At 41.9% G+C, this 135,751-nt stretch overlaps 5 protein-coding genes and 1 long non-coding RNA gene across 9 annotated transcripts in view; 4 read left to right on the forward strand and 2 right to left on the reverse strand.

The window, feature by feature from the left end:
- The window catches only part of znf704 (zinc finger protein 704), a 71,458-nt gene extending 57,196 nt beyond the window's left edge, over positions 1 to 14,262 (reverse strand). Inside the window, exons 1-2 of one of the 2 annotated variants that reach the window (XM_080862935.1) lie at positions 13,275 to 14,262; positions 3,876 to 4,060 (exon numbers count right to left, since the gene is read on the reverse strand). In XM_080862935.1, the coding sequence (XP_080719061.1) occupies positions 3,876 to 4,060; positions 13,275 to 13,535 (446 nt within the window). In that variant the 5' untranslated portion in view covers positions 13,536 to 14,262. Of the gene's footprint in view, positions 1 to 3,875; positions 4,064 to 13,274 lie in introns of both variants that reach the window. The other variant, XM_080862934.1, reaches the window with a different exon arrangement.
- A 1,874-nt stretch (positions 14,263 to 16,136) lies between these two features.
- pag1 (phosphoprotein membrane anchor with glycosphingolipid microdomains 1) lies at positions 16,137 to 75,712 on the reverse strand. 3 transcript variants are annotated; one of them, XM_080863827.1, is made up of 11 exons: positions 75,486 to 75,712; positions 74,154 to 74,247; positions 57,228 to 57,264; positions 38,545 to 38,580; positions 35,606 to 35,837; positions 34,048 to 34,105; positions 29,227 to 29,320; positions 28,825 to 28,994; positions 28,119 to 28,553; positions 19,392 to 19,451; positions 16,138 to 19,015 (listed from the first exon to the last, which is right to left on the reverse strand). In XM_080863827.1, the coding sequence occupies exons 5-11, from the start codon at positions 35,791 to 35,793 to the stop codon at positions 18,680 to 18,682; spliced, it is 1,341 nt and encodes a 446-aa protein (XP_080719953.1). In that variant the 5' UTR covers positions 35,794 to 35,837; positions 38,545 to 38,580; positions 57,228 to 57,264; positions 74,154 to 74,247; positions 75,486 to 75,712; the 3' UTR covers positions 16,138 to 18,679. The 3 variants fall into 3 exon arrangements, with proteins under 3 accessions (XP_080719954.1, XP_080719953.1, XP_080719952.1); XM_080863826.1 differs by lacking the exon at positions 74,154 to 74,247; XM_080863828.1 differs by lacking the exons at positions 57,228 to 57,264; positions 74,154 to 74,247 and having other exon boundaries at positions 16,137 to 19,015.
- A 2,947-nt stretch (positions 75,713 to 78,659) lies between these two features.
- On the forward strand, positions 78,660 to 79,259 carry LOC308384890. Its single transcript, XR_013969421.1, has 2 exons — positions 78,660 to 78,850; positions 79,027 to 79,259. It is a non-coding gene; the product is annotated as an uncharacterized lncRNA (long non-coding RNA).
- Positions 79,260 to 79,715: 456 nt separating this feature from the next.
- mrpl53 (mitochondrial ribosomal protein L53) lies at positions 79,716 to 85,080 on the forward strand. The gene is made up of 3 exons (XM_080862235.1): positions 79,716 to 79,853; positions 82,084 to 82,196; positions 83,567 to 85,080. Exons 1-3 carry the CDS (start codon positions 79,759 to 79,761, stop codon positions 83,683 to 83,685), a joined length of 327 nt encoding a protein of 108 aa, XP_080718361.1. The 5' UTR covers positions 79,716 to 79,758; the 3' UTR covers positions 83,686 to 85,080.
- Positions 85,081 to 85,745: 665 nt separating this feature from the next.
- Positions 85,746 to 87,103, forward strand: fabp4a (fatty acid binding protein 4a). The gene is made up of 4 exons (XM_080863483.1): positions 85,746 to 85,909; positions 86,072 to 86,247; positions 86,352 to 86,453; positions 86,824 to 87,103. The coding sequence occupies exons 1-4, from the start codon at positions 85,837 to 85,839 to the stop codon at positions 86,875 to 86,877; spliced, it is 405 nt and encodes a 134-aa protein (XP_080719609.1). The 5' UTR covers positions 85,746 to 85,836; the 3' UTR covers positions 86,878 to 87,103.
- A 14,858-nt stretch (positions 87,104 to 101,961) lies between these two features.
- Positions 101,962 to 107,467, forward strand: fam8a1a (family with sequence similarity 8 member A1a). The gene is made up of 5 exons (XM_080863731.1): positions 101,962 to 102,464; positions 103,049 to 103,169; positions 103,288 to 103,411; positions 104,495 to 104,634; positions 104,814 to 107,467. Exons 1-5 carry the CDS (start codon positions 102,083 to 102,085, stop codon positions 104,956 to 104,958), a joined length of 912 nt encoding a protein of 303 aa, XP_080719857.1. The 5' UTR covers positions 101,962 to 102,082; the 3' UTR covers positions 104,959 to 107,467.
- The last annotated feature ends 28,284 nt before the right edge of the window (positions 107,468 to 135,751 follow it).

Below are 135,751 nucleotides of genomic sequence, written 5' to 3' on the forward strand. Positions count from 1 at the left end.
AAAAATATCAGTCAACACATGTCAATCATGCAATGCCATCGATTTCTGTTTGCAGGACTCATAAAAAGTTGCCAAAGCAAGCATCCTGCAAACAAAAGCAATGTACGCAGCTACTCGATAAAGCACAGAGAGTTGGACAAGCTGGCAGAAGCATGAAATGTAGTTACAAAAAGCCCCCCGAGGTCCAACATCTTATATGGCACACTGTCATTTTTCCTCTAGTTTCCCAATGATTGCAGAAGAGGCATTTGGGTACTTCACTGAATCCCAGCGAGGGAGGGAACCTATTGTATTCTAGGTTGCAAGGGATCTGGAGAGCCATCAAACAGCCAGACATTTTCTTGGTAAATCACAAGTTGAGAGGGAACTTTTTTTTTTTCAGAGCGCAATTAACAACCTCAAGGTCAGACTTCTCTGGAGAGTTCTCTCTGACAAAAATCCTCAGGCATTTTCTCCCTTTCCTCTCTCTTTTGCTGTTAACTTAATAGCTACACATGCTCTCTCAGCTCCGTTACCTTCTTCCCCTCCGCTGTATGCACAAATTTCCCCTCGGTGCTTGGGCTTCCTTGGGCTCCCTCGTCCCTTTGCCACCATTACTCCTCGCCACCTCCCTCCCTCTCGTCTCTTTGCCCCTTTGTCTTCATTACAGATAAACGTTACTCTGTGGTCAGCGGCGACACAATTTCTTCCCCAGTGTGGGAGCAGGTTTAAAATTGGTCGCAGGTGCGCAGCGGATGAGACCTTTGGATCTTAATCTTGAGGCAATAATGGAGCTGTATACCGACGAGGTCACTGTGGGGATATCTAAAGAAAGAGCTTAGAATCATACCTGCTCTCAGGGGCAGCAACAATGAACTTTCCATCTTCTTGATTGTGCAAGCACACTTTATGAATTGGGCTGAAAATTGATTTTCTTTTTTTTTTGGGGGGGGGGGGGGGGGGGGGGGGGGGGGGGGGGAGTCTGCTTTTGCACAATTATAATCCACAATTATTCTTCTTCAATGCTGAAACTTTATTAAGGGGCAAACAAGTCATCTGCACATATAGACATTTGCTTTATCTTCCCATGTCTCCTGTCTCTGTCATTACTGTGTCTGCCGAATGAAGGCAGAAAAATAATGTTCAGAAACAGAAGAGAGGTGTCTTTCAGGTATAAATGAAAGTAGAGTACTGTACAGAAGTTCATTTGTTTAAATTTATTGCGATGAAAATAGGAAGGTGGTGCAGCGATTTATTGAAAAATGGAAAAATCTATGGAAAAGTGGCTTATGACTTCAAATGGTATTTATGTGACTTTCATTTTTTGGCTCACGAAGTGAAATAACTAACAAATCCCTAATAATGACAAAGTTGCTGATGTGCAAAAAGGCAGTAACACAAACAACCCCAGAAAAGACTTAAAAATACAAGATCTGATAAGGCCAGAGCATTTCAGCATGTTTGACTGTTTTTGCTTTTTTAGCAGCTTTTGGTTCAGATGCAGATGGAAATTGTCAAGCTAAAAAAAACAAAAAAAGTGAAGTGTAACCTTGACTTGTCAAATGAAGATAACACTTGCTATCATTTCACAAAAGTCTGTACACAGAATTGGTTTCAAGGACTTCTTCTTAAATGTTCGTATTAGTGTTTCAACAAGTGGCAGCCAGAGCTTCATTAGAACAAAGCAGGGAAAAAAACCAAAACATAATTACAGGGTTCTTTCCAAGTTTACTGTGAAAGATCTGCTGCCCTTCATTAGAGTGGATAGTGGGTTTAGGTACCATATCCTAACCTCTAACCATGAGATTGGAATTAGTGCGATCTATTCTGACAATCTGACACGACTAGTTTTTGTTATAGCACAGCCCCCGACTCCAGAAGCACATTGCAAAACGCCATCATGCCATGGCAATGTGCTAAAAGTAGCCATGGCAGCCATTGTTAGCTTTTCATTTCACACCCAAATACGCAAAGGTGTTCATAGTTTAAAACCAAATCTAACTTTAGTCATTGGTTGCTTCTATATACACACGTATTTAAGAAGTATTGCACACAGTGCTCATGTTTTTGGTGCCTTAGAGATGTCTGCACAGTCTAAATAAGATCACAGCATACATAATCCAGTTGGAATTCTGGCTGGAGAGCCAATTTGGATTTTCGGAGTGCTGTGTGTGAGAGGGAACTTTTTCTGAATGTGACTTATAAGACATCTCCCCGTGGCTACAATGTTTTTAGCTGGCCTCAGCGGGAGGAGGTGCAATCACTAGACAACATGAAGTTGGTCTAGTGATTGCACATAAACTTGAGCAGCAAGATAATCAATAAGACATCCAACCATAAACACATAAATATCAATATTTTTGCAATCCCCATCCAAAGGACAAGTATGAAATTCCAGTCTAATCTATGCGATAGACCTTTCTTCCTTCTTAATGGGCCATAAGGCAGCTTCTAATCAATGACTCATCAACAAATAACAGTTAAATTTAAGGCAATAGCTCAGGATGGAGTGATAAAGTTGCACAAATGGGAAACTTTTGCTGTACTTTTCAGCAAGTTGCCATCGATTGGACTCCAGCAGCAGAGTGAAGGCAGGTAATGAGGAGTGATGTCCAATAACAGCAAAGTGCTTTACAAGGTATTAGGGTTTCACATTTAATTGAGAAAGAGTGTTGTTCCTTTATTAGATAGAACTTCACTGTCGTGCACTGCTGCCCACCAATGGTTAACTGCTCTATTGTGGAAATGGCTTATGTGGGGAATTAGTCTGGTGGTCTAAAATAATATTTGTGTGCACGTGTGTGTGCACGTGTGTGTGTGCAGTGTAAAGAGAACCACCGAATGAGTAAAGAAATAACTAATGCATCATAACATAATAATTATTTCCAGTTGTATAGGGTTATGTTCTGCATGTAGGATCAGTTTGGAATATGTGCCACAATGTTTATACCACATGAAAGCAACAACTGTACACGCGGGCTATAAGGGCAAAGTATTCTGCAAGGCCACGGTGTCTTTGCTGTGTAGCAGGAAAGACGCTCAACAGGGTAACTGTTGAGAAACCACCAGAGAGGCATGCCGTTTAAATAACAATACCCATAAATGCTTCTGAAAGTTAAAGAAACAGCATCCAAAAGCAACATTTTGCTGAAAACCTTTTAATATTCAGAACACGGATAGAATCCTAAATCAACAAAATGTCTGGATCGGTTTATAGAGGACCTATTATGCTCATTTCCGCCTCCATATTTTTACTCTTGGATTCTACTAAACTAGCTTTATGTGAGTCACGATTCATAATAATCCACATTTATCTTATAGTAGACACTGGTGTAGTTCACGCTATGTCAGGAAGCAGTTTTAGCTACCCTCTCCCTCCCTTGAAGTCAACTTTCTTGTCTCGATCACAAGGAGAAGGTTTGAAAAGCAGTTCTTTGAGGCATGTTCTCAGACAGCTGTCTGCCCAAGATGACATCATCCACATTAACAGTAGAAAAAAAACAAACAAACTGTTGAGTGTTTACATCAGTCTGAAGCCTTACTTGCACATACACATCTATGCAACTATATATCTATCTATTTATAATAAACACACACACACACAACACTGTATGTTGGAAGAGTGTAGCATGTGTGAGGCCATATAATAAAATATTTATGTAATGGAGTAAAGCAGACTCTTGCCAAATTATCTTGTAAACTATGTGCTGCAAAATTGGCTTCGAGGATCAAATAAAATACAGGATGTCAGCCCACATAAGGTCTGTCCTATTTGTGAGATGACATATCTATGTCATAAACTTTTCGTGAACTTTGCCTGTACCACTCTAGCTAAGCTGCCTGCAGGATAGGAATCAGACTGTCACTGCTAGAGAACTTCATATACACAGTCCTACCTAGCGTGGGGGACGTCAATGCTGGAGGAGACTACTTTGCGTTTCTGCTCCAGCAGGGACACCGATCGGGTGTCAGAGTCCCGGCTAACACGTTTTCCGTCCGTTGAACGCTGCTCCTCCGCTGGCTCTGGGCTCAGACAGCTGCCCTCCACCTTCTGGCCATCTGGAGCTCCGTTACTGGAGCTCTGCTGTAGAGAGGCGAAAAAAAGAAATAATTCAGTGCTTGTGCAGAAATACCACATAAATAAGTTGGAAGAAATGATGAAGTAGCAATCAGCTCCTTCAAATGGCCTCTTTTTTTATTTAACAAGGTCATAATGATAAATATCTTTTGCAATTCTGTTACTGGTGAAGAACACATCTACAGAATGAGTCCATTTCAATTTATTATTAAAGAGAGTAACCAAAAGTAAAAATAGACAGAAAATAAGGTCTGGGCATTGGCTGCCTCAAAACCTGGCAGCTAAAATTTGAATTTGAATGTTTACATTTCAAATGTGATAGAACACAGTCTAAATACGGTTTAAGAAAATTTCCACATTCTTGGGCCTAAAAAAAGTCTTTGCCAAAACACACTGGACAGAGTAAAAAATGAACAGTGGTCAGTCACAAAACCAGTCTGTTATTCTTCCTGCAGACGTTTTGGAGGGATGAGGTTTTCCACAAAAGACTGCACTGTCATGAGCAAAAATATAATAAAACATTACATAATAGCACCACACTTGCTTTTAAAGTAATTTGTTTAAAAAAAAAGAAAATTCATTTTTAAAAACAGCATCATCTGTACTTTCACAAACACCATCAGGTTTTAGTGGAAGAAATGTGAGCAATTTATTGATAAGGCCAGAGAGTGAAAGAAGGGTTTGCATGTATGTATGTATCACAGCCACCTTATTAGGAACATCTGCTTAACTCCTTGGTAACACAAATATCTAGTCAACCAATAACATTTCAGCAAGTTGATGCATTTAGCCATGCAGACATGCTGAAGTTCAAACTGACCATGAGAATGGCGAGGAAAGGTCATTTAAGTAACTTTGAATGGGGCATGGTTGTTGGTGCCCAAAAGGCTGGGTGAGGATTTCAGAAACTGCTGATCTACTGGGATTTTTCCCCACATAACCATCTCTATGGTTTACAAAGAAAGGTCTTAAAAAGAGACAACATCCAGAAAACTGCCAGACCGGTTCAAGCGGACAGGACGCTGGTTACAACCAGTGTGTGCAGACGATATGGTCAGAATTTGGCATAAACAACAGTAAAGTGTAAATCTGTCCTTACTAGGCCTTACTTGAAATTGATGGCCTTTCCGGCTTTTTAATGCTTAAAAAAAACAAATTATATATATTATTATCCTAAGTCTTTGGTCCCAGACATTCTTATACACAGAAAAAACCCTATCATTGTATTTTAAACAAATACATAGAGAGGAAGTATATTTCACTGGTTTCACTACATCATCACATTGGTTACTTATCTCCCATAGCCAAGCCTCAAACAGAGTGGCTTTGTCAGATATAAGAAGCAAGGGTTGGATCAGACTGAGAAACTTGGGGACACTGCACACTTATTCAGTAACTTCTCAAGAAATAAGAATATAGGTCAACCCTGCTGCATTGCATTGGTTTTACTTAGAGCTGGGCAATATAAGATTTTTTCATATCACGATATGTTTTTTTCATTTCAGGCGATAACGATATCTATCACGATATAAGCCAAATAACTATATTTGTAAGATTTAAATGTGCCGTTGCTCACAAGTAAAATGTGAAATAATCAGCAGCTTGTTTTTATTTAAATATTTATTTCCCATAATAAGTTCAACAGGGTAGATGTACTTAAGGAACATGAGACTTTTTCAGATAAATAAAGGCAAATATTGCAAACTACACAAAAGGCAGCCGCTAAAGCGTTTAAGTTTCAAAATAGAACAAACAAAACAGACTAAATTGTCAATTCCACTTAGAAACAAAATATTAATTCTAAAAATAAATCTTAGTTTGTTTTACAGAAGAACAGACAAAATTGACTAACTTTTGTCAATATCAAATAAACTGAGAACTAAAAGGAAATTCTCAATCTCTCCTTGTTGTATAGCTGAGCTTTTCAAACAGTTTTAACAGGTACTTTAGTCTGACAAAAGCCGAATGACGAATTAGCGCTTCCAGTCAGAGATTGAGCATGCACCGCTTTATTGTATTTCCAGACTTGTTTTCGGCACAATTTACAGTGCGTGCTATTCTGTTTTTTGTCAGACTTGAAATAGCCAAAATACTTTCACACTAAGGAACTTCTATGGCTCTTCCGTTCGACAACCATCATCTGTTTTCTCTTCGGTAACCTTCGGTCACGCTCTCGGTTGATTTTTCTCTAGTCGGCGCACTCTTTTCCTCCATTACCCGGGCGGCACGGCGGCTGGCTGCTTCCCAAACAAATACACATGTGCGGCTTGGCACTTGTGCTGTACGTAACAAGTCACGTGATGTGACGCTGCGGTTGTGATTGGTTCGGCTCTGCGCTACTTAATTTGGATTGGCTGTTCTTTTTTTTTTTTTTTAAGAGGACAAGAGCGGTGAGGTCTATTGCAATAGTTTAATTTTTCTATCGAGAAAAAGTTATTTCGCAATACATATCGTTATCGTGCTATCGCCCAGCTCTAGTTTTACTGTAAGACTACAGATTTCATAACGTAAACATTGTGTTTTATTAAATAAGAATCAAACTGTCAACAGAGACTAACATCATAGTTCACGGAAGCCAAGGAGCATTTTCACATAAATAGTCATCTTTTATGTACAGTCTATTGCCACAACCAAAGTAATGGTGTTTATTAATTAAATAAATCCTTAAAGGGTAATAAAAACAACATTTTTTTTTGTTACGGCAAAATAAAGTCTCAGATAAACTGCCTGTTTTATCTCACAGACATACTGATTCATCTTGCTACGATTCGGGCAACATTGCAGAAGCAATAAAAAAGCAGAATGAAGTTCAAGGTAGACTGGGGTAACCAGCAACAATGGCTTTCTTTGTTTCAGGGCTTCAGCCATTAAGGTGACCTGCTCTGGCAAGATTGTCGGATCAAAAAACAAGCGCAAATGCACCCACCAACACAGACACACAAATACACACGCACCTCTGTTTGTAGCTAAAGCCACGGTGATCTTAGAAAAACACACTGAGAAAATGGCAAAACAAAAGCAGAGTGACACACACAGCTGCCCACACCGAGCGCTGAGGAGAATGGCATTCAGGCCAGTGTGTGTCTGTTCGTGTGTGTGAACTAGATTAGGGCTGAACGATATATCACATTTGCGATAATATCGCGACATGATCAAGTGCAATTTTCTAACCGCAAAGGCTGCGATTATACTCTGGACATGTCCAAATTCATGGGCTGCATCCTCCTGAGGCCGCATTTGTAGACCGATTACGTCACAGCGACGCGCCGAAGGCTGTCCAAATTACTACCATATCCCAGAATTCATAGCGCGGCCCAGCCAAACTCCAGTTTCCAACAATGGCGGCCGCTACTAAGTTTTAAAATTACTCATACTAATCTTTCTGGGTCACAAAATAAACTTTTAACATATTTTCAGGCGAGAAAGTAGTTGTGTAAACATCAAATATCTGCTCGGTTTATCAAGATATCCCATATTTGCAAAAGTGCTTCGACGTTTTCAGAAGTGTCTGCTACCCACCAGCTCGACAGCTAGCCGGGAGCTCGAGGGTTACTGATGCGGCCGAGAACGGCACAACTCCCGGCACATCATTTTCAGATCACCGCGGAGTTTCGCTGCTCGGGTTAAACGTAATATATAAGTCACTTAGACAACCTAAAAATGTTATTGTTGGGCTTTTTTCAGTGTTTTGTTTGTTCGTGAGTAAATCGGTTTGGCTGAGATTAAAGTTATTAGATTAGATAAAATAAAACTTTATTAATCCCCCGGGTGGGTTCCTCCTTGGTTTTCACACAGCTGACTAAACGTCAAACAGAAAACTTATTAAACAGAAGTATGAGACAGTCGAGAATTTACACCAGTGTCTGGTTATATTTTAGATAGCAAGAAGCAGACGGCCGAGTTTATTAAACTCCACCGAGACAGCGGTGACGCTAATCAGAACTAGACCGTCCAATTTCACGCCTTTAAACTTTAAAGGCGTGTTTGTGTGTGTGTTTATACAATTGCTATTATGTTTGCACTTTATGTGTAATGTTACTGACTGCAGAGATCAGTAAGATGTGTGTATTTTTTATTTATTAGTTTTATTTATTTAATATTATTTTTTAATTGAATGACTGTCTAGTAGTTCACAGATGTCGAAAAACTGAGTGTGGTAAAGCCACTGATTTTGTTTATGTATATTTCTGCAATCTGCACATTGTACTGACTTTCATTTTAATGTTTACACCAGGGTTCCTTGTCAGCACTTTATGCTCAGATGTTTGTAAGCTAAAAATAAACTATTGTGTATGTTCAAATATACTGTTGTGATTGAAGAAGTTAAATAAAAATGTCAGTCATCAATTCATGCATCACCTCATGTCATCATAACAGAGGTCTGTCTTCCAGGAAAGAACAGTTTAAAATTAATGTAATATAGTATTGGCCATACTATATGATGTATTGCTTGTCTTTGTTTAATAATACAGAAGACAAATACCTTAAAAAATAATCGCATATCGCATCGCAATCGCAATATTGGGGCAAAAAATCGCAATTAGATTATTTTCCATAATCGTTCAGCCCTAAACTAGATCATTATCTTAAAGCAGTGCAACAGGATTAGTCTTTACTGTGGAAAAGTCAACACACACACACACAGAATGCACACGCCCAACACACAACACCATTCATTTCGATTAATGAGACAGAAAAAAAACATGACGAATGGATATCAAATATCATTCATGATATAGTCTCGTCACAAAAAATGCCCAGTGCTGTGCAAAATACACAATGAAAACACAAACTTGAGCAAAACAACAAGATGGATTACACCGGCTGGGAGAAGATTAGGTGTTGTGTGTAAGATGAGTGTATTCCTCAGATAAAACCAACCGTAATTCCTTCCTTTCACCGGGCTTATGAATTATAGCGTTGCAGAGAGCCAGGAAATTGTGAATCATGCCAAATCGGTGGTGAAATGTGAGTTGCATATGTCAAAGCTGGTGTGTGTGTGTGTGTGTGCGTGCGTGAGTGCCTGTGCAGAGAACAAATACCCGGAGTGTCCCTCCTCTCCTCATCTATCATTCTCGTTCTGTGTCCCACTCAAAGAGACACAAATTAAAACTCGTAACCTACTTACAGCAGTTTGTGAAGCGTAAAGATTCTTCTACCTGTGCAGGTCAAAGGTCATAATAAAGAATTTCAGTGGAAACCACGTCTGTTAGCTCATGTGGGTCTTTGTTGCTGGGAGGAATTTCTATTATGACTATTAAAAATAGTTCTGATAAAGACAGTTAATGGCTTACTCATAATCTCAGTTTTTCCAATATGGCATTCCTGGACTGAACCACATCCTGACCACAAGTTTAAAAAAAAATGCAAACAAACATTGGCTTTTTTTAAAACACAATTTCATTCAAAAAAAGTGCAGCAATATATTTTTTGGATGTTTTAAATATTAAATTAAGGGGGAAAAGTGTATCATCCTCATACAAAAATATCCTGGCACATGGCAATAACATCACTTTTTTTTTTTTTAATTAAAATTAACTTACAATATGAATACTTTGTCAAAATGACCCTTTGGCATGGTGCCTGGTGAGTCAATCTAATCAGGCTGGGCCAAATATCCTGAGCATAACATGTGCCAAACTGTGGGCTATAGCTGCCTGTAGGGTGTTATGTACAAATTGAAAAATCTACATTTTAATTACACAGCCCAAGGTTTCTAACTAATTTAAAAATAAAAGACAGATTTAAATGACTGTGTTTAGTTTGATTATTTTAGCTGGGCTCCAAATGATCTCAGCTGGATGCACTGTATACATTAAGGTTTAGTGAGTGGATGAAGTTATCACCTTTTTTATCCTTTTACTTATGATGTACTGGTTCCTTGACTTGAGAACATGTCGGTAACGCACAATAGCTTTAGCAGCTAAGGATGTTTGCTGGTGTCATCTTCTTTTATATTCAGAGTATTACTGACACACACAATAGACTGTGTATGAAAAATGAAAGTCGCTTCAAGGTCTGAAAAGGGAAGCCAATGCAGAAGAGTCTAACCAATACGGGATTTTTAAGACCAATTTCGACAGACATTTGGTGATTAAAAAAAATCGTATATTCTGATATTGCCAATATTTTTTTCTTTCAGACACACGAGACATACACAGATTTCTCTAATATTTGTAACATGTATTTACTCGTGTACACTCTGACCGACTCCACTCAGGTCAGCTGGTTGTTGTGTAGGTAGCTTCCAAACCCGGTTTCGGAACAGAAAAATTGTGGAGTGCCCTCTGGTGGACAAACTATGCATCATCAACAATCATAACATCAGTGAAGGGCTCTTTCTCTGATTTCTTTTTCTTTTTTTTCCATCTGTCTTTATAAACGTCAATACCAACAGTTCAATAGATAACTAATAATGGCTGAAAATATCGGCCCACCGATAAATCGGTCGGGCTCCACTTAAGCCTGCATTCTTTTCAATGGCCAGCAGGCTGCAAATTTTTCAAACTCTATAACTGCCCCAATGTGTGATCTCATTAACAGTTTCTTAATGAGTTTATGAGCTCCATCACTACTTTTAAAATCATACTGAATACATTAGTGTCAAAAAAAGAGGCTAAAACCAACTCACTGTGTACCTGTCGATCACAAGTTGTAAACCAGTGAGTGTGTGGTGTCCCTGAGTCCACTTCTGATTGGTTACATCTTAATACCAAGATGATACTGGTAAAAATACTCAGCTCGAAGCTTCACAGCAGAACTTCACTAACCCGCCATTGCCATCTTAAATAGTCTATAAAATGGACACAGCTGGAGAGTCTTATCAGTATAACAAGTGGATGTAACACCTTGTAGACATAGTCCATAGTCTAGTATGGTCAATGTCAAACACTCAGAAGCAAATGATGGTAAATGAGCCTTTATGTACAAATTATTATTATTAGTAATACTTTTTTTGTAGATAGGTTACCACTTATATATATATATATATATATATATATATATATATATATATATATATATATATATATATATATATATATATATATATATATATATATATATATATATATATATATATATATATATATATATAAACTCATAACCTTCCTTCACCCTCAAAGGATTACTCATCCATTTCCACATGGGTGCCAGCATCCAGACTGACTGTAGTTCCTGCTGATGTTGCTCAGCGAACCAATAAGCTCAGCCAGCGACGGGCCCGCCTGAGATCACCGCCTTAGAACAAAGAGTCACAGCCTCTGTCAACAAGCTTGCTTCATTGACTCCCGCATCGGTGTGCAACAAACACAAACAACGACAGCTCCGGCCCAACAAGAAGTGAGTGAGATCTCTTTGTTAGCAGCTGGAGAAATCACCGTAACTTAGTTCTCACACAACATACATTTGCACAAAACAGCAAGTCAACAAGTGGCATCGCGCCCCCCCACTCCCGCCCCATGCAAAACAGGGACCATTCGTTCGCCATTCTGGGCACAGAGCCAAGCATCCAGATTCTTTGGAGCACGCCACCCGTTGCCAACCTGGGGGCGCCCACTTTGTCGGCCGTACAGCTGCTGCTGTTCAAACGGGGTGGCATGCTCTCACAAACAGCTCCTGTTCCAGGATTTAAAGCAGTCACATCTCACTCGTTAAAGATCCAAAACACACAACAGATGAAAATCACATTTATATTAGCGCCCTAATGCACACAAAAAGCAACACAGATGCACATGTGAATGCATACACACACAGACACACACGCACATACAGAGCATACCCCTCCTCCTCATTTTATGGCTTGTTTTCGACATCAGCGGGAATTGAGTCGTGCTGAAAGAGAATTGACCATTGTGCTGACAGGAATACGTTCTCACCCTCAGCTGCACTTCTCCAGCCTGCGCTGGGGACTGTAACAGAATTGTGCAACAGCTTTTGTGTTGATCACTGCATGCACAACTGCAAAACGGGAGACCTAAGTTCACACTGCATTTCCCATCACTCACAGATCTAACAAGTCCCCCCGAAGAGCGGGTTTATCTTTGGGAAGATCTGGCATCTGTTTGTAACGATTTAAATAACAGTTTACGAGATTTATGTGCATTTTCAGGCAGAAGAGTACAATTTACTGCTGCAGGAACTGTGACAGATCCACAAACTGTGGCTCAACATTTCAGCTTTGGTCATAGAAATAAGACTGAAGATTACAGCCTGCAAGTTTCTGCATCAACAACATGAAAACACACACACAAGAAATGCAATCAAAATCACAGCATCAAAAAAAGTTGTTATTCAGCCACAAGCATTCCTCAGTCACTCCCTCGCTATAAAAAGGATGAACACAATACCCCACACACACACACTTCCCCTATGTTAGAAACAGTGTGCTCATCCAAGAGCTGAATTGGCCTTTTCTTCCTCGCACAATCTTTATTTGGGGCCACGTGACAGAAAAGCATTCAAGTTGGATTGCAAGGCAATCAGATCATCGCTTGTTAGGCCTACATCAGGACTGCAGATTTGGACACCGTCACAACTTACTATCTTGACTCTAATGCAACAAGAAGTGCGCGTGATCTCTTTTATAATAGCTCTTAAAACAATAACACCCTTGAGCAGAATGAGTGCACACAGAGACGATCGATTTTAAACTGTGTAACATGCATTAATATATGAATGAGAGAAAAATAAACAACAACAAAAAAAACCTAAATGTAATTAAGTCTTTAACCAAATGTGCAATTAAATGCCGGTTGCGCAGAATTATCTGTAAGAAATGTCACATTCACATACATATATGTATAAAATATAAGGCGGCGAGCATGCAAAAACCTTTAAATCTTTACATTTACATCAATCTAAAACGCTGCAGTCAGAGCGTGTTTGTTTGCCTCATCTTACCCACCCACTAGCCCACATAAACATTGCGCAGGCCCCATCAAGCCCTTTGTCCTATATATCTGATGTCGCCAAATGTCATGACAGTCCGTTATATGCTTCAATATGCAAACGACTCATTATAGCAATAACAGCATAATGCATTTTTTAAAATCCCAGCCGGTTAAATCGAGAGATTTAACCGGCTGGACTCTCGTTCCCGCCGCCGCGGGGCGGCGGTGACACCGTTAAATCCGCTCCGTGCAGGAAGCGGTTAAACGCTGCAAAACACCGCACAACAACAACAGTGAAGCGTCGCCTGCCGGTCGGACCCACGTACCTTCAGGCTGGACTTGAGTGGTCCTTTGGCTGCGGTGTGGTTGAAGCCCGAGGCTATCTCCTCCTCGGAGAACTCCTTGAGGCTCCCGTCTTGCATGAGCACGGTGTAGACGCTTCGCCGGGCTCCCGCAGCCGACAAGTCTCTGTTTTCCTGCTTGACAGCCTGGACCACTCCTGTCACCGGGGCACCGTCCCCCGTCGGACTCGGCGCATAAACGCGGCTGCCGAGGACCGAGCGCTTCACCAGGCGCCTCGTGTGCATCTCTAAAAACTGTTTCACTGTATTCAAAGCCGGCGAGCCGGTAAAATTAAATCATTAAGCGTCGAATTATAGCCGGTAAACAGCGTCGTGAAAAACACAAAACTGCAGCGGGTAGACTACGCGCTCCAACAGCCCTGACAAAATGTTAGAAAGGGGCAACATACTCGGAGGAGGGGGAAACTCCAAACAGCGTCCGGAATGCACCGCGCACAAGCACCCCGTAAAAAAAGAAACAAGAAACCGACCAGCTCTGAATTAGTAGCCGACGACTACGATTCATTCGCCGCTAAACAACCTCTACATCCAACCGGCTACCAATCTTCCTCCGTTCGACCTGTTTGTTTTCCTCTCTGCTCCCTGCGAGCTGAAGGGGCGGCGGGAAAACGCGGACTAATCGCCGTAGTCGTGAGCCGAGGCGACACTTATACACGATTATGTAAAAATGGTGGCTAATACAGGGCAAACAGCTTGAGCATAGAGGCACGGGAGCCAGCACGTCGAATTTTTCCGCCCCACACGGCTCTGTACCCCGACACCTCGCCGTATGTGTTACAAAAGATTGAAATTTGACCGTTAACCGGCTCCGGTTCCAACTACTGCCGCATCCAGTCCGCCGTCACCTCAGACCGAGCGGGGACTCTACCGGCGGAATGCTGCCTGTAAACATGTGCGGTCCGGCGGCCACGGCGGTCTCTAATTGGTCGGCGCTGCACACGCCTCCACAAGCCCCCACCGCTCCCCTTCTCCGAAAGAAGGTAATGCAACCGGGGAGGATGCTCCATTGAAAACAATGACGCAAGGAGAGATTGGAAGCGAGAAGGGAGGGGGTTATGGCAGAGGGAAGAAAGGAAAAAGGCGGGAATTTAGGCTGTGGAAGAGAGAAGATTTGGACCAGGCAGCAAAGCTTCATGCTTTAACCTACTTGTACAGCCTACTTTTCAGGTGCCGTGGGACCTCTGAATTACTATGATCTGGTTAAAAATAAATAAATAAAATGAGCTGAACTGGTCTGCGTTTTTGCTTATAAAAACAACAGGTTATTTCCCTTTTTTTAACATGCCAGTTTTGTTCTGGTAAAACTGGTTGTCGAACATAAGGTCCGGGGACCATAATCGCCCTGGCAAAGACTTTAACCGGTCCCACAGTTTTATAACAAATAAAGGAGGGTATAACTTTGGACTCTTAAATATATTTTCACAACTTTTACTGCTGTTTTGTTTTTTATAGATGGATAGATAGATACAATTGCATTGTTTTTTATCATTTTTCATCTTTATACCAGCACAGTGGATTTTACACCAAGTGCAAACTTTCACTTTGAATTCAAGGGGTTGCATTCATACAGTCATTTTCATACAGATGCTCAAAAGTAATTGGAGAGTTAACCAAAGGACGATGATGTGGCTACTGATAGAAGTAGCAGGATAAACAGCAGGATGTGAAGTGTACAGGGCTACACTCTCCGGATAATGTCTCAAAGCATGCTGCAAAAGCAACCCAAAAGTTTCTCAAATCAAAGAAATTGGATATTTTTCAATTGCCAGGTCAGTCACCTAATCCCAGCCCAATAGAGCATGCTTTTCAGTCCCTGAAGAAAAAACTGAAACCAGAGAGAACCCCACAAACAAGCAAAGAGGCAATACAAATAAAAAAATGTGCTGCTGTATACTAATGGACCTAATTGTACAGAACATCGTAGAGCAGGGATGTCAAACTCATTTTACATACTGGATCATATAAAGCCCATTGTCATCTTAATTGGGCCTGACCAGTGAAATTTGCTTTTTAGTCAGTGCAAAGAAGTTGATTAAAATGATTAAAATATAGTTAAAAAGATGTCCAATAGGCCAGATTGGAGGCTTTGTTGGTCAATTCTGACCCCTGGGCCTTATTTTTGACAACCCTGCAATTGAGCCTGAAAAGGAGGGAAAGGAGTAGAAGAAGCAGAAAGACACAAAGAACCGAAAGGGGAGCAGAGGAGGACAGGAGGGAGACAACAACAGGTGTGAGGACCCTTCGATTAAACAGCATTATCCTTATAGGAAGAAGGAAAAAAAATACTTTACATACTTAGGGATGAATTTATATCATCATAAATACATTTTAATTTTCCAAGGATAGACAGCGCCCTCCATAACGTTTTAGAACTGTAAGAAAAAAGTCAGCAGGGTCTTATTAAACACTTGTGCCCAGGGGTCTCTAACTTGATGACCGGGGTAGTCCCCTTCCTTCAAATAATCTTAAAGCCGCCTCAGAGGGCTGTTAACTCTCATATAGCTGGCATCACGTACTAAATGAGACATTTAAAAGTGTGATTTCACAAGCTATCGCTCTCTGAGAACCAAAAAAGTCCCGGGATAAATCTCTCTCTTTTGAAAAGAAAGTTCAGTTTGATAAATCAAGTGTGCCAGCACGCTGATTCATCGTAATTATCACCCAGCGTGGCAGAGAAAATACACCAAAGAATGTTATCACAGAAACAAATGACCTAATTAATGTCAAACGTTAATGTTTTTGGAAACTCTTACCCAGCGTACAATCCTTCTACAAGACATCGCCCCAGAGAATTAAAAGACAAAATGGCACCATTTATTATACTTATATATTTAATAGAACAATTCATGTCATAAAATATTTACATGCACAGAATGGAAATTGGACAGAGTGGAGTGACAGATGTGGCTATAACCGCCAAACCAGGCTTTGCCCTTTAATCAAAGGCGGGTGTCACCATAGAGTTGTCTGATGGTCGTGAGCGGGAGGAGGGGGAGGAGAAGGGAGGGGGCGGGGGGCAAATCATCTCATTTAGTGAGGGTGCTTCTCCACTCCCCCCCAATCCCTATAAGGAAATAGGTGTTTATCTGACCAACAGCTTGAGAGAATAATCTTTTGGTGCAAGTAAGCATCTTTTAGCGGTGTGTTTAAGTTTTGTCCTGATTAGATTTGGCACCAACACCCCCCCCAACTTTGGCAGATCTTCCTTCCTAGTGAAAAAGAAAACAACAAAACTGATAATTAAAGATGTTTTTCTCATAAAATACTGGGAGGTGGGTGTGTGGGGGGGGGAGTGGCATTTAAAATCCTCTTTCACAGTAGCAACACTGGGAGATACAACAGCACTTCAAATGTATATAATTTATTAATCCGATAGCAGTCAGAGCAGGCCGTATGAAACCACGGGCGAGCTCCAGCATGTCTAATGAAACCACGGGCGAGCTCCAGCATGTCTAATGAAACACAAACCCGATGCTGGAGATACTGTAACGCTGTAATATTCTGATGTGGGTGGAAACAGATGACACCGATTTTTCTGCTAAGAGGTTACATACTGTAGCAATGATAAAAATAATAATGATGACAAAAAAAAGATATTTACAGCACAAAGCAGAGGCAGTATTCATTTAAAAATAAACAGTAACGAGGCAATTTCTTTTTTGTGTTTAATAAAAGTACCACAGGTTTCTTAATATGCATGTACCAAAGGGAGCTGTACCATATGTCTGGCATTTCAATGGATATTCTCAGATATGAAACGCCATCAACTTTGAGTTAAAATAACATGAAAACATGGTTGAAGTTGTTGTTTTTTCTTAAAACAAGTCATACAATCAGTGCTTTTAATCTTATTTTAAAACTATATGACTCTGGACATTGTACAAATAAGTAAAAGCTCACATTAAATTTTCCAGCGAGTAACAGTTGATTAAAATACTCCTCTAACTACAAGCCTCGATTGGCACTGTCGTCAGTTCAAGCTACACAGAGACAGGCATGGTTTCCTGTATTTAAAAGAAAAAAAGAAGCGCTAGATGTTGAAAAGTGTGCAGCGATGTTAACTGCTTTCGATAATCTGTACTTGTGCTTTAATGCCGACAGAAGACTGTACCAAGAATAGACTCGAGGAAACATACGAAGTACAATAATACAAGCTCGTCGCGTCATTTCATCACAATATGTCATCTGAACTTGTTTGACCAAAGTGTGCAAAATGACAATATACACTGACACATTCATTTTTCTTTCTTTCTTTCATTTGTTTGTTGTTTTTTTAAAAACAATGAACTCTTTAAATGCTCTGGGGGGAACACGTACCTAACTGCCACAATCCTCGCAACTCATTTTCATTTAGTATCTCAGTAAAAACGCTAGAAATTTAATTTTTTTTATAAATGCCTATTCGCTTTTTTCTCTCACAGACATACTTTAACATTTCACAATTACACAACAATAATCGTCTTCAAATAAATATGAAATTCACAAAAAAAACCCTTTGACATCGACTGTAGCTCTTCTAAAAGAACAACAACAAAAAAAAGCTTTAAAAACGTGTTGCGACACTTCCCTTCTTCCTTCACTCCTCGTTTTCCGTTTTTTTTGGCTCGCCACAGATGACTAGCGTCAACCTGCGACACGCTAAGCCCACACACATGCGCCGTGTAGTCTGAGCAATGACACGTGTGCGCGGCAGGGAATTCATCAGCTGTGTTAAATGGTGAAAATCTACTGAATGCAACCTCTGTCTCTGCTAACCGTTTGGCAGCAAAACTGAGAGGGGTGGGAGAAACCTCATTTCTTGTGGAGAATGCACAGTGGAGGTGTTGCCGACCTGACAGGAAAAAAGCCTAAAAATACACCACCTGACACCTCAATAAAACATGACACTGAGTCACTCGGAAGAAACTAGAAAGACTAGCAGCTGCAGAGAGAGCACACAAATAATATAACCTTCACGTGTGTAAGTGCATGAATTTCACCATCACTTTATGGCACTGAATTACTTTTTTCTTTTTCTTAGATAGTGTCGTTAGCTAACTATTAAAATGCTGCATGAGTGTTGCGATTGGATATTTATTTGGTAGTTTAACTATTGAATATTTTTCTTCCACAATCAAGTGTTGTTAAGGCCCACCAGTACCGATGACATTCACCATGACTGATGAACTAAAGGAGTCAAGTTTGGATATGATAAACCGTACCCAGGCTATAAGGAGGATGCTCGTGCACGGCTGGGTGGATGCTGCGGCGAGCTGTTTTCTGTTCACAAGTCATGCGCCCAAAGCATCCTTGATAGCAAGCTTAAAGCACTGCAGCGAAGTCTGTTAGATGCATCCAGGCGATACGAGGAGGGGAGCGGGGACGATGACTTAAAGGCGGGACATTTCTGGGCCCAGACCCAGCTCTCCGACGCTTTCATAGTCGGGCTCCGCCTTGCCCACGTCTGACCCCTCGGCTCGGTGCTCGTCCTCTGAGCTATTAGTCTTTGGGATGCGGATGGTTTCGTAGCCTGGGTCTGTGCTGTCGGCGGGGCCGGGCTCATCGGGTTGGCTGTAGATATCTCGAACGGTGGCGTAGAGGTCACCGGAGGAGGAGGCCGGGACCAGACCTTTAATCTCCGCTATGCTGCTGTAGTCGTGCTCTTTGTCCTCCTCGTTAACAGCGTCGTCACAGTTTGTTTTGTTGACTGTGGAGTACACCGCTGACTGAAAGGCACAGAGAGAGAGAGAGAACGACAAAAATGACACAAACCGTTAACCACAATCGTGTTGTTTTTCTTCTTCTTCTTTAGTTGGGTTATTACTCATCTAATATCGCCAAAAAAGCTGCACGTCAAAAACGGCACAACAGTGGAGATAATAAGATTGTTAAAACACTGACGCATTCATACTCAAGGACCCCTGCTACGTCCCCCCCCCCCCTCCCCAAGCACATTGTGTGATGTTATCTGACTATTTTTCCACTGTGTTCTATTTTTTTTTCTCGGGTGCTCGGAGCATTTGCATTCGCACAGCAGAGGAGCTGCTGTCTCGGGACCGGAGACGTCAGTTTTGGGAATAAGGGAGTTTAACACACACTTACCTCATTGTCTGACAGAACGTGGTTGTCGAACTTCGGTGCAGGAGACGGAGGGGAGTGTAACTGGAGGAGAAAAGAACAAAAAAAACAAAAAGAACATTTAGATATGGGAGTCGGTGTATAAAAGGAAAAGAGTGAGGTTTTAAAAGCTTCCACGGTTGCTTAAATCACCCAACAGCGTCCGATAAAAGAATCTGAAGGTATGTTACACATTTTCATTTTCAGGAATTTAGATGTAAAAAAAACCTCTTTTTAATATATATCAAAGCAAGGCAAACCCAATACAGCAAACAGAGCTGATCCAAACGCCTTTGAAGGAATTAAATGAAGACATAGTGGACTTCATATCGAGCTTTATTATTAAAACATGCTGGCAAACAGTACCCAGCAGAAAAGCACCATGAGTATGAAAGAACGCCTGGTAGCTGATCGATAGTGAAATTCTAAAGTGTTCCCAGCAGTGGGAGGAAAACACGCTCTGCATTTTCGCTTTAAACAGTCGAGCACGCGAAGCTACAGCTCGCAACAGGCACTCGTTCATTAAAAAAATTAATAAATAATGGAGTGAAAGTCGGTAGGCAGCGACGGAGAATGCGATGCTTTTGTGCAGTCTCTGTCCACTCCGTCTTATGATCAATGAGAGGGCCATTAATCAAAAAAGCACATCTGACAGCAGCACAAAACACCTCAGGAGCCTAATAAGAATCTCAATAACCCCGCCAGCACTGACTAAAGAGTTTATGTCTAGTGGAAAATAAGGGAAAATATTGTTAGGTTTTTTTAAATTCAGATGTAGTCCTTGGACAATCCAAGGTTAACGGTAATACACTTAAAAAGAAAAAGGGGAAATGTGCTCCCTGCTGAGGCACAGCACTCGATGCCTCACGCGAGCTACAACGTTAGGTACTGAATGAAAACCTGTGCTCGGAGCCCATCCATCAAACTGTCCACCGCAGCTGTACAGCCGAGTATCTTCATGCAGACACATGTTTCTCCAGCGTTTTCTCCAAGCACTTAAATCAATATGATGACTTTATGGTTAATGCATGTTTGGAGACATGATTACTTTTATAGATCCAACATACACTCGTGATGCAGCTGACGCCTTTTACGTTTCACTTTAATTAGCCAACCAATTAGGCAGAATGCCCCCAGAGGAGTGTTTGCACGAAACAAGGACGTAGGTGACATGACCCAGACACCGCACCTCCAAGTTTGTTAATCTAATGTGAAGCTCGCCTCAAGTATTATTGCAAATTAGAGTGGAATTTTTCATTTAGTCGGACGCGCATCAAGCATCTAAACTGCAGATGGGTGTTAAAATTTGAGTCGTAAAAACTCAATTGTGTCCGCGTGAAACATTTCTTTTATTAAACGAAGAACCGCGACAGGACGGGTGCTTGTTTTGTGTCGATACACATCAGGACATTACGTCTGACAGATTAATATTTTGCTGTGTTGCAGTAAGGTGGTATGCTTATGTCTGTGGGTATAAGGGAGGATTATGGGAGCTTGTTTATGTGCACGTAGGTGACACAGTGATATACGGGGCAACAGGTTTGACTGTAAGCTGATTATAGCTGTCTCAGAGGATGGGCGAGTCAGGTGTCAGTGTGTCCGTCACAGTGACGCGCATGTTAAGACACATATATATTATATGAGCATGAATAGACCAGTTCAGGGTGTTGGAGCTGCATGTAGTTGGTCAAGTACATACGGTTAGGTTTTGCCTCTGTGAACAGTTGAGATATAATTTGAAGGAAGACTTTCAGCTTCAATTTAAGGGGTTCAGCAAAAGAAATGCATTAAATGCAGGCCTTTTTATTTCTGCAGCCACCTGTAGTTGCAACTTGTTTGTGGGTCTTTCTGCCTTCAGTAACTTAGAAGCTGCTTTAGTGGGCAGGAAATCAGGTGACTGACTTCAAGAGTATCACATTTCTTTGAGAAACTTTTGGGTTGCTTTTTCACTTCACTTTGAATCATTATCCATTTTTGCAGTGACGCATGTTCCAATCAGTTTAGCAGCATTTGTCTGAATCTGATAAGGGAGTATAGCCCTGTACACTTCACAATTCATCCTGCTGCTTCTATCAGCGTTCACATCATCAATAAACACCAGTATCCCAGTTTTACATGCTCATACCATAACATTGTCTGCAGCATGTTTGTTCATCTCTATTTGGTCCTAAGAATTTTTTAGTGCGGGCAAAGTCTAAGCTGGACTTCATGTTCTTGAGTGTAACCAGTGGTTTGCACCTCTTTTAAGCTCTCTCTGTTTCTCCATACCTTGTAGACCAGGGGTGTCAAACACGATGCCCGGGGATTAGAATCAGATTCCATTCCAGCCTACTGGATGTAAAGAAGGGAATAAATTTGGACGTTTAACTGCATTTTCAAAGTTTACAGCTTTATCTCGACTGATAAAGAGAACCCCCATGGCCATTCATGCTTACACCAAAGTAATTAGACCTCATTTTGACAGTTCCATTGAACAGCTATGCTAACACTTTGAGAAGAACCTTCACACAACACTGAAAATGCTTCAGTTGAGCCTTTGAAAATGGGGTACTATGTACAAAAATGGCTAAAATTCCTAAAAAGTTAATGCAATAATTTTGTGAGACCACTTCAATTAAAGCTGAAAGTCTGCACTTCAATCACATCTTGACTGTTTGATGTTCACCACCAACTGCGATGGCGTACAGCCGCAAACTTGTAAACTACATTAAGACTAATATATATTCTCTCCCATGCCACAAAAGCCATCAATAGTGATTCTCTTTAGCAACAGCTCAGCAGTGCTGACACGCCACATATCACAGTTCACCTGGACCGTGCCCCCCCAATGTATACCCCGGCAGCCCAGAGGCTGGGTCAAATTCATTTCCTGCACCTTGCATGAAAAGCCTGCAGGCGACACACAAGCAAATGATTGCAAACAAGTGTTAGTGCTGTTTATGGCAGTTCAATCACTGTTCAGTGCACACAATCACAGAAGCCGCGAAGAAAAGGTCACAAAGGCTGCGGACGTGTGTTTCAGTGTAGCTGCAGCAAATATTACAATAATAATAAGCAGGTGTGTGTGTGTGTGTATGGAAATTTACTGCATATAAGAAAAAAGTGCCACTGTGTGTGTGTGTGTGTGTGTGTGTGTGTGGGTGTGTGTGTGTGTGTGAGAGAGAGAGCAGCATTTACTGAGCTGCTACCTGGGGGCATTCCTTTCAGACATTTACATTCATGCACCTCTGAGATTGCCTGTGTGTGTGCGTAAGAGACAGAGATGGAGAAAGAGTTTCTATAGTCCATATCATCCATCATGAAGCCAGACTAACTGTCGTAGAGATGGTGGCCAGCTGGTGCTCACTAGGCGCGCGCATACTCACACACACTTGGTCAGACAAGACAAATCACAGACGACTCCTGGTCATACATGGGCGTAAACCACAGGGAGCCAAGAACATTCATGCTTAACCTTAAATACGCCCCAGGGTGTCTATGCGTAGCAGAATATATGTAAACACACACACATCATAAAACCTGCATATGTGTTTGGTGTGTGTGTGTGTGTTTAACTTGAGGGGATGGGGGAAACTAATATATATGCGGGTGGATGTTAAATTCTGTGTATTTTAAAAATGTGCAAGTGTGTGTGTGTGTGTGGGTGTATGGTTTCCAGAGCTGTGTGAAGATACATTTGGAATTTGCAAGATTAAGATTTTATCACAGATATGGGGGTTAGACGAGGCCATGCCTGCTGTCCAAACGAGCAGCAGTGATGAACTAATTGGCTACAAAAACACCAGAGACAAAGGAACAAAGACGTGTGAATAAAGTAAAAAGATACATCAACACAGAAAAGAGGGACCCAAACCTAAAGTTCAGAAAAATACAGAATAGTTCCGGTTTATAACAACATGGGTCTTCTTGTTGCTTAGTGCTGTTATTTGTATCAGTTGCAACAACTTACAACATTACTAAGAGGAAAGCAGCAGTTAGACAAACGAGCAACCAGACAGATTATCATAAAGAGCGTATTTAAAGCAAGGACAGTAAAAACATAAATAAATGGATTTACCTTCCGAGTTGGAAAAGCAAAGCCAATGTGGAGGTGCCTCAAACCTGCATTCTATCTGATGGCCACCAGATGGCGACAGCTGTGGTTGCAGAAAGACTTTTACTCCTATAAAAGGCTAATCCGCTTTCCCTTCGAATTTCCTTTCATCCACTCATTTTCGATGATATTAAATAAAAATTTTAGTCTATTTTGAAAGTTTTGGTCTTGGTTTGTATTTTAAACGGAGGATTATCTGAAGTATGATATTGCACGCTCATTGGCTAATAAGTTATCTGTCACAAGTTGCAGTCAGATGTCTTTTTACAACCAAGATGGCGATGGCAGAAACACTCATCTCCGGGTACTGCACCTCCCTCCCACATTTTAAAGACATGTGTAGGGTTAGTTTAACTGGTTACTGTAATGTTTACCGCTGTAACCACTTTAATCTAGTTGGCTAACCGACAAATATTCACTAAATAGAAACACAAAGCATAACAGAGCATCAGTGTATTTAATTAGAAAGTAAAGCAAGTTATTGACCTGACGCTAACTTATCTTAAGAGGAACAAGAACACCTGTGCTAAAATGCAATGGACCAACAACACCACAAACTCGTATATCTTTTTACACTGCCCCCTGGTGACAGCACACTGGCACAACACTGTAAACAAATGTATGTAAAAAGTGCTGTAACATTAGAAGCATAATTTAAAAGTACTTTAAGTTAAGAGATGATCTCTGTGGCAGGCTGATAATGTGATTCTTTGTCTGATGCAATTCTTTGAGCTGAGAGTGTGTTGGTTCTCTGATGGATCTCAGCATGCTGTAAGCAGCAGCAGCAGCAGCAGCTCTGCCCTGCCTTGTTCAGTCCACGATAATGAACTGCTATGCTTCTCTTTTTACCTTTTCTTTTACTCTTCCTCCATCTCTTCTTCTACACATCTCCACATCTCACCCTCTGTAGCAGTTTTCTTCTCCCTCATCCTTTTTTTCTCGCCGCCTCCTTGTCGATGACTTTGTTTGTATGCTCCTGGCTTTCTTTCTTTCTTTTTTTTCCCTCCTTGTCTCTCACTCCTCTCTTTCCTCCTCACCCGTCATGCCTGCCAGTCCTTTCCGAGTTTTTTCAACTCTCCCATCATCTCTCTGTCACTATCTCCATTTCATCTATTACTCTCTCCTGCTCTTCTCACTTCGGCTCCCATTTTCATTTTTTTCTCTCCTCCCTTCACTCCCACACCGTGTTTTTTTGTGGTTTTTTTCCCCTTCTCACCATCAAATTTCTTTCTTCGGTCTGCCAGTCTCCATAAAGCAGCACGAGATGTCAGCTTAGCGGATAATAATTGTAGCGGAGAGACACATCTCTCTTTTTCTTTCTTCTCCGTGGTCTTTATCTCAAGCCAGGCATGATGTTGAGAAGATGACCGACATCAGCTATATATTGGTATAAATTGTGTTATTAAGATGGGGAGAATGAAAGAGTGAATCCCTATCATTACCGTAGGATGATAAGTTTCAGCCTTTTTATGCGTGTGGGTTTGTCAAATGGAAATCTTATATTAAGACTAAACTGACTCAACTTTTTCCAACAACGTTCCGTTTTTCCTCGTGGAATAATGCCACAATTAAAGCCCATTTGTTCAAGAGAAGCTTTGCTGTGTTTGTGGTTGTTGTGCTTCGAGAAAAAACCTCGGCATCCCCTTCAGTAGCAGTGCAACATTTTTTGGGTGGTGCATCAAGTGCCATGATGCTACCCACTTCTACTGCTCTTACCCATTTATGTGATATCTGCTAATTTAACAAAAGTTTAAGAGCAGTTTGCAGTTTAAGAGCTCCAGGGTCACAGCGTAACTGAAAATTACAACTCTACTTATTATTCTTGTTGTTAAAAATGTAAAAATTAATTTCGTTTCTCCCCTTTTTTCCCTGCACAGCTCCATTAAAAGCTTTTCATTTCTCTGTTCCATCAAATTAACAATGTTCATTATGCAGATTCTAGCTGATTAAATCTACATGCAGGAGACGCATAACACACGCTGGGCACCGCACTCAGTGGAAGCTGAGAAGCGGCGAACACGTCTTTCTCGACCGCACGACTGAATCAAACAAAAGAAAGTAAAATGCAATGTTATATTTTTAGGGTGACATCATCGTATCAAAGATTTATTTGGGTGTTGTAAAATATTTGTAAAGATTTTATGACATCCAGTGCTTAACAAATTTATTAGACCACCACTCAATATATAAGGTTCGAGCCACACTTGATGAAAATTAACATTATTGGTAATTACCAAATTGTTTTCTTAATTTAATCAAAATGGACTTGATTTGATTTTCTGATTAAAATATAATTGTTTTTAGCTGAGAATTTTCAAATTGACCACTTTACAAAAAAACGTAATTTTCAGTGTTATTTTAGCATTATATTTTATATTTTAACATTATGTTTTTAATGCGACAATATAATTATTGTTATCCATGAATTTTCAAATGTGCTGTTTTACAAAAAAGTAAAAAATGTTAAAGTACATTATTATTTTTTTCTACTTACATCCCTGAACAGAAAAAATAGTTTTATGTCTACAAAAAAAAAACACATTTAAACAATTTTTTGACTGATTTGTAAAATTGAAAGGTGATCTAATAAGTTTGTTAAGCGCTCTAAACGACAAACGTTTTTTTACTATAATGTCTAGAACTGCATTGCATTGCTGTATTTTTCTTTTTTGTTTCATTCTACATAATCTTAACAACAATAGCTGCTTCATTCCTCCCCTCCATGTAACCTGTCCTCCCTGGCCTTTAAACACCCTCATGCTCTCTCTGAATGCATTATAGCGAATACGAATGAAATACTATCACTATCACTTTCTTTTCAAAGCAGTGTTTTGTCAAGATGGTCGAGAATGGATTCATAGTTTTTACCGATCTGAGTATTTTATGCCAAGGGAAATTGAAAAATGACTTTCCCTGTCATATAGTTTCATCATCTGACTAATGCTCATTTTCCCCGTCGTCACAGGTTACTTTTCTTCTTTCCTGCCACGCTTCCTCTCGCTCACGATGACACATTGAATGAAAGTTGACTCTAATAAAACTGCTCGCTCTTTAATCAGACGCCGCCTGTAATAAGCAACTGCGGTTATACAGTACAAATATTCAATCACTGGAACGCTCCTACATGCAGCACAGCATAAATGAGACCTTACTTACAATTCACGTGGGGCTTTCTCACAAACATAAGCTAATAAGCACACCCACGAGCACCATCTTTGGTTGCTGGTTGATTCAGAGTGTGTGGAATCATCTAGCGTCCCCTTAGTTATAGTTAATGGATTGGAAAATGGAATTTATCCAAATTTCATCAAAAATGTTTGTTTTCAGTTCTTGTTTTAAAGTTGTTGTTTTTTTTAGTAGAAATAAAACCAAATTATGATCCATTCACAAAAACACATAACGTTACCTTTTCACATCTGTATGTAAGTATACGGAGAGAAATTTGCCTCAAAAGTGTTGAAAATGTGAACGATGTCATATCAAGTATAAACTAAGATTTCCAACCGCGTTCGGTGATTTGTGCGTAACTCACACGAGCATGCTTCATTCCATGCACAAAAACGATGCAATTATTTTACACATGCACACATCCAAACCTGAATAAATACGAATCATTTATGCACAATTTATTAAGTTCTCCTCATCAATCTAATCATTTTACCTTTCAAAAACCTTTCTGTGCGTACAAATGTCGAAAACTACACATATTGATGCCCACGTAGGGTTTTGAGACAAATTCAACACTGCCAGCTTCACAAATGTAAGATGCATTTAAGTCCCATAAATACTTTGAAATCTGTTACAGTATTCATTACTGCTGTCACTGCAACGTTTATAGAATATTTATGAGCCTTTAGTACACAAGATCAGAAAGACCTCTCATTTATCTGAAATATAAATGAGAGGTCCCCCCCCTGAACATTTATGCAGTAGATCAGCTGTGTCTGTTTGTTGGCTGAGGGAGCCACACCTGATGTGCGGATCAAGTCCATCCCAGCTTCGGCTCAGCACTGTGCACGATGCAGACGGCAACAGATTTGTAACAGACGGCAAAAGATTTGCAATGTATCACAGTTAATTGCTGCATTACTGCAAACAGATTAATGTAACTGCCAACTTGACCTCACTCACTCAAAAACTGACCGCAGACTGACTCCGTCTTATTGCTGTTTCTCCCATTTTATTGCCGTCTTGATGCACCAAAGACGGTTTGAGGACGCCAATTCACTCTAGTAGTAGTAGTAGTTTCAGACCACGACCCCGTTTCAGTGTTATTCTACTTCAAAGGCATAAAGATCATGAGCTGATTGCACATGTTCACAGCAATGTTGGTGGCGCTGTGGTCTCTAACCAGTGTTTCCGCCAGTGTGACTGTAGACTTGGTTTGCGTTCGTTTTTACATTGAAACAGGTGTTTGATGGCATCGTGAAATCTGGAGCATGCCTTAGTGAAGTCATCAAACTGACATAATGCTTTCTCTAACCTCAAAAATGCCAATTTTTGGTCCTCACAAAGATGTTTAAACAAGTAGACACACACACACACACACACAGTACCCTATAGTCACTCAAAAAAAATCTCCCAAAAAGTCCTAGAGACACACACTCAAACAAGCTTACCTCTCCATTGTGCAGCCCAGCCTCCGCGAGCCCGTTCATCATCAGCGCTGGCTGGTTGTCATTTTCATCCAGAACCTTCTCCGGTACCGGTGGCGGTAAATCCTCCTCTGGCTCCTCCTGAGGCTTTTGTTGAGGAACGGCAGCATTACCAGAGCGCCTTTTGGCCTCCATGTCTGCGCTGTGACGGCTCTTCTTATTCAGGTTGACAGAGGCGTACTCCGCCCCGGCGAAGATGGGCCCCCGCTCAGGTGTGCTTGGGCTGATGTGGCCGTTAAGAAGAGCGGGAGGATGAGGCGGAGGTTCGTCTGGACTCGGCTGGATGGTACCGTTTGGGAGGCCAGCCTCTGCAGGACCATCTTTGAGCTCCTTGACCGTCTCGTACAGGGATTCATCGGCACTGACGTCACGTGAGGCCACGGCCATCTCCTTCACCACCTTAACATCAGAAACACACACTGGTCTTACGTGCATTCAAAAACAAGAAATAACTTTTTGATGTTTCTGCCTCCTGGCTCGAAAATCACTCAATTCACCAGCCACTTGTGAAAAGATCCCTAGGCGTAATCAATCAATCAGTCATTTACTCAGTCAAGCAGCATTCAACATTACAAGCTTTAATCTCCTCCAGTGAGCATGTCCGAACTTACTATGAGTAAAGAAAAAAACCCATCATTCTGCTGTTTAAAGGTGACTTTTAAACACTGACCTCATAAGTGCTGTCTCCTGAGGGTGGGGGTCCGTTCCCAATAAGGGCGTTGTTGGGAGGGATGCTGGGAAGCTGGCGGGCCTGAGGGCACTTGGAGGACCTGAGCTCTGATTGGCTGGAGAGCATCTCCTCTGACAACTGGGGACTGGTGTCCTGTGTGTCCGTGAGAACTGGAGGGAAGAAGAAAAGAGTCAGGGCGAGGAGGAAACAGCATCTTTTTACGACTGCATTTAACATTGACTATAACACGAACCAAAGCTGACCAGCAAACACGCTTCATAACAGCCATTACGTGTCAGGAAAAAACACACTGCATGGATGTTGTATCACGCGGTCTAAATATTAACTACGCAGACAACAATGGCAGGACATGACGAGCTGATAGGAACTCTATCGGCTTACTTGTACCGCTGGTGAGAGGCCCATTGTGAGAGGTGCTGACCGCCGCGTCAGTCGCTGGACTGTCTGCTGATTGGCTGATGTCTCTCTCTGAAACCTGCACAACAAAGGATAAGCTCTTTGTCACTGCTGCACCACAGCTCGCAGGCTTGGAGGCTTCAAGCAAATAAAACCTCAGTCTCAGATTCTTTAAATTACAAAAACCTACAGAAATGAATTTGCACGTCTTCCTTATGTTGCACGGGATGGACATCCGTCACACCTCCGTGCAATCGAAAAGCCATATGTGCGGTGCATTACCTTCAGGATCCTTGAAGCCCAAATTTAAATTTTCATGCTTTCCTGACTCTTTATCTCGCTTCGTCTAAGCTTTTCCAAACACATTATTTATTACTTTAAGGTAATTATAAAACCGTTATGCATTCCTAATTAAGTGTAGCTTATTTTTACCTACCAAGAAAAGACATCTAAAGACAGCTAACAGCTTCTGCGAGTATGAGTAACAGGCAGCTCTTGTTTTATGCAGCTGATTTCATATTAATTCATTTATAAGAGGCACTAAAATTGAATCAAGCATAAGCAACACATCAAGCCGAACAGGGTAAAAGGACGGCGTCTGTAGTGTCACATTAATAATTATAATAACAATAGGAAGACGCTACCTTAAGGATACCCACAGGGTAATTTGTCTCCCTGCTTGTCTCAATAGGAGGCTAAAGAACAACAGCTGTGAAGCTGGCAGGGACTCAGTTGTGTTGCAGTCGGGTTTAAACCATGCTCTGACAGTTTCTGTGCTTGCAACATCATATAAGCATGGAAAAAAATCTGCATCTCTAACTCAACTTGCACAGTACAAAAAAAGCAGAAGAAGAAGAAGAAGAAGAAGGGTTTAAAAAAAGCTCAAGTTTCCTGTTTTATCAGCCTAAGCTGAGCAGAATCAACTCTGAGAGTGAGCAAACACTCAGATCAACAGTGAGAAGAAACTAGTAATTAACAGAGGACGATTTATCAACATGCACTTCATGCATAAACTGTAATGCTTTAGTTTCCACGACGATTGCTCAGTCAGTCACTAATGAGAGAGCAGAGAAAGTCAAAACCTTTCAAAGAGTGCACACCAAGACTGCTCTTTGTCTGGGGTTTGCGGTTTTTCCTTGTGTGAGCAGAGGGACATGCATCAGAAGCTCCATAACTCCACCTAGTGGTCACGCACTCTCATAGCTGTCGGTGCCAATGACGTAATCTTTAGCTGTTTTATGAAACCACTAATTTTATGCTGTCGTTTCGTGATTTAGGCACACGTTACATCCATCTTTCTTTTTATAGTCCATTAATCTTGTGTCATCCGTCCCAATGAGAATATCTTGTGTACACCACAGATGCAATAACTCACAACTTCACCACCACTCAGGAATCACAGAGGAGTGTAACGCTGTTTTGTGACTCGGACATGTCATCTTTGTTCTTATTAACCCCAGGCAGTGACAAAAGAAGCGTAAAATAAAGCATAAAGTTATAATACTCTCCAAAAATGAAAGCTAAACAAGAACCAGCGTCACTCTGATCCAAGCCGTCAAGGACGATAATCACTGTAATTCTCTTTTTTTGCAAATTCTGTTACAATCCCATGACAATGTCTCATTAATTGCTCTCCCCAGACATTCACATTCTTTTACAGTTTCAACACAGCTAACATTAACATCTCCTTGCTGGTGTGTCAAATTATTTTTTTGTAGGTCACTAACTGTAAAAAATCTGAGTGACACAAAGTATTGACAGCACAGAAGGTGCTGGAAACATTCCTCAGAGGTTTTGGTTGGACTTGTTTGCTGTACATCTGTGACGTGAATCTCCCGTTGCACTGGTTCCAGCGTCAAGAAACCAGTTTGAGATGATGTGAGATTTGTGACATGCTGTTATCCTGCTGGAAGCAGCCAACAGAAGCTAACTGTGGTCATAAAGAGATGGACAAGGTCAGCAACGACACTCAGGTAGGCTGCGGTGTTTAATCAATCCTCAGCCGGTACTACGATGTGTCCCAGGAAAATATTACACCACATTGCATCATTGTATCACCAGCCTGAAATGTTGAAACAAGGCAGGAGGAATCTAGAACATTGCTTTCACCTTATTCTGACCCTACCATCCGAGTATCACATCAGCTACAGAGTCTTATAAAACCAGGTAATGTTTTTCCAATCTTCTACTCTCCAATTTGGGTGAGCCTCGTTTTCCTTTTGTCAGCTGAGTAACGTACACTCAGCGTGGTGTGTTGTGTGTTTAGAGATGGTTTTCAGCATCCCTTTGTTGTAAGATATGAAGCGGCCATTCTCCTCTGACCTCGGGCATCGACCCAGAGGACTCACTCTCATCACCATCTTCTGTAAACTCTAGAGATGGTTGTGTGGGAAAATCCCCGCTGATCGGCAGTTTCAGAAATACTCAGACCAGCACATCTGAAACCGACAATCATGCCAAAGTCACTGAACTCTTTCTTCCTCATTCTGATGCTCAGTTTGAACTTCAGCAGGTCGTCTCGGCTTGCTGCCTTGCTGTAATGTGACTGCCTGATTAGATATTTGCATTAATCAGCAACTGAACAGATTGAACCTGTTGATGTGTTTGTCCTACACTGTGTCGCAGACACTCTTTGCATTTGTGATCAAACTGATTGAGCAACTGCTAAACAATCACAGAGGCTGGTCTTTAATCCTCTTAGAACAAAACGGATCACTTTGCCCTGCTTCTGATGGACCTCCACGGGGTGCTTCCTGTATCTAAACTGACTTAAATACTAATTTTGGTTAATCTGCACCCTGTGAGTTTAAAACACTTGAACTCTCTAACAATGGGGAGAAACAGGAGGGACAGCGTTCACTGATGCTGGCTGCAGGAGAGACAGACAGATTGCAGCTCAGCGAGGAAGAGTTAATCTACTCAACCACGAAGACAAAAACCCCCATTTAACCTGTCAGGCTACGACACGGTCCGTCGTACAAATGGGTCCCTCTTGAAACAATTTGATCACCTGGCAATTGGGCTAATGCTTAAAGGTTGCAGTGAAGATATCAATCAAATGCAAAAAGGCTCTGAAGAACACACACACACACACACACACACACACACACACACACACACACACACACACACACACACACACACACACACACACACACACACACACACACAAACGCATATAAACACACAAACCCCCAGAGGGGAAGTCAGAATAAGAAAGTAAGTGGATGTCACTTAACCTGTGAAAGCTCGACATTTGTCACACTTAAGTGGTGCTTGGTTACTGAAGCATCAATATTATAGTAGTTTGTAATGACTACCTCTGCCCATTACACAGTCTTCAAAAGGACATAGCGGACGTTCGCCACGCATCATTATGAGCGTCGCATAGCACGGGGTAAAAGGTCAACTCTACAAATAATAATAATCTTTTGTTTTTCTTAATAGTATCCCTTATTTCTGTTTTAAGGCAGCACGACATTAAAATAAGTGACATGTGACGAGCAGGCAGTGGAGTTTCCCACGTGTTTTCTTAGCGGGAGAAACCACTTCCCTGTTGGCAGCCGTGAGCCGTTCAGAAACAACCTCTCGCTAACAACTGGAGGCTGTCAATCAGCCGTACGCAGGGAGGCTTTGTTCTCTGTATGTTTCTGTGTCAGCGTGATCGACGTGGGTTACGACGCAAAGAGTCGGAGGGTGTGTTCTAGTGTCACAGGACGTCACGTAAGGGCGGAGATGTGTGTCAGTGTGCACGCGTGTTACTGAGGAGGCACGCAGCTAAACTCTATCCACAGCTCCACTTGCCGATCGCTCCAGCGCCTGACTAAAGATACACACTCTCCCACACTTGGACTAATGAGAAGAGTATGCGTGGGTGCTTTTGTTTAAGGCTCTGAGTCGATATTTTGACAGAGTTTAAACCAAATGGCTGATCTTTGACTGCAAGAGCTGACGGTTTCTTAAACTTCCTGAAATCTGACCTGATGTATCTTTTAAAAAAACAATTATGTTTAGAGAAAATATTTTTTATGCAAAAAAAAGTGCCTTTCAGTGTATGAGTGTAATCACACTATGATTAAGCCTGAAAACATTCAGCTGTTCACTCTACTTGTTCTTCTTTCAGCTGCTCCCGTTAGGGGTCGCCACAGCGCATCGGCACCCTATCCCCAGTTTCCTCCCCTGTCACACCAGCCCTCTGCATGTCCTTCACTACATTCATGAATCTCCTCTGCGGTCTTGTTTTCCTCCTGCCTGTGAGCTCCATATTCAGCATCATCTCATCCAACTCATCTAAACTTTGTCTCCAAACCCTCATCTCTCTTCAACCTGCTCCCTACTCTTACAGACACCAATGCCGTCTGCGAACATCATAGAGACACGCCTGCCTGAATTCATTTAACAAAAACAAGCTTTATCAACTTTTCATTCACTGTCATTAACCCCCTCCCCCAGGGGGTTGGTGTTAGCTGGTGCTGCAAAACAGCAAAGTGTGAAACCATTTTTGATTAGTTGTCTTTCAGAGGTAATACCCACAGACCTCAAATACCTGCCTTAGAGCTTCCTATGTTAAGGATCAAATAATGGACCTTGCAGATTAAAAACCAAACCACAGACAGGTTTTGCAAATAAACTGTGCCTTGAAGTTCTGCATACACACCGCTTGACTTTTTAAAAATGTAACAGTGTTAGTATGCATCCTTGCTATTAAAAATAAACAAATAAAACATTATTATTTCATTCCTCTTCAGGACTGTAGCTTTGATATATTGAGAGAAAAGGCTGTGGAAACCTGAAGGAAAAACTCACTCCATTCACCAGGCTCTGATGATCTCCCGCTGGGTGTCCATTCACCGCTTTCTTCTGCCTGAAGAGAAGAAGAAAGGAGAGATGAGAAAACAGAGCAACACATCAAGTGTTAGAGCAGCCTGCACAGCTAAACACGGGGGCTCAGCTGTGCATGGAAAGAACTGTGAAAGCAAAGCGTGCCTCCAGATTAGGGACCAAAAACCTGTTTTATAATTGTACAACTCTTCCACATATTATGCTTTCAACCCAACCATCAAATAAATCCAAGAAAATTCTAATCTTGAATCTTCTGACAAATTAAAAAAAAACACAGAAATCAAATATTAATTTGCAAATATGAGTTTTATTTATTACATTTGTTGCTTTATAGCTTTTTTAAATAGCACTCCTTTTTCTTCTGTTAGAGTAATCTAAAATTAAATCAAACATTCAAACAAAAACAACTGAACTGGGATCAGTAAAATGTAATAATAACCATCACTAATAAATATTACATTCCTTCAGACACGTCCGCTTTAACCTCCTAAAACCTGAACTCTTTCATGGAATGGCTTTATAAATTTCTCTTTGCTATTTGGGCTGATTGGGACCTGATGAATGTAAAAACAAAGAATTACCTGATTTTTTTGTTTCTGAGAAAAATAAGATCCACATAAGGGGACATCTGTTTTAAATTTCGATAAAACAGTGGCAGTATAATGTCCTCGTCAGTGGATATCAGGCCCTTGTAGAGCAAAATTTAGTATTTTGGTCTAGACAACCCAAAATGTGATGTCTATATATGTGGAGGCCAGGTCCTAGGAGGTTAAGGCAGACCTGCTGTGAGCAGGTAAACCCTGTGAGGCTCAGCCTTCAGCCTGCTCAGAAACACTCCATTTCAGACATTTTTGTTCTACTCTGGCTCTCTGTGATGTCACTGAGAACAGATAATCTAACTGTGGGCATCTAAAGATAGACAACTGTCTATCTTTAGCTCCACCTCGAAACTCCTGTTCTAATCAGATGAAGAAGTTGCTCTAAAGGAGGAGGAGCTATGTCGAGGGACAAATAAAGACTGCATTACGTGGAAGCTCCATTACGCGCTGGGTCGTTAAGTCGGTCAAATTAACTTTTAGTTTCAGTTGTGCTGCTTTATTTGGAGTCTGCTTGCATCAGCTCTTTACGGGGATTACACGAAAGGAAAGTTAAATGACAAGGAAACGTGTTTCTCTTTTATATATATAGATAGATGGGAGTGTGTACGGCTGCTTAGAGACAGCACATGCTTCCATTCATAATTATTAATTAAATAATTATGGCCTACTACCCTAGAGGGCATTTTTAGTGTTACTCAGCAGCACTGCTCTGTACTGCTGCTGTACCTATAATTACTGTAGCTAAGAACGGCCTCTCAGGTATTTGTGCACTGTCTGCATTTCCCAGCAGAGCAGATCTGCTTTGGATAGCTGACACAGCAGGAAGTGAAGCTTTTTTTGATATGTGAGCGTGCCCTAACAGCGATGACAATAACACCAGTACACGGCATATATGGGTGTGTTTGCTTGGTGATGGCGCTCACCCCTGGCAGCTAGCGCAGAGCAGCAGCAGCACCGACACCAGCAGCAAAGCGGTGAGGATGCTGAGGGTGACGATCAAGATCAGCTGCCCGCTCCCCAGCCACGACGCCACACCAGTAGAAGCTGCCGTCCCCGACCCGACGACGCCTGCCTCCGGCCCCCACCACACTCCACTCAGCACCGGAGCCATGGCACATCACACTGTGGGGGGAGAGGACATCGGACTGGTACCAGCTGGGGAAACACGAGAAAAACAAAACTTTTTTTGTAGATGTGAAATTACAATCACATTTAAACCGAAGCAAAACTATTTATTTTTTACAGTTTTACCAGGAATGACGTATATTGTAGATTTTTTTATGTTTTTAAATGTGAAAAAAAACTTGTGCAGCGTTTTTTTTTAAACTTTTCAGCAGATACTGAGAGATCGCCGTTGGCTGAGGAGGAGCAACGTTTACTGAAGGATACAGTCAGCCAAACCGTGCAAGCTGTGCTCTGTTTGTTAGGAAAACATACTGAGAGGAGAATTTGAATTCAGCAGCCACCTTAAAGCTCTATCATGGAAACCTAAAGGCGAATCATGCTCGTCAGACAATCACTGTTTATAAACACCTTATGAATCTTTCAAACCCAGGTTGACTCGAATGCAGACAGAAACAGAAATAATGACTTTTTATTGTTTGCTATTATAAAGAAATCTGAAGTTTTCCAAAATATGACCTGCGGGCAAAAAACTGCTTCGCCAAGTGTCCACTGGGTGACTTCTTCTTCTTTTCTTTTCTTTTTTAAATAAAATAGAGTGAAAATGTGTAACTTTAGATTTGAAAAGCTAAAAAGGGACACTTTGCCACTGCTGGGTTGGAACCTCCTTTTTTTTCTTCAACAATGTGCCAGAAACACTTCTCAGTGTTTGGTCCATGTTAACATGATGGCATCACACAGCTGCACATTTGTATATCCATGATGGGAATCTCCCATTCCGCCACATCCCAAAGGTGCTCTATTAGACTGAGATCTGGTGCCTGTGGGAAGCCATATGAATACAGTGAACTCATTGTCAGCAACTCATGTTCAGCAACAGTCACCATCTGAGGATTATTTCCTTGTTATTGCGTGATGTAATGGAAGGTGATTATGATACACACCCTAAAAATATTCAACATTGCTTATGCTTTTCGAAGAAATGACACACCTTAATAGAGGAAACCCTCCATATTTCCTGGCTATGCTGCCCAGCACGCTGTAGGAAATGTTTTCATCTCAAATCTCGTCTAAACTCCTTTAATATCAGCTCTAAAATGTAAAAATATGTTTGGCTTTCTTTGGTAGAAAAACCGAACCTCTACACTCGCTTTTGTTTTGTCACTTTGACTGCACAGGTCAGCTGTCCCAGTTCTTCATGTATAGATTCAACAAGATTTTGGTCCATGTTGACATGAGAGCTTCACACAGTTGCTACAGATTTGTCGGCTGCACATCCACGACGAGAATCTCCTGTTCTACCTGAACCCAAAGAGGCTCTATCGGACTGCAATCTGATTACTCTGGAGGCATTTCCTCCCGCAGATCTGCCATTAACTGGTTATTTTCTCTTTTTCAGACCATTCTCTATAAACCCTAGAGGTGGTTGATAGATCAGCAATTTATGAAACACTCAGACCAACAACCATGTCACAATCAGCGTCACTGACATTACTTTTTCCCCCATTCTGATGCTCAGTTTGAACTTCGGCCGGTCGTCTTGTTTACACATCTAAATGCACTGAGTTGCTGTCATGAGATTGGCACATTGGTACATTGAAATGCACATGTAAACTACTGGACTATTTTCTTAATTATCTGTGAGAGTGACTTTAAATAAGCTACTACACCAACGCCTAGTGGAACAGAGGACACCAGGTGCATTAGCTGTTTTGTGTCTTGGACACCTGTGAAGCTCCAACTACAGAGACGCATACTACAATAAATGAATTGCTGTTTTTGGCTAATTCATTTAGATTCTTTAACATTCCTTATAAATATTTGAACTGCACACACTGACTAGACATGACCAGCAGGTGGCAGAAGCGAGCAGTGTGAGACCGCAGTGCAGACAGCGATCTGCCTCAGTCTGCTGCAGTGGCCCTCACAACACTGCCTCCAACAACTGGTGTCTGGGCTCTGCGCACAGCATCAGAAACCTCATCACGTCTCCGTCTAACAGCTAAAGTTGGGTTTAGCTGAACTGATGGAACCCCTGATTTTATCACGGATGATTTATGGGGGCTGTGTGGAGCTGCGGGTGAGTCACAAAAGGGTGGGGAGGGATTGTGAGCCTAAAATAATAAAAATAAATAAATGTGGAGAGGGTGGTTTGTATCCCACTGTGTGTGTGCAGGGAGGGGATGTCGTGCACTCCCGTGACTAAGATAGAGAAATAGTTCAGGGCAGACAGTGTGGAGAAGGAGTGAAACCGCACAATGAAAAATGGGAGCGAAAATAAACCGCACACACTCTTTCTCCTTTCAGTCACAGCACAACAGAGAGCTACAGCAGACCTGGTGGCAAGTGGCAGTGACAAAAACATGACAACCTATCTTCCCTCGTCTTTTTTCTTGGAGAGTGCAGGAGCCAAACTCCTGTCTGGAGTGTATGTGTGTGCGAAGAATGTGTGTACTCTGTGCCGGCGGTGAAAAACTCCATTGTGTCTCTCTGCTCGCCTATGCTAATGTGACTGGGGAGTGTGGGAGCTGATGTAGCACTCGTCGTATTCGAGCAGCATGGAAGTTTTGTTTGCAAATCAGATGGAGCTGCAGAGCGCAGTTTTAATTTCGCCTTCGTCTTCTTCAAGAAGACGCTGAGGAATTCCCGCCTTTGTCAGAAAGCCGATTGTGTTTATCCCTGTACAAAAACACACAGGTGCGCCTGGTACGAGACACCAACAGACTTAACAAAGCCTTACCTTGACACCTTGGATGATTAGTCAGGTCGGCCTTGCCTGGAAGAGAGCAGATAACAAAAAAAGGGGGGGGGGTTAGATGAGTTAATGTTATCATTGGAGGGTGGTGTTGTCCTGCGAGTGTGTGTGCGTGCACAGATGTAGGCTGGGCAGGCACGTGAGTGGGAGAGCAGCGAGGCTATTGAGTGTTTGTTTTTTAATGCCCATAGCAAATACATATTGGACAACAGGCTGCTTGCAACCTCTCATGCACAAACACACACTAGCTGTATGCAGTACACACAATAAGCACTGCATCTTTCACACATGCGATGTATTGATCAGTCAGCCCATGTAACCGAGAAGATAATAACCAGGTGACATCATCACTCAACTGTGTCCCATAACATGTAACGTGCGCAGTATGCACTGCAGTATTTTACATTGTACACGTACAGGGTGCAGGTTCAGTTATACACTCTGATTTTGCTTGAAATGACTTAAAAATAGTCCGAATGCTTTGGGGTCCCCTGGGACAGTTACCTCACAGACGCCGTATCTGACCTCGCCTGAGAGGCTCGTGTCCAGGTGTCACTATCTGCCGCTGCGTGCCAGCTCGCCCGCGGCTCGCGCTGGCACTTAAACCAGAATAATTACCGGCTGCCACGGCGCTGTGTCGCCATGGCAACATTTCCTTCTACCCATCGCCGCTATTTATGGCGGTTGAGTGGAAAAAAAGGGAGGAATAAATAAATAAATCTCCGCAGGGATGTTTTGTGAAAGAAACTCGTAGGAGATCACGAGTCTGTAACTGGTGGTTTTGGCGTGTTCAGCACGGTAGGGTATCCTGCTCGACTCAATTTAGCTTCTGTGGATCAAAACTAATCCTGGAACCACTAAGCCAAACTTATGAAATGTCCTTCAGTACTTCAGTGTGTCATGGCAGATTTCAGGCGGTGTTTTCTTGAAAAAGTCAGCAACAGGTTGTAAGGATAGTTTGAGGTTTGAGGAATGAAAGACAGTTCAGACCTCTGTTTTTGGATGCGTGAGTGGTGTGTCAGGAGTGTTAACCAGCCTCTAGACACATGTAAGCAAACCCCACTTTAACACTTAACTTTGGATTTCTCAGATAAGATTTTTCAGTATGACAGGAGCATAAAATTAAAAATACGAAAAGCAAAACACAATAACACAATAGTTTGAAAAGTTCTGAATGTATCCTAGTAAAACGTTACAGGGGTGTAGCCTGAGGTCATCTTTAACTGTCATTTAAATTTGGCTTACATACACCAAGGTCTTCAAGGTCACGAGTGATTTCACTCAGAAACCAAAGGACGCTGCACACATGCGTAACTGCACCTTGTCAATAACAAAGCAGTGAAAGGACAAAGTGTACTCTGTCTATTTTACTCTATATTGGACCATAAATGACAAAATAAACATCATACTGAATGAAATGAATCTTAAAACCAGTAAATGAGACCATGACCTCACCATGAGCCTGTCTACTGAGGTCATAGATCGAGTGATGAGTAGGAGCATTTTCTCATAGACTTCTATACAATCGACACTTTTCCCCAACCAGAGCAGTCACCCCCTGCTGGCCATTAGAAAGACTGCAGATAGCAAGCTTACAACATAAATATAAAACGCCTTTAAGGCACTCCTTCACTCACTTATACAGTCTTAATATTTAGACTTAGAGTAAATTCCTGGCACATGAGGCCATTCCCATACTTTCCACTATTCCAAGGCACCAAACTCTCTCTGCAAAAGTCTTACATTTATCATCTTACTCCCAGAGCAAAAGAAGTTGGATACCACTTTGGGTACCCTGCTGTGTACAAAATATGTGTAGAATAAACCATCCGCTCTGTCATCAAAGCATACTTTTCTTTCCTTAATGCTTCATAAACACTACACATTAAAGCTCCGAGTATCTTTTTCACAGCGGAAAGCTCTCCACAGGCCACCGTTATGTGATACAAGACTTCAAGCCAACGACTACAACTGTGCTTTCTTTTGCTGTCACTCTTCTTTCTCCAAGTGCTCCCTGGCTTTGATGAAAGAAAGCAGAAGCCTTGGAACGGAGACAATCAGTGTGGATGTCTTCTGTTTACACATAATAACTGACTGGAAAAGTCATTTTAGAAGGAATGTGTTTGGAAATTCGAAGGTAAAAGCCCAAATTTTACCCTCACCCAGCTGTCCACACACACTGAGACCTGACATAATCATAAGACAGACCACTGCAGGACTTTATATGCAAGACACCAGAGCCAAAAAGCCACGGCATCTAATCTGAGCTGTGCTGCTCTACAGGAAGAGCGTTTCCCTGACTCTGAGTGTGGGTGTGTGGGAGTTTTGTCTACTGGACAGGTCACTGGCAGGGAAATGCAGAGAAGAAAAATTAGCATCCACAGGCGAAAGCGGCGCTTCGGTTTCCATGTATACTCTCGCAGCACGTGTGACACCTCCCTCTGCAGGGTCCTCTGGGTGCACGCAGATGGGGAAGGTTTACAGCTGGATGTCTGCAGCGAAATGAGCCCAGGGAAAGCTTCTGAAAGGACAGCCAGAGGCATTTCCACAATAATAAATAATCGAGTTTTCGGGAGAGAAAGAGCCTCCACTTTCTTCAAGAAGTCGTGCTCGTGTGGAGCTCTGCAGGAAACCCAAGTAACCTTTCAAACATCATAAAAGGAGCTAGAGAGGGGTTTATTGCAAACAATGAGGACTTCTGCTTCTGAACATCATTCTCCACTGATGGGAGTGGGGGTCATTATGCAGAATCCATCTTTACAATAGGAGTATATAAAAAAGATGATAATTTTCGGTGACCTTTCTGACCAGTAGGATTACAACAATGCACTTTGGGGCAGGGGCTAAACATAATCCAAAGATATATATATATATATTTTAACCACGAGAATACAGTTGGTGTGGGAATCACAGAGTAAAGCCCCATTCCTACAGGATTAGTATCCCCAGGGGACTTCATGTGATTTAGAAATTACCCCTAACGTCTGTGCTTCGTGCAGCACATTTGCACGGGAAAAAACAAAGGCTGCATTTTACTCAGATTTACTGACATCTGTGTTTGCTACCCACAGACTCTAATCTGATATGAACAGGCTGCCACATAATAGCTTTTAAACATGCTGAATGCTGCCTTGCACGTCCGCCTGCATAGTGCCACACGCCCTCCTCCTGCCATCCAAACTTTAATTTCATGGAGCAGTCACACCAGATTATGATCACCGGTAGCTTTCACAGCTAATAGACGTTGCTAGAGGTAAGTAAAGCTATGCAAATACTGCAAAACATAATAATTAACATAAACATTTTTTTTAAACATCTGGCACATGGCAGTGATTTAAATCAAACTGTTTTAACTGTGCAGACGTGAACACGGTAGTCACACTTTGAAGGAGGTGGTCTGTGGCCCGTTCCAAATAAAAACTGATGGCTAGAACATGATCTGAACCTGATTTATGCTGCAAGTCTGAGCTAAACGTGGTATACAGACACACTCAAAAAAAGGGATTCTTCACCCAAAAGTAGCAGCTGGAGCTTTTCTATGTAAAGTTATGCAACTGTATGGTTTTCCTCCAGGTCCTACGTGTAATTAATGACTCTAAATTAGCTGTAGGTGTAAGGCACTTAAAATGTCATTAAGCAATAAACATAAATATTTCTCATTCCATTCCTGCTGTATAATACACTGTCTGTGCATTAATGTTAGTCCACTTCAGTAATCTGGGCATTTGATTTGCTCTGACTTGCTATCCACGTTTTTTTCCCGTGTGAGTTTTGTCCTCGCTTACTTTCAGTTCATGCCATCCTCATTCACTTGATAAGCACTGATAAGAGGAGTCACAGAGACTCTGCTAAGTCGAATCCCTTTGGAGCGCCTTCATGATTTAATAAAAAACGTCGATACTTCGTGCCAGTGTATCGATTATTCAGCTCTAAGAGGATGTGATGCGACATTGCCATGCTTCTTTTGTCTCACCCCTGAAATACTGTGTTTACCAAATGTGCTCTAAAGCCATCTCGATAAAGTGGAAAGCAGCAATATGCTTGCAATGCCTCCCTTTGCTGGCATAATAGCATCAGAGTAATGTGGACATGGTTAAGGGAAACTGATGACCTCCTAGTCTTCCCAATCAGTGCAAATGACATTTGCATGCACGCACACACACATTAGTATACAGAAGCACACATAGGCAGCATTATCATGATAAACACAGAGATGCATGCAGACACTCCTGCAGGCTGTGTCAAAGCAGAAAAAAAAATGCTCCATGAAATCCAAACACACTACTGAGCATCTTGTGACTTGACCGGAGGGCCATTTGCTCGGTGGAGGGGGTGAGATAGATGGGGGAGGGGAGGAGAAGGATGGGGGACTGATGTCAAGGGTTAAGAATTGAAGATGAAAAAGGGAAAAAGAAGCAAAACAAGTGTACGGTGTAGAAAAAAGAAAAAGATGTAGAAAAACCACAGCTACTAGAAGAAATAAAGAAGGGGGAGGAGTAAAATAAAAGCCGAGACAAAAATACATGGCGAGAAAAAGCAGAAAGACCGCATAGGCAAGCAGTAGTTCACTGTGACACACACACACACCCATCCCCAGAGAGGGTAGATGAAATACAACTCCCCGACAGGATGCAGTGCAACAAGGGACCCTGCCCCTGACTGAGACAATGCAATTAAATGCACGCACACATGCACAGAAACGCCTGCAGGTGCTGCAGGATCTGCTTACTCAAATCCATCACTGCAACTGAAGAAACCGTCAAGTTTCAGTTCAGGAAAGTGAGTGTGTGTGTGTGTGTGTGTGTGTGTGTGTGTGTGTGTGTGTGTGTGTGTGTGTGTGTGTGTGTGTGTGTGTGTGTGTGTGTGGTGTGTGTGTGTGGCGTGTGTGTGTGTGTGTGTGCGTGCGTGCAATCCAGGCCTCGCACAGTCTAACTCACTGATCGCTGCATACGCCCGCATGAGCCAAAGCAATGGTGCGTCCCCATGAAAACAGGTGCTTGCGATCAAGAGACATAAGAGTGTTGCCATGGCAACACCAGCCATCCTAAGGGTTAATGGTTTTAGTCTGAGAAATTGATCTATCCTCCCTAAATGGGGAAATTGAAACTGCATAATTTAGCAAGGCTGCCTCATTTTCTCTCTCTCATATTACAAATTTGCGTGCGTGCGTGTGTATTTGTTATAGATTCACCCACAAGATGACGACCCTCCTTCTTACAAGCTGCAGTAACTATATCTGCTGGCGGTAGCATTCACAATCATTTCCCACCGGGGACATGTAAGTGAAATATGAAGCATGTAAACGTTTTGTAATGATCCAAAGAGATTAAAGGAAATGCACAAAGGTGCAAAACCAACCAATCTTACATCGTCTAAGTCCACAGGGTTACATTTACACATGTATCTTCTTTTTTAACTTTCTTATACAGAATCTTAAGAAAAAAGGGGGCTAATTTTAACAGTTCACTGCCAACTCCCTTCTTCCTGAATCCCAAACAGCTGCAGGGCTACAGAAACAGCAACATGTGTCTTAAGCTTTCACCAGAAATGACACATCTTCTCTCTCCCAAAGCTTTTCCCTGACCTGTCCTGACCTCGCGGAGCCACTGCAGTACACAGAGGCTCTGGGCATATGTGCGAGGATTGTGTAAACATGCGTGCGCGTCTGTAAAATCTGCCTCCACTTAATGTCACACTACCCCATGGGAAAAGCCACATTTCCTGCCTTCCTGTGCCAGTTTTCCGTGGTGACCCCAAAGTCTTTTTAGAGGCCCAGGGAGATTTCTTTCAAACGCACTCGGAAATGCAGCTGAACCAGAAGCTGCCGGGCTCTAATTGGATGGGCAATAAGCATTGATTTGATTGCCTGGCTGGATAACCTCTGGCATTCTGGGAGCTAACAAAACATGTTTTCTTTGCGGCAAAGGGAAGATCTCAGGTTCACAAACTGTATCCTGAGCAAAATTCACACATTTTTGCCATCAGAGGTAGACTATCCTCCCCTTCTTCTTACTTTATCTGCTCCTTTATCTTCTTCTTCTCCTTTTCTTGCCAAAGCCCCAGGCAGCTGCTCTGCATGTAAATCATTAGGACTTGAGTCCGTGAGCGTTTGTTCAATTAACCTCAACAATGTTTGTCTGTGTGCAGCACGGAAAACACAAACTATTAAAAGAATATTCACTCACAAATACTGCAAGCATCTCGATTTCACTTCTGCTTCGTTTCCTCCCTTTCCTTCCCTTCTTTCCTCCTCATGGTGAACAGCTTTCTCGACCTCGCTCAGTTGCCTCCTCCTACTTGCGATTAATCTTTAGCTTTCCACTGTTTTTCTCTCACACACACACACTCCCTCCGCTGAAAAGCAGAAGTGTACTCTTGCTGTCAAAAACATCACCTATCTACAACATATACTGTAACTGTCTGCTGCCCTAAACTCCCCTCTGAATGTGACAAACGCGTGCTTGTGGTTTTTTTGCTTCTCTGCAGGAAAAAGCAAACTGAAATTTCAAGAAGCAAGCTACGATCTGCACCACAAGCCTCCACGCGCGCCTCGACAAAGCAACTTTTATTATCCCCGCTTGGGCATTAAAGACGTCTGCCGTTGTTTCAAATTGATTAGCTCGGTGTCGGCGGCGCTGCGCGCCTAATAATAAGATGCTGAAGCACAAAAACAACTTTAGTAATTGTGCAGCCGACCAGCTTACAGCAATTAAACAAACCAGCCGGGCGTGTCATCCAAATATGTAAATGGAGGCATGCTGCCTTTAATGAAAAGAAAAAAAGGAGATGGATTGTTTTAACGATTTCAGGGATTGTCACTCACATCGTAAGTGACCTTCTTGGCAAACACTGACGGTGGGCTGGAGGGGCAGAAGGAGGGTGGGGGGATTGAACTCTGGGAATTTGAGGAGGGACAGCCTGGATGTGGGCTGTAAAGTGTGCCTGTTTTTGTGTGTGCAAACATGTGCCGTGGCTTGTTTTGACTCCTGCTCCCGGCCCAGAAATTAGGAAATCAGATTTATTCAACTCCGAACGACCGCATGCATAAAATTTCTCCATCACTGTCATCCCCAGATGAAGATTATCACCGGGGGCGAGCGAGGAGTAGATATGACCGCATCATTATTCAGTGGCATTGGCCCTTTATGTGTTGAATAGCTGCCAAGATAAAGGGATTATCAGGGTGGATGGAATAGGATGAAGGGTGCTCTGTGTGTGTGTGTGTGTGTGTGTGTGTGTGTGTGTGTGTGTGTGTGTGTGTGTGTGTGTGTGTGTGTGTGGGGGAAATCCACTGAGGTAATTCATTCTAAAAGCTGCTAATGATATGCAACAGATGCCTGTTCTCGCTCCGGCGAACGTGCGCACACACAAACCCATGCACATTTATCACACTGAGGTGACACATGGACAACCCAGACGCACACTTTCACTGTCAGAGATGCGAGCAGCCACAGATGTAATTCTTTCTTCTTCAAAGCCTTGAAACCACCCTCCGAAGCTGCCGCTGCTTCTGCTCTGAAAATTGCCACATGCCACTTCATTTATCTCCCCTTGTGACACCAACCCTTTTGGACAAAAGACACAGGCCAAAAAAAGGATTAACGGAGGTGTGCGCCTGCGACTGAAATGGAAATGTGATCCATCTTTACGAGGCTCGGACAACAGCAGGGGCGGGTTTATTAGATGACCCAGACGGTGCCATTGGTGGTGGTGGGGTGGGTCTGAGCCTCTCGAAAGGCTTCTATAACACATTGGGGCTTAAGTAGAAAGTCTGCTTTGCTAATTGGTGTACGTGTGCGCTTTTAAAGGAGTACTAGGAGGCGTGCTGTCATGGCCTCTGACCTTTAAGAGCAACACATTTTTCAGACATGCTTTAACAGGCTGGTAATTTTCACACAAATGCACGTACGAGCCTTATCCAACCCTTTCCGGCTCTGCTGGTTTTACCCCCTCTTCCACATCCTATGTTTTGTCTTTTTCCCCCCCAGTTTCCTGCCATTTATATCCCTGCTCTTGTCCAATCTCAGTCCCATTTGTCAACCCTGGCTTTTAACAATCTGCAGTTAAACCTTTTCGGCTGCACTTTCAGAAGCCTCGTCCCTCTTTGGAGCTCGCCATCGCATATTCAACACGTCTTCTAGCTGGACCATAAAGATATGGTAAAATATGGAAGCCTGCAGGAACTCAAAGGGCACATCTACAATCAGGAGCAGCCGGCAGGTGGGGAGTGGGGGGTGGAAACAAATGGCAACCCCCATCCTACCCCCCATGCCAAGCAGGGGGGTAGGATGCTGCAAGACGTGGCAACCTTCAGACGGCTATCTTCAGATTTCTGGTTAAATTCAAGCAGCACACGCCTGAGCAACACACGAAGATTGCAACAGCACAGATGAAGCTCTGCCTTCACCGTTTTCACAATTCCATTTGATTTCTCATTTCACAGACCAGAGGTTATTCCATTTTTCATAGCGGTGAGCGGAGAGGGGACTTCCAAACAGAGAGTAGGAAAATCAAAAGCAGATATGGAGAGAATATGCACAAAATTATTGTTTTTGTTAACAAAGTCTATATTTTTTGACTTTTGGGAAATATGCTTATTCACTTGTGACTCTTGAGTCTTTATGGTAAACATACACTTTCAACCTGACACTGCCGGAGGTTTCTTCCTGTTAAAAGGAAGTTTTTCCTTTCCATTGTCGCCAAAGTGCTTACCTTACAATATTAAATGGCCTGTATTTATATAGCGCTTTTACTAGTCCCTAAGGACCCCAAAGCGCTTTACATATCCAGTCATCCACCCATTGGTGATGGCAGCTACATTGTAGCCACAGCCACCCTGGGGCGCACTGACAGAGGCGAGGCTGCCGGACACTGGCGCCACCAGGCCCTCTGACCACCACCAGTAGGCAACGGGTGAAGTGTCTTGCCCAAGGACACAAGGACCGAGACTGTCCGAGCCGGGGCTCGAACCGGCAACCTTGCGATTACAAGGCGAACTCCCAACTCTTGAGCCACGATCGTCCCACAAGCCACGATCGCCCCACCTTGAGACAACTGCTGTTGTGAAATCTGTTTGTAATTCAGTCAAAAGACTGAGACACAGCTACCTGCTGAGCGTTTAACATGATGCCGCTTGTCTACGAACCGGTTGAGGAGATGATGATGACAGGGTGTTTGTAGGCCCCGTGAAGCTCTTTAATACACTACTCACAATGAAACTTTATAAAATATGCACAGTGTAATCAAAACAGGAACCTTTGTTGAGACTTTGAGGTTTTAAAACACTTTTACTTACCAATATTTCTAACCTAGGTAGCTGCAGCAGGCTGCCTGCAGCCTCCAGCAGAGACTTAATTATGCTCTGAACGTAACAGGCACAACTGAAGCCAAAAACTGCATAATCCCACTGCTGAACCCTGTGTCGTCAACACACTATTGCTCAGCTACATGAACTAGAGGGCCAAAGCGTGTATAATAAATATGTAACATGGTAGAATATTTATTTACAAAGCAGCAGTGGCTGCCACAGCCCTTCTCAAATCAGTTAATGGGGGCGGCTCTGTGTGTCCCCAGGGAGGGCTGAAAACCAAATGAACCAGCTGAATGTGCATCAGAGCAGTAAACAGGATGCCGGCTGGTGGCAGAAAATCTGCTGTCAGTCACACACACACACACACACACACACACACACACACACACACACACACACACACACACACACACACACACACACACAAAGCCACACTCGGGAATTTAGACTCAAAAAATACACCGAAAATGGTCACGCACACAGAGTCATTGGAATAGAGATGAACCAATTAGCAAGTGGCAGACATCAGCGTGACAGAACGAGGTGGAGGCAGAGAGGAGTGAGTGATGAGAAAGAATATATTAGAGCGCGCTCAGTGTGCGGGCAGCCGGCCGAGAGGAAAATGCAAGTGAGGCACCTTCACACTCTGACACTTTCAAGGAAGCTGAGGTGGCCAGTGGCAAATCCACCCTGCCGCAGTGGGTGGATAATGTGGCAAGATGTGATGTGAGCAGAGAGCAGGACACACACAGAGGTGACACTCACTGATATTATTCACAGACGTGTACGGACATAGAAAGGTGAAACGTGGAGGAAAAACCTGTTTTATACCATCAGAACTGCTTAGTGGAGGGTCCCTAGCTTACAAAACTACACCTCCCACACCTTTCTTACTTTGCCTCAGGGCGGTGCTTCATATAGGAATGCAGAGCCTGCAGACTTTAAGTCAAATCAGGCCGTATAAACTGTACCTTAACTCGAAATCACGGCAGTATCTGTTTAGGGAGGCCAACAAATTTTGATGATAATTATTATGGAGAAAAAAGAATATTAAATGTATGTTTTTAGCACGGTGATGCAGACACCTTCTTGCCTCACAGGAAGAAGATCCTGTGAGGCCGGTTTCTCTATGCTTGTGTGGGTTGTCTCCACGTACTCTAGCAGTCCAAAGAGATGCACGGGTCAGGTTAATTGTCTGCTGAGTGTCAGCATGAATGGTTGTCTGTCCTTCCAGGGTCTACCCTGCCTTTAGTCCTATGACAGCTGGGAACGTTTCCGTCCACCTGCAACTTGACTTGAATATGAAGATGGATGGATATTTTTATACCAAATGAAGCACTTATTGTTTATCTACTCAGCTGTGATAGTTTTCTGCCACAGGTGCTCAGAATGATCTAAAAAACAAAGCCAAAGGTGGGGCTTAACGGACACCATTTTTTCTGAGGGGCAATTACACATTACATCTTTTATTTATGTAGTGATGTATCCAGGTTTCTCCTGGTATGTGGAACGGAAAATGACTTGACTAGTTCTTTCTTTTAGAGGATGTGTGGATGTTTTATCACTAAGCTGATGTTGATTTTTAGCACACCTGACATGTTCACCAGGTAATATTCCCTAATTGATGGATGATCGAATGCTACCTGAAGTAAACGTTTGTAAAATTGTGTGTGGGTGATAATATGAAAATTGTTTTGTACCTGATGAAGGTGAGCTAGTCTGAAGCTTTGTGACTCAATAAAATAGTGGTAAGTGGGAGAATGTGCAGAAGTTAAAGTTCTAAGACTTGTGCAAACTCCTCTGCGCGCACAGACGTCAGAATGCACACTCCTCTCGAGTGCCCCTTAAAATCAAGAGCCCTTACAATACAGCGTTTGTAAACGACCTCTCAACGCTCCTGACCGCCAACTCATATTAGACCATTAGCAGTGCCCTGGAGACTTAACACACTGCACAACAGAACCACTCTACATCGCCCTGACCCCACCAGTGCTGCTGATGGAGATTTTATTTCTTGTTGACATCACCCGGGGTGAAACGCGTAATACATACGACACGGTATGGTGCTAAAGCTTTATGACTTCCTGAGTGTCTAGCAGTTATTGTAAGCCAGACTATCAGGACAGACAGGATGCTTAGTGTAGCTCTGAAGGTTTTCCCAAAGGAGGAAGTCAATTAAAGAAAAGCCAACACGATCTCCTTAAAGAGAAGCTGAGTGAACGAAAGCATCTCTTGGATTTCTTTATCTCCTGCAGACTTTAAAAACAAAAGACCCTAAATACCATGAAAATGCAATTCAAAAGAAAGCATGCGATCTGAAGATTAAGAGGGAGATAGAAAAGGCACCCAGTCTGCCGTAAGCTGACGCAGCAAGGAGCACAAAATCATCTCTTGAGGAGGAATTAACAGCGTGAACAAGGCCATAGACGAGATTGCAGATAAGCTGCTTTGGGTACAAAAATGACATTTGCAATCCCCTGACTTCCTACAACAAATTTGTTGTGTAATACTTTCCTAGAAGCCTCCATTAGTAGACCGAGCATGGAAGGATGACAAATCAAGAACTTTAATTCCAAATGTCATTTTTAAATAAACCCCTATGCTACAAATAAACACCACATTCCCAGAATTCAGTTAAAGAGTCCATCGGGATGTGCGCTCGGTTGTGTGTAAGTAGGGCTTCACTTTCCAAATGTTTTCCAGAGAGACCTCTGAGAATATCACAGACGCCAATGCCTTCCCAGGCGCTCCAGCACAGGATCCGAAGAAACAGAGAGAGGGATTCCCGTGAGGAATGCCTGGAATGTAAACAGGCCACCCACGCAAAATGAAATCACACATCCTTTTCTCTGCATCAGAGGCCGTGAGATGACGGCCTCAGCTGGAAAAAGATGCCCCAGAGAGCAGTGCAGTTTGTCCTTCTGGTTTACCCCTTTCATCCGCACACATCCCTCCAAAAAAGAAAAAAAAATCCCATGAGAGGCTCCAGGAATGCAAATGCATGCTGGGAAATGTGTCGACCTTCATCCTTTCATTGCAGCAAACACCCTCTGTGCAAAGTGTTGCAGAGTTATGGTCTTAGAAGAAGAGCTCTCGTAATCTCGCCTACACACAAACTATATACACACAAGAGGCAGCTGTAATTAGAGTGTAGTGGTCAGCCGTCAAAATTTGAAGCTTTCTTTATGAACCCTCCCTGGTTTTAACACCTTCTCAGCCATATGACACCGCTGCTGTTATTAGTCCTATGGCCCACATAACCACCTGCTCCAGAAATGACTTTCTGGGTCGCCGGGGGATTACTGTAGGGCTAATGCAGCACCACACCAGCAGTCCTGGGGGCCACAAATGGGTCAAATACTGCTTGCTTCATTTCAACAGCATCATAAACAATAAAACGTGCAACAGTGACACTCAGAGCTCCTTCCTTTGAGACCTGAAATCCACCAGGGGGCTCTGTGCAATTAATTAGTAGGAGCGAATGTAGGCAAGCGAAAGTAAACAGTGGCTAATTTCCTGTGTTTTAACTGCTCGTGGCCTTGCTCGGTGGCTATTCCTGCTGTTTAGCCGAGTGGCGTTAGCCACCGCCCCGCCCCCCGTGCATGTGGCCGCGACAGTTATTGTTCTGCTGCAAGGCCGCTAACAAACAGCCAGCTGGAGCCCGTGTTGTTGTGGCTAAATGAGCCACAACTGCCTTTAAAAAAAATCCACAACAACCCGGCAAGCGTTTGAAGTCGCCCGCCTGCGAAAGGGTGGATTCCTTATTGTTTAAAACTGGAGATTCCTTCTTTAGCAAGGAGGGAAACCATGTTTTCATTTCAGCTTTCATGTCCTTTTTATAGAGTGTTTTGTCTGCTATGAAAGTGCTGACACATTTGTTTTTAAAAAGAAAAAAAAACCTCAGGGGTGAGGAACAAGGAACAACATCTGAGGAAATACAAAAGGCGGAGACGATCGCATGAAGGCAGGGAAAGTAAAACCTATTTTTAACTTTAAACAGTTCATCTGGAGTGGAAAAACATGGCAGACTTACAGTGTGTAATGTTTAAGGTTTACTTAAAAGCTCCCTTTTCACTGGTTCCTATTTAGCACTAATTAAAAGGAGACTGGAGAAGTAAGCAACACGATAAAACAACACACATCCTATGGTAATAAAGGCCTTTACTGCATGGTCATCGAGGACCATTAAATTATCCAGCCTGCATTAGTAAAAGCGTCCAGCTGAGAGGCCTTTCATGTCAAGCTCTCTTAAGGTAAAAGAAGTTAGAACAGATGTCTGGAGTTATTCCAAAAGGCCACCAGCTGATCTTCAAAGATGAACTGACTACTGAGCTGCTGAGCACCTCAATCTATAACGCCCCTCGAAGGAAAGTGTAGACTTTAAAGCTGCAAGAAAAACACTGGATGCTTTACACACTTAGAAAAACACAAGTGAACACAGACAAACTCGTGATGACTGAATAACTGGTTGACACATTGAGCTGTTGGTCCACATGATGGTTTGGTAATGAGCTCCGTGGCCTGATTCGGAGATTTAGTGACTGGAGCGTGACACCGTTTCTGAGGGAATGTGGATTTTATTGATTTTGAAGTTTGAAGTCAAAGCAAAGACGAGGAAGTCCTCGAGTGGAAACTGATGTGTGACATATGTTACAACCTGGACTCGAACACGCAAGAAAATGAGATTCATTAAACCAGTGACCCACGAAGAGGCGCCGCCGGAGATGCAACTGCACTCACTAGTCCATGAGCCACCCGTCTTACTGTTGACTGTCATTAAACTTTCATGGGTTTTTCCCCATTTTAATCTTTTTAAAATGATTTCTTATGAGCTATTTGGTGTTATCTTAATGTGGTTATTATATCTTTCTATTTTTAAACTTGTGCTTTCTGTTCTGTATGTTTTTATAATGTTACTCCATCTACATCGACTCCTTTTTAAATGTGCTGTTTGAATAAAAGTGACTACCATTAAATACTGAATATGCTATCTGCAAGTGTTATTCTCAGCTTTAATGGCTAAACATCTGTCAGCGTCTAGCCTTACACAGACTAAATTATTGAACTGAACTGGAAAAATAATAATAGGTAATGACAATAATGCAATTAGTTACAGTCCTTTAAACAACGGAAAAAATCCACAATGGACATTAAGAATGAATGCAAAACAAAAAAAGTGCAGTTTGTACTTCAGAACATTAATGTTTTCAATATACCAATATACTCGTTCTTTATATTTGGAGAGAAATACGAGTGAGGTGGAGTGATTTATTGAAACGTGCAAACATACGGAGTTTGTACAATTTTAACAACTCTCTTTGGCTTCCTGAAGGACTTTTAAAGATCTTTTTTTGATGTTGGCTAACTTTTGTTTCATTTTCTATCAAAATGATCCCACGCTGCTTCAATAATCTCGAGGTCCGGGCTCTGGGGAGGTCAATCCCACTGTGCATTTTTTTCTACCTAGGTATGCTTTTAATGCACAGGCAGTGTGTTTGGGATCATTGTCATGCTGAAAAATTAAGCTGTTGCCAATCAGACATTGTTCCAGCCCCAAACCATGACAGCCTCCACCGTGTTTTACAGTTTCAGACCTCTTCCGTACACACAGATGGTGATCTTCAGTCCAGTTCTTGTAATTTGGAATACCGGTTTTCCTTCTTTAAGAATTGCTTCTTGACAGCCACCCTTCCACTGAGACTATTTCAGATCAACTAAATGTCCAGATCTCACAGGAATGTCAGATACTGTTGATCTGCCTAGATAGTTTTTTTAAAGCCTGACACTTCTTCTTTTGTCCTCCACTTCTCCAGTTTTTTAAGGACACACTGTGCCGAGAATTCAGAATATCACTCTGAAAGTCACCGTGTTGGTGCAAAGAATTCTCTTTTCTATCTGTCAAACTGTGGATCTTTATCATTTTCATAGATTCAACTAAAGGAATAGGAACATAGTGTGTTTCGTGACAGGCTGCTAATAACAAGGTGACTAAAGATACTATTTAAAATTGGTTCTTTGGTAAATTGTCTGTGACGTGTAGACATTACACCAGCTCTTTGAGGCAGGTGCCTTCGCTATTCATAGGTCAGAAGACTTTTGCATAGTATTGTGTGTTATGTGAAAAAATCTTCATCAGTTAAACATAGTATGACACATTTAAGTCTCCTAAGATTTATATATGAAACAAAAACATTCACAATTGGATGGAAGGAAAAATTCTCCTCCGCAGGGATCAGCTGAGTGATGTAATCAAGTACTACACCCCGTGTGCAGTCACATATGTGTGAACATGCACGCTGCATAACAAACAACCAGGGATCAAGAATAGCTTGTTAACATCCCATCTTATGTTCAGAGGTCGAAAAAAACAACACTCTCCCCGGGTCTTATTATCGCCTGGCACGCTGCCTTGCACCAAAGCAGCGTTTCCCAATAACAGGCTATAAAAATGACAATGCGCATCGACGGCCTCAGAGACACTCGGGGAGACGCTCCAGAGGATATAAAGCAACTTTGAAGTGTGACGCTGTGGCGCATGAGAGATGACACATCCACAAGCGCGTACATGCTCCCGCAGACGCAATACATATCGATAATCCCAGACGACTGGCTGGCTTTGTACGTCAGCGGCGTGTGTCTGGGGCGTGTGTGTTTATGTCTAAGTGCGGGGTTGGCCGCATGACAAATCTGCAAAGAGCAGAACGTATGAACGTCGTGAGAGTTACAGGTCACTAGAAGAGCATTAGCATAATCCTATGATAAGTCATGAGTAACTACATAGTAATTATGTAATTATTAGAAGGTTTAAACCTATGTTTAGCCACAATATGACGTGCATTCAATTATCTGTCATGTGCAAACACAGGCAGCTTGGTCAGTATCTGTGAGGCTTACCTAAGTAAACAACTCTCTATGCAGGGTTTATCTCCAGGACAAAACATTAAATGCTGCTAACATTTGGTGTAATCAAAAGAAGGCTTTCATGAAGCAACACTCATGTTGTGTAGTAAAGGCTTTTGTGTTGTTTGTGTCTGTCACCAGGTAGACTGTGACTAAAGAGGTACCAGTTGCTTTGAATGCCGCAGGAACGAGTCACTGACTGCAACTGAGCAATGAAGTTTCGCTGGCTCTCTAAATCACAGATACACACACAATATAGAAGCAAAGTTATGTGTGTACGCGTGGGGTGTGTGTGTGTGTGTGTTGGTCATCCTGCTCATTCGTTGTAATTCTCCCATAATCCTTTACTCTGCAAAATGACACAGCTGCCAGACATATCCTCTTTGCTGGCGCCTCAAACCTCCACTTCTTTCCTCTCTCTCCCACTCTCTTTATATGACACACACACACACACACACACACACACTGTGACACACACGTATTTTACAACCATCAACCATGCACAGAGATTATCTTGACGATTACATGATCAGCATCATGTTAACTCGTGCACTTTACAGTAAAAGCATGACACAACTATTTCTGTGATTCGCAGCGCACAAAGACGTGCCTCCGTCACCATGACAACACTATTCCTGGAAACAAACAGGATCTCCATTCCCGATGCATTTATGATTCCTCGTCTGCTAATTGTTAAAAGAAAAGGCACCAGTTGGGGAAGGATGATAAAACAGCGCGCTGGCTTCCTGTTTGTGAGGACAGAACACACCCTGTTTACACAGCGAGCGCACAAAACTGCTTCCTAATCCCCCACATGGCTCGGTGCTGGACTCGGTTGGTGGAGTGGGTTTTTGAGAAGCACCTGCTGGGGACTTATCAGCTCAGTTTAGAGGAGTTTAAAAAATAATCTCACCTGATTTTGAAATCGGGTTGCATCACGCTCAAAAGGAGACAAAGTACGTGTGTGTTGCACCATTATTTCGACATCTTGTAGAAACAAGATGTCGAAATAATGGTGCAACACACACGTACTTTAAGAAATCTTTAAGATGATCCTAGCAGAGGGAGAAAAGCAGCATCTTATGTGCGGATGAAAAAGAAAACTGCGGTGCAACAGCTTGCAGCTTAGCAATGAGCAAAAAAGCAGAAGGTTGAAGCTAAATGAAAGGTGCTAGAGAAATGCGGTCAGCCTATTCTAACCTAGTCTATTTAGAAGGGAGAATTTAGCTTCTGTATTACATATATATCTCTAGCAGCATTGCTAAGTAGCAGTAGTTAACGATATGAGCCTCAGGGGCTAGAATGGCAACGGCTGTACTTCCATCTCAGCTGACTAACGCACCGGTAGGCCCTGTGGTAGTTTCAGATCTCATTCTCGTTGTAGGCTCTCCATCTCGATCTCAGTGGCTGCTTTGAAAGTGATGATGTTATAATAATCACAATCGACTGAATTTTAATTTCTTGTGACACCCTGATAAATATAGGAGCAGTTTGAGATGTTTTAGACTTGCGCAGAAATGGATAATCAAAGCCAAAAAAAAACAAAACAAAAAAAGAAATCCAAAGAAAATGTAACTACCAAAGGTCCTGGACCCGATTTATCGCACTGAAAGTGCTGGTGGCTAAAGTGACCTTAAAATCCTAAAAGCCCAGCACAAGAAAGCTTCTTAGTTTGTATGACGTGGTCAGAAAAGCAATCCTATCGCTGCTTTTCACCTGGCAAAATTAATTTACAGCCTCTCTGATATAAGACAAAAGGGAACATATCAAACAAAAAGAGCAGACCAGAGATGTGGAGCACCCCACATGCCGCGCTGGCACTTTGGTGATGCCAGTCTGTCCATCTATTCCCTAGCAACCCTGTAACCCGGGGCGACAGGGCCTCCGCAACAAACAGACAGACCAGAACTCCGCTTGCTTGTTGCCAAGAGGCTGATAATGCAGAACTTTTCAGATCTGCATACAACCACACACAATAGGAACACAAAGACAGGAACCTCCAGCATATACATACAATATTACCATCATACTTCATCTATTCGCACTTGCATGCAATCACACACAGTGTAAAGCAGGAATAGAGACATTATACATAAGCGATATGCTGCTTAGCAGCATAGCACGTTTTTCCTGGCTTAATACATCCACAATATTAATGATGATGGCATTTGTTAAGTTGAATTGATAGAGACAGAGACATGCTCATGTCACGCATTCTGGTTTGAATTATTAAAGCTGTCAAACTTTGCACATCCACACATAAAAAAACATTTTTGGGGAAAACTTTTTGCAGGAAAGAGTCTAATGTCTCCGTCTCTGAGCATTCACACAGATTCTTTGCCTGCACCGTGTGGGAAGGGTGGAGGTAGGGAGGTAGAGGGGTTAGCGAGAAGTCTGCTAATTGGCAGGGCTTACCATTCTTCGAATGACTGAGTAACTGAAACAGTTAATATCCTACCTCAAGAGAGAAATGGATGAGTCTCGTCATTCATCACCTGTAAAACAAAAACAAGAGAAGACCGTGTTTGAGAGTCAACGCACACGTCTGCCGGTAACATAATAAGGAAAAATAACCCCAGAATATGCAGAGAGCTCAGGAAAAGAGCAAGCACACTGTGTGATTCACGCAGGGATTCAACATCCACTCGAATGGCCTCCTCGCAAATTCTTGTTGATCGAATCTGAGCATGCTCGGTTGACAACGTCAAGTTAGGGAAGCACGAGGGGGATAACCCTGCTATAGAGGATAATGTGTTATATGCTCGCTTCCAGCCCTTAGTGGATGCAACATAACAGGAGCAGGGGGGAGAAAGTGCTGAAAAAGCTCCCGTGTGAGGCGGCAGCGCAGACATCAGAGCAAATGGGATGTGAAGTTTCTGGAACAGCATCTGTATTGTTGGGGGAACGCAGCAGGGGGGTTAAGCTCATGCAGCTTCTGTTTACTGACAGAATATAGGAAAGCACAGCGCTCACCTGCACCTATTAACTGATATTGCGTCGCAAGCACCCGTATCCAGCACAACTACAGAGCTTACAGATATTCTGCCATTAAGTCTGAAAGAACTGTGTGTGTAACAAGTATTGCAGAGTCATTAATAGTGTTCCTTCACTGTTACAGCCTGTTTAATGAGAGGCCACAACCACGCTGTCTGAGTGATTAGTTACTGTGGCGGCTGACGGCCAGCACTTGTCTTTGTATGCTCAAAATATTTGGAGGGAAAAGGAGGTCTAACTGCGCGCCACGTACCTTCAATCATTCCAATACCAGCTTCTAGTCTACTTCCAGCCCCCTTTATATCGTCTAGAATGCTATAAAAACAAAACATTTACAGGATTTCAAAATCAAAGAGTAACCTACACCCACAGGCACAGAGCCAGAAATATGTGTTCAGAAGCCAAACCCTACTAGCGTTGTTATTTTATGAGGTATTGTGTAGATGACAAGAGTCTAAAAATAACCTTCATAACGTGGCTGAAAAGAAGCTAATGTCCCAGCTTCATTTGTTGCTCTGAGTCAGGCTTTTAAATTCCCAGTTAATGACCTGTTTTTGAGCTCTTGAGTTTCTCTTTCTCTCTCTGTCTCATATACCGTGTACATGTACATACCCATACATATACATACATATATATAGCATGTTTATAATGATGTGTATAGGATCAATGATGGAAAGTGACTAATTATAGTGTGAATCGTCCCGTCCTGCGTCTCTCCTGCTGAAGGAGCCACCGCAGCTTGCTCTTTATCGAAACCGACATAGCTGCTTTAAAAAACAAAACAGACCATGTCACATTCTTTCTTACTGGTAGTGACAGGTTAGGAGGAAACAAATCTCTGAACATTTATTTAAATCTGACAAACAATGCAGAAGCTGAACACAATGGCATGAAGGGAATGAAGGGAGGATGTAAATAAAATAGCTGTAGGGGCAGATTAGTAAGCAGATTATTTTAGTGACCTTTGCGGTCAAACGGCAACACGATACTCTCTGTAACTTTTAGAGATGATGACATGGAGAGAGGTGAATTAAAGTATTAATGCCAAGAGATCACCGGTTTCTTGGTAAAATTTATATTCCCCAACCGGTTGGTGAGTGGTTGCTGGAGGTTGATGGCAGCTGCTGTGAAATTTATTGCATAAGTCCAAATCACACAGGTCTAGAGAGAAGTCAATGACTCCCTGGCAACACCTGGTTGCTAGGGGAAAATGAATCTTCCCCAACCAGTTTGCAAGTGATTAATGAAGGTTACTGTCAGTTACGGTAAAGAGGTATGTGGTGCTGCACTGATAACCTCCCTGTGATTGCATTGGTTGCAAGCAGACTGCTGCAGTCACTTATTGCTAGAATGGAAGATGCAAACACTGAAAACTAGCTAAGTGGCTGCGGAACTTGAAGTTTTGAATGCAAATTGGAAACATTAAACGTTCATCTTCAAAGTAAAAGCTGTGCCTTTTGTAACATTGTTGTAGTTGCTGAGTTTTTGCTGACAAGCCTCCATCTTACACACAAATTAAGGGGAACTGCAGCACTGTGGAGGTGGTAAATCATAAGGAGGTTTTTTGGGTGCAGTGCCTTCTTTGTGATCAGTATCACCCAGCGTTAGCCTGCAACCTCCAGCAACCACTCTCCAACTGGTTGGGGAATACAAATTTTCCTTAGCAACCACAGGTTCCCAAGAGGTTGCCAACGGTTCTCTAAGCCTGTGTGACTGAAACCTAAAGTAAAATCCTGAATAAATAAGCGGAGAAACACAACAAATGCAGAAGCATCCACATCCATAAATTGTAATATCTTACATAAAAAATAAAATGCTGTTACTCATTTCACTAATTTGTGCTTTCCTTGTGTCCCCTGCCCTTAGTATGCTCTGTTAAAGGATGTCTAAATTGCTAAAATGCATCTGGAGCACAGAATACAGCAAGCCTGTATTACTACACAGAGTTTTTACGTTCAGCTCATAAAAGAGGCGTGGCACACAGCTGGGACATCCGAACTGATTGGAGGACTGCTCTTTGAACAACTATTAGCGTTTTTAAGGTAGTCAAACTTTCTGCTCTTCACGACACGTGTGTGTCACACTAATTAAATGGTAAATGGTTTGTATTTGTATAGCGCGTTTACTAGTCCCTAAGGACCCCAAAGCACTTTACACAACCAGTCATCCACCCATTCACATACTGGTGATGGCAAGCTACGTTGTAGCCACAGCCACCCTGGGGCGCACTGACATCATCATCTGCCTTGACTCTTCTATCCACAGGTTTCTGCCGGACACTGGCGCCACCAGGCCCTCTGAGGCAACGGGTGAAGTGTCTTGCCCAAGGACACAACGACCGAGACTGTCCAAGCCGGGGCTCGAACCGGCAACCTTCCGATTACAAGGCGAACTCCCAACTCTTGAGCCACGATCGCCCCATAATTAAGTGTGACCCTGAGTACAAAACATAAAAAATGTCTTAAACACTTTTACACCTGAGATCATAAATCGATGTCGCTGTGTCAAACTACACAACTACAAAACAAGTCTGTCTCATCATCTGTCTCGACTCTTCTATCCACAGGTTTCTGTCTTACTCTAGTGTCTCTCGTGAGTCAAGGAAAGGAATTGAGAAAGTGCAATTTGGGAAATGAGAAAAGGTTCAGATGTCAGGAGAAAAAGGTCAAAGTAAGTTCAATGCGAGGGCACAAATGGAGAGTTTCAGTCACCAGAGCTTTCCAGATGGCTTCAACGGGAGTAAAGATTGGTCTCAGAAAGACATCGTGGTCAACGGCACACAGTAAATGACCGTGATTCTTGTGCACTATTACAGGTCGGCATCAGATGTGATCACACTGTCAGCAGTAACAACAACAACTTCAACAACTAGACAAAGAGGGTCATTTTTATTGCACATTACAAAGACGACTGCACATTTGAGAGCTCAGTAGGGGAAACACCATAAATACTGATATGGAAAAAAAGGTGATATGATCAGATAAGTTGTACTTTATGGTATTCACAACAAATGGGTGAATGGAAGTGTGGTGTACACCCAAAAATTAGGACAGGCCTGAATGCTTGACCTTTACATCTGGTGGCTTTGATACCCTGTAGGCGCATTTAGCTGGTTTGTTTCATATCACTGCAAACTATGCTGAGCTGTGCCGAGTGCTCACCTTTAAACTCGGTTAAACCTTTCTATCCTTGCTGGACTGGTTTCTTCCAGCATAACAATCATGCACAGTCATCTTCACTAGATATCAACCGAACTGAACCTGAGGGAGGTTTTGAATCCAAGGTGTTAGACAGCACTTTAGCACCTTACGAGGAAATGTTCATTGAAATAATGGTATTTTATCCCTCCAGAGACTTGCAGAACCAACGAAAAGACACAAGCAGACTACACAAAAGTAAGGTAAGGTTGATGACTAAAAGGATAGGATAGTATAAACCAAAGGATGTAACGTTGTACAAAAAGGAATATCAATCACATAAAGAGACCTGTCTCTGACCCAGAGTCGGCACGCCCCCCTTTTTCAGCAGAAAAGGAATTTTCCCAAGTGAAGAGAAGTGACAGGTTTCGTATCTGTACCAGCGCTGTGCTAGTCTGGTGTGGGGAAGAGAGACAAATTACCCATCGACCGGTCGAACTCTGCATAGTGACCAAATAATAATGAGATGGTAGATACAAGCAGTGAAAATGAGCTTCTTCTGCAGGGTAGCTGGACTCACCCTTAACAACAGATTGAGAAGTTTTATCAAGCCAAAGTGAGTAGACCAGCAGCTCCTTCACACTAAAAGGAGCCAGTTGATGTGGTTCAGGCATCTACATAAGCCTAGAAGGCCTCAAAGCAGACCCAGGAAACACTGGAGACACTAAAACTCTCAGGAACGCTGTGGTATTCCTGGATTTCTCTGCCTAGACTGCTGTCCTGACAACCTGGATGGACGGACATGGATGGATGGATGGATGGATGGATGGAGGGATGGAGGGATTGAACTCCTATTATATTCCAGTCTGATCAAAAGTTGAGGTTCAACTGGGTCATGTACAGTTCTGGTACTTGCTTTGTTCTGTCTACCAGTTTTTCACCACCAGCTCCTCTGTACACTGACTAAATCTCTACAAGCTATAAAAGGTTGGAGCCTCACTTCAGGATTAGGAAAATTTTCCAGAAGGACAACGTCAGACTGAAAACATTTTCATCAGTGTGCTAGAAATTTCTAAGAATTGTTATGTCTAGCAAATCTGTCTCGTTTGGCCCATCTGAGAGTTGCCACTGGCTCTTATCCCCAGCTATAGTCTTTCATTCCTAAATTCCTCTGGATCAGCGAACACTCTTGAATTCATTTCTGAATGAGTCATACGCAAAGCTCCACCTAAATTGCACCCTCTAATAAATTTCCACTGTTATCCCAAAGGGAGTCTTCATGTTTGAATTCCCTCCTTTGTTTAAGAGTGGTTGTAGGTTTCGTTTTTTCTTACGGGAACGGTGTCCCCTGGAGAATTGTTGTTCTGTTTTAGAAATTACTTCTCATTCCACAGCTTCATCCCGTACTCTGTCAAGTTGAAAGAAGACTGTGGAAAGCACTTTCCTTTACGTCTCTACCCAGGTTTCATCTTTTTCGCCTCTTTGCCGTCCTCTCCGCGCCCATTTTCCTCTTCAGTACTTGCAACTCTTTTCATCTTCACCCCTCCTGTCTAATCCTCCCTTTTCTTAAACTTTCCTATCCTCTCATCATTTCCTCTCTTTTTTTTCTCCTCTCCTCAGTCCCTCAGTATCTGTATAGCTAAGGGGCCTGGCTCAAGTTCAAAACCTTTTTCATGTTGCTCTTTAGCGCAGCTCAGCAGAGCACCCTGCTGTGGTGGGTCTCCTTGCCTTTTTTCAAGCTCACATCCCACATCTATTCCTCTCTTTGCCTCTCACTGGCACTCAGATCACTTCCTTTACCAGGAGCTAGAAGGTACACTGCCTTCATCTTCCCCTCCTTCTTTTTCCTGCTCTTGTCAAAACTTCTACTTCCACTGTCTGAAGAAAAAGTGCTGCTTCTGCAACGCAGCCCAAGCGTTTAAGCTTTGCTGGGATTTTTTTTAAGTGCTACTCCCTAGGCCAAGCATGCTGTCTTTGCAATGTCACTGATCTATAGAAGAAAAAAAAATTGCACAAGTAAATGATCAGCAAACTGTCAACTGTCAAGTTGTTGCACATGACCACTGATTTTGGTTTTATACTCAGCTTCATGTCTTGTGATTGAAATACACAGTTTGCTTAAAAGTTTTCAAGATAACAACGATTTGGGTCGAGGTTACCTTAGAACTATTAACAACTGAAGGACTTATTATTCAAATTATTGAAAACATTTCCAGTGCAAACAGCTGATTCGCACAACCAAAATAACACTTCAACATCAAACAGGTTTCCTATTCTTCTATAAAATCCTAACAATGTTTAACCCAATCACACAAAATCTTCCAATAAAAAGACAAAAATTAATTTTGATAAAGCGTTGTGATGATGGTTGATGATATCAGTGATAGATGACAGCCAAAGTGATGGGCGAAAGCTCTCCCATGGAGGCTATTTTTAGCTCTTTTTTTTACTAATGCATTCAAATAATATCATTACTATGAGGTTCATGATGAATTGAATCTGCGTCGCTATAGTTTCATGTTGCACCGCGCCATGCAACTGATGCTTGCAACACAGACATGTCCAGGCATGCACGGGCAGATACCTTCTGCGAGCTTTTAGGTGTAGCGTGTGGCGCATCATCATCATCATCATTATCAAAAATCACAGCTTCTCAGAATGTTGTGCAGGTCATGTCTTTACACACCACTTTGCATTTAAACATTATTTTTTATTGATCTCTGGCTCTCTTCCACAGTGTTTTGTCCTGTTTCTACCAGAGGTTTCTTCCTGTTAAAAGCAAGTTTTTCCTTCCCACTGTCGCTAAGTCCTTGCTCATAGGGGATCGTCAGATTGTTGGGGTTATCTTTGTATTATTGCAATGTCATTACCGTGCATTATAAAGCACATTGAGGTGATTTAGCGGTACACAAATAAAACTTGAATTACAGTAAGTTACTAATCAGAAAGTTGTTGGTTCAAACCCTGGCTGCACCAGTCTGCATGAAAGATACTAAATCCAATACACTTATTAGAAAATGAATGGGTGTTAATATTAGATAGAAAGCGCCTAAGAGTAGAAGTAAAGTGCTTGCATGTGAATAAGTGAATGAAGTGTATTGTATAAATTGCTTTGACTGCTCAAGTTGAGTAGAAAACCGCTTTATATGAACCACAGCGCTGAGTTATGAAAATAAACCAGGATTAAGTGATGGTAATAGAATCAGTAGCAGGAAAGAACTCACAGACTTGTGATGGCACTCACATCTGAGACATTTTGTAATAATAAAAAAAAAAAACATATCAAAAGTTACTTTTTCTTAACAAGTACCATAGAATTAAACTACCAACCGAGTGGACCTGCTGAATCCTGTAACTTCTCCTCAGAGAATCTAAGACAAACATCAGGGACCAACTGTCCAGGAACTGAAAGGCCCCTCAGTTTACTGCGACAATCAGCTCTTTGTCCCTCCACTTGGCTCCAACATCTTTCCTCCAGTTCTATTTACTCATTCATTCAGCACTAATTCTCTGTCTGTGTCACTCTGTCTCTCTGCATCTTTCTCTTCTTTCTTCTTTCCTTTATGTCTTATCATTGCCATTGTCTCATCCTGGACACAGAAGCATATTTGCCAGGAGCCAGCAGAGGCAAACAGGGAGCCTATTCAAAGAGCTCATCACGGACACGAGAAGGGTTAGAGAAGGAGGAGGAGGATGGAGTGGAAAAAGCAGAAGGAGACAGAGAGTAAATTCCCTGGATGTCTTGATATCAATAAGCAATTTCTTCAAGAGAAAACATTGGAGGGAAAAATAACTAATGGCTTTAATTGCATCCTTTTCAGACCTTCTAGCAATTCTCACGTTGCACACTGTTGCACTCAATCCAAACCACACAAACAATATTTGCCTTGCTCTTTATCATCCCCCCACATACACACACCCCACGCTCTCTGAGGACATAATGCCCTGAAGTCCATTAACAAATACAGTCCCTGCTGACAGACAGTCATTTGCAATCAGTCTGAAAGAGAAAAATGCATAGTTGCTCATATCCTCTGTAGCAGATGATAGCCTCAAACAATTACACACTCTGAGCCAAGACAGAAGTCAGAACTGATCACTTCCTTTATTGCTTATTGCTACTGCTTGGGCGGTGAGCGAAACGCAGTGATCAAACAGACATTGTCTCACAAATATTGGCTGTTTCTCTGATGAACGAAAGATCAATAAGATTGCAAGACGTGCCCTCTAATCGCTGTTGTTTTATGCTCGTCATTTGATCCCTGATCTAATGTGTTTTACATGCCACAGAATTTCTGTCACAGACATAAATGGCTGAAGTTAGCTGCAGTTTCAATATTCAGCCTGCTTGTAAATGAAGCATTTTCACACGTGCATTTGAAAAGAGGAAAAAGTGATTTATTTGAAATCCAACTCGCCGTGCTGACTCTCAAAGGAACAGAAAGCAGCTTTTTAGCTGAGTTGGCAACAAGTCAACAAAAGAGGAATGGAAGACAGACAGTTACGACAGATGGGTGGATGGTACAGCTTTTTAAATAAACCGTGTGAACCTACTGTTAGCAACAAAGTAAACAGACACTAAACAAGGGAACACATTTGCTAAGTGTTTGGCAACAAACATGTTGAGGTTTTAGGGCTTTTTTTTTGTGCCTCATAATAAAAAGTTTAGTTTTAGTTTAAAAGAGAACAAATTGGACAGTTGATGAGCACCGGCTGCCTGGAGTCAATCTTCTAGCCCAGTGGATGAACTTTCCTCTAACTGTGAGGCTGTTCCATTGATTCAAGTATTCAGGTTGTGAAATATCAAAATTCAGTGTGTGGTGTTACAGATTTCTGGAAGGATCTAGACCCTCAAAGCTGAACCAATTCACAGACAGTTGATGTGGGACATCGAGTAGGAAGGCAGGTGTGTGTGTTTGACGGGGTTTTCTGAGATTTTGTTGGAAGGATTTTTTTTAATTTAATAAAATAAAACAAAATATGAAATGTAGTCACCCTTCAAGATCTCCATCACCACTGGTTGACTTGAATTGTGGAGCGGAGACTGGCCCTTATTCAAAAAGCAAGTACACAATAGAAATAATAGAAATCTCACATCATGTTAAGATTGTAATAAAATATAATTCTTCTTTTTTGCACAAGAATAACACCACATAAAACCATAAAAGTGGAACTAAATACAGCCCAACTCATGCAATCATCCATTTAATACATTGTGAACTTGAGTCTGCCCCCCAGCTCCCACCCCCTCGAGTCTTTTCCCTCCACACTCAGCTATGTCTCCATCCAATCAACCCCCCAAAAATTCCACATCACACTCAAGAATTATTATTTCGCCCTGGAGAGCTCCACACTTCACTTCATTTCCCACATTTCTCCCTTTTCCTTTCTTGCTTATCTGTCCGGCACCTTTCTGTGCCCCATTACCACGCTGATGAGCACAAAACCGTTGGAGAGGTTTGACCATGAAATATCAGCCTGGAGCATAGCAGAGCACGTACCCACACCTTGTTTGTCTGCGGCTTATATTAATAACGCTGGTACGCGACGAGATAACAAGGGCATTTCCTATTATGAGCCTGCTTGGGAAAAGGGAAGAGGGAGGTACGCTTTAATTGTAAGCAGAACAGACCGTCAATGTAAGTGTGTGTGCGTGTGCGAGCGTGAAGCCAAGAAAGAAAAATAAGTCGTCAAAGGGAGGCAAAAGGGATAGACGATAAATACAGAGGAATTTAAAGCAGGCAAACTGAAGAAAAATAGGATTGAGTGAGACATGGAGAAGAGGAAGAAGAGTGGTATGCAAAAAAAAAAAAGATGACGACGGAGAAAGAAGAAAAAAAAGTAGACTGGAGAAAAGATGGAAAAAGTAGTGCACATAGCCAAAGAAACAAAGAGAAGGGATGTGAGCAGGGGAACGGCAGACAGACAGAGAAGAATAAGAAAGCGTAAAAATGGCCCGAAGGCTTTGCTGATGGATGAAAACCAATCCACTGCCCATCCCATCCGTCACCTGACTGCACATAAATGAAGCAAACAACCACCCTGTGGAGCACAAAACCTCATCACAACATCACCTGCATGTGTGCACCTTGTAGCTTTACTTGTGAACACACTGGGAGACATCAGAGAACCAGCAGATAATCATCTCTTTGTGGTTTATCTTTTCATTTAATCTCCAATAAGCTTCATTCAGCTCCAGCTGTAAAGTAGCCGTGAACAGATATTTTAGCTCTCCACGAAAACCTGACGTTGAACAATGGACCACACAAACCAGCAGCTAGCATGGTTTTAGGCCAATGCAGGGGGAGTGCCACGTTATCCAGTTGTACTCCATTTGTGGTAAGAAAATGACAAATGATGAATAAGAAAATGACAAATATTTCAGTATGTTTAACGCTTGCACCTGTCTTGTAAGTGCAGTGAAGCTAAAGTAGCTAATAAAGCACTTAGCATGGGTTTGAATCCCACCTGTGGTCCTTGTTTTTCTCCGTTTTCCTGTCTGTCTCCACGATCTCTATCAAATTAAGGCAACACGGCAAAAACAAGAGCACTCAGCACTGCAGGTCTGTCTGAAGACCAAGGGCTTTACTAAAACTTTGGATTTTGATGGTGTTTTTATAACCACATATTACAATGTTAGCCTGCTATGGTGTCCCTGTAACCTCATAGGGCTTCATATTACAAAAACAGTGTCTTGTACAGCCCTCTCCGTGCCCTTTCATATGATATATTACTCGATATAGTTTCTTCATATTTTGTTTTTCAAGGTCATCTTTGACCTTGGGCGCTAACGATCAAGGTCAAGGTAAAATGCTTAGTCAACTTAAGTACTCCCCCCAGGTATAGTATACTGTTGTAAAGTTTGAAGATGGTCTGTGAAAAAAATATTGTGGGTAATATGAAGTTTTTACTGATTTCCACATTTGGTGTGAACTTACCCTTGACTCAAATTTCACACAAATTAAATCAGCTCGAGTTGTTTCGTGTTTCTTCCTTAACAACGGCAGAAACAAAGCAGAAAATTACTTTGCAAAATATAACGATTTTGTTCTCACAAAGGCAAAAATGAAAAAGGCTGTACAGAATATAGATAAGACTCTGTATGTGCGTGTAGGAGTGTGCATGCAGGCCTTTGTATACAAGTCATGTACGTGTGTGTGTGTGTGTGTGTGCGCCCTCCCTGGAGTGCCTCAGCCAGCGGAGCGTGAGATGAGGCGGCTCCCTTCGAGCGACATTATAGCGTCCCAGCCCTGCAGTGTGTGACTGTGTGCGTACACGTCTACACCCGCCGCATCAGCAGCTCTTTACACCAAGTAGGTACACGCACTGCGTTCACTCACCCATCTCTGCTGTCCGTCACCTCCTCTCACCTCAGCCCTTCACACTCAGCATGCTGGTAATCATTTGTTGCCACTTGTTTACAGTTCACGCATACATAACACTCGAAGGTGTTACGAGTTGGAGTGGTGATCAAAAACACAGCCGCACTTCCCCACAGATCCCGCTGCTGTTATTACTTAAAGGACGCTGCCGCCCGTCCCCTGCCCGTCGCTTGCATCGCTCCGTGAGGTTGAAAAATGCATGAGGCCTCAAAAGATGGAAACATGGCATCTACTCATACTGGAATAAAACTGCAGGAGAGGAGTTCTTCAGTTTTAAAGTTGTGACACCAACCTGACCAACTCAAGGTCTGCCTGCTGTGGATTTTTTATGAGGTAGCAAGGCTGTCATGGAGACAGATTTGTAGGCATACAAAACTTTATTTGGTTTTAAAGGTGAACAAACCAGGAGATTATTTGAAACTCTGATCGAACGTCCACTGTTCTAATTGTACGTTTTTAGGCTGGAGTTAAATTGGAAGACCTCTCTTCAATACATCTGAACCTGTCACAAAACACAGCACACACACACACACACACCAACCACAGCGAACCAGTCTTGTCAAATTCACACTCTAACAACAGGGGGCGAATGCATAACAATGCGCTACCCACAATTCTTGAGAAGTGGGACTCTGATTTCCCATTAGACTTTCCTCTTAGGCAATCTCAATTAATTGCATCCACAGTGTTTACTTGCCATTAACACACAACACTCTCTGTCTTCTGTAGCCCAGAGGTGAGTTAGGTTTAGTGGGTTGTTTTTTAAAGCCTTTTCATTTTCGCACTACAGGAAAGAGACTTGGTGCACAACACAAACACAGAGCAGCAGAATAGTCTAGCGCAAGCTGAAGCGCCCTGTTATCTTTGAGAAAATTGCTGAGGGCCAGTGTGATTTGATAGCAGCATGTGTTTCTTTGCGCATGAAAGAGATAAATAGTATGTGTCTAAGTGGAAACCGGTGCATTGTCAAGTGTGTGTGAAACATAGGAGGGAGTATATCTAAATTCTGCATGTGTACCCGTGTACTGTAAACGGGTTCATACATGTGTGTGCACTTGAACACATTCATGTTCTGTATGTCTGTTGTGAGTCGAGAGTGAGTGTTCCCGCTGTGATTTGGCTGCTTAGAGTGAGTATCTCTGGGCATGATCAGGCTGGATTCCAAATACTGTATGTCAGGACAAACAAGTCTAGCTCCAGCAATGAGTGACATACTAGGTTGCAAACACACACATACACACACACACACCTACGTTTGGTATGCTTACCTAATGAGCTCAGAGGCTACGTATCTCCAAATATTTTGCTTCTTTCTAGAACTCACTTTCACAGAAACATACAAGGTGATGGAAGAAATGCAACAAGTTTTCTAAGCCACGCCACTATATTCTATTCTGCAGTCACAGTTAATACAGATGAGGCTGGCAAACATCTACCAGCTAGTCTTAATGGGTGATAAATTGGTCCAAATCTGCAGGTTTTTCTAACCCCAGGTGATGGCGCTCATCATGGTTCAACATTTTAGATTACCAGAACATTCGGTGCTTTCCCTGCTTTAAATGTCTCGCTACAAGCATTTCCTGGTCTTACTGAGATGTGAAACAAGACTTTTAAATTTTAACACCTGTCTGCTTTCTTTAGGTACGTGGTTTGGTGGTGAGAATTTCTGAGCAACACCTGCTAAACATCCATAGACTGTCTTGGAAACTGTGTACTTGTGTTTCTTTATAACAAAAAATATGCTCAGCAAGTCCCCCTGACATTGTAGGAAACAAATTCAATTCTTGCAAGGGTCAGCAGTGTTTAGGAGACGTAGAGGAGCATGAGTGATAACCAGACTCACGCACCGTAGATCAATATCCTCTTTTTATTATTAGAATTGCTCTCTCGTTTTTTATTCACCTCATCTGTCAAAGTCTCCGTCTAATAGGTTTTTTTCCCTCCAGTTTCTCGATTCTGTCTTCATTCTCTGTCCGGATCTGTCCCATTTCTCACCATGAGCCTCCTAATCTTTACAAGGAGTGGACCCGATACATTTTCAGCGACTAATTTGACCAGGGTGAACAACCACAACGGCAATGGTCTTTTCTCCATGAACACCTCTCTTCATTTGAGAAATGACAGGCCTCACATAGTCAAATTACAGATTAAGGTGTGAGATGCGTGCAGCACTGAATCAAAGGCACACAGTTCCAGAAAAGGTGGAATGGAAACCTAATTATATCAGATCTGCCCACCAAGCTCCGGACATGGGCGTGTACTTGACAGTTTTTGCTAGTACGTTCTCAGGCCACAGCGGCTTCCCTCAACCAGAATGTGTTGACCACATGAGCGGCTCTTGTGTGCGTTTCCTCTTCCTCAAAGAAAAACTCAAGAAAAATTTCTAAAAAGCCACACCTTCTGTAGCTGTAGCTAACTTTTGGCTGAGAAATGGAAGAAAAAAAACCCCAAAACAACCAACCTGCGACATGGCAAGTTCTGTTTTTCTATTCGTGTGAAAATATTCACATGTTGAACATGTGGAGTTCAAATAAAAGCCACTTCTGTGATGTTGTGATGTCTACACAGCTGACCGTCAAAGGTTTTACAAACAAAATTCAACAAATACTTGCAATAGCTCAATAAAACTACGGATAACTGTTGAAATTATTAGCTAATAGTGTGTAATAGTGTTTGTTTTGGTTGTTATGTGACTTAACAGAGATCTATGAGTCATTCAAACATAAAAAGGCACCTAAGTCAAGGAATAAAGCAGTGTTGTGTCTACATAAGATAAGATAAGATAAGATAAGATAAGATAAGATAAGATAAGATAAGATAAGATAAGATAAGATAAGATAAGATAAGATAAGATAAGATAAGATAAGATAACCTTTATTAGTCCCACACGTGGGAAATTTGTTTTGTCACAGCAGGAGTGGACAGTGCAAAAGTTATGAGGCAAAAATTAGAATACAATAAGAATAAATACAGTACACAACTGTACAGAATAGAATAAAATAAAATACTATATACAGTAGAATAAAATAAATATACAATAAGATAAAAATAGAATACAAATACAAATACTATATACAACTGAGTAAAAATACAACGATGACAGAAAGGATTATTGCACTTAGAGACAATAAGAGACAAGAAATAACCAATTTAAAAATTTAACTTAAAGCATTTTATTACTAATAGTGCATTCAAAAATATCATTTGTTCTATTTCCTTTATTTGAATCTGCAAAAATGCCAGTGATAACACAATTTGACTTGAAATAAAATACTATTTTTGCACTAAGAAGGTGATTCCCAAAGCTCAAATTTGGTATTTCTCAGCATGGTGTGCACTGTATCCTTAAAAAAAATCTGAGGGCATTGGACAAATAGAGGATAAAAGAAGTGCTGGGCCTAAAAATCTTTCAACAGCTGATGAAAAGTATCTGAAAGTTATGTCCATAAGAAAAAGAAAGAGAAAACCCCAGAAAAACTGTGACACTGGACCTGAAAAATACATTTGTACTTCCATCTACTGATCACTGAAACGTCATCAGAAGTGGTCTCAGTGGAAGGGTGGCTGACAGAAGCCATTCTGAAGGAAAGAAAACCGGGAGACAAGGCTGAGGTATCCCAAATTACAAAAGAGCTGGGCTGAAAATCAGTGATAATTTTCTTATGGAGTGATGAATCCAGATTTTACTATTTTGGTACAATATGTATGTACAGCTATCTGTAGAACACAGTGAAGGCTCGTTCATGGTTTAGGGTTGCATTTCAGCTACTGGTTTTGGAAAGTTTCTCAAAATTGATGAAATGATAAATATAGAAAAGTACCATCAGTTTTTGATCCACCGAGGAATAAAAATTCGAAAATCAACGTCATGGATTGGCCTCCCCAAAACCCGGATTCAACAATGCTGCAGCAGTGTGGGATTTGAATGTCCTTCAAGGAGACTGGACACTCCTGAAGACTATTTCAAGAAATTACAAGAATGCTTGTCTAGGAGAGTTCAGGCTGCGTTGAAGAATAAAGGCGGTCATACGAAATGTTGACTTTCAAGCTCGTTAGAACCGTAGATTCTCTGCCATGTATTTCCATGTATGTTTGCTTATGTTTCTACTGCACCTTTTTTTCATTTTCCTCGCAAAATAAAAAGAGAAATGAGATGTTGCCCAAGTACCGCAAACTCATGTAGCAACCTAAATTATTAATAAATATGGGTAAGATGTGTAATAAAATACAGCTAGCGGTTTATCTGTTGGGTAACAACTGAAGTTGCGAGTAAAGATTAGCCAAAGATGATGGATAAACAGTTAGAGAACAGTGTCAAGCAAAAATTATAAATAAAATAAATTACAAATTATTTAGCTAAAAGTATGACTAGCAGTTAAATTATTAGCTAACAGTGGATTAGCAGTGCTAGCTAACTGTAAGAATGCATTTTTTAGCTACATGTAGTGGTTAAACAGGTTCAGCCGGACAGTAATAGCTAATAGATACAGAAGTAGCTGAAAGCACTGGATTGAAAAGTATGTTAATATTAAACCACAGCTGACAGAGTTGTTTGAAACAAATTTCCGAAGTCCCTCTGACATGGCTGTGAGGGTGGGCAGCTAAAAAGTGGACACAGCTGTTCTAATCTTTCACGTTGCTTTTATCTCCTGCAGACCAGTACAGCAGAAACTGCGTGGAGAGGGACAATAATTACATTTAGCTCTTCCATTTCTCCGTTCCAGATCAATGATGGAAAGAAATGCTCTTTGCAACAACACCACATAATAGCATTTTCCATTTTCATAAGAGCAGAAACTACTCAATTCAAAGCAAGCTTGACATTAAACAAAAACACTCGCACACAGCAACACGCACTTCCTCCAGACTCAAGCCTGCATATTTTTTTCCCTTCAGGGCAAATGCAGGGTAATTGTAAAATCTGAGGTGCACATCCAAACGCTCCACTGTTTGCCTACCAATGATGGGGCTGATGTCCTTGCTTGTTAAAGCCTAACTGACTGTGAAATCTGTGTAGTCTGCTAAACAACATCTTGACAGCCTATGATGAAACAATAGTCGCGCAGCAATCAGACAGAGAGTGATTATGCTTTATCCTTTCAGCAGGAGGACCTTCAGGCCCGGGGCAGCAGCAGCATCACTGGGCTCTCTATCAGACCATACACATTATGGCCAGTTTTAATGAGCGCCGACCCGCCTGCAGCTGCTCAGCCTCCACCCCTCTAGAATACAGAACCATTTTCTGATGCAAATGACTTTCTACAAAGTCATTTTACTAACATGTGTTACAACTTGAAGTCACAGTTTTACCGTGCATTTATTTCTATTTCCTGGAAGCACCTGCTTAACAGGTATCATTTATAAGCCTGTATCCAAACCACTAGACTAACTTGTGAGCTAGGAGGTGACAAAGCACAGTGTAGTTGACTATTGCGATGTTGCTGAGCCAACCAGTAAGAAAAAGAAGCAATAAAAGGTTCAAAATTGCTTAAAAATGACAAAGAACTTGTGTGGAAACCTGTTGGATTCTTGCGTTATAGAGTAAAAGCACCAGGCCGAAAAATTTCCAAACCTTGCAACTCTTTCGGGAACACTCACTCATTTCCCTTCTTCCATACAACAGCTGCACATACCCAGCCCCTCATCTCCATTCAAATTCCAGCATTAGCAGCAAGGCTATGAATACTCTAGAGTTAAAAGTGTCACAAAGCATTCAGCTTGCCCTCCCATTCGCCCAACACAGTTGCTTTTACAGTGACAGAGATTTAATCATACGCAGACATCCCGCTCTGACCCGTCTGACATGTGCATGTTATAAGCTGCAAACGCCCGCCAGCTACTTTCTATAAACATAATATTACATGATCGTACCTCATCAGGCTGAGCATTTCAACGTTTTTAAAGCATCGTTCCCAATCCTCTGATTTCCATAAAGGCTTAAAGGCCTGAATGGCAGTCATTGTTGCTGTATGGAAAACAAATAAACAAATTAAGGATCAGTTTTGTCACAGAGGTGGGAATTCATCCATAGGGCTCTTATCAAGTGATGTCACAGGAAAGAGGAAAAGGAGGACAAAAAAACCAAAAACACAAAAAAACAAATTTGTTAATGTTTAGCACGTGACAGGCGGAACTCAGAGAGAAGCTGAAACAAAGCACAAACTGTGTTTGCTGAAGTGAAGTGAATGTCAACTTCTGTGAAAAGCCAGACCGCTGCAGGGTGAATGGTCTGCCAACATATCGTATTCAACTGAGCACAGACGGAGGGAGGATGGGGGTGTTTTTTTGGGTGGCATTTGGCTCTGTTTGCCTGTGTGAGTGTGTGTGCCAACGTGTGCAGGAGAGGGGGAGACTTGGGGGGCAAATCTGGGAGAAGTGACAGAGAGTGAAAAGGGGGGTGTTTATTTATCCGGCAGGTGAGCCGAGGGAAAATTCGTATTCACGATTAGGGGGAGGGAAAGCTGTCTGAGGTTCATCTGCAACTTGCTGTATATGCATGTGCATGCAGTAGGGCATGCATGGCTGCTTGGAGCTATGAAGAGGGAGGAAAGACGGCCCATACTTGTTAGTGTCAATGAGGAGGAGCGGTGGGGGGGATCCACAGAGCTCAACATCCACGCACATGACCATATCCGTGTGTATGGTAAAGTTAATATGCATCTTTAAAAAAAACAGATAATGATCTCGTGATCCTTAAAAGAATCACCAGGAATTTCCTAAAAACATCATAAGCTATGAGCTCGTGCAAAACTTAAGCAATAGATGTTATGCGGGAGGTTGCATCCTTTAAAGCGCATGCACTGTTTTTCATTTTAAAGCTCGATGTACTGCAGCAGCCCTAAACCGTACACAAAGTGTGCAGGGGAAAAAACGAGATTTAAGACACAGACAGCTCGCCACTCTTGGAAATCAGCAGGAAAGACGAAACGCTCAGCGGAGGGCAACAAGTCCTTGTCTCAGCGTGACTGTCACCGCTTCTTAAATTTGGTTTCACTGCGAACACCGAGGCTGCCTCTCTGCCTGCCGCAGTGACAACTCTCAGTACACTCAGCCTGTGCGTGAAGTTTCCCAATGCAGCCGTCCACACACAGACAGTCACTCACAAAGAGAGGCATAACACTGGATATACCGACTACATATTAAAAAAACAACAACAACGAATAAAAACACAACTTCTACACACAGATGTGAAGATGCACTCACCGGAGCTGAGAAGACAGTCAAAAAAACCCAGCATTCAGCGGCCGCTCTGAATAGAAAAGTGCGCCTGGCTTTTCCCGCTGAGCTCTTAACCTCTGTCCACGCCGTCCACGCGCTGCATGAAGCCGGTGTGAGAGTGATCGGTGTCCGCACACGGAGCGATGCGGCTCGTCCTTCAGCCTGCGCGCATTTCAGGACGCTCACTTCAGTCTGCTTCGCCGTTCCAGCCAGCCAGGACGCTGCTGTGAGGAGGAGGCGGCGGAGGAGGAGTGCCAGAGAGCTGCCCCCGCAGGGCTTCACGGGAAATGTAGTCGGCCATTCCTATGAGTGGCCTTGACCGTCTCCCAGTAGCTTGCGAAGATGTGCAGCAGAGTCACTTCTTCTGCAGGGCACTGAACCCTGTTCATTTAATTCAAATATAAGCTTTAAGAGGGATTATGGGATGTGTAGTCAATTTGGATCCTTTACCTGGCTGCTATGTGGACATTTTTGAGTGTTCAGAAGTGAAGTAACTGTGTGTGAGGTTTATTAAATCTCTCGCACGGTGAAGAAAACCCACAAATTAGGTATCATTTATTTTTTACGATGCCTAAAACATTATAACTAATTACCATAATTAGTTCAATCCAGACCATTACATGCAATGCACTGAACAGTGTAACAGTTCCAGGCTGTAGTGCAATACTCTCTCATACTTGTAGCTTTGTACTTTGCACAGTTTGCTGGAAGGAACTCAGCAGGAATCGTTTTTTGTTATTTACTGATTTATGAGTTTTTGTGCTTAATTTATATTTAATAGGTTTACAGAGAGGCATTGAAACAGGGAGCACTCACTAATGAGTAAGAGCACTCAGTGTGTTTGATTTCTTTCCATTTTGTCAGCAGTACGATGATTCTGTGTTACAGATACGCCCTTGTGATTCCTCTCAGTGGTGGGGCCCTTTGCCACAATCCTCCACCTTTCCTCAGAAGTGAATTCATCTCTATTACCCATCAGCCATTCATTTGGAGGCTGTTACAGTCACTTCTGATTCATTCTTTCATACTACAGCCTCTTTGGTTTACACTCATACCTAACTTGGGTGTCATTCTCAAGGAGGAAACAACAATTCAAAACAGGGTTTTGGCACCAGAGCATGAATTTCTTTCGACATGTTGCAGAAACAGCAATGATGGAGCCTTGTGGCAAAGAAGAACATGGCAGCTCATGTTAAACACCACAGCTTCCCAGGGGGACCATCTCATAAGTTCATATTGTGTTTAGGCTGAGGCCTTCATAGATGAACTCCAACATCAAGACAATACCCTTTTCTTTCTGAGGTCAACATCCCCTGGAGCATTTATTGTTTCTGACCGCCCTCTCCCCAACTTTCTTACAGTAAGCCTCCGACAAATACTTATTGTGTGTGAGTGTGTGCATGGGTGCGCGCGTGTGTGGTGGGAGGTGTATAGGAAATGCTTCGGCCTCTCGGTAGCCTTAATGTTTAAATTTAGAGCCCTCGTGCCTCTGCTGACTGTCACAGGCTGGGTCAGGCTGTCGCTCACAGGAAAGAGACTTGAGGCGTGTTAGAGCTGGGATAAACAGCACACACTCTGGCGTACTGATCTGAGAACAACACATTTGTTCTGCTCAGGCCCTGACACCAGGGGTGTCTATAAATAACCGGCTGCAGCGAGCAGAGGTCAAGAAAGGCCTTGATAAAGTTTAGATGAGGTAATTAGTATGTGCAAGGTTTCTTCTTCTTCTTCTTTTTTAAGTCACAGGAAAACAAACTGTTCAATGAGAGGAATGTATCTGATCCCCAAAAATATTTTTAAGTATCACTCTTGAGAAGTATTAAAGGGGTCACGCCCAAAATGTGCCAAAAAAAAAAGTGTTAGATTGTCTATTTGAACAGTAGCACCTCCTTTATTGAATTATTTCCTCACAGACCCCCTTCTCCAACGTCCTGATGATTGCACGCCTGAAGGTGCCCCAGTCACTTTTCCTCTGAATTTGTCACTTTGATTGGGGATGTTGGTGTTTACATAACAGTCACTTTTTTGTATAAAAGCCGTGTCGCAACTTGTGTTGTTATCAGTGAACTGCTTCCACTGGTGAAGCTATCACTGGGAGTACTACAGCAATATTACACCAATAATTTACTCTGTCAAGTCACAGGAAACGCTGATATTAACCCTAGAACACTATCGCCGGGTGATTTTCACCCGAGCAAATGTATTTACATAATTTTCAATATGTTGCGTTTGTCTGAGTGTGGTGGGTCTCTGGGTAGCTTCAGCATTGTCTTTGACGTCTTTGAAGGCGTGGGTGTTTCCCTACCCCAAATCCCGCTTTTTCCTACAGGCATGTGTTCGGGTGAATTTCACCCAGCAATAGTGATAGAGGGTAAAGTAGGTTTTGGGTGGATTTCACCCGGTGATAGTGTTAGTGTATAAAATCAGGTGATCTTGCCGCATTTCAAGGGTGACAACATTCAGGCTCACCATATTTACTGTCCCTCTTCAACTACAGCTGTCACCCTGTTGCAGGTTTAGTGTCTTTGGCATCTCAGCTAGTGAGTAACACAGAGGTAAGGTTTGTTTAACTTGGCAATTGTTAGCTGATTAGATTTCTTTTTCTTTTCTTTTTTTTAATCTAAAAGCTATGTTATGTAGCTAGCTGTGGCATGACCTTAGTGGGAACAATAAAAGCAAACAAAAGGGAGATCCCACAAGTGATGAAAGTTAAAGAAAATCACGCGCCAGGCTCCAGTGCATTTCTTTTTACCAAAGAACTAACCTTGGTGTCCTTCCTCCCTGACAAAGCTTCAAAAAAGAAGGTTGTACTGCTCCTGTCATCCATGCATACACAACCAAGCATAGGACCCACTCGTAGGCCCGAAGTGATTGAATTTTACAACAAAACAAAGGGAGGTGTCGATACTTTTGACCAGATGTGCGCTCACTATGGTTGTGGAAGAAAAACCAAGAGATGGCCCCTTTGCGTGTTCTATGGCATGATCAATGCTGATGTGATAAACTCATGGATCATTCACAATGAGAATGCAATGAAGAGAGGTGAAAACCAAATGCAGAGGAGGCCTTATATGCAGGCTTTGGCATTGGCACTCAGCAAACCATGGGCAGAGCAGAGGCTCCCCTCTTCAAATCTGTCACATCAACTGATCTGTAGCGTGCTCGACATCCCTACCCCTGGCACTCTTGAAGGTGAGGCACGACCAGTGGCAGCAGAAAGCAGTGGTCCCTTAGTGAGGTGTGCCCCACAGGCTTGGACAGGAAGACGCGATACAGGTGCCATGTCTGCCGTCGACCGGTGTGTCCACGCCATTACTACCCTGTGTGTACTGACTGCATGTAAGGAATAGGTAAGTAAAAGTGGTCCTGGAATTTGCATGTTATCCTTATTTAGTGCAGTGGTTATGAATAAATATCAACAAGTGGTGATTTCCAAGGGAATTCATATGGTAAAAAGAAATATTTTAGTCAACTGGTCATTTTTACCCACTCAAAAAATGCCATTTTTTGTTTCTCTCTCCTGCAGCTGTTCGCGTGTCAAGGAGACTGTGCCTTCACCAGGGAAGACTCAAATATCCCAGGAATGGGTGGACCAAAGACCAAGTTTCCAGCATCATTATATTTTTGTTTAGGATTTGTTTTGTTCTCCAACTGCTAATTTTCCAGAAATTTTGGAGCATTTTTTAGGGTCCCCCCATGAAACTTTTTTTCCATTTTGTTAGATATGGCACAGCTGAAAATAAAAGAAAACCCCTCTAATTTGTCATGTGTTGTCATATATTTTATATATTTTGATGACAAGTACTTTTTGTTGGGTATATTATATTGGGTAAAAATCACCCGGCGTTAGTGATGGTGTTACTATTTTTAGCGATAGTGTTCTAGGGTTAAACAGACAGTGCCTAACTAAGTAGACAATGCATAACTTCACAAGTTAATGCATAATATCCTAGAGGGGAAAACATTTGTTGGTGTGTCCCTGCTTTGCTTATAAATGATCTTATGAATGATTTTTTGATCTGTAGCAGAAGACTGCAAAGATAGGAAAACACCTGCTTTAATAACTATGAAGCTAAAAAAATCATGATCACCTCCCATTCTTTATAAAGTAACAGCTCCATGTCGTGTTGAATAATAATTACCTTTGTATGGACCTGTTAGTGAGGCAGCTACTGGAATCCTTAATCCTGTGGCGCCCTCTCGTGGCCCATGTGAGAAACCCCATTCTGGCGAGGTTAGAGGTCATTAAATCGAAAACATGGCGGCTCCCAGCAAAGCGACCGTGGTATTGAAGGCTGTGAAGAAAATAACCGTTCAGTTTTGTCCGTTCGAGTCCAATGTCCGGTCCACACGGTAAGAAAGGCGCGTTTGACGCTGCTGTTGTGTCGGAGAGCCGTTCAGTGTGCCTGAAAGGCGGGTAACGGTCGTAATTTGACAATAAGGCTGTTGGCGACAGCCAGCAGCCGCCAACCGCAACGTCATTTCATGTTTTATGTAGCGTATAGCTCGTTGATGCTTGTCGGAATAGACTGTGGTTATGCTGGCTTTCATGCTTAGTAAAGACACCCTTAAAACATTCAACATTTGGTTAATGTTAGTTGAAGAAACCCTCCGTAAATTCATAGCAACACTATATGACATGCTGCACGAAGTCTCGTCTAAACTCTTTTAATGGAAGGTTTAAAAGTAAGTTTTGCTTGAAGTAATCTCAGCACTTACGTTTGTTTTGTTATCTAGATTGCACATGACATTATACGGTCATTATACACCGGCCACTTTATTATTGGGTAGTGATTTTCCACGTTTCCGTGTGTTTTTATGTTTCTCTGTGTTTATACTGTGCAAATGTCACTGCAGAAATTGAGAAATTCAGAGCATGCAATGTTTTCCCAACCTGCTGTGTGAATATTAGCCTCAGTTTCCTGTTGTTAGCTAACTTGAATCCCAGAGCGGTCTTCTGCTGCCAAAGTCCCACCGACTTCAAGCTTTGACACACTGTGTTCAGACATGCTCTTCTGCATCTGCATGGTGGTAATGAGTGGTTGTTTCATTTACTCTTGACTACCTGTTAGCTTGAAGCAGTGTTACCATTCTATTCTGATCTATGACCTCAAAAAGGCATTTTAACCCAGATGACTGCGGCTGGATATTTTCTCCCAGAGATGGTTGTGCGGGAAATTCCCAGCAGATCAGCAGTTTGCGAAGTACTCAGACCAGCTTGTCTGGCACCAATAACCATGCCATGCTCAAAGTCACTCGGTTGATGCTTGGTTTGAACTTCATCAGGCCGTCTTGACCACTTGTCTACACACCCAGTTTAGATACTTGTGTTAACAAGCATTTGAAGAGGTGTAACTATTAAAGTGGCCTTAGAGTGTACATTACTGCCTAAATCAACGGTTCACAAATATTTTGAGAAAATACACAAAATGTCAAAGCTAAAGGGAAATCTATATTACTGATGTTTAAACACTATTTTAATGTGTAGATTTCAAGCCTATTTCGTCTAACTTCAAAGCAGATTGCCGGTTTGGTGTCAACTTTACTTTGAATCTGTAGAGTAACTAGTGATTACTGCTGTAAAGTCAGTGCAATGGAGCTAAGTGTGTCATACTCGATGTCCCCACTGTGGAAATACTCACATCTACTACAGCATCTCGAGGGTTGTTCAGTCTGACGTCACTAGCCGTGTCTGGGTCTAAACTGCAGGTCCATAATTCAAACGATCACTGTGGCATTACTGAGAGTTGAAAAACTGTCTAAAGTCTTTCATCTTTAATAAAATGATCAGCGTTCTGCTCTACCAGGTGTAACAATTGAGTTTAACACCCAGGCATCCATGAAAACGGAATTTATGACATTTAACGGAGTTAGAAGTTAGCAGGGAGTTAGCTCGCTAGCTTCTATCTAAATATAATATAGCATGTCCTGACTGCGGGGTTTTGGAAACAAATTAAAACGTACAGCTCTGCTATCACTTCCAGCATAAATGAAGACAGAAAACTAAACAGCAGTGACGTTTGTAGGGTTACTGAAGTTGGGCTAGCTGGTATATAATGATGTGCTACGTGACCGCTAGCGACACAGCTATGTTATCATAATATAAACAAGCTAACTGTTTTTCCACTCGATAAAAGTTACCGTGAGTGTTCTCGGTGGTCAGGAACAAATGTAATCGCATGGCAGGATGCTGTAAAAGGACCAAACTTCAGCCAGGAGAACAACTGAGATAATCCATCCACAATACGAGGTTAGTCATTCATATACTGCTGCATGGGCTGGGCTGCAGTTACATCCTAAGGTTTTAAAAACTGAGCTTAAATAAATGATTAGCGGTAATAAAAGCCAAGGGAGGTCAACAGTGATCACTGACTGTTTTAGGAGCTTTTTGAGATCAAATAAGAGAAAATACAAAACATTAAACATGTTAACAACACAAAAGCCATATTAAACGCAGACTACTTTAGACCCGGAAGTAGGATTCGTCGCGTCATCACTGAACAACCGGATAAGAAATGTACTTAGTCACTTTAATGCGTTATAAGGTAAATCTAAAAAAGCTTTTCTTTTTCCTGTCCCACAGGGAGTTTCTGACCTTAGTGGGTTCAGAGAAGGCCAGAGCTACCAACATGAACTGTGAGGTGATACCAGTGGTGAAACATGACAAGTCTGAGCCCGTAGTGGATATCACTTATGGTAAGTATGACGTGAGCACATTAGAATGAGTGGGGGAGGCAGAGTTTGGTCCATGAGTTGTTTTTTTTTCTCTAGTTTTATCTTAGTACTCCACCACAGTGGATTTTAAATTAAACAATCAAGATGTCACTCGAGGGGTTTAACAAAATGATTGCATTAACTCTGTAGAAATTACAGGTATTTTTATACACAGTCCACTATTTTCACTTGTTGAAGAGGAATAAAATGTGATTTATGTAGTTTTATAGGTGGGGAGGCCTGCTAACTTGTTATTTCACGAGAACTTAAGGAGATCAATCTGGAGACGGTTGTTGAGCTGTCAGTATGAGGTCCAGTTACATGCTCATATCATTACAATTCAAGACTTCATGGGAGTGTTCTCATGGGTGGAGTTATTTTGGATGAGATCGTTGCCGTCGTTCCCTCAGCTGTCTGAAGTGATGTGTAGTTTCATAACTGGCTCGTCTAGCACTTATGAAATGTTAATAATGCCTACAAAAGTAGCTGTCTGACTTTTGTAACCTGCTGCTAAGACAGAATATGTCATTTTATACAGGTGTGTTCATTTTCCGTCAAGAACTTGTATTTGTGCATAAAGTCTTTCTCAATGTGGGGTTAAGGTGGTGTCCAATTCATACTGTCTCCACCACTCTCTCACAGTTTGAGCCTGGTGGCTCCATCTTATGCATCTTCCCTGTCAGGGAAGATTTTTTTTCATAGAAAAATTTGGCCATTCAGTTTTTTCAGAGATGTCAGCTGATCTCGGTTTGTGGTCAGAAATTGTTGCCTAACGTCAACCTGACCAGCTGAAGTAATCCCTGATCATAACGCCGCCCGCACAGAGTTTTACACTAGGCATCACTTCATCCATCTGTCTTCTTACCCTGATGCATCCATCACTCTGGAGCACCAAATCATAACTACAATCACCTCCAGGCACAACAATGATAAGGCAACTAAGACGTTCACTTTAACCTTTGACTCAAGACAGTCGTAACCTGTTTTAATTTTCTCTTTTTCTGGTTATGTTTTTAAAAAGCCCATTCCAGATATGTCACGGGAGCCAAAGATGATAAAAAAAAAAATCTAAAAACTCAAAAATAGGATAAAGTCCTGGAAATGGTGCATATGTGCAGTTCATACACTCAGAAACATATGACCCAGTCTTGGAATTTCATACAATTAGCATCACTCACGCAGTGAGTCAGGCTTTTACAAAGCTGGAGATGTCTGCCACAGGTCAGCAGAGCCGCAGCGTGTCTTACTCGACTTTTGTGCAGAGTGAACTTTTGAACATTTCCTTTCTGTACTCCTTAAGCATGTTGTTCTTATGAGTCATCTCATTGTGTTTTTGTCCTCCTTTTCCGCAGTAGACGGAGAGAAGCTGCTGATGAAGGGAGCAAATTTGACCAGCAGTGAGATGCTGAGTGCTTTTCAATCCCGCTGCGTCGCCAAGGACCCGCAGGCAAAAGTTGGAGAGAAGAAATAATCATGAGCTTGGCAGATGTGTATTTATCTGTGAATATTGTTGAACATGTACAGTAAAACTATTCCATTTCATACACATGGTGTTGACTGGCTTTAATCTAAAATGTTGTGTTGGTTAAATATTTAATAGTCAAATTCTTTTGTGCCCTTTTAACTAAACAGTAAAAAATAAAGAGAACTGTATCGTTTTTGTCACTTGGCCAAATAGTTTCTCTCAGCTGGGTTATTTCCCAACAACATTCGCCGGATCAATTAAAATGCTTTAACTGCTAAAAAAAAAAAAGGTGCTGCGATCAGTACGGGGTCACGGTGTGTCCTTGCATAATGTGTCATTTTCCTGATAAAGGAGACCATTCCAGTGTTTGAGAGAGCGTCATGCAAGCTCCAACCTTTGACACAGCAAAGCTGTAATTTGGCACAGAGTTTTACATCCAGCCCATCTGAAAAGGAGAAAAAAGCCTTTCACCCAGTCACAGATAAGTGAAATCCCACCCTCTCACATAGTCAACCTCTGTCCCGTTACCATCTGTGACTTAATGTTTTATTAATGGATCATTATTGCATCCACACACTTATTTTTTGGCAGGTTTCCTGAAAAGAACTGTAACATAAATGACTTCAAATGACTTTTCTTTAACTGACAAGCAAAATGATGGTAGGAGACCAAATTTATTGTGACTGTGTGCAACTGTGTCGATCTCGTTGCCTTTGAAATTGTTGCTTCGAAGATGAGGACCGGGTCTCCGACCTCGCGGCGTCCCTTGCTGTCTAGTTGTTTCAAGACAGGCTGCCTCCGACCAGGAAACCTATGCAGTTGCCTGGTAATCAGTAAGCAGAGGTGCAGCATGATCAGGGACCAGCTGGTTGCTGCAACTACCTTAAATAGGTCACTGGGTGTGAAAAAACTGCAAAAACCAGTCAGTCACTGATTTTTTCTAATCACATTCAAGCCTGTAGTTGAAATTACACATTACAGTTTTGCCAGTCTTTAACAAGACAAGGATCCAAAGTGAATTTAACTGAAGTAAAGGTCATCACAATATCAACAGAGCCCCTGTTTGTATTTCCTCAAAATGAAATCAGTCAGCAAACTAATAATAAACTCAATTTGACTTAATGTTCACCTACAAAGGCCTAATAATAATAATACTATTGTGCTGGAGCCTTTCTCAGCTGTCACAGGGCAAGAAGGATGTGATGGATTTGAACTCAGGACCTTCTTTTTTTCCAACTATTTATTTATAAGTGACTTATGTATGTATGTATGTATATATATGTATATATTGTACTATTCTTAGTTAGCGTATTGTCTGTCTTGTCTTAATGTTGGTTTAAAATGGAGCACTGTAACAAAAAATAATTTCCCCCAGGGATCAATAAAGTATTCTGATTCTGATTCTTGCGTTGAGAGCACAGTGTTAACCACCATGCTACTGTTATTTGTACCATGACAGTATCATGGTAAAAGTGTTGTTCCAGCAGATCCCAGGAACAACATCTTAGATCTCAGTCCAGAAGAGCGCAGTCCTAGGAACAGCAAAGATACTGCACAGGACCCTCAAACTCCGAGGCCTCTGGTAGACGACCTGAGCTTGAAGGATACTGCCTGCAGGGGGGAAAGGGGGATTAAGCCTAAAACTAGGAGGGCAATTTTTCACCTGTTAAGAGGAATGGCTTCTTATCAGCAGATCACTACAGAATGACGGCTCATAACCAAGCTGAAAACAAATATGTCATTTTTGGCCTGTTTGGCCCGCCATATAAAGTGACATCTCTGGAACCAGAGAAACACTTGATATTAAACTGTAACAAAGAAAAATATTGTTTATTCTGTATAAAATTACCGTGTTTGAAGATTAATTTTGATAAATACACATGTAGCTTAGAATATAAAACTATTGCCACGACTATGTCACGGATTAAAATAAATAAATAAGTGGGTGAAAAGGGAAAAACTCACAAGAGGAGGGATTTCAACAATTCGTTATATGACGTTGCAGGCTGTGATTGGCTCCTATCGCGTTGCTGAAAAAAAGGACTGTCCCTTTAAAACGGCCACACTCTGCTCCCACACTGGAAGAGTGCTGAACCCAGAGTCGCTGCACACTTTGTTGTTGAGGATAAAGAGGAAAAAATTTTCAAGGATTGCAAAATGGTCGAGAAATTTGTTGGAACATGGAAGATGATTTCCAGCGACAATTTTGACGACTACATGAAAGCAATCGGTAAGAACGTCTGTGGTTGGAGCTAAATTTAGGGGGGGAAACATTTTAATCTTAATTGTAATTAATTTTATTGTCTCAAGTTTTCACAATAGTTTTTTTTAACGTTTTAATTAAAAAGCGTCTCTACATCTGACACATTTCCTGACACCTCGCGCTCTGCAGGTGTGGGATTTGCAACCCGGCAGGTGGGCAACCGGACCAAGCCCAATTTAATAGTGACGATGGACGACGAAGGGACTATATGCCTGAAGTCTCAGAGCACCTTCAAAACCACCGAAATCAAGTTCAAACTCAACGAACCTTTTGATGAGACGACCGCAGACGACAGAAAGACCAGGGTTAGAAAGACAGAACAAGCATTTACACAGCCTGACTTTTAGATGATTGATCATTGATTTAATCTGTGCTGGACGTGACCACTTGTCTGTTTTGTGCCCTGCAGACCGTGGTGACTCTGGAGAACGGCAAACTTGTGCAGAAACAGAGCTGGGATGGCAAAGAAACGAATATCGAGAGAGAGATCACAGATGGGAAATTGATAGCGGTGTGACTTTTTTTTTTTTTTTTAAATCCTCAAACTATCTGTTTAGAAGTTCTGCGTAAAGTTATTTTACTTCCCCTGTTCTATATGTTATATAGTAGATTTAGTATGTTAATGTGTGTTAAAATGTACTGTTTATACTCAATGATCCTGTTAGGATGATAAGAAAAAAGGTATTTGTCTTAAAGTGAGGAGTTTTACAGGAAATAAAAACATCACAACATACCTGAGGAAGATTTATATAATTAAAAATTTTTTTAATAAATAAGTCTGGCAGTGACTTCTTATATGATTGTATGCTCTGCTTGATGTTTGCCAGAGTTGATGCACATGCAGATTTCTTCTAATCACCTGACGTCTCCTTTCCACACAGAAATGCATCATGGGAGACGTGATCGCAGTGAGGACATACGTAAAGGAGGCATGATGGAGGGAGTTTTTCTCTTCTTTTTCAATTTTCAGCCCACTTGTTGGATGCACTGCTGGATGACAGGCTCAGTTCAATGAGCGCAATACCAAACTAAAGTACCGGCGTACTCTGCTTTTCTTATTCGCTGTGTTGATAAAAATCACTCTTCCGTGCCTGTGTTCTCCAACATGATGCATTTGGTTTCATTTGGACTTGTTGTGGTGATTTGAATAAAAATGAATGAAAAAAAACTGTCGTGTGTGTGCCTCTGAGTTTGTCAAATGTTGGTCAGCAAGTGAGTTCGCCTTGTGCGTTTTGGATAATATCTTGATTTAATTGTGACCTACTTGAAAGCATTCATCCACTGGGCCGTGCTGAGGAATGTCTTAATAATTTTTTTTTTTTTTTTTTTTTAAAGTGCTCTAATGGGAACATGCCTCCTAATCTGGCAGTCTGACTTTAATGGGATCCCATTCATGGTGATTACAGCAGTTATTCTACATGCAGTGGCTTCTTAAATCTGCGTCGCTTTATGTAGTTCTTTGTTCTTCTTAAGTTCTGAAGAGAAAAACAAAGATTTGAACATACCACCCCCACTTAAAGTTCAATCAGGAAGCAATCCTGCCTTTCTCATGATGTATAATGTGTGTTGGCAGGGACTCTTTGAGGCATGTGAACTCATTTTTAGAAGTATTGAGAGGTCCGTTGGGAACTAAAGCCCCTTTTCCGTTTTGGGAGGTTGAACATTGCACATGTACTGGCAGCTGTACATGAACATGGAGTACATGGAAAACACAAAACATTACGGGTCTTCCCAACAGGCGCTCCCACCCTTTGGCCACTTGTCAAGTTTTTGTATGTTGGGGAGATTGTTCGAGAGCCGACCGCCACTTTCCCATGACAGGAAAGGGAGACGATAGAACTGATTGGCTCTAATGGTCAAAACAGCTGAACCAGGTGGAACTGCAGCCCAGTGCTCTCGTTCCCTTCAGCCTGGACAATAGAACTGACAGCAGCCAAGGACGTACAGTGTCTGAACTTCTGGGAGACTGCCAAGAGAAGGGTAGTATCACAGTGGACAGCTAGCAAAGGTCAAGTGGAGTTGTGTTGGTGTGTTAAGAGCTTTTTTTAAACATTGTTTTCCTTTTTTAAAAAGAGGAAAGCATAAATCTACCAGAGCAACTGCAAAACAGCATCCAGCACGAGTCTGAATGAATTGTCTGAGGTTCAAATTTACACTTAACTTGTTTTCAGTACAGAAAAAAAAGAAACTCTTCATCAAACAGCTTACATTGTATTGACATCAGGTTTCCTCTTAAGCCCCTTGGATCACTGTACAAGTCTTTTTGTTTGTGTTTTTGGACATTTGATAGCAAGCAAGTTTGTCAGGAAATTGATGCCTTTTGCTTTTGGGGGGAAACTCCCACTGGGTTTAAATCTGGGACTCTCCACCATTTGACCTTAGAACTGAAGAAGCTTCTTGGATAAGAGGTGAAACGTCTTCAAGCAACTTAAAGAAGTCCAGACGCTTTTCTTTCCAAGCTCCTTAGACTACGATGACCTGGATGACTGAGAACCTTCACAAACACGCCACTGAATTAAACCGGTTCTTTCAATTTATGAATTCATTTTTTAAAATGCAAGTTTTCACTGAAACATGTAGGGCTTCAGCTAGCTGCAACGGTTATTGTAAATATGGTGGAAGCACCATAAACAGGATAATATGTGCCTCGTACCTTCAAAACTAGAAGCAACAAAGGCCTAACGGGGAGTTTCAAATTACAAATGATGGATTTTATTTTGTCTTTGTTGAACATCATAAAAGAAGATCTGGGCTAAAAGAAAAAAAACATCAGATCTCTGTGGGTTTCCTGGACTGTCTGGCACGGACGGTAATGTGAAGAATGCCAGGAAGCAACTCTCCAGAAGTATAATTACATCTTTTGTCCATTTTGATAAATGAGGGTTTAGTGCAACAAAAATAGCCAACAACACAAATGACGCAACACAGTTAGACAGCAATAAATCCTTCAAAACATTCTTTCTTTTATTGTATTAGTGCGGACTGGTGGCACACTGGAGGAGTGCCACGCACTATTGTTGATTGCATTACGGTGTGCGGACTCGAGACGGGTCAAGTGAGTGGGCAGGAAGGCTAGAAAAAGTCTACATAGATGCTGGTACTTTATTTATGCCTTTTCGATTGGCTTTTTTGTAGCACTTTGCCTTATTGATCTTAAAATTGAGCTATCACTGTTTCAGACTTTCAACAGTAACCCAAACTTGCATCATCTTTGCTGTTATAAACAAAAAAAGCCTGACTGAATTCACCTGAGGAGTTGCTGCTTTTATATCCTCTTCATGTGAATACTATTTAAAGCGGTGCATTCTGTGAGAACATTATTTAAAAAGTGCGTTTTCAGAGTCAGAGAAGGCAGAACACATCTGCTATGGATTGACTTACAGGTGCACCGCTTGTTATCTGCACCATTTTTGTTTGGATAACTGCAGGAACTGGAGAGTGGATCTCCACCTCTTTGTTTTTATCTCTCGCATCTTTCCCCAAATGAAAATGAGAATCTCATTCTGCAACTCGACCCGGTGGAAGGTGTACGCAGATACAGACACAGTGCAGGCGTAAACATGAACTCAGTGAATGAAGCAGAGATTCCAGCTGACCATCTGAAATAATAGTGTTTCAGCCCACGGCCAAGCAGGACAGAAAGGGAGGTGTTCCACTGAAGAGGAAAGGTCCTGATCTCGCAGCTGCCTACTGCTGACAGAGGTGAACCTTGCAGCAACGCGGAGCAATTAGGAAACTGCTCAGGAAGGAGGAAGATAGTTGGAAGCCCACAGAGAGAGTGGACTGGCAGCGAAGGAAGTAAAGAAAAAGAACCTAAGGAAAAAGGTCAATGTGGCATATACTGTATGTCGTGTTGCTGAAAGTGACTCATGCACTAAACAAACACTGTGGCACTGCTTGTGTGTGTATGCTTCACCCAGTGTGCGCTCTCATACACGAGAGACAAAGGTAACTTGTTGACATTGGGGTTGTTTTGTGTTAAGAAAGATTGTCTTGGACTTTAAGAGAATGAACTCACATCCTCTGTATAACATCTGGAAAGCTCCACTTGACTTCTGACGCTGACACCCTTCCTGTGTCTGTCCTTCACTTTTAAACACAGCACTCTGAGACATAAACACCTTTTATGTCCAAGCAAACCCATGGGATCAAAGATACATGATATGGCCTACAGTATGAGTTCGTACTTGCTAAACGCGCTGACGTATAGGGATGCTGAGGCATGTGGAATCGCACGAAGTACGAGCTGCAATCTGCAAAACGGGGAGCAGATTCAGCTGCTTGTTTGTTTTCCTGTGTGTTTTAATATCTGAAGCAGTGTGAAGATAAGGAGGATTAGACAGATAACAGTTCTAAAAAAAAGCAAAAGATCATTTTGTTTTCCTTTAATGTCTTTGCACGACTTCGATGTCTGAATTTAAGAGAAGAAATCAGCAACGAGAAAGAGGAAGTTCCAAGGAAAAGAAAGACAGGTGACCTGACTAAATGCCCCATCACCTCCAAAAGCCTTCTGTTCATTTCCCCATCACAAGCTGCACATCGAAAATAGAGGGACTGTTCCCTAATGAGCTTTTTTAAATGGCAAAGCATTTGACATTGACTTGTTTCATTCTGGCAGCTTTCTCGCTGCTGCTTCTTGTTGAGTCTGACTGCATTGTTTTCAGGAAACCTGAGGTAAAAACAGAATGAGCAGGCTATCTCTGTTGCACCTGGAGGGCGGGGATGGCCTTGAGGTCGACATCCACCTGCTTTTCAAGGGTAACTCCTGTGAACGGCGCCTCCTTGCTGGCTAAAAACCTTGACTACACGATCCCCTCCCTGTACATCTTCTCCATGGGATTTATATATGTAGCCTACACTGGCTTGTTTCCAGGGCAACCAAACAGCTGAGCAGAAATATGTCCGCTGAGGCCCCTCGGAGCTGTCGGGGAGGCTGGCTGCCATGCAACGAGGCTTTTTTTCCACTGAAACTCGCAAGCTCTGATTTCTTCAACAAGTGTGAGAATGTTATGCAAGCTGTTCTGTCTAGGCGCGCAGGCTATCATCTCTCCAGAGACTGCGGCAGAGACGCTTGGATTAAACTCAAAAATCTTTAAAATACCAGATCTTTTCACACAGCATGTCTTTGATTTTAATTCTGAATCTGACAATCATAAGGAGTTCATACTTTGTTATGTATGCCAGTTCAATCGCTCATTAACATTAATATCTAATCAGCCAATCACATGGCAGCTCCTCAATGGATTTAGGCACATAGACATGGTCAAGGTGACCAGCTGAAGTTCAAACTTTACATAAGAATGATGAAGAAAAGTGATTTACGTGATTTTCAAAGAGGGATGGTTGTTGGTGACAAGTTGAATAAGTATGAGCATTTCACAAACTGCTGATCTGCTGGATATTCCTGCACAGCCGACTTTAGAGTTCACAGAGAGAAAAAAGAGAAACTAGTGAGTGACAGCTCTCAGGGCCAGGGACTCAAAATAACCTCTCATTACAATCAGGGTATGCAGAAGAGCATCTGTGAATGCACAACACATTGAACCTTGCAGCAGATGGCCACACTGAGGCTACAGTTTGCACAGCCTCACCAAAATCGCACGACAGAAGGTTGGAAAAATGTTGAGCTAAATTTCCACTGCAACATTTGAATGGCGAGGTCAGAAGCCACATGAAAATATAAATCCATCCTGCTTCGTATCAACAATTCAGGCTTTTGGTGGCACACTTTGCACTCATCTTCTGATGACTGCTTCCAGCAGAATGGATTCCTCCAAAGCTGCTGCTTTCAGGACCTTGTTGAATCGATGTCATGAAGAATTAAGGCATACTACTAGAGAACAGAGAGGCTTAGCTAATCCCATACTGTTGACTAAGTTCAGTAATTTAGTTATGATATATTTTTGATTTTGACAGGTTCAGTTATTCATACTTAGTCTCAGTCTTTCTGAAAGGAAACAGACTGTCCATATTCTCACTGTTTAATCTTTAAATTATATACTTCTTTAAGATGATGCTGTTAAACTGCTTTATATTTAGAAGCAGCTCAAAATATAACTTCTGATGGGCCTCTGTACTGTATACGAGGAAACACTATTACACCCTTGAGAACACAACAAATAATCTATGTTTTTCTAGTCATCTCAACAAGAGTTCCTGTCCGAGTTTACCTCAGAATAACAGCCCCATGAGTGATTGTACAGCTGAAAGGAGGAAGGATGGTGGAAATCTTTAAAGCGAGACTATGCAAACCAGTCTCTACACAATGGGTACCCCTGGGAACACTGCAGCTCAGACCTCAAGCTCTATAGAAATGTAATTACCTGCTTACTATTTTGTCTATTTTTGTGATCAAAGACATATAAATGAATGGAAAGCCAACTCTCCTGATGGCCTACTTTAGAAAAAGTCAATAAACAGAAGTGGCTGTATTTTCTGCTCTGAATCCTCCACCAGTTGTCACAGTTTTTGGCTTATCCACTCGAAAGACTACTGTGTGACAGGACATGTGATCTATAATCTGGAGGGGGTGATCCAGAGAGGGGGGAGCGAGGACTAACAAGTGTGGGACCACAATGAGCCAGATGGGAAGAACCATTTCAGGTCCACACGAGGCTTTCTTCACGCTGCGACCTCTGAGAGCACTCAGTGACTTTACAACACGCAGAGCAGTTTATTTTATGGCCACAGCATGAAGAGCTTAAGCGGAACTTCTGTGAGGGAAAACCAACTTCAAACGCCAAAAGAGTACACAATCCAACCGGCAAAAACAAAAGATGTATACACTATACATACAGAGGAAGTCGCTGAATAAAGAAATACGTTTGCAGAAATTAGAAAGCTTAATGAAAACAAAGCAAACATCAAACCAATGCTTCTATAATTTACCAGCCTGACGATTTGAGCAGCAGACATTCCAGTCTGAAAACTGATTGCTTTCTTCCAGAACAGATATTTGCCCCGTTGTTGCAGACAATACAGCAGGCTCTCCGTCGCACTGCTTACAATAGCAAAAATGTGTGAATCTAAGTGGCTAGAGCAGCGGATAAGTGATGCACGGGGACGCACTGACCTTCTGCTGCAGGTGGCACGGCCGAACGGAGCTGATATTTTAAAGGTCAGGCTATGCGGTTTGTCTGACGAAGATTCAACAGTTTCACTGTTTTTTAATCAAACCATTTAACTTCAGGAAAAAGCAGAGGAGGTTAAAATACGAGACCGACGCTCAGAATTGAACATTTCAGACATTGATTTTATTCCTTTGAGTTTAGCAGAGTTTGTGTATGTTTGCATCTTTATCATCTCTTAAGAGGATTTATTATCACACTGGCTGCGTTTGTGTCAGTTTGCCTTATTACTCCTAGTAAGTACATTCAGTATGTGATGTTAGTTTTCATCAGTGACAGAATGCAGGTAGTTTAGACTTTCATAGGAAAGCTTTGCTAAAAGCAAAACAAAACAATAGGTCATCAGGAAAGTTGGCTTGATGGACACATTGCAACGTGCTGTAGGCAACAGGCACTTCCCCACAATGCTGCGGAGAGATAACGGCAGCCTCTGATAGGCGGGAGGAAAACGGAAGCCATTAGTCACAGACTGACCTTTCTCTAAGTGGACTGTAAACAGCTCCTTCTGCACCATAAACCCAAACCTTTCAAGCAAGACTTATTTAACATCCATCCAAAAAGCTCATTTATAAAAACAGCACAGTTGCTTTTTTATTTCACGTGTAACATCTACACACTCTATTCTATTCTATTCTATTCTATTCTACTCTGAGGCCTGTGGGTTTACAGCTGTTTGAGTTAAAGTCCGTGTGAAACTCACTGGGAAACAGCTTGGCCGCCTTCCCTGCAATGCACAGCTGCACATTAAACAAACATGCACTCTGTGCCGGTCAACTCTTTTGTTTTAGCTGTTTGCCTCGTCAGGCACTTTTGATTATGAAAAAGTGAAATGGAGCATGTGACTGTAAGTCTGGATCGAGACACCGGTGTAATGAAATAAGAGTGGGTGGCGGTGGCGGTGAAGATTACAAGTGAGATATTGCAAAACGTCTATTGGGGGTTTTTGCTCTGATTTTAGAATTCGTCATCATTTTGTCTGCTGAGCCAGCAGCGCTTCATTACACTGGAGGAAACAGACATTTTATAATGATATCTGATTAACTCAAATATTGATTTAGAGCCATAAAAATGACAATATTTGTTCTTTGAGGCAAATATAAAGGCGATTTAAGTGACTTTGAACGTGATATGGTTCCTGGTGCCAGACTGGATTGTGCAAAGATCCCAGAAACTGATGATCTGCTGGGATTTTCCCACAAAACCTTCTGTAAGGTTGGCCGGGAATGGTCTGAAAATATCCAGTGAGCAGTAGTTCTCTGGGAGAAAATGCCTCGTTCATGCCAGAGGTCAGAGGAGAGCAGTCAGACTGCTCGGTGGTGATAGGAGGATAACAGTAATTCAAACTGAAACTGAGGCTACAGTTCACATGGCCTCACCAAAATTGAGCAACAGAAGATTGAAAAAATGTCGCCTCGTCTGATGAGTCTTGATTTCTGCTGTGACATTCAGATTGTAGGGTCAGAATGTGGATCCATCCGGCCTTGTATCAGTAGTTCAAGCTGCTGGAGGATATTTTCTTGGCACACTTTCTGGACTTAGAGCGCTAATATTGACTCTTTTTTTGTATCTACGAGTTTCTGATGGAAACATCTGGATCTTGAGACCTTAAATGCTCCACTATGTACACCACCAAGTGTTGATTTTGTCTGGCTGGTGCTGAGCAGAAAGGACTCAGTTAGATGAAAGTGGTGAGAGTAAACCACGACAGCAACCTACTAGCTTTCTCCATTGGGCGCATGCAAGCTGCAACATCTGCAATTTCTGCAGGAATTCTACTCTTTGACGTTCCACCGTAACTAAATGCAATGTGACGATCAAACACTGATTAGAGCACATTTAAAATGAGCACCCCCCCCCCCCCCCCCCCCCCAAAAAAAAAACCCCAAACAAAAACAAAAACCAATGAAGGTGTGGAATGAATGAATATGAACAAAGTGCTGTACGGAATGAGCGAGGAAAAACAAAACAAAACAGGGGAGTGTGATATGTAAAAGGGAAGAGGAAGGGGAGGTTTGTTACTGTTACGTGAGCTAACCTCTCACCTCCTCACCGCTGTGTACTAACAGTGGGAGAAAGGTGAATACAGGCCGGGACATTAAAGCTGCAGGAAACTGCAGAGAATTAGGCGAGGGAAGCGATGAGAAGGAGGACAATGATGAGAGGGAATTTGCTCGAAACTGAAGCTGGTGGGAGAGCGGTTGTGCTCTCGTTCTCCCCTTGGGTGTTCCTGTCAAGGCTCTGGGGATGCAGACATAATTTACTTAATTGGTTCTCACTGATACATATAAGACTAAGAGGGGATTTTTCCCCCTGTTCTTTGGGGCAAAGGTAGCAAGGACTTCCCTCTGCTGCCTCAGCAGATGAAGTTGTTCCTCTTCAGCGCTCTCGCTTTTTGAAGTTTCGACTGCACAAACATATATTTAGTACGACAAAATTGCTCATTTTCTTTAAAAAGAGTCTCTGATCCCTGCATGAAATTAGGGAAGGATATTAAAGGCATTAATCTGATTTGAAGCTGTGAGAACTGACTTTAAACTACATGAAACATTAAATGCCACGTGGATTTTGGCCAGTCTGAGTAATGTATACACAAATCACATGCTGCACTCTCTCCACCCTCTAAAAACAATACGGGTGACCCCTTACCCCACATTCTCTGGATGACTGAATGCCTGAAATCACAGACGCACTCCAAATCTAACCTTTGTGTCCAGTAAGAACTTAAAGCAGTGCGTGGTTTATGACACAACGTGCAAGGACAAAAAGCCTGCAGACTCCCAGATCTTGAGTTCACACATGACCATGAGAGGAATTTCTCAAACTAGGTTTTTTTTTTTTTTTTTGACAAACTCATGATACTTTTTGATACATTTGAAAACCCCAGAGTTATGACCTTTTGTAACGGGCTCCACACCAGAGATATGGTATTATCTGAGGAACTTTAACATAAACTATTCCACATGTTTGAAACTGACACAACCAAAGAGCCCGAGACATTTCTCAAGCAGGGACTGGACTAAAAAAAACAAATAAAACACAACAGTGAACATTTTTTATAATGTCTGCTGTAAAAAAAAATAAAAAATTACATTTTGAAATGCATTGGACTCGAGTATAGACAGCATAAATAGATAGACATAGCTATTATGACGTGCCTTATTGGTTAGGTATTGTATTACCCTTATCAAACCTGGAGCTGAGCTGTTTGGTATTTTTATTCTAGATGTGATGAAAATAATAATTATGAAAATTCCATTTTTTCAGTGTGACCTGAAACTAGCCCCACAACGCATTAGCAAACTGTTTGAGGTCACACGTCAAAGCCTTTTAGCAACCAGGTTAGTCGCCCCATGCTGGCCATTATAAACAGTTTAAAAGTTTAAGACACTTTTGTGTCAGCTTCACTGGGCTGGGACTCGTGCTTTAAAGTTTGAGACTTCAAATGTTGTTGTTTTATATGATCCGTTTGGTTTGCCTTTTTGCTTTCATGTCTATTGAACTGTCTTTAGTTCCCATTTCTATTCATGTGAAAGTTAAGTTGTTTCTCGTGGTTTGATTGATTTTTATTCAGGATCTTCATGGTTTCCTGGTTCCAGGTGTTTTGTAAGTATTTCCTTATATTCTGAGCTCTTAGTTCCCTTTAGGTTTCTAGTCTTGGTTATAGTTTATCTGTGACCTTTTGTGCCTTTTGCTCTCCCTTCTGTGTCACGTCCCGGTCTCTGTGTTAGATGTTTCTCTGTTTGGCTGCTTCCTGTTTTATTTTGAGTCCCTTTTGCTTGGCCTTTATTTTTGCTTCCTGTGGCTTCTGTCACCTTGATTATGCTCAGGTGTGTCTTTCTCTCCAGGTGTTTCCTATCTCCCCGACTGCCTTGTGTGTATCTATATCCTTAATCTTCCCTTTGTCAGTGTCTCTTAATCCTTCCTGTTATCCTGCTTGGTGTGCTCCTTGTCTGTTTTTAGATTCTGCTGACTGCTCCATATGTTTCCCAGTTCATCTCTTGGATTCTAATTGCTTTCTTTGTGGATTCTTTGCACCTTATAGACTTTGGTTTTGTACCTAAATACAAAAAGAGTCTTCTGTTTACCCATTTTGCAACAGTGCTCCATGATGACAGTGGCCTCCCTCAATAAAATATCCTCACATGTTCCCTCGCATCAAAAAACTGCTCTAGAACACAACAAAGAGCCCGAGGCACTGACCCTGTCTGCAAACTGTTAATCTGAATATGAGGAAACACTTGGTGGATTCCCTGGAACAAACCCAATCTGTGAAGTGTGATGCCCTGCAATCCACTGAACCCAAAAACCACAATCTATGATTTTAGCAACACAAGAGACCAAAAATACCAGACAGGTGCTTTTAATGCTGTGGATGATTAGTGTAGAAATCAATTATCAGTCAAATTCTCCTGTATTTCAATGATAGAATTGCCATATTGATAAGTTTATTAACAGCTGAGTTTTACTGACTAAAGCGCACACGTTTACGGTTCAGTGCTGATTCTCTGATGCTTTCAGTGTTCTGTGTTTAACTCTTCCTAATTGATAAAGACCAGCTGTTTTTGCTAAGCTAAACCCTGTAATTGCCTGGTGACGCTGTATTCTGAGTATGTCAGAGTGTTATCAGTGTTAAATTTAATTAGAACTATGCCAAGTTCTTATCTGCTATCCTCCTTTGTGGATTGTAAATATCCCACAGAGAGACGCCGGGGCGGGTGCCGGTTTTCATCCATCAAAGCCACTCAAAGAGAAGAAACATGTTTATATTTAAGAACTCAAATATGCCAGAAATGAGACTGAATCTTTGACCGCTGAAGACCAAATACACAAAGAATTCAGCTCATATCGCGCACTTCAGAGCAGTTAAGGTTATTTGGTGACCTTGTTCCCTTTAAGTGTGTCTGGAAGAACTGTCCATATCCTTTATAGACACAGCAAGCCCTCTCAGCTATGAACACTCTGTGTTGCGCACAGATACTTTCAGTGGCTCAGACAACAAAAGGAATAATCAAAATGAAGGGGCCTGTCTTCCATGTAGGGCAGTGAGTGTGCGCACCAGCAAAAGCTAAACAATCAGAGTGCAAAAGGAAGAAATATTTTCCTTGTGAAATACCCAATTAAGAAGCTGCCTCAGATAAAAGGAGAGAGGCTGCTCTAAGTGCCATTAGTGTTCCTCTACAGCAAAGTTGACTTTACAAGGAGAACATGTGTCTTCACACACACTCGAGGAGTCCAAGTGCCTCCCTTATCTCACCTTGACAATATAGGGGTCTAATAAGGGCACAGGCAGATTCAGCGGTTTTAAAATGGGCGCTCACTGTGATCTAATTCTCTCCAAATCCGAGCAATGGTGACATCCCAGCAGGATGAGCATTATAGGCAGTACCGTGAAAAAGTCTTGAGCCACTCTTCGTTTCTTTATAAATTCCTTACAAGGAGTCGAACTCTTGTTGAACAAAACTTCTCCAGGCTTTGTGAAGGTCTTTTAATTTTTTTTATTCAGACAGTGTCATTGTGTGCTGTGTGGCAGGCAGGATGCAGGACTCAAACATGGGAATTGTAACTGAAAGCGACAGTTTTATTGGTGAAAAACAGTACAAAACAAAACTAGAAACCAAAAACTCAAACTAAAGCATGAGAAAATAAACCAGGAACTGGGAACTATAATTACTTGGAACACAGAGGGAGGAAACACAGCAGACCGAGGGTACGGCATGACAACTGACAGAGAGAAACACAGATTTAAATACAGAGGCAGGACAACAAGAGGATGGGGAACAGGTGGCAACGCAGCTGGGACACATCAGACCTAACAAGACAAAGAGAAGCTAAACCAGACACACACCACACAGGACAGGGACTATCAAAATAAAACAGGAAATACACGACATGCACAGAGGCATGACCTTGACACTGAACAGAGGGAATAAGGAGCACAGGGACAGGAGTAACAAACTGCGACATGAGACACGACTGGAGAACAAGAAAATAAACATGAAGACAGAACTAAACCTACGCGAAATGTGAGGGGCCCAGGAACAAAACCCAAGAACTAGAAATCACAAAGCAAAGAAGAACTAGAGCTAGAAATACCGAATCAAGAACTGGACTGAAAATCAGTATGCGTAGAGGAGGTTTGGAGAGAGGTTCAACAGTGTCAGCAGCTATCTGCAAAACATGGTGGAGGCTGTGTCATGGCTTCCAGCTGCTTTTCAGTCAGTGGTGTGTGGCATCTTCTTAAAATTGATGGAATTATCAACACAGAAAATACCATCAGACTTTGATCCATGCACTCAGACTCTGATTGGCAATAGCTTCAAACAAAATGCCAATGCAGTAAGTAAGCATACCTAGACAGAAAATCACAATATGTAACGTTATCGGTTGTGGATTGGCCTCCCCAGAGCCTGGACTTCAACATGATTGAAGTGGGGGATCATATTGACAGAGATCAACATCCAAAGAAGACAGTTAAATGTCCTTCAAGAAGCCTGGAAAACTATACCTGAAGACTACTTAGAGAAATTACAAGAAAGCTTGTCGAAGAGAGTTCAGGCTGTGTTGAAGAATAAAGGTGGTCACACCAAATATCAACTTTTAAGCTCGTTAGAATCCTACAAACTCTGTTTCTGCCTTATGTACCATATTTCCATGTGTGCTCACATAGTACACAGTAACTCACTGCACTGAAGTCCTATTTTCCAAGCAAAAAACCCCAGAATAAGTGATGACTCAAAACTTTTGCACAGTACCGTAATATTTGGTGTTATTGCCAATATGATTGCAGTAGCAGAAACACACAATCCAACGAAGCTTTTATTTGTGGTTTCTTTGAAGATTTTTTTAAAAAACAGGCTGTGTAATAATTTTAGTTACTCTTCATGTTTCTAAAGTTTTGACAGTCTTCAGATGTCGTGGACGACATTATAGCACATCCACAAATGGAAACTTATAAATAAATTTTACACAATAAAATTACAGATTCTTCCTTATCTGGGTGATACATAGCCCACCACTAACCAGATCACCAAACCTCTCTTGCTCATTCATTTCTTTTCTAGCACACACACTCGCTCAGACACACCTCCACAGCAGTAATCCCACCAGGTTGTTGGGTTTCTATGGGGGTCAGCGTTTGCCAGACACTGCTTTTATTTGGACCTGATTACTTTTGGGCACAGTCATCGTATGGTTTCTGTCGACTGGGATAACGCTCATTGGGGGCGGATTGGCATTCGCCTCACTGGCTCCATTCACTAGGCCCGGCACAATCATGTGGATCTGGCAGACCTAACACCTAACCCAAAGAATCGGGCCAGCCCAGTCAGCAAATACAATGCCCTCACTTCCCCGGTAATCAGAGAGGAGGGGGAGTAAAACGATAGCCAGCGAAGACACACAAAAAAAGAGACTGATGTGAGTGAGTAAGTTAAACATTTAGGAGGGGAGAGAGGCGTGTGCAACATCTGTAAAGTGGGGTTAAAAAGAAAGAGAGGGAAAGAGTTTGTGAGAGCGAAAGCAGCACAGCTTTCCATCAGCTGACTAGCCAGTTTTAGACTTTTTGACCCCAGTGACCTCAGCGGCAGACCACTTTGCAGAAATCACTCAGTTAAGATGTTTGTGAGCTCTTAATGTGGTAGGAGGTGGGAATGTACATGGTCAAAAAAGTTCTGTGAGGAATCATTTTATTTTGAAAAGCCCAGAAAATGCACCTGAATTAAAGCAGACAACATAAAAACTGCAATAAGCCTAACTGTAATAGACATCATACAGTCACTGTTGATAAAAGTGTACAAATACAGAGTAGGTAATGCTGTTGTTTGTATTTGGTATTGTTGAACGTGCATAAACAGACCTCTGCTGCTCTCTTGTGGTGCAGTCTTAGAGTAATGTTGCACGTGCTATACATATACTGTAGACATCAAGTATAACATTATGACTATGTGTCTAATATTGTATTGGTCCCCCTTTTGCTGCCAAAACAGCCCGACTCATCAAGGCGTAGACTCCACTCGAGCCCTGAAGGTGCGCTGTGGTGTTTCGCACCAGGTTGTTAACATTTCATGAAGTCCTTTAAGTTGCAAGGTGGCCTTGTGTGTCTGGCATATCCTACAGATGCTCACTTGGATTAATATCTGGGGGCTTTGGAGGCAATGTGAACACTTCAAACTTGTTGCTGTGTTCCTCAAACTATTCCTGAACCACTTTTGCTTTGTGGCAGGGAAGATTATCCTGCTGAAAGAGGCCACAGCCATCAGGGAATACAGTTTCCATGAAGGATGTAACAGAGTATTGTAACAAACACTGTGAAGGTTGCAGACCCATGCTCTAGACGGATGCTGTGGATTTCCTGCCCTTCTCCAAAGGAGCTAAGATGTGAGGAAGAGATGCCAGTAGTGGAAGCAAGTAGACACAGCACACTAACACAAATCACACTACAACTGGAAACTAGCGGTAAACATTTAAAACTTGTGCTGTGAACTTGTGGAAAATTAACAGCTCAATAAAGGGCATAATTTTAAAAATCAAAAGCAGTAAATGTTTGCTATGGCTGCCAAAGGTGGAAGAAATGTACTTTTCAAAGTATGACAAGTATCCACAGGAACCTGAATAAAATAACAACAAAAAAAAAACCCCAGAATGATCCTTTAAATGGCTCATACCATTAATGACAGCAGGGGGATAGAGTTTCTTGCCATTGTGATTACACGGTGTTTATTTATGATAAATGAAGCACTGATAGAGTAGATAGTATTGTTTTAAAGACACACAAGTCTTTAATTTGAGCTTCATAAATATTATAAAACGACACAGACTCAGGGCGCGGCGTATAGCAGTGAGTGGTCCCGGAAGTCCCCGTATTTACAAACACATTTAGCCGGCGCTTCCTTGCACCAGCCGGGAGCTAATGAACGGAGCACCGGGAGGATTACCTGAGGGCTAAACGCGTTTTAAACGGTTTTCCTGCCAAATTCAGGCAAGCCTGTGAGGACGCTGAGGTATATTTGCGGCTATGACGGACGAAAAAAGCAGCAGCGGTCCTGAAAGTGACGCACAGCAGCCTCGGAGCACCGCTACAGCGGAATACTGCGCAAACTTGCAGCAGTGGATGTGGCAGTATTACTGGGGGTACGCCAGCTGGCAGAGCTGGGTGGCTCTGTCAGCTTTCCCCTTCCCTCCGCCGGGGATAAGCGCTCAGACGCCGCCGGGTACACCCGTCAGTGGGCAGCAAGCATTTGACACAAGGAGCTGGTACAGCTACTATCCTGTCACATCCCCCGCAGCTTCCTTTCCTCACCTGGCTGCCGGGACCGAGCTGGGCTCAGCCACCAACCCGCTCCCGGGTGCCGATGCTCGTCCTGGTCAGCAGCAGAACGGGAACCCGCCTCAGGCAGGTAGGGCTCAGGTTTGGCAGCGCGAATCAGTTACTAAGTGCTAATTACAACACATGCTGCCCAGTCTACATGAATACTTTTACATTACTTCAGTATTAAACATATTTAAACAACTCACAAATGTAAGTTTCTCTTTAAACGTTTTTAAATTACCCTCATAAGAACTGCACAAGAGGTGCACATACTAAATATATATTACTGTTTATGAATTGAAAGCATTATGATTAGTAAAAGTTTAATAAGAATTTATGGAAGTAATCACAATGTAATCTTTAAAGCAGGATAATCATCCGGGCTGATTATTGTTGCTTATTTGTTGTAATCTGATTAGTAACAATTGAATGTAAGACCCAGCTCTGTGTTAAAGCTAGGTCATGAGTCTGACCAGGCTTAAGTAAATGACCTAGAGGAAACGAGCTTATATGCTTAAGTCTTTCAAGGTTTTTCCTCGTCCTCTGTTTTCTCTTGTGACTGTCAGCAGTGTCTGTTCACTGATTATATGTGAATGATTATGAGTTTATGAAGCTTTGAGTTGCCACGGTAATGAAAACGGCTGTTCTGTTGTCTTTTCATCTGCCATGCAGGACAAGAGTACACCATCCCCTCTCCTCTCCAGAGGTTCCTCGCAGAGACTGTGGACTTCTTCATCCTGTTTTGTGTGAAAGCCACCATCGTGTTATGGATCATGTATCTGAGTGGTATGAAGTGAGTAAAAAACACCAGGATAAACGGGAAAAGACTCAACTTTAAATGAGGCCTCTCAATCTGCTTGAATTCCAAGTTATGCCGCTTTGCACAGACAAACTGTCTCTCTTCTTTAAAGGGACATTGCCAAATTTATCACCCACTTCATTGTGGAGGAGATAGATGAGAACACGTCCCTGGAGGACCTGCAGAAGATGATGGCTGTTGCTCTGGTCTACAGGGTACTGGTGTGTGTCTACGAGGTGAGTCTCATTTCTCATTGCCTTGATAAATGCTCGGTTAAGTGATGTGCAGAAGTATATTAATATTGAAAATTTGCATGCTAGCGTGTGTTTATCTTCACCCAAACTAAGCTTTCTGTTTTATAACATTTAATAACATTTTAGAGTGTACAAGGTTTTCATTGTGCAACTGCGAATTAAAGCAGAACACCTGTTAGAGTATAAATAACATTTCGCACTGTTCTCATTTACACCCAATAGCAGCAGCACGTTCTCTTGTTTAATGAGAACAGGCAGCGTCAGAGTTCTTTGCGGCGCCCACAGAGAACAGTGATGCAACGTTGCATTCATAGTTGCCTGCGATTAAGTCACTTATCCCGTCTCTTGTTAGAATTACGATATTGTCTTGTTTTCCCAGGTGGGAGCCAGCTCTGGGATATTCATGCACCCCTGCTCAGACTCACACCATATGGCATGTTTCCTTCTCTGCCTCTGAGCTTGTTTGTGCTATACTGAAAACAAATTTCTTGTCCTGTTAATGTTTTGGGCCGGGATTAGTTATGCAATAAATAAAAGCTTGAGTAATTTATTTTCATGGCCATGTGTATTGCACTGCGAAATATTGGGCAATAAAAACTTGAGCCTAGCATTAGTTCATTTAACGCTTCACACATTAAAATAGGCACATTTTCTGAAAAGTGCAAGCTTATCTAAATATTCCCCTTCAACTGGTCTCTGACTGTGGTTGTTGTGCATGGGGCTGATCAAAAGCTGGAATTATACTCTTGATTAATTCACTAATTGTTACTATATACTGTTATTTTTGTTTGTGCATCTGCTGGCTGCTTTGCAACCCATCTGACACCAACTGTGACTTAATCAATATTATCTATCACCACTGATGCCTGCTCTGTTCTGTGGGCCTTGCTGCTGTTCTTCCAGCCTCCACCTTTTCATGTATGCACACTGAGGGCGAGGGTAGTTCCCAGAACAGCGCAGCTAAATATACGTTGCAAGACATGGAAATGAAAGTCTTTCGTAATTCTCCTACCGAACGACATTCGGTGACAAGCGGTGTGATGTTTGTTGTTCTCGTCCAATCAGATCATCTGTATTTGGGGCGCTGGTGGAGCTACGCCAGGAAAGTTCCTGCTCGGCTTGCGGGTGGTGACGTGCGATACGTCCACCCTTATACGACCCAACTGTGTTCTTGTGGTCCCAGCATCCAACGTGTCCTTCTCAGCGTGAGTCTTCACACTTTTTATGTTGGTTTTTTCCCTGTTGAGTTATTTTTATATTTATTAAAAAGTTTTTAAAAAAAGTATATTATTTGTTGTTTCCAGTTCTTTTAGAGCATCTGTGTGGGATTCAGTAAGTCCCTGTTTGAGCTCATATTTTGCCTCGTCTCTCTCGATTTTCACAGCTCTACTGTGCGGGCGTTGAACAAGAACTTCTCCATTGCCTTCCTCTTCCCTGTCTTTATCACCCTCCTCTTCTTCCAGCACAACAGGACTGTGTACGACATTGTGGCGGGGACCATAGTTGTTCAGCGCAGAGGAGGCAGATAGCAGTATTAGACTTCTGTTTAAAGAGTATCTAGAAAATTTTATCGAACTCAGATTTACTAACACAGAGGAGAGTGACTTTGCTGGGAAAAACTTGGAACGCTCTATAAAATGAAACGTATACAGACGTAGACCTGGTACAGTGGGATGAGAAACATCTCCTGCTGTAAGGGATTTAAAGGTGCAATATGTAAGATGTTTAATTAAAAACATTTAAAAATTAAGTGGAATCGTCAGCACAATGTGATGAAATCCTTCAAAGTTTCTGAAGTTATGTCAGATTCTACATGTTATGTTGTAGAGATGAAATTATAAATGCAGTGGTGGACGGGGTTGGACAAAAGCGCTGGACGGTTTCGGTTTCAGCCTACAACTGACCTTACAGTGTGTCCTGTGCGCGTTAATGGCAGTAGGTGACACAGACAGCTGGAGGCTTGGATCCTACAACATGATGTTAGCTAGCTTTATAATATATCAATGCTGCAACAGCATCTGTGATAGCAAACACAAACAGTTGTTGATCTGCTGTTAAAATAAATAACAATAAAAAGTCCAGTGCAAACAAAAATCTATATAAGTTAAATCTTCACATATCAGCATTTTGGTGATTGCATGATTATCAGTCGTGCAATCCAGCACAGTTAGACACTGCATTAGTCTTTTTCCCTGGCTCAGTTGGTCTTTACCTGCCAACAGGCTCATCAGTACTGCATGAACACTACTGCTGTTACTGTGTCCCAAAGCTAGAAGGTCTAAAGCTGAGATTGGTGGAGAGGGAAAGCCAGGGAGAAGTCCTGATTGGACACTGGCTGTCTGTGTATTTTAGGCAGCCCGGCCGACCTATTATATGGATTTCTAAAGCCGATAGCTCGTGTGTGTCTCCATGTGAAACAGAGCACAGGAAAGCAGCAAAGTAAGTGCAAACAAGTAGACGTGAGTTAGCTAAACAACATCAGTGTTGTTTTTTTTCAGTGTCATATGTTTATGAAAAAAGAATAAGAGCAATATTATGAAGTGAGGTGCTCTAACATGCACTTTCATAAAAGAGCGACACATTCAGGAAACTTTAAAGGAGCAGTTAAAAAAACACATTTTGTTGGTGTGCTTTGCTTTTTATTTAAGAGCAATTTTGTTCCGTTTTACCTTTTAAAATTAAATGACAGAACATGACTGTTTTTGTCAGCCTCTGCAGAAAATTTTTATATTCAAATTAACAAACTTTGCAAGTAAAAAGGTTTGAGTCATCCGTCACTCTTTTTCTATGCACAACTGGTATATGCAAAGCAAGATGGCATGCGAGGCTCCTGAATGGCCTACTGTCCCCAAAATAAAACTGGAGGAAAAGTCCATCTGCAGTCCTGAGTCAGGCTGAGAAACAGAACACTCTTTACAAATTGCACCTTTAATTCTCACCACTGTATCGCTCTAAATAAGCTCAGAGGACAAAACTAAAGTATTGTGAGGTTTTTGCTCATCGCAGAGTGTGTAAAGTTGGAAAGCTTGTTGTCGTGGAATAATCCCGCAGCTCGTGTGAATTTTAATAAGTGCGCTACTGTATGACACAATCTACTGTTTCCTTTTTTTTTTTTTGGTGACCCTGAAAGGATTTGATAACTTTTACCTTTTGTGATTATGTAGTTGCAGTATGCAAGATTTTTGTACCACTAAAGTGCATGTCCACTATTGTGTGATTGTTTCATTTTTCTACAAACTGAAGCTAACTGTTCTTTAATACTTTGTAAGAAAAAGTTATAAATAATTTAACGTATTGGCAACTTGCAAACACATGGGCAGCATTGTTATTAGAGTACGACACTTTGCAGCCTCTTTCTTTCTTTAAGCCAACAATGATCAGTCAAATGTCTAACATGCTGATAGTTTCTTTGTGATTTATTAATGCTGAAAAAGAACATTTAAGAGTTGTTTTTATGTGCCCACGGACCATTTAATGAAGTGTTTTTTTCTGATGTGGTGACATAAAGTTGTCCAATTTCTTGGGGGGGGTACGGAGTGCAAATAGATTTCTAAATTCTCTGCTCATGTTTTCTCTCGTCAGTCTTGTAGCTTTTGTGACTCAGGGCAGCTTTTATTTTGAAAGGACCCGCGTTCGTATGACCTCTGTTACTCTTCAATTGTAAAGACTCGTTTTGTTAGATTACCCGTTGGACTGTTTTCTAACACAGACATCTAATCAGCCAATCACAGGGCAGCAATTCAGACAAGTAGACATAGTTAAGACGACCTGCTAGAAGTTCAAATCGATCTTGAGAACAGAGCATAAATAATGTAATCTAAGTGATTTTAAGGGTGGTATTTCAGAAACTGCTGATCACCTGGGATTTCCCCTCGCAACCAGAAACTTAACAGAAGTTTCTGTTTTTTATAATAAAAATACATTAAAGCATCTATTCTTTAAAAATATGAATAAAACATTTTAGTAGCCATAATGAAAGTTTACATTTGCTATTAACACAGGAGATTACGCTCTCCACAGTAAAAATGACTTCTCAGCCTTCAGAGGAAAAACAAGTTCAAACACTGATGAAACTGGTTACAATTCATCGAATGGAAAAAGACATTTCAGATTTTAAACAGTTATTACGTCATATTTAATGTTATTTAGGCTGTGGAAAGAGGAAGGGTTGAAGATGTACTGCGGTAATAAAATAACAGCAGAAAAGTTTGCTTTTTACTACAGAGTCTGATACATTTGTTCCAGTCATAAAAGCAACTAACAAAAGGGCCCTTAAGAGACCAAAGGGTAAAAGAAAGAAAAGACAACAACACTGACAGATAATCTTCAGAATACATTTATGAATCAGTTTCACTTGGGTGTGCACGTCATGACAATGTTTGCACTTTACCACAAAAGGCACTTTGAATTAAAGTAAAGTATAGTTCCAGTTGGAACAACAGCAACAGTCCTTCCAACAAAGCACTCAGTCAGGTTGTTTCCCATCACATGTCTGCACACTATTAGTTCCTGTTTTCATAGAGCTGTTAATACTGACGTCTTTACGTTGAGAACTGACATCCTTTAACTGCTGCACACTTGGGACCAGGCCACATGAGGGCAGCAGAGAATGACACAGGCTGAGGCGCAGATGCTAGAAATACGAACCATCTTGCTTATTGTGCCTAACATCCTGTTGTATCATCTTTGTAAACGAAGCAGCGCTTCTATTGTGCTTTTCTACTCTGAGCACTCAGATTGCTTTCTACTGTGAGGCCCATTCACCCATTCATACAAGCACTTTATCCTCTGACATTCATACACATACAGTGAACAAACCATCAATATTCCCATCAGTAGATGACCCGCTCTACCTCCTGAGCCACAGCCACTCCCTCAATTCCTGTCCTGTAGGCCACAGGTGTGTGTCAGACATGAACCCTGAACAGGTAGCAGTCTTACATTCATGACAGACAAGAGAAATCAAAAGGCTTTTGCATAGGACAGTGAAACATTTCCCTTTGATTTTAAAAAATAAAGTTAATTATATAAAGACAGGCTGAATTATGTCGCGTGGGGATACTTTGTTTGTGTATATGGTTTTATGTATTCAGTACAGGGGACATTATGGTCTATGTTTAGAAAAAAAGAAGTGAAGAAGTGTAACTTTGCAGCCCCATTAAACAAGTGGGAAGAGGACAGTGATTCTTTAAGCCTTTAAACCTGCAGTAGGTGATGCCCATGGACACTTGGGGGCAGCAGAAACCAGCTGTGAACACAATCGACCACCTTTTAAGTAGATGAACTTGTAAGAAAACATTTGCTGATTTACACCTCCAGTGCCATTAGCATTAATTCTGTGTCGTGTTTAATTTGGGGGATGACTGTCTGTCTGTCTCTGTTGGCTCTGTATTTAACTTTTCCAGGGTGCGCTGTACCTCATGACCTGTCACAGCTGGGATAGGCCCCAGATAAGTAATTAAGAAAATGGATTGGTTAGTATATTCCACTACAGGTGGTGTTACTGTGCATAGCACTGCTCTTTTGTAATACTACAGTGACTTGGAATTAAGACTCATTAACCATAATGGTACAGCACTGGTTCCAGTTGAATCAGTCATAACTGAACAAAACGTTTGGATTCTACTTACTGTGCAAAACTCTTGATCCACCTGTCATTTCCTTATTTTGTTTCCAAAGAGCCAGACAAGTGGTCTCGAGTAGCTTTCTGAAGGTCTTCAGTTATTTATCTGTTGTTTACTCATTTTTAGTGCAGTCTTTGTGCCTGACCAAAGACTGGGCCACTTATTACTGACCTAACAAATAACTTTGCAAGGAACCAATTTAACAGATTTTTAGCAAAACATCATTTGCTCCCATTTCTTTAGTTGAATCTACCAAAGATTCTGAATTTAACACAGTTTGACAGACATAAAACAGTATTTTTGCAACAACAAGGTAATTCCCAAAGAGCTACTATCTAAAGTCTTATATCTTACATTACAAAATATGAGGAAACTGGACAAAGAAGTGTGTGTAAAAAGCTATCTACAGCAGATGAATGAAATCTGAAAGTCATATCCTTAAGAAATAGGAAGGAATCCAAGACACAGGACCTGAGAGATGCATCTGGCTCTCCAGGTGATCCATCTACTGTTCACTGAAGCCTCATCAGATATGTGTCAGTGGAAGGGAGGCTGACTGGAAGCCATTCTTAAGGAAGCGACGCAGAGAGAAAAGGCTGAGGTATGCCAAATACCAAATAAGTACCAATACTTGTGGAACGATGAATCCAAGCTTGAAACCTTTGGTTCAAATCATCGGACAGAGAGATACAACAGCAAGAATCTAAAGCCATCTGTAAAACACAGTGGAGACTCTGTCGTGGTTCGAGACTGCTTTTCCATCGCTGATATCAGGAATCTTGTCAAAATGAACATAAATAAGTACCATCAGATTTTGATCCACAGGTAACAGATTCCTTTTTCAGCATGACAATGATCCCAAACACACTTTCAATACATAAAAAGTATGTTAAACCAGTCATCACTAATCTGGGAGTTAAAATAGAGGCAAATCTTAAACTTGAAAGCCAGGTCAGAGCTGCTGTAAGATCTAGCTTTTTTCATTTGAGGGAATTAGCCAAAATAAAGCCTATCTTATCGAAACAGCATTTTGAGACAGTAATCCATGCCTTTGTTACTTCTAGGCTGGATTATTGTAACGCACTTTATTTTGGGGTTAGTGATGCATCCATTAGGCGCCTGCAGGTTGTGCAAAATGCTGCAGCACGTCTTTTAACTGGAACAAAAAAGTTTGAGCACATTACCCCAATTTTAATTTCACTCCACTGGCTACATGTACATTCTAGGATTGTTTTTAAAATTCTCTTATTTGCTTTTAAATCTCTTAATGGCCTGGCCCCCCCCTACCTCTCGGAGCTACTACAACCATATACACCTCCCCGTTCCCTTAGGTCCGCCAATCAGCAGCTCCTTAAGGTACCAAAAACTAAGTATAAATCTAAAGGTGATCGTGCTTTTGCTGTAGTTGCTCCAAAGTTGTGGAATGATCTACCCTTGCATGTTAGGCAGGCCTCTTCTCTCTCTGAATTTAAAAGTCTTCTTAAAACATATTTATTCGCTGAAGCCTTTGGCATTGATTAGAGGGGTTGACTCAATTTGTTTTGACATGTTTCAATTTATTTTAGTTTTTTAGTTATTTATTTTATTTTATCTTTTCTCATTTTAATTTTCTTTACTTATGCTTTTAGCATGTACAGCACTTTGTGAACTCTGGTTTTATGTTAAAGTGCTTTATAAATAAAGGTGGTATGGTAAAAGCATACCTGGACAGAAAAACACACAGTGGATTGGCCTCCCCAGAGCCTCAACATTACTGAAGCAGTGTGGGATCATCTTGACAGAGAAATGAACAAAAGGCAGCCAACATCCAGAGAAGAACATTGCATGTTCTACAAGGAGCCTGGTGAAACATTCCTGAAGACTACTTAAAGAAATTAAAGGAAAACTTGGATAAAAGAGTTCAGGCTTTGTTGAAGAATAAAGATGGTCATACCAAATATTGACTTTCAAGCTTGGTTTTTGACTTATGTGCTCTATTTCCATTTATGGTTGCACATATTTCAATAAATCCCCGAACCTGTTTCCCATTTTCCAAGCAAATATAAAGAAACGAGGGGTTTTTGCACAGTACTGTGTGAAGAAATCTACAGCAGGTATAGCTCCCACTGGCACCTCTCACACATAAAGACTCAAGATACCTGCCTGTCCTTTAGAAAACATGATCAAGTTGTTATTCAGAAACAGCTTATTTAGTTATCATAGGCTCATAAATAACTTTAGCTACAGCTACTTTTTTCCTAGTGCCAAATTGTTGAATTTTTATGAGCCGTTTTCAAGCAGAGATTAGCTGGAGGCATATTTTGTCTCATGGTCCCATTGGGAAGACACAACGCTCGTTCGGCTCTCCTCAGAATGGTAGTTTTTAAATAGCAACCATTAATCCTAATGAATTAGTAATCATCACCAATCTCTTGCCAACTTTCTCACTCCAACATGCTCACAAATGACACTAATGAGAAATCACAGCCACCATTCACGACTTTTTACTAACTCTAGTCTTTTAATTTCATTGTCTTTATTGCCAAAGCAGATGTGGCTTACCCTCCTGTTTTCATCTGTATATTTCTTTCATAGCTTTATTTTTAAAAATTCTTAGCAAAATCTGGCCTTCGGGGACCACTAGATCAACTTGTAGGTTGCTCTGATGCCCACGTGTGTGGCCTGGAGCTCCAACAGGGGTAGAACATATGTAAATGCATCATCTGAATTATAAATGTATAGCACCCTCCATAAATTTTGAGCTAGTAGAACTTAGATATGAGTTTAAAAAGAAGATTAAAGTCCTTAAATGGCTTTGAGGCAACGGGAAAATTAGCTTTCTGCTGTATAATCTCTGTGCATGGGAAAACTATCCAAACATTTTGTCAGCTATTGTGCATGATTTTAAGAGTTCATCACAGTTCGTCCTTCAGTAGCAAGTTTTTGTGCAGAGAGTCATGAGTTGTTCTCTGTGCCAGGGAACTGAGAGAGGCTTAGCAATAATTACGCCTCGAGTGGCTCTAATACAAATTTCACAGGGAGACAGAGTGGGGAAAGAAAAACAACAGAAAGTGTGAGACACATAAAGGGATTAAGAGAAAGACAAAAGCCCAAGAGGAAGGAACGGATTGGAAAAGAGAGTTCAAAATGAGAAAAGAGGGAGAGTGCAAAATGGGAAGAGACGACGAAGAGAAAGGGAGGAAGGGAGCGAAAATGAGAAGGAGTGAGTGTGAGAGACTGAGGGACACCATGCTTGAAAATTCTCTCTGATCTCTGAGCTGTGGGACCAGAGGCAATGGAATACCCCGCAGAACTCTATTAAAATTCACCCAGCCTCACTTAAGCGTTCAGTTATTATACAAGAGATGCCCTGCAAAGCTCAGCTTTCTCTGTTTGTGCTCTGTCGCACGCACACACACAAACATAGTGCATGAATGCACATGAAAAAGACAAACAGCCATGGCCATACACACACACACACCCACACAACACAAACCAGCACTTTGTCCTCACTGGTACACATACTAGTGACGGTGCCTTTGAACTGTACTTCATACAGTATACACACATACTTCCTGCCTTTATATGCAGTCTGTTATTGTAATTGTGAAATTTGTACAAACTTTAAGGAGTCACCATCTAAAACACAAAACACTAAATCGAATCGAGCTGGAAAGACTGATGTTTCTCCAGTGGTTATTTGGGCTGGCTCCAAAAGTGGTATAATCCCATAGAAAGTGGATGCAGCCACTAGATTTTAAAGCATCAGCATCAGCAGTAGCATTTATTTATTTATATTTTGTCACACTTTGTTTTGGGGGCTGGAAGCCATGGATGACAGGAGTGGAGTGCTAAGCTTCCTTAGCAAGCTGCAGCCTGTTCAGGTGCAATGCATAGACATAGCGGCTAATTAGTGTAGGTAATGAAGTAACTGGCTAAAAAAATGCTAGAATTTCATCACTCATCAAATTTGAAGCGCAAGTTTCTTGAATGGCCTTAGCCACATTGCATGTTGTATTATTGTTAGGCTAATCCATTAAAATGCTTCAAATGTCACCAACAGCAAAAACATGGCAGAGAGGTTAACTTCTTTGACCCCAATTAGCAGATCCCAATCAGCTCCAGCAGCCTGCATCCATCAGTCAAAAGTGGCTATGCCCCTAAGTCTAATGTCCAGGTGGAAGAGTTACATAAAAACTCTTCTCTACACTTTTTAATGCTGTAAAGTTTTTATTTTTAAAATGTTAACTTTTAGGGAATGTCACACTTTTGGATCCAGCCTCACGTGGCCACTAGAAGAAGTAAAGTTCCTGTAACAAGAGTTTGGGATTTAGAGTTTTTAGCCGTTCTGCACTGATGGGGCTTGATCAATCGTCATAAACTTCCATATAAAAATGCCCAAATTTAGAGCCTGGCTCAAAAAAATGGTTTGAGCATAACAACCCCTAAGCGGGAGGTGTTTTGGGCGGCATGTCTATTAAAAACCAAATGATATACAATATTACAAGTGCGGGTGCTTTGACTGACAGGTACATGCTGACACCTGTCTATAGTCTGTACCTGTTAGCTAGGCTTTGAATATGCTAATTCACGTAACTGAACTCCTTCTCTTGCGTAGGCTATTTGCACTTAGTGTTTTTATGTATCTATTTGTAAAATTAAATGGCTCAGAATGCTCTTAATTGTTCTAACAGACTGTCAAAGAAGTGTGTGCTGAATGTTGAGTGATTTTTTTCCAATAAGTAAGTTAGCTAGCATGAATTAGCACAAACTGCAACTTGCTAACCAAGCTAGTTAGCATTAAACAATAACTTAGCATTCAGTCATCTTGATTAAATGCAGTCACTTCTGACTTCATGCGGTGGCCATAAAGCCATCCTGTCAGGCTTCAAAACTGGGCTCACAAACAGGTGACAGTGGCTACCTTCATGTTTTATACAGAAACAAAGGCTGACCAAACTATATGCCTGTTAGCAAACAAATGGACACCATAATAGCTTTCAACATATTTAATATGTATTATATATATTTTAATTGATTCAATTTGTCTAATAAAGTTGATCTGGCAAACTTACACACAGAGTAGTTAGCCTACATTTAACAGTTATGGTGAAATATTTTCTCACCTATGGCTTGTGTAACAGAGATACCTTCTAAGCGAATTGTTTAGGTGCTGAATACTCTGTGCCTGAATGTTAAGTGTGAGGGGAACTAGAAAGGTTGTGAGGTTATGATACTATGTGGGATCATCATTTCACAAAACACCTTTAAAGACATGACAAAATTCATTCAGTGGTGTAAACGTCACTAACAGTAAGGCAAGGCAAGGCAAGGCAAGTTTATTTGTATAGCACAATTCAACAACAAGGTGATTCAAAGTGCTTTACAGAGACATTAGAAACAAGAACAAATAAAAAGCATGATTTAAAATTGATTAAAACAAGCAAATAAACTAACTAACTAATTAACAAACAAACAAACAAACAAACAAACAAACAACAGTATATAAAATCAAAACAGATAAAATCAGAACAGTAGATAAAATCAGTAGTTAAATGTAAGTTTTGAAATTTAAGCTTAAAGTGTGGATTTGGTGCTTTATTCAAATGCAGCTGAGAATAGGTGAGTCTTCAACCTGGATTTAAATAAACTGAGTGTTTCAGCTGATCTGAGGCTTTCTGGGAGTTTGTTCCAGATATAAGGAGCATAAAAGCTGAATGCAGCTTCTCCGTGTCTGGTTCTGACTCTGGGAACTGATAAAAGACCGGATCCAGATGACCTGAGGGATCTGGATGGTTCATACTGGGTCAGGAGGTCATTGATGTATTTTGGTCCTAAACCATTCAGAGCTTTATACGCCAGCATCAGAACTTTAAAGTCTATTCTCTGACGGACAGGCAGCCAGTGTAAGGACCTCAGAGCTGGACTGATGTGGTCCACTTTGTATTAGAGTAACTTACAGTATTAGAGTAACTTCATCACTGCCTCTCTGTGAGGCAGTGAGAAGACCAGAAGATTCACCAGGTCCAAAGGAGGTTACGGGACGCACTGGTATAAACTGTGACAGCATTTTCTACTTGACTTGTTTTCTTTTAGTAAACTAAGTAAAGTTTATACAGTCACACACACAGACACACACACACACACACACACCAGTAAACTCCACACCATAAAGAACAGATAGAACAGGACTTTCCATGTGACTCAGCAAGCTTACATTTACTGGGAATTTTCTTGAAAGGACACCCCCACCCTCAGATAGCTTGCAAAATATTGTTACAAGCCTTTGGATGCTTTCCAACGCCGCACACAGCTGAGCAGAGCCAGGGAGCAGCAGCAAACTGGTTGTGTGTGTGTGTGTGTTTGTCTGCTGTAATAATGAGAACGTTTTGTACTGTGCATCATCTGTGAAATGCAACAGAAACCCATCCCTTTGTGTGTAAAAGTGAGCAAATGCTAAGTTGTGTTACTGTGTCTACTCAAGCGTGTGGCAGCGACAGGCTGTATGGCAGCAGAGCCTCTGTCTGAATAATGCTGCTGGAAAGTGGAGGCGAGAATAAGTGACTGAAGAAGAGGTGAAACTGTGAAGTAGGACAGGAAGGGTTTGTATAACTGATAAATTAATATAATGGCTGGTGGGATTATGTCCAATTCAAACCCTTTAATTTCATTAAAACATTTTTATTCTAAACAGATGAATTGAGCCTCTCTCTACACTGCCCAACAGAGGGAGTTCATTTTAAACTGTCTGCTTCCCAGAGCCAGCTCTATTGGTTCTCCAGTGGCGTCAGTGTCGGAGGCAGCTCAGCCAATCAGCACTCTTCTGGGCCACAAACATCTGAAGTAGTAATAATGTGGAATGTGCTGGCTCGGCATGAGCTGTCAACTGGAGCATGTAGTACTATACTATATACAGACGGGGGGAGGAGACGTGTGGAGAGGAGGAGGAAGTGGTAAACACTCGATGACAAAGCAGCAGTCTCATTGTGCGTGTGTGTACAACCCGTACTGTCAGCTGTTCTATTGCCTAATATGCAGAAATGCACCACACCCTCTCCGACTCTCCCTTTTCATAAGAAGTCATGCACACGTAAATATAATTTCCTAACAACTGCACTCTCGCACAGCTTAAAATGCCTTTATATTCAAATCCAGGGTCTGGAAGAGCAGTCTATGTCTAGGCATGCATTTCAGGGCTTGCAGCGTGAGAGATGAATATTGCTGTACTAATGTTGCATGCAGTCCTCCAGAAGACTCAACCTGGAGACTGTGACCTCTGTGAGGGTGCATTGCATGTCCGACTCGTTGGTTTTGGGCTTCTAGGTCCTCACAGTCAGCAACAAACCAGGATTAGTGCATCTGGTGGGGCCTCAACAAACCCAACACCAGCTTGCCTCTGGTGGAGGTATGCACAAAATGCCAGCGGATTTAAAATTATCTTCAAGTTGGCCCCTGGCGTGGGTGCACCGTATGCCCATATGTGTGGATGTGTGCCTGTTAACAGGTGGCATTTATGTAGGCGATTGTCTGTGGCTTAGTGGTGCCCAAAGGACACAGGAGAGAATCACAAAGCATAAATGAACAGGTTACTAGGAAAGATTAAGTTAGCCTTGTACAGATATGCAAATAAAAGTTATGTATCGCTGCCAGTCTCCAAGTTAGTTAGCTGAAAACCCCACCCTCCTCTCACAGATGGCAGCGTCTGATAGGTCATAATCTGGCGTGATGACTGACAACATGTGCTAATGCAGGGTCGGCTGCTGAGGTCTGCTATTAATAGCAGCAGGCTAGCACACGTGCAAAGAAGAACAGACACAACATATTGCACAGATCAACACTCTGCTGTGTTATTTAACTGCTGGGGTTCATTAAGTACTACATGCAGTACTTAATAATAATATCCAGTTCAGGTAGAACAAGAAACGGGCGCGCTGAAGGTATCAGCTGCCACTGAAGCTATTGTTAACATTTCCTTCTAAATTGACTCTCTTGTTATCAGAGCTTGTGGCTAGGACTTGCTCTCCAAATGCTTCTTCGTTAGCTGCCGGTGCCCGGCCATAGGATTGGTTGTCTATCCTCCATTATCCATAATACTGTGTCCTTTTTAATTTGCACACACATCTTGCACAGCATGGCGGTGGTGAAATGTGCCTCTGCCCCAGTTGTGAAATAATTTATCCATGTTCGGAAAACACAGTGTTTTCCACTGTAAATGAATCATATGCCTCAGCACGTGCACGCACACGTGCACTCACACACACAAGGGGGAAACCATCAGCTGGGATACATGACTCAAAGAGACGTGCCGTTTGGAACAACAGTGAGTAAAGACTTTTGTTGAGTTGTGGGGGCATTTATAAGGCAAAGTACACGCTGCTACTTTAAGCGTTATATCAAATACTAGGACTAAGGAAAGACTAAGGAACTGGTTGTGGACTTCGGGAGGTCTAGAGCAGGTCCACTGCCGGTTCAGATAGAGGGGGAGGAGGTGGAGGTGGTCAACAAGTACAAGTACCTCGGGCTGTGGGTGGACAATAAACTGGACTGGTCATGCAACACAGAGCACCTGTATAAAAAAGCCCAAAGCCGACTGTACTTCCTCAGGAGGCTGAGGTCTTTTAACATCTGCAGGAAGCTCCTGAGGATGTTTTACCAGTCGGTGGTTGCTGGAGTACTTTTCTATGCTGTGGTGTGCTGGGGGAGCAGCACAGCAAAGAGGGACTCATCCAGGCTGGAGAAACTGATCAGGAGGGCTGGCTCTGTGGTCGACATGAAGCTGGACACTCTGGTGACAGTGGCAGAGAAAAGGACATTAAAGAAACTGATGGACATTATGGACAATGCCAGGCATCCTCTGCACACGGCCATTAACAACCAGAAGAGTCTGTTCAGTGACAGGTTGCTTCTCCCAAAGACAAGAACTAACAGACTTAAAAACTCCTTTGTCCCACACGCCATCAGACTGTTTAACTCCTCTCTGGAGGGGAGAGGGAGGGGAAACAGGAGGACAAAGGAGGGGGGAACAATTAAGCTGCGGTGCCTCTTCACCTCACTGTGCAATACCTTTTGTGCAATACTTTTGTAAATAGTCAACAGTGCAATAGACCTCAATACTTGAAATGTGCAATTCACTTGTATTTTTATTTTTTATTCCTATTTATTCTATTTATCCCCTTGGTATATTTTATTTATATTGTCTCTGTATTTATATATACAGTGGGGCAAAAAAGTATTTAGTCAGCCACCGATTGTGCAAGTTCCCCCACTTAAAATGATGACAGAGGTCAGTAATTTGCACCAGAGGTACACTTCAACTGTGAGAGACAGAATGTGAAAAAAAATCCATGAATCCACATGGTAGGATTTGTAAAGAATTTATTCGTAAATCAGGGTGGAAAATAAGTATTTGGTCACCTCAAACAAGGAAAATCTCTGGCTCTCACAGACCTGTAACGTCTCCTGTAAGAAGCTTTTCTGTCCCCCACTCGTTACCTGTATGAATGGCACCTGTTTGAACTCATCATCTGTATAAAAGACACCTGTCCACAGCCTCAAACAGTCAGACTCCAAACTCCGCCATGGCCAAGACCAAAGAGCTTTCGAAGGACACCAGGAAAAGTATTGTAGACCTGCACCAGACTGGGAAGAGTGAATCTACAATAGGCAAGCAGCTTGGTGTGAAAAAATCAACTGTGGGAGCAATCATCAGAAAATGGAAGACATACAAGACCACTGATAATCTCCCTCGATCTGGGGCTTCACGCAAGATCTCATCCCGTGGGGTCAAAATGATCATGAGAACGGTGAGCAAAGATCCCAGAACCACACAGGGGGACCTGGTGAATGACCTGCAGAGAGCTGGGACCAAAGTAACAAAGGTCACCATCAGTAACACACTACAACGGCAGGGAATCAAATCCCGCAGTGCCAGACGTGTTCCGCTGCTGAAGCCAGTGCATGTCCAGGCCCGTCTGAAGTTTGCCAGAGAGCACATGGATGATACAGCAGAGGATTGGGAGAATGTCATGTGGTCAGATGAAACCAAAGTAGAACTTTTTGGTATAAACTCAACTCGTCGTGTTTGGAGGAAGAAGAATACTGAGTTGCATCCCAAGAACACCATACCTACTGTGAAGCATGGGGGTGGAAACATCATGCTATGGGGCTGTTTTTCTGCCAAGGGGACAGGACGACTGATCCGTGTTAAGGACAGAATGAATGGGGCCATGTATCGTGAGATTTTGAGCCAAAACCTCCTTCCATCAGTGAGAACTTTGAAGATGAAACGAGGCTGGGTCTTCCAACATGACAATGATCCAAAACACACCGCCCGGGCAACAAAGGAGTGGCTCCGTAAGAAGCATTTGAAAGTCCTGGAGTGGCCTAGCCAGTCTCCAGACCTCAACCCCATAGAAAATCTGTGGCGGGAGTTGAAAGTCCGTGTTGCTCGGCGACAGCCCCAAAACATCACTGCGCTCGAGAAGATCTGCATGGAGGAATGGGCCAAAATACCAGCTACTGTGTGTGCAAACCTGGTAAAGACCTATAGTAAACGTTTGACCTCTGTTATTGCCAACAAAGGTTATGTTACAAAGTATTGAGTTGTACTTTTGTTATTGACCAAATACTTATTTTCCACCCTAATTTATGAATAAATTCTTTACAAATCCTACCATGTGGATTCATGGATTTTTTTTTTCACATTCTGTCTCTCACAGTTGAAGTGTACCTCTGGTGCAAATTACTGACCTCTGTCATCATTTTAAGTGGGGGAACTTGCACAATCGGTGGCTGACTAAATACTTTTTTGCCCCACTGTGTGTGTGTGTGTGTGTATATGTGTATATATATATATATATATATATATATATATATATATATATATATATATATATATATATATATATATATATATATATATATATATATATATATATTAGGGGTGCAACGATATTCGTATCGATATTGAACCGTTCGATACAGTGCTTTCGGTTCGGTATGCATATGTATGAACAATACAAAATTTGTAATTTATTTTATCAACTTTCCTTCTGACTATGCTGTCTGTGTTGAGCGCTCAGTGAATCTGCGTTTGACTACTCCGCCTAGGGTCGACAGTGCAGCCTAGGCGGAGTAGTCGAACGCAGATCCACTGAGCGCTCAACACAGACAGCATCGTCAGAAGGAAGAGCGCAGGGCAAGCTAGCGAGACAGAAGTTAAGCTCTCCTTACAACATGGACCTCCCCCACCCTCATTCAGATCTGGCGTTTGGAATTATTTTGGTTTTCATGTGACGTATGACCCTGAAGATAAGCAGTCATGGACTAAAGTAAAACAGTATGTTGGATGTGCCATGCAATGCTTAATTACATGGGTGGGAACTAGTGTGTTAGCGCAGTTAGCTCGTTAACGTGTTGGCCGTCTAGCCCCATGCACAGGCGATCAGCAGTAGCTCGTTAACGGAGATTTGCCGTGTTGTGGCGTTAAGGTCATTTCAACGAGATTAACCTGAAAGCACTAGTGGGAACACAACGAATATGACTGCACATTTACGCCGACATCATCCTAGTGCAAAGACAAGTGGAAGCAGAAAAAAAACAAGCAAGCATGCTACTAACTTTAGCCGAGTCATTTAGACAGCTGTTTAATATGCTGCTGAGAATATAGCCCAGAAGAAGCGGATAGTATAGCTTTTATTTTGGAAAGAGACATTTCTCTGTAATAAACTCTCTTTTCCAAAGATGAGTGATTCCTCAATCAGATACAGGGCTCGCAATATCGCTAGCCCAACGTCCTGGAGCTAGCGATTTTTTTCAGTCGGGGTACCAAAATCTATCTCTGCCCTGCCCGTCGGGCTATTGTAGGAAGAAAAAATATATCTCAATGCTTTTGTATTCTTTCAGAAATGTAGCTGGGTAATTATGTCATTGGCATTGGTGAGCCACTGTCAATATGTGACATATTGAAATCGCGTTTAAATTTGTGCTTGTTTTTTTGCTTTCACTTTGCAATCGCGCGAACTGTGTATAGAGAGCGACAGCACTGATCTGTGAGTGATGATAATTTGTGCACCAATTCCTCTGACATCGTCTTATTAATCGTTAGCTTACTATGCAAACATGACAAGTGAAATCTCCCGCAGCTTAAACATGTGAGAGGTTGATCGCGCAGAGAATCGCTGAGCTTATGTGAGTGCGTGTGTAAAAGCAGCAGGATTTATATTTGACTACGATGACCTGGATGACTGAGAACCTTCACAGACAGATATATATTTTAGTTCTGCTGAGCCAAATAAGACAGCTCAGGGTGAAGAAGTGACAGCCAAAGAAAAGCTTACCACAAAACGGAGAAGTTATGACAAATCAGACTATAAGGCAAAAAGAAAGTGCAGCTTTATGGTTTCATGGACAAAAGAATTTCTGTGGCTGCAATATGACGAGCTAAATAACCAGGGCTGCACATAAGTGGTCCGCAGGTGCGCATTCGCTGTCAAAATAAAAAACACGCACAAGGGTTAGGGTTAAATTTAAAAACTGTACTTTTGAGTTAAAATATATATTTATAATTTTAATAAATGACAAATTAAAAAGGCATGAACATTTTTTTTGTATCGAAAAAATATCGAACCGTGACACCAAAGTATCGAACCGAACCGAACCGTGAATTTTGTGTATCGTTGCACCCCTAATATATATATAATATTCTGTAACTCTGTAACTTCTGTCGGTGCTGTGCTTTTTTGGAAATCGAATTTCCCAGAGGAACCCACCCGAGGGATTAATAAAGTTCTATCTAATCTAAATAAAGTCTGTGCTGCGGATTTTATGAGCAGACAAGAAATGTGTAATCTAATAATGAAATTCCAAGTCTTACATTCAAACAAGTGTGCATAGATGAAATTCTACAAATCCAATGAAATAAAGAGCAGGAGAGCTACAGCTAAAGAGTAACCGTCGTTCCTAATAAGCTGACAACCATTTGAACTGCTACATGAATTTTTTGGCTTCTTCTAATAAATCTAAGTTACAACTTTTGCCAGTTTGCAGGTCTGAAGACAACTGAGGTCAGTGTTGTGTCACAATCTTCCCAGGAATGGACGTCCCAGCAAATTCACACCAAGGTCAGACTCTCCACTGTTTAGAAAAAAACTGCAGAAAACCCAAGAGCTGCATCTCAGACTTTGCAGGCCTCAGTCTTTGGGCTTGTTCTGCAGTCAGGGGACTTGAGCACCTTGCAGTCATTGACTCAACCGTGAACACCTCTGTATACCACAGTGAGGACGAGAGCTAAAACTGAGTCATGCAGCTGGAGAATGATCCCAACACAACAGCACATCTACGACAGAATGAGTGAAAACGAAGGTGTAGCAATGGTCCAGTCAAAGTCCACGGATCTTAAGAGGGCTGTGGATAATAGAATACCTGCAAACCTCAATGAACTAAAGCAATGCTGGAAAGAAGAGAGACAGAGCCAAGAGAAAGTCATGCAGGAAAAATCTTTACAAGTTACTGCTGCTAAAGGTGGTTCTACAAGCTTCTGAACCATAGAGTGTACTTAGTTTTTCACTGGATTCTATGCGGTCCTGGGAAAATCTTCTTTTCTTTCACACGACACTACAAAGAGAAGCTGATGTGAACAGTGAGTGGTCAGGAAAATGCCGAGCAAACAGTTTCTTTTTCTTAACACATTCACACCAAATGACAGATGTGATAGTAAGACGAATACTCAAGCAAGGTGTGGTTGCAAATTGTTGACACTCAGCCGCATACAAGAAAACAAGTTACATGTAGGGTTGCCAACTCCCTGAAAAATAAATAAGGGACACCTCGTGGCCAGGGCCGGGCAACCCAGTTGTCTTCACCCTTCCCAGTGTGGTAGCTCTTTTTTTGTGTGTGTGAAATTATTTTTTAACCATTTGACTTGAATTTGATTTAAGCAGATGCATATTCTTTGTGATATGACCATATGGGAAACAAATGATCATTTAGCCATTTATTTTTAGCTCAAAATGACAACATTAACACAGTAAAACAGGTCTCTTTCTTAAACAGAAGCCTGTCATGCTTAACTTTTGAGAATATAAGTAAATCTTTCTTTAAAAGAACTCTGTCCTGCTTAACTTAAAATTATATAAATTAATAGAAAGCAATAGAACGAAAAATATTCTTGTAACAGTGCACATATAGTGCATTTAGTACAATTGGCTTCAGTTGAGGTATTATTTCAGCTTTTCTAATGCTAATCAGCTGCTCCTGTTTGTAAACCCGCTTGTTCCCATGATTACTCATCTTAACTCATCATCATTATTCATCTATGTATTACTTTTATGTATTATTCATCTATTTGTTGTAATCATCCATCCTTGCAGTTGTTTATTACACAAAATAAATTATATTATCACACTTCTGGCCACATAGCGCTGATATTCACCGCACATGCCCATATTAACCTTAACCAGAGGGTTTAAACAACAAACCAGTGTTTACATACCATATCTGCTTCTGCCGTGGCCTGGTGGACAAAAAATTGGTTAAGGGTTCCCCGAGCTTTCACGCCCCTCATGTTCTTCTTGTGCCCACCACTAGAAGCATGCCTATGGAAAAAGTGCGCCGGCACACAGTGCAGTGCGCTTTATAGGTGTTATCGTGCACTTTCCCAGCCAGGTGTTTTCCTTTTCCCAGTCCTCCCTGTACTTTTGCAGCCTTTTTTCTTTTCTTTCTCTGAGGGGAACAAACATTGCTGCTCTAACGCTGGGCTTACACTGTGCGATTTTTGGCCCATTTTGAGCCGATTTTTGAGTCGTGCGACCGATTTGGTGATCGGCCCGATTTTGGCCTTCATCGTGCATCGTGTAGTATACGTGGGGTAACGAGAAGCGATTAACACCTCACGACCAGCTCCCGATCATCAATCGCTCGTGAGGGTGTCACCACAGCCGCTCACACTGCTCATGCGCAAACACGTAAACATCGGTGAAAAAGACTGAACAGCACGGCTGTGCAGCGTGTGATCTGGACACAAGTGATGGAGGCACTTGTAGAACTTTGGAAAGCTCATCCGAGCCTTTTCGATGTGGCCTCACAAAATTATCACGACCACAACAACCGTGAAAATAGTTGGATTTACACTGCTGCTCAATCACAGCTGCCTGATCAATGTTTTTCATTAGCAATTTAGCAAAGTTGATGGTGGTGGTGTGTCTGTGTGAGTGAAAGACAGAGAGAGCGAGCGACAGATTTTCTGTTATAACCTTCATGTTATGTTGGCACAGTGTGAGCACTCAGGTCGCATCAGAGCATCGGGCCGTATAGTGTGAGACCTGCATCGTGACCTACCAACTTTTAACCCCTGCGAGTCAATCGTGCAGTTTGAGCAAGAGCTGAATAACGCGACTGAAAAAATCGCAGTGTCTGCCCAGCTTTAGGTGTACTGTCATCCGAGACGTGCACCGCAGTGTCGGCGTTTGTTTCCCTGTTGGCCATGCTTCTTGTTGTGGTCATCTGTTGTCTTCCGGTATTTTCTCCGCAAGCGACCTTTCCTCGACCAATGAGATAATCTGAATTGTCATACTCGAATTGTCATAAGTGTGCTGTCAGCTCATTGGTCACAAAGCAGGAGAGGGGCTGGGAATTATGTTTTCAAACAAAGCGTTAATTCCATTAACATTTATAGACTACTTTTGATTCTCAGTGTATTACGGGACAAAGTGCGTCCCTTATTAGCTCAATACGGGACGTGTACTTTTGTTTCTAAATACGGGACGATTCCGTTTTTTAAGGGACGGTTGGCAACCCTAGTTACATGACATTACGTATGGGAAAACGGTAGCTGTACAAGGCTTTATCAGGGCTGCTACTATAAAGTTAGTAACCAGACAAAACAACAAGGCAGTTTTGATTTACACTTTTACACTTCTACACACAATCATTAGCTTCATGTAAACATATTTATTAAAAATACGTTAGCGTGCTTTGAGGCATGCATTAACAGTTCACTTTTGTCCAGCCATTGCTGTTACATTATTTCATCTTGTATTTCTTTCTCTGTTTTTTTAAATATCCATTTTGTTTCTGAGCTCATGACAAGTGGACTGTACCAAGTGTAGAAAATCATGGGGGCCACCTGGAATCGGTTACCTTAAGTATATTGTGTAGTTTATTTGGCAGTGTTAAGTTAAAGTAACTGTTAGGCTACTTGTTTGTTTGTTTTTTTTGTGGTATTAGTTAAGTTGTGTTGGTTTCTGCCGTGTGTCTCTGTGCCATTGACAGATATTGTCTTAGATAGTTGTAAGTCTTTTATTTACTTAATTTGATTTATTTTATTTTTTAACAGGGTTAATGATCATTAATAAACTTTGCTGAAAATGCACCAGAGTTAGCGGTTGGATAATTTTCATCCATAGTCACTGGCTAGATCTTGAAAATAACCTAAAACAAAACAATTTAGTGAATAATGCCAACATTATAAAAACATATAAAGGGGAAAAAAAGAGGAAACAGACGTAATGAAGATGGCAAATAGGGGAATAAAACCAACTCGGCGCAGACAAAATTGATCAATCAACCATGTAACCATTATTAATTAATAGCTAGGCTCGAGTGGCCTTTGTTTGTTTGACCTCTTTTACCTGCCCAGAACTTCATTGTTTGACTCTTTTGGAGCTTGATCAGCCATTTCTGTGAAAAACACCAGCTTATTGTATTTCAAAGCTTGTGTCCCAACCTTGTCTCGTACCAGCTGAGCCTCTTGATGATAAGCCTCCAGTTCACTGTTTGCTAAATCTATAAAACTTTGGGCTTTGAGATGTCACATTCAAATGAAGCATTCAAAACACTGGGAAATATCTTTGCCACTCAAAATAATTATTTACATTCCACCCACATTGACTGCACATAAATCAACACTGTTCAGTAAGTGTAAGCAACGTAATCACTTAAAATGATGAGAGTTTCTCACTGAGAAGGCTCTTCTTCACTTATTTTGATGACTGCACAAGCAAAGAGGCACGGTGGTAACGATTAATCGACAGGGTTTTGGCGCTTGTGCGAGCTCAACGTTACGAGGCCTCTTGTGGCCAGACGTCTAGGGAAGCAGTGCGTTGATAAGACGGCAACTTTATTGATTCAAGTTTTTAAAAGGCCTTTGAAATCGAGCGTCTAGACGATCTGGCCTTGTGGATGCTCATGTTCAATTACACTGTAAGAGCAGAGCAGTCAGTTAACTTTGGAGGCAAAAATGAAACGGCGAGAGAGATTACAGAGGAGATGAGGTCTGCTTTCTTTTTTAAAAGTTTGCATCACAGTAAAAAATTTACTCACTCGTTATTGAATTAGACGACCGCTGTGAGCGTCTTGTTCTCTTGATCGCATTGAGAATTTTAAACCTGTTCCACTTGCAAGTGAAATCAAAGTGGTTCACATGAGAGAGTATAATTAGAAAGAACCGATTAAGGAAACTTCAGGGAAATCCAATCCTAGTATGTACAATGCAGGATGACACTTTTATTATAGGAAGAAGACAACATTTGGAAAACATGCTCATTCCCTTTCAGAGAGACTAAGAGAAGATCAGCACCCCTCTCATTACCCTGACTCTGTTAACAAAATTCACCACTGCTAATGCTTTATTACTACATTATAACTTGCTTGTTCAATCTATACAAAAAAATTAAAGGAAAAAAACAAATATAGAGTGTAAACTTCTGTTTTTGATGAAGAAATACTTCAGAAAATCCTCCCCGTACAAAAGATTTTGGTATCACAGTGGTAATAATGTCAGTCCTGGATACAAAGTGGGGCTTATGTATGTCACCAAATGTGCCATCTACACTATTTTTCTCATGACAATGAAACAACCTAAAACCTCTGTGTTTTTCTATCAACAGACTGATGGTGAAAATAACACTGAATGTGTACACATGGAAAATGCCTGCGCTCCGAGGCGTCTGAGAGACGTGTGAAAAAGCAGCTCTAACCTCAATATACACATGCTAAAGATTGTGGTCAGAGGCTGAAGGCACAGAAGGAGTATTGATCAATGAACGTGACTCGCTGTAATCAATGCCTGTTGGGAGACAGTGCATTGACAGATGTCTCCTGTCCTACTGCTCCACTTTGTCCTCTAACGAGATTTGGAAAAATCTAAATCCAGATCTTGATCTTTAGATATTTGCTTTCAGTAATGACTTGAAGGGAAAAAAGTCTTTTTCGAGGGAAAAATATAGCTTGTTTCGTTGTTTTGTCTGACCATCAAATTACAATCTGAAGAATTTATAAATCAGGAAGCATTCAAGCATTCAAATCCACACACTGGAAAAGCTCGGCGTGTTATATTTTAAGATACTCTGTATCAGAATGGTATTAACTAGCTAGCTTTATAGGTACTGATGGGTGGAGACTTGTCGGCTGTTTCTCCTTGCCTCCAGACTTCATGCTTGATTTCCCCACTCTGTGCCGAGCATGGCATCTTCCTCTCATCTACTAGTAAAAAATGAACAAACACATGCACCCACCGGCCACTTTATTAGGTACTTGTTGAACAAAATATCCAATCAGCCAATCACATGGCAGCAAGTCAGAGAAGTTAAGCACGCACACATGGTCAAGATGATCTGGTGAACTTCAAACTGGGCATCAGAATGGGGAAGAGCATTGATTTAAGTGACTCTGAACGCAGCATGGTTGTTGGTTATTTTGATTATTTCAGAAACTGCTGATTTACTGAGATTTTCTCGCACATCCACCTCTAGAGTTTACAGGGAATGGCCTGAAAAGGAGAGAAGCAGTTCTCTGGGTGAAAATGCCTCAAAATGCTTTAAGCTGATAGGAAAGGAAAGTAACAACCAGCCTCTTCTCACAATTGAGCTGTGAAGAAGAGCATTTATGAGGAGCAGGTGGTCTACAGCAGCACAAGCCCACACCGGGTGTCCCTCCATTCAGATAAGAATAGTAAACTGGGGCTACGATTCGCACAGGCTCACCAAAATTAGACACCAGAAGTTGGAAGAAAATTGAGTCTCAGTTTCTTTTCAGAATTTGGCCTTGAAGAATTGAAAGAGTATTAGCAGGGTCTAACTAAAGAAAGTGTCCAGTAAGCGTATCTCCGATGCATTCTTTTCACTCGACTGATCATGCTGTTAATGCCGCTCTTCTTAGCAAGGCTGCTGTATTAAAAAAAAATAATTTTAAAAAAAATCTGGGCCAAAGTCTAATGTGCAATCATCTAAGTTTAAGAGGAATTTCTCAACGCCCTCAGATGCCGCCATCACAATAAATCAAAAGGACATTCTGCTCTATTTTTTGCCTCCCAGTCTTTCTCCCGCTCACTTGTGTCGCCAAACGTGGCTCGTCACACTGTCAGTTTTTCTCTCTGTTCCTGCGACACAGTCATACTGTCAAACACGCACAAAAGCAAAAAATCATGCACCCGGGCAGATAGACAGGGTGTAAGGGGAGTGCCACAGATTTGTCAGCTGCCTCTTTCAAGCTCATCCATTATCCAGCTGACTCCACTCTGACCCCAGAGTTAGTGGCCATGTACTGCAGGGACCTGTCCCCATATCACTCACCTGTGCATGCGCACGTGTGAACCTGTGTGTATGTGCTTTTGTGTGATTGCATCCCTTGCCCGGTCAATTATTAAAGCGACTGCTGAGCAGGAGGAGAGTGCCTCAGACATATTAGAAAGAAAAAAAGAAAGTGCTTGTATTTTGTTTGTTTGTTTTGGGGACAGAAAGTTGAATCTTTTTAGAAAAAAAGGTCTTATACAGAAGAAGAAATTACGATAAAGGTGAAAGTGAAATTAAATAATACAATCAACATGATTGTGTGCAGAAAGCCAGGGGCTCAAAGGGTGAAGCAGCAACTCGGAATCTGTGTAATAATAAGAAAAACATTCTGTGCCCCTCTAAATTTGCAGTTTCATCTACAAAGGCAGCAGTCTAATAATAAGTTCTAGGTCCAGAACTAAGAGCCAATTATTTTTTCATACAGATGGAGCTTGGCTGTAAGACACACACACACACACACACACACATCGCGCTCACGGATCTCATTGTTCTGCGCCTCTCTTTCAAGCTTTATTTATGTTTTATCAAAGGCAAAGTGTAACGTTACTGCTGATCTGGTGCAATGCTGACAGCCACGGTGTGAGCATGAGACATTTAGGTGTATCAGAGTTTCTCCTTTCCAATTAAGACTGCGGGGTTTTTATACACATCACAATGAGACACTTTTAGATTACTTCCCAAATTCTGCCTCCCCGAGACAGCCAGACTCAGTTGGTTGCTGTTAATACACAGATTAGGGAACTCTCTTTGCATCCTAATCCTCCCTGCTTTCCTTCTCCCTTGTTGCGGAATAGGGAAGGTGAGTGAGAGCAGGTTAGCCGATAGCAGGCTTTCACTGTAGGATTACACTTGCAAGGGCGACTTTAAGTCTGTGTAATTTGGTTGCTGGGGAGGTGGTGAGAAAATGACGGCACTTTAGCGAGATTTGAAAGGTTACGCACCGATTTAGATGACGCCGAATCATGATTTCAGTTTCCTCAGATTCTGAATTTAGTGAAGATATCATAAGATGCATAAATGGTGTTGCTGTAGAACAACAAAGCGGGAGAAATGCCGAAGCAGCTAAATATATTGATGCATGTGTATTTTTTAGTTCACCTTTTGCCTTCAGAGCTTCCTTAATTCTTCACGGCACAGAATCAACAAGGAACTGGAGATTTTGGTCTATATTAACATGATAGCATCACACAGTTGCTGCCGATATGTGGGAAGCACATGCATGATGGGAATCTCCTGTTGCACTAATTCCCAAAGGTTCTCTATTTGACTGGGAACTGGTGATTGTGGAGGACATTTGAGCACAGTGGGTTCTCAAATGTTATGTGAATGGTCAAGAAACCAGTTTGAGATTTGAGGCAGCAGGATGAGCAGCATTACTCTGATAGGCTATGATCTTACTAAGTGTTATGTCCTTGTCCTCCTGTGCCTGTTACTTTCACTTTCTCTCCTGTGTGTGTGTCTGTGGTTGTATCTACTGTGGCAGTGTGCTCTGGCTCCTCAGTCAGTTTAAAAAAAAGAAAAAGCTGTCTTTGATTTGGACTTACCTATGTCTCTTTGGAGAAGATGCTTGTGGATTTGTGGGGAAACACCAGTGTGGAAAAGGGAAAACTGTGGAAGACAGCAAACCTGCGGGGAGAAAGAAACCGTTGAAGGAAAATGATTTTGGAACAGGCTCTGTTTATTCGCCTGCCTGCCCCTTTGCTCCCTGCTTAGATTATGACATTTTAGTCTTGATTGACTGAGAAACATCAGTGAACAAAATAAATCTGAGCTTTTAATTTTAATGTCTGCATTTGAGTCCAGATCAAATCTGGTTAATGACACTAAAGGGCCAAAAGTGCACCATAAAAATATCCTCTGCATCGTTACACCACAAGCAGCAGTCTGAGCTGGATGGATCCATGCTTTCATGTTGTTCACTTCATGCTGTTCTGACCTCACCGTCTGAATGTCACGGCAGAAACTGAGACTCATCAGACCAGGCAGACCAGACCAATCTTCTGGTGTCCAATTTTGGTGCACACTACCGCCTCAGTTTCCACGTGTGTGAATTTAGAGACGCTCTTCTGCATACCTCGGTTGTAACAAGTGGTTGTGTGAGTTGCTGCTGCCTTCCTCTCAACTCAAAGAAGTCAGCCCACTCTCCACTGACCTGTGCCAACAACAACAAGAGATTTTCACCCAATAATCACCCTCTAGCCTCATTCTGATGCTCAGTTTGACCTGGAACATTTTGTCTTGCTCATGTCTACATGCCTAAATACGCCTACATGACCATCTTTACCCATGAGGTGAGATCTTGCATGGAGCTCTGAATAATCGCACCAAAAGTTGTCACATTGTCAACAAGCTTCTTGCTGATGGTCTTTTAGCCCGGTCAAGCTTTGTGTAGATGTACAGTGGGGCAAAAAAGTATTTAGTCAGCCACCGATTGTGCAAGTTCCCCCACTTAAAATGATGACAGAGGTCAGTAATTTGCACCAGAGGTACACTTCAACTGTGAGAGACAGAATGTGAAAAAAAAATCCATGAATCCACATGGTAGGATTTGTAAAGAATTTATTCGTAAATCAGGGTGGAAAATAAGTATTTGGTCACCTCAAACAAGGAAAATCTCTGGCTCTCACAGACCTGTAACGTCTTCTGTAAGAAGCTTTTCTGTCCCCCACTCGTTACCTGTATGAATGGCACCTGTTTGAACTCATCATCTGTATAAAAGACACCTGTCCACAGCCTCAAACAGTCAGACTCCAAACTCCGCCATGGCCAAGACCAAAGAGCTTTCGAAGGACACCAGGAAAAGTATTGTAGACCTGCACCAGACTGGGAAGAGTGAATCTACAATAGGCAAGCAGCTTGGTGTGAACAAATCAACTGTGGGAGCAATCATCAGGAAATGGAAGACATACAAGACCACTGATAATCTCCCTCGATCTGGGGCTCCACGCAAGATCTCATCCCGTGGGGTCAAAATGATCATGAGAACGGTGAGCAAAGATCCCAGAACCACACGGGGGGACCTGGTGAATGACCTGCAGAGAGCTGGGACCAAAGTAACAAAGGTCACCATCAGTAACACACTACAACGGCAGGGAATCAAATCCCGCAGTGCCAGACGTGTTCCGCTGCTGAAGCCAGTGCATGTCCAGGCCCGTCTGAAGTTTGCCAGAGAGCACATGGATGATACAGCAGAGGATTGGGAGAAAGTCATGTGGTCAGATGAAACCAAAGTAGAACTTTTTGGTATAAACTCAACTCGTCGTGTTTGGAGGAAGAAGAATACTGAGTTGCATCCCAAGAACACCATACCTACTGTGAAACATGGGGGTGGAAACATCATGCTATGGGGCTGTTTTTCTGCCAAGGGGACAGGACGACTGATCCGTGTTAAGGACAGAATGAATGGGGCCATGTATCGTGAGATTTTGAGCCAAAACCTCCTTCCATCAGTGAGAACTTTGAAGATGAAACGAGGCTGGGTCTTCCAACATGACAATGATCCAAAACACACCGCCCGGGACAAAGGAGTGGCTCCGTAAGAAGCATTTGAAAGTCCTGGAGTGGCCTAGCCAGTCTCCAGACCTCAACCCCATAGGAAATCTGTGGCGGGAGTTGAAAGTCCGTGTTGCTCGGCGACAGCCCCAAAACATCACTGCTCTCGAGAAGATCTGCATGGAGGAATGGGCCAAAATACCAGCTACTGTGTGTGCAAACCTGGTAAAGGCCTATAGTAAACGTTTGACCTCTGTTATTGCCAACAAAGGTTATGTTACAAAGTATTGAGTTGTATTTTTGTTATTGACCAAATACTTATTTTCCACCCTGATTTACGAATAAATTCTTTACAAATCCTACCATGTGGATTCATGGATTTTTTTTTTATTTTTTTTTTCACATTCTGTCTCTCACAGTTGAAGTGTACCTCTGGTGCAAATTACTGACCTCTGTCATCATTTTAGGTGGGGGAACTTGCACAATCGGTGGCTGACTAAATACTTTTTTGCCCCACTGTAATATCTTCTCCTTAATGTCCTTTAACAGCTCTTTGGTCCTCTCCATGGTGGTGGAGAGGTTGGAGTGGAAGGAATCCATAATGTGGACAAGCCTGCTTTATACATGTAATGAGTTTAGATATGGAGTATCTGTAATTGACTGATAGTCAGTCTGTGGGAGCCAGAAATCTGGCAGTGTTATAGTGGATCAAATACTTTTTTCACTCAATGACAAAACATTTATGTCATGTGTTTTTTCTGGATTTGTTTAAAAGGTGTTTATTTTGTGTAATTACAAGCAAAGCTGTGGATAATTCTGCATTTATGCAACTGTATGCTGCAGTATGTGACATGATAGCATGTAGGGAAACGCTGTAAACCAATAACCACTTCCACATTTGAACAATGGGGGGAGCTGTGAGTAGCTATGAAACACACCACCTCCCCTCTGCGCACAGAGAGGGGACTTGGACAGAGCGCAGCCTTGAAATCTGAAGTGACAGCTGCTTTCAGAGCATACAGGAGGAGCGCTGCTGTTCTGCTAAAAAAAAAAGTCTGTATTGGTTTGTTGCAGAGAATGTGATGAGCTGACACGATGATGCAGAGGTCCACATATACAAATGAAGAAAATGCAATGCCACGATTCCTGGAGAGCTCCAGCCCATAATAGGTGATTGTAGTGTGTAGAGTAGCATGCACTTCAGACACGCTGCTTCTCTGTCACTCTCCGCTGTCCAAAAAAAGAAATGTCCATGACCATTAAAATCTTTGAAAATCGCTGTAAAGCTGGCTTCAAAGACTGGTGATGATTAATTATATATATCTCCCTTGGTCCCTGCTTTAAGCTCAGTGTGTTATTTATTTATCTGCCAGATAAACTGTCAAATCCCTTATTTGTGCATACTTCTGTCTGTTAAGTGGATGTCTCTAATTTGGAGCTGAAATGCGTTAAAGCTTTTCTTTCTGGAAAGAATAAAAACAAAAGTGTGTGTGTGTGTGGGGGGGGGGGGGGGGAATTATTTTTATATATGACTCATTTACTATGCAGGTACTAAGGATGTCACTCTCCATGTTCAAGGTCTGTTTCCATACACGCCCCACCTGGCACACTTCATTGTACCCGAGTGTATACTGTTCATACCTCCTACAAAAAACACAGGTACATCTCTAGGGAGGAACCCAACCCTCGAAGAATCTGCTCCTCCCATGGGAGTAGTTTCTGTTTTATTCTTCAAGCACGCTATGGCCCTGCACTACACACACACTGCTATGGAGTCACGTTGTGCTCTGAACGGTGCAAACCAATGTCAATATCAAACAGAGGGCTGCTGAACTGTCTGCAGAAGACGTTTAGCATCCTATATGTAAAGATTAGATCGGCGCGTTGTAAGAGTGAGTAGGTGTGAACCTGTGAGTGCATGCAGAGAACAAGAAGGTGCAAGTACATGCTTGCGTATGTGCAGGCCCGTGAGCTCGAGAGACACTGAGGAAGTATTTTTATTAAACTGGTGATCTATTTTAAAACGTGTGGTCAACTTACTGCTTCCGCTTGACTCTGGCCTTACACATTTGTTATTATAGGAAGTTCTATTTTAGCAACACGGCGTGAAACTGAAACTACGAGGTGCATTATGGGTGGTAGGTTAGCACAAAAGTACGCAGACATCTGGCTGATGTAGTAATGACAACAATCAGTCAAATCTCAACGTATTTAAAGCTCCTTTATGTCTCAAAGTTGCAGATCACTTCCACAGTTTTGATGGCCTTCTGCATGTTAGTGCACTATTTCCTTTACTACTTGGACTACAAGGGCTTCCAGGATCAAATGGCACACATGTGGTCTGGATATTAAATGTTTGTTGTTGTTTTTTATTTAAATGAAGCTCTTCATTCTCTGCGTACACTTGCTTGTACACCGCATCTCTTCATGAATGTAATGCTAGCCCTCTAGCACACAGGGCAACCTACCTCTCTGTCTCTTTGTTTGGGATGCATGTGACAAGAGCACAATAGAGTGCTGGACAATAGGCCACTTATTGAGTGACTCGCAGGGAGTGGGACAGATCCCTGATCGTCTGTCACTCTGCAGCCTCGTGCACCCTTCGGCTCTCGAGCAGTGTCAGGTTGCATTCTCCTCTGACGAAGAGGCAAAGGCACTTGTTGTCACATTGGAAATCTGGGAGAGGTCACGGAGGTCAAGATCATAAAAACACAAAAAAGAGGAGAAGGGGTTAAGCGGGTGTTTATTTCTTTCATCTTGATAGCTTATTTCAGTGGCACAGCTTAGTTTTTGTGCTTATTTGACACATGCTTTACGCATGATTATAACTGATAATAATTAACTAGAGCGAATTGAATTTAGCCCCCTTAAAGTGAATTAGAGTTAATCAGGACACGAGTGCATAAACATCTTTCATAAGCATGTTTTCTAGCATCACTCCATCGTTGTGTTTATGTTTGTAGCTATGCGTGTGTATGTGAAAACAGTCGCTGTCGGCAGCTGAGATGTTCCATCATGTCACTGTCAGCTGACTGTCAGTGACTGCCTTCAGCCGAACAGATCCTGAACTCTCTGGCTTTAAAAAAAAACAAACATACCATGACCTTCTTCTCTTCTGAGAAAAAGCAGAAGTTTCCCGGTGCAGTCAAATCCAAGGATGACATGTTTTTTTGCAGCAATTCAAGCTGAAAACAGGACGGACCTCGTAGCATAAACAATAAGAACAAATATCTGAAGTGAATCTTGAGTTTTTGCTAAATTGCATCCAGGATCCACAGGCCTGCTGCGTGTTGTTATATTTATTCATTCAGACTCCTAATATGCTTTGTGGCTTGTGTTCAGATAATATTCATTAACTTTTATGTTGTCTTCTTCATTTATCACACTTTATGGACTTTGTTTTGCTGCTGTGACACTTTTGTTCCCCTGCATGGGCTAATAAAAAATATCATCTATTCAAATTAGTAACACTAGATTATATAATACACAGATGTACAAATATACTAACCAAAAGAAAAGGAAAAGTACACAATGTGTCGCATTATTATTACATATGTTTTACATAATACATATGATATTATTAGATTTAAATGGTTGAAGCAGTGACCTGCAGCCTTTTGATATTTTAGCCAGTGGAGGTGGATCTACTTTATGACTCG

This window comes from Rhamphochromis sp. 'chilingali' (assembly GCF_963969265.1).
Source record: "Rhamphochromis sp. 'chilingali' genome assembly, chromosome: 17".
NCBI classification, from domain to species: Eukaryota; Metazoa; Chordata; class Actinopteri; order Cichliformes; family Cichlidae; genus Rhamphochromis; species Rhamphochromis sp. 'chilingali'.

Coding starts and splice junctions, on each gene's coding strand:
- mrpl53 (XM_080862235.1), top strand. CDS start 79,759: ATGGCGGCTCCCAGCAAAGCGACCGTGGTATTGAAGGCTGTGAAGAAA. Junction 79,854..82,083: donor TCCAATGTCCGGTCCACACG/GTAAGAAAGGCG, acceptor CCTGTCCCACAG/GGAGTTTCTGACCTTAGTGG. Junction 82,197..83,566: donor CGTAGTGGATATCACTTATG/GTAAGTATGACG, acceptor CCTTTTCCGCAG/TAGACGGAGAGAAGCTGCTG.
- pag1 (XM_080863828.1), bottom strand. CDS start 35,793: ATGGCTCCGGTGCTGAGTGGAGTGTGGTGGGGGCCGGAGGCAGGCGTC. Junction 34,106..35,605: donor CTCTGCGCTAGCTGCCAGGG/GTGAGCGCCATC, acceptor TCTTCTCTTCAG/GCAGAAGAAAGCGGTGAATG. Junction 28,995..29,226: donor GCCTCTCACCAGCGGTACAA/GTAAGCCGATAG, acceptor TCTTCCCTCCAG/TTCTCACGGACACACAGGAC.
- fabp4a (XM_080863483.1), top strand. CDS start 85,837: ATGGTCGAGAAATTTGTTGGAACATGGAAGATGATTTCCAGCGACAAT. Junction 85,910..86,071: donor CGACTACATGAAAGCAATCG/GTAAGAACGTCT, acceptor CGCGCTCTGCAG/GTGTGGGATTTGCAACCCGG. Junction 86,454..86,823: donor CAGATGGGAAATTGATAGCG/GTGTGACTTTTT, acceptor CTTTCCACACAG/AAATGCATCATGGGAGACGT.
- fam8a1a (XM_080863731.1), top strand. CDS start 102,083: ATGACGGACGAAAAAAGCAGCAGCGGTCCTGAAAGTGACGCACAGCAG. Junction 103,412..104,494: donor TACTGGTGTGTGTCTACGAG/GTGAGTCTCATT, acceptor TCGTCCAATCAG/ATCATCTGTATTTGGGGCGC. Junction 104,635..104,813: donor TCCAACGTGTCCTTCTCAGC/GTGAGTCTTCAC, acceptor CGATTTTCACAG/CTCTACTGTGCGGGCGTTGA.